Here is a 144,179-nt window from a genome sequence, read left to right as displayed (position 1 = left end):
GCTAGTTGTAGAAATGTAGTGCTCGACCCCATGTTTTGTGACTGTATTGGAGAATATGTTCTTGGTGAGGTTTGGAAATTCGCCCAGCAGTCAAGTAAACTCACATTTGGTGGTGCAAGTACTTGACAGAACCATTGTGGGGAGCTTACTGAGGGAGCAGGCTAACAACCCAAAGTCCTTGATATCCACAGACTGCTAGTTCTTAAAATCGACTAATAGTCCTTGGGCACACAGGAACTCTGCAGCGAGCGGAGGTCTAGCCACTCTAGCCAGGATGAAGTCCCATGTGTAACGTCGCTCACTGAAGCAGAATGTCACATGTCGTGTCCCGTAGGCCTGCATCTTGCTGCTGTTGGCGATCTCCAGTGAGGTTTCATCGCTCCGTCTTCTCATCAGAAGGCGATGCTGGCAGCACACTCACCTGAGCACCCGTGTCACACAGGAAACATTGCCCTGAAAGGGTGTCCATACTGAACAGTAGACAACCCTGGCAGCTGGAACCCACAGTGTTCACGCACCTCTGACGTCCCGATGCGCTGGCATTCTCGAAGTTGCAAGGCAGTCAGAACTTCCTAGCGTTCCTGCCAAAGCGACCGTGGTAAAAGCACAGACTCGGCATCATCTGTTTCACAGATGCCAGCGTCCTTATGTTGGGGCCTTGCTGACCAGGCTTATTGAGCTAGAGAAAGGAGGAGGAATGATGTATCGCTGCCTGGCTGAGTGTAGACTATCAGACATCTTACAAAGTCCATCACGGGCGCATTAGCGAGCACTGTGCAAAGTGGATCAGGCATTTATTGCATGAAGAGTTCTTTAAAACAGAATGGTGATTTCCCAGGAGAGACAGCATGCGGTCCATTAGCTCCAAAGGCCTAGCATTACTGAGACTGGGTAAGGGTAATAGTCCAAACGTCTGTAAGAGGTGAGTCTTCAGCGAATGGTATTTATCGTGTTCAGGCAGGTGTTCAAGCAGAGTCACCATTCTTGCTGAACCACGCTACCACGGTGCAGAATTTGGTGTTGTTGGAGGAGATTTCTCGCAGGGCAAACTGGTCCTCGCTTATACAAACCAAGCAACTGCATTTGCTCCCAGAAACTGCAGTTTCAAAACGATTGTGTTGTCCGACATGTTCAATAACTTTAGAATCATCCTAGAGCTTTGGGGTCTCCAGTGTAGGTTTCTGCAAATGAAACGAAGTGAGGCATTTTATGTTTAGCAAAACCCTTAACACATTTTATTGAACTCCAAAACCTACACAACAAAGGTACGCTAAAAACCTTTTACATAATAACGTCATCTCATCAGACCAGCCTCTTAAATTGAAATCCCAACTCAGTTGTTGTGAATTATGTACATTTTTCCCAATTACATTACCCTACAAATCGCAAGATGGCACATTAGTACTAATTCAATTGTCGAGGAATATTGACTACTGACTTCTGTATGATTTCATCCCACTTTATAATCCAGTGTGCAACTTCACTTAGATAGTTCATTACTATTATAAGCATTTTTGCTTGAAATTTTGGCACTTCCATGTACAATCTGCATATGAGATAGCATATTTATTTTCATTTATTGTGATTTTTTTAATTTTTCTTTTTGTGCTGCATCAGATCTGGAGTAACAATTATTTTGTTCTCCTTTACATTTGTCTACTGAAAATGACACTGAACAATCTTCAATCTTGACTGTGCTACTAAGGAATGTCTCACCAGTAACACAAAGTTCAGAGTAAATCCATTATCAAAGTGCAGATACCCTGAGATCTGTTTTCTTGCAGGCATACTCAGCAAATCCAAGAAACACAACAGGATCAATGAAAGACTGCACCCAACAGGATGGACAAACAACCAGTGATAACAAACTGTGCAAATACAAAAGAAAGAAACAAAAGAAATGGATAGTAATAATTAAATAGGCAAATAATATCAAAACATAAAATGAAGTGCAAATCTATAGATTGCAGGAACAATTTGGTGATGGGGCAAGTGAAGTTATCCCCTCTGGTTCAAGAGCCTGATGGTTGAGGGGTAGTAACAGTTCCTGATCCTGGTGGTGTGGGTCCTGAGGCTCTTGTACCTTCTTCCTGATGGCTGAGGGGTGATAACTGTTCCTGATCCTGGTGGTGTGGGTCCTGAGGCTCTTGTACCTTCTTCCTGATGGTTGAGGGGTGATAACTGTTCCTGATCCTGGTGGTGTGGGTCCCGGGGCTCCTGTACCTCCTTCCTGATGGCAGCAGTGAGCAGAGAGCATGGCCTGGATGGTGAGAGTGTGGGGGGGGAGGGGTCCTCAATGATGGATGCTGCTTTCCTCTGATAGCAATCTGTGTAGATGTGCTCAATGGTGGGGAGGGATTTCCCATGATGGATTGGGCCGTATCCACTACGTTTTGTGGGCATTTCCAAACAAGGACCTTCTATACCGGGCCACGATGCAACCAATCAATAGACTCTTCCACACATCTGTAGAAGCTTGATACCTGAACCTCTGCATTCAAACCGTACTCCAGAGTCCAAACAGAAGGTCTGGATCAGTGTTCCGGTGTAATATTGGGCCAGTGCTGCAATGTTGAACTCCCTCTTTTGGGTGAAATATTCAATGAAAGCCCATCTCATCACATTATTTAAGAAATAACAAAGGTCTCTTTGCTGGCCCTCCAAATGTTTAGCCTTTAATCAACACCTAGAACAGATTATCTGCTCTTTGCTTCACTGCTTTTCATGGATTATTGCTGGGGGGCTCTCGTTTGTCTGTACAAAGCAAAATTGTTTACACTTCATTATGAATTACTTGTAGTGTGTGAGGATATACTTTGGTTGGAAAACACACCATCTAATGAAAAACCGTAGCTTTTTCATTGCAATGATTCTTTTGATCTTCATCTAACAACAAAACTTTCATTCTTTCTTTGGTATTATTAGTAGATATGATAAAATAGTCACTGTTGTAACTATATGTTATAATTTATGTGGCTTTCGTCAGTTTTAGTCTTAGTCTGACTCGTGTTTCTGTGATATACTGGAGGAACATTGTATCATTTTTTTAAGGCATACATTTCTAAATGACAAATGAGGACTGAGTGTCCTCATAATCTAATCTAAAATATTTGATAGTTTGCATAAGACTATAAGATCATAAGACATAGAATTAGGCCATTCAGCCCATCAAGTCTGCTCCACCATTCCATCACGGATAATTCATGATCCCTCTCAATCCCATTCTCCTGCCTTCTCCCTGTAACCGTTGACACCCTTACTAATCATGAACCTATCAACCTCCACTTTAAATATATCCAATGTCTTAACCTCCACAGCTGCCCGTGGCAACAAATTCCACAGATTCACCACCCTCTGGTGCAATAAATTCCTCCTCAGTTCTGTTCTAAAGGAACAGCCTGTGAGGGGAGTTCTTGACAAGGATGACTTGGACCCAAATGCTGGAGAATCCGGAGCAAGGATCGAGGCACAGAATCAAACTGAATCGAGAACTGAGCACGAAACAAAGGCTAGACAATGTCACTAGTAGGACTTGCAATTCCAGGCTTGGCCTCAGTTCAGATGCTCTTTGAATACTCAATTTTTGGTACCCAAAACATGATTGCCAATTAGCGGGACGGTCCTGAACCCGTAAAGTGTCTAAATCCTGGAATCTGGCACGATTGGGAGTGTCTCGTAACAGGATCCCCTCCCGTACGGCTCTGGCCGCTCAGAGAGGTGGTGATGGTAGTCGTGGATGAGAGCCGGGTCCAAGATGTCTCTTTCAGGCACCCAGCGCCCAAAAGGGACCGTGGATTTCTTAGCTAGCACCATCCGCAGAGCTGCCACCGAGCTGAAGTTCCTAATGAACTTCCTGGTAGAAGTCTGAAAGCCCCAGGAATCATTGGACTAGTCTGATACTGGATGGTGGTGGCCAGGCTCTTACTGCTTGGCCTGAACTGAACTGAACTGACTCTGTGACTGTGGATGGACTTTCGGGGACTCTGCAGTTCATATTCTGCATGTTAATTGTTGACATTTTTAAAATGTCTGCATGATTTGTTCTTTTCTCATGGTCAGTGTGGTATGGAGTTTTTCCTGGATTCCACTGCGTTTCATTGTTTTGTGGCTGCCTGCAAGAAGATGAATCTCAAGGTTGTATGCGGTAATTCTTTTAACCTGAACTTTGAAAAGGTAGTGGAGTTGCAGATTAATTTGTTACCATGCCTCGCTTAGCTGGAGAATGGTGTGTTGCAGAGGGGCACATTTAATTCTATTTAACAATGGGAGAAATAGCTACCAAGTGAATTATGTGAAGATTTTATAGATTGCAGCTCCTCCTACAGGCAGATGCCATACTTCAAATAGTTGCTAAAGCAGAATTGCTGCATTTAACAGCAGTAGCCTTGAATTATTGTGGGAACTGCTAGCACAAAGGCAGAAAATTATGAGTTCTTCACAGCTTCCGGTAATGCAGGGATCATTCCAGACTGAAGCCAGACTTAGATCAGAGGGCTGATATCTGCTAAGCCTGCTTCATTTGTGGTGCTACCAATCAGAAAAGGAAGCAAATATTTAATATAATCCTGTCAGTTCTGCACAGTCCTAACTCCCCCTCAATTTAAGTTCCAGCTGTTGCTAAACAACTGGGCTTGCTGTAGAAATTGGAGCTGCAGATCGTTCATCCAGCCTTGTGAGCTGGAGGTCATTGGCTTCTTGGTGAGTATTAATCACAGAGTTAATTCTTATCAGATAAATATTTTGCAATAAACAGATCATTAAGATGACACTTTCAGCAGTGTTTCAAATGGAACTTCCACGAAAGCCTTTGCTGACAGCAGGGTAAAAAGCTCTGCATCAAAAAGCGCACATTATACTTATGTGAGGGACTCAAACCAACGCCAACCAAATGCAGAGTTTTTGATCAATCCTCTTTCTTCAAAACTGGTGGTACTTTCCTGCGATGGAGCCAGTCAGAAGGTTAGAGGCCAGCTGGCTGTTCCAGATGTTGGATACTCGAGTCAGTGAGGCTGGAGGCTCGAAGGAGGCCTTTCCTAGGGTTGGAGGCCTGAGATCAGTAGGTCCAGAGGCTGGGCTGGGGATGGGGGATAGGAAGGGGTTTGCTTTACTGTTGTTGGGCCTGGCTTGTTTATCGGCTGCGTGTTGTCCTGCTGGACATTGTGAGTGTGCTATGTTGGCAACGGAAGCGTGGCGACTCTTATGGACTGACCCCATAACGCCATCGGGTTGCATAGATTGTGAGCACAAGCAATCTCTGAGAGGCTGTGTGTTTTGATGTACCTGTAATTAATAGATGTAATCTAATCCTGTTTACCCCTCAAATGCACTGTTTCCATACACCAAGCCTTTCAATGAGATAACCTCCCTCCTTCTCCAGCAATGCATCTACCAATTGCAATTACTATCTCAACAAAGCCACTCTCAGGTTGGAAGAGGAACACCTCATTTCATCTGGGTAGCCTCCAACCTGTGGCATGAACCATTCTGGTAATTTCTCCCCTCCCCCTTCTCTTTTCCATTCCCCTTTCTGGCTCCCTTCTTACCCTTTCCCTTCTCACCTGCTCATCACCTCTCTCCCCTCCTCTTTCCCTTTCTCCCATAGCCCGTCCTCCTCTCCTATCAGATTCCTCCTTCTTTATCCCTTTACCTTTTCAATAGACAATAGGTACAGGAGTAGGCCATTCGGCCCTTTGAGCCAGCACCGCCATTCACTGTGATCAAGCTGATCATCCACAATCAGTATCCAGTTCCATATATCCACCACTCTCTGGGTGAAAAAGTTTTTCCTCAACTTCGTTCTAAATGGCCTACTCCTTATTCTTAAACTGTGGCCTCTGGTTCTGGACTCACCCATCAGCGGGAACATGCTTCCTGCCTCCAGCGTGTCCAATCCCTTAATAATCTTATATGTTTCAATAAGATCCCCTCTCAGCCTTCTAAATTCCAGAGTATACAAGCCCAGTCGCTCCAATCTTTCAACATATGACAGTCCCGCCATCCCGGGAATTAACCTTGTGAACCTACGCTGCACTCCCTCAATAGCAAGAATATCTTCCCTCAAATTTGGAAACCAAATCTGCACACAGTACTCCAGGTGTGGTCTCAATAGGGCTCTGTATAGCTGCAGAAGGACCTCTTTGCCCTTATACCCAATTCCCCTTGTTATGAAGGCTAGCATGCCATTAGCTTTCTTCACTGCCTGCTGTACTTGCATGCTTGCTTTCAGTGACTGATGTACAAGAACACCTAGATCTCATTGTGCTTCCCCTCTTCGTAACTTGACTCCGTTTAGATAATAATCTGCCTTCCTGTTCTTCCCACCACAGTGGATAACCTCAAATTTATCCACATTAAACTGCATCTGCCCACTCACCCAGCCTGTCCAAGTCACCCTGCATTCTTATAACATCCTCCTCACATTTCACAATGCCACCCAGCTTTGTGTCATCAGCAGATTTGCTAATGTTACTTTTAATTCCCTCACCTAAATCATTAATATATATAATATATTCCACCTACCGCCTCCTCACTTCATCCTGTTCCCCGACTCACCCACCTACCTTCCCACTCACCTGGCTTCACCTGTCACCTGCCAACCTACACTCCATCCCCTCCTTCCTATCCTGGCTTCTTCCACCTTCCTTTCCAGACCTGAAGAAGGATCTCAGCCTGTTTATTCCCCTCCATAGATGCTGCCTGACCTGCTGAGTTCCTCCAGCATTTGGTCTGGATTTGCAGTATCTGCAGAATATCTTGTGGGTACTGTCTCCATTTACCTTTCCTTCTCTATTCTGCTGCCCTCCTCTTTCCCAAAAGTGGAATTTTCCACACATCGGGAACCAGCCTTTCAGCCATCAACTGTTAGCATTCCTCTCCCTCTCTTCTGCTTCCAACATTACCTTTGTGTGTCAGCTACCTCACCTTCAGCTCTACTTTGCAACTCTCTGCCTGTTTAATTACGCCCCTCATTTCCACAATTGTATTTCCAGAGGAGAAATGTCAGCCAAAAAGTTCATTGCTATAATTACTGCAGAGTACTCTTGAAGATAATGATTCGTTTGTTGGATATACTTATTTACAGGGCTCCTCAGAAATGCATTTGGATATGGAGAGAACATCAATCGGATCACCATCACTCCTCAAAATTCACCAACCTAATTCAGCGCAAACCACTAGATTGTTGTTCAATGTTTACTGCCATTCCCAGAACAAGCATAAAGGAGAACAAAATAATTGTTACTCTGCATTCAATGCAGCACAAAAATAACAACAAGATAAAGATCGTAAGCTATAGGAGCAGAATGAGGTCATTAGGCTGACCTGCTGAGTTCCTCCAGCATTTGGTCTGGATTTCATCACAGCTGATCCCCTCTCAGCCCCAATCTCCTTCCTTCCCCCCACCCCCCCGTATCCCCTCATGCCCTGACTAATCAAGAACCTAACAACCTCTGCCTGAAATATACCCAATCACTTGGCTCCACAGCTGCCTGTGGCAACGAATTCCACAGATTCACCTCTCTACCTAAAGAAATTCCTCATCTCCATTCTAAAAGGAAGCCCATCTATCCAAGACCGGCAGAAGCCACAGAAGACCGTGAACACGGCGCAGCACATCACACAAACCAATCTACCGTCCGTGGACTCACTTTACACCGCACGCTTTCAGAGCAGTGCTGCCAGGATAATCAAGGACACGAACCACCCAGCCAACACACTTTTCGTCCCTCTTCCCTCCGGGAGAAGGCTCAGGAGCTTGAAGACTCGTACGGCCAGATTTGGGAACAGCTTCTTTCCAACTGTGATAAGACTGCTGAATGGATCCTGACCCGGATCTGGGCCGTACCCTCCAAATATCCGGACCTCCCTCTCGGTTTTTTTTTTTTGCACTACCTTACTTTCCATTTTCTATTTTCTATTTATGATTTATAATTTAAATTTTTACTATATTTACTGTCGATTTGTACTACAGGGAGCGTGAAGTGCAGAATCAAATATCGCTGTAATGATTGTACACTCTAGTATCAATTGTTTGGTGACAATAAAGTATTAATAATAATATTCTGAGCCTGTGTCCTCTGATCTTAGACTCCCCATTATAGAGAACATCCTCTCCACATCCACTCCATTGATGCCTTTCAAATTGTCATAGATTTCAATTAGGTGCCCCCCCATTCTTCTGTATTCCAGTGAGTAAAGGCCTAGAGCCATCAGATGCTCCACATATTACAAGCCCTTCAATCCTGGAATCTTTTTTGTAAACCTCCTTTGAACCTTCTCCAATATCAGCACACCCTTTCTTAGATAAGGGGTCTAAAGCTGCTCACATCACACCAAGTGAGGCCTCACCAGTGATTTATTCATTCCATTTTTCCTTTTATATTCTTGAACTCTTGAAATGAATGCTAACATCGCATTTGCTTTCCTTACCAACTCAACCTGCAAATTAACCTTTAGGGAATCCTGCATGAGTACCTCAGATTTTTGAATTTTTTTTCTCAATTTAGAAAATAGTCCATCCTTTCCTTTTATTTTTCCTACCAAAGAGCATAACTGTACATTTCCCAACACTCTATTCCAGCTGTCACTTCTTTGCCTATTCTTCTAATCTGTGTAAGTCCTTCTGTAGCCCCTCTACATCCTCAAAACTACCTGCTCCTCCGCTGATCTTTGTTCGTCCACAAACTTGACCACAAAGCCATCATCCAAATTATTGATATATAACATAAAAAGAAATGTTCCCAACTCACACCACTAGTCACCGGCAGCCAACCAAAAAAAGGCTCCCTTTATTCCCACTCTTTTCCTCCTGCCGATCAGCCAATGCTCTATCTGTGCTGGTATCTTTCCTGTAATACCATGTGATCTTAACTTATTAAGCAGCCTCATGTGTGGCACCTTGTCAAAGACCTTCTGAAAATCCAAGTAAACAACATCCACCGATTCCCTTTTGTCTGTCCTGCTTGTTATTTCTTCAAAGAATTCCGAAAGATTTGTCAGTCAAGATTTTCCTTTAAGGAAGCCACGCTGACTACGGCCGATTTTATCATGTGCCTCCAAGTACCCCAAAACCACATCCTTAACAAATGATTCCAATATCTAATCTAATCTAGCCTATACTTTCCTTTCTTCTGCCCCTCTCTCTTCTTGAAGAGTGGAGTGACATTTGTAATTTTCCATTCCTTTGAAACAATGCCAGAATCAATTGATTCTTGAAAGATCATTACTCATGCCTCCGCAATCTCTTTAGCCACCTCCTTCAGAACCCTGGCGTGTAGACCATCTGGTCCAGGTGAGTTATCTACCTTCAGACCTTTTGGTTTCTCCAGCACCTTCTCCCTAGTAATGGCAACTTCACTCACTTCTGTCCCCCTGACACCCTTGAACCTCAGGTACACTGCTAGTGTCTTCAACAGTCAAGGCAGATGCAAAATACTTATTCAGTTCATCCGCTATTTCCTCGTCCCTCATTACTACCTTTCCAGCATCATTTTCCAGTGGTCCAATATCTACCCTTGCCTCTCTTTTACTCTTTATATACCTGAAGAAACTTTTGATATCCTATTTGATATTATTTCATCTTTACTCTCATGTTTTTAGTTGCCTTCTGTTGGTTTTTAAAAGCTTCCCAATCCTTTAATTTCCCACTATTTTTTTGCTGTATTATATGCCCTCTCTTTGGCCTTTATGTTGGCTTTTGACTCCTCTTGTCAGCCACGGTTGTGTCATCCTTTCTTTAAAATACTTCTTCCTCTTTGGGATGTAGGTATCCTGCACATTCCAAATTGCTCCCAGAAATTCCAGCCATTGCTGCTCTGCCATCATCCCTGCCAGTGTTCCTTTCCAATCAGTTTTGTCCATAAAGAACTATAATAATAAAAATCAGATATAAATATGTAAAATAGCTCATATACTGAACATAGATTGAATTGATGTCCATAACGTGACGCTAGGCACAGGAGCATCTACACATAAGGGTGACTGACAGAAAATGATAAAGTCGTGATTGTTGGGGGTGGGGAGAGGTGGGTTAGCAAAGTTGTTGATCAGCCTTACTGTTTGGGGAAAGTAACTGGTTTTGAGTCTGGTGCTTCTGACATGGATGCTGCATAGCCTCCACCCTGATGGGAGTGGGACAAATGGTCCATGAAATGGGTGGGTGGGATCCTTCGTGATGTTACTGGATCTTTTCTGGCACTTTCGGCAAATGGTTTTTAGGCAATTGCAGCTTTAAATTTTTCAGATACTGTACCCCCCCTTCCCCCCCCTAATGCCCTTCCCTTGGATAACATCAGTGGTGTGGAGAAGGGAGACTTGCAGCATAGGCAGCTGCTGGCTTTCCATACAACCTTGCCCAGGCCTACGCCCTGGAAACCTTCCAAGGCACAAATCCATGGTCTCATGAAACTAACAGATGCCTATTAAGTTATGAACAGAAATGAGTGAAAAACGGAAAAACACTGCATGAAGTGAAAAATGAAGATCTCGATCAGGTATCGAAAGAAAGTCAGCGTCAGAGTGAACATATTCCACTTAACGGTACGCTGATCATGAAACAAGCAAAGGTCTATCATGATGAACTGAAAATTGAAGGCAATTGTGCTTACGTATTCAGCAGGCTGGTTGCAGAAGTTTAAGAAAAGGCAAGGCATTAATTTTTTTAAAGATTTGTGGTGATAAAGTGTCTGCTGATCATGAAACAGCAGAGAAACTCTGAGTTTGTCACAATCGTCGCGGATGAAAATCTAACACACTGAATGGCTGCATCGGTACAAGTTTGTGATGAGCAAGACTGCTTATCGGTAGCACATAAATTCAGAGTTGGAAATGATGACAATCCTGAGCTATCTCATTATATATTCCAAAATCCAAAAATAAATTGAAATCTGAAACACTCCCGGCCCCAAGCATTTCAGATAAGGAGTACCCAACTTCTACTACCTTGAGATTCATTTTCTTGCAGTTTTTATATATATATATATATATATATATATATATATATATATATATAAAAAAAGAAATACAACAGAATTTCTTTGGTATGGAAGTCGTCCTGTCCAAGAAAGAAACTGCAGAAGATTGTGAACACAGCCCAGCCCAGCACATCACACAAACCAATCTTCCGTCCTTGGACTCACTCTACACCGCACGCTGTCGGAGCAGTGCTGCCAGGATAATCAAGGACACGACCCACCCAGCCAACACACTTTTTGTCCCTCTTCCCTCCGGGAGAAGGCTCAGGAGCTTGAAGACTCGTACGGCCAGATTTGGGAACAGCTTCTTTCCAACTGTGATAAGACTGCTGAACGGATCCTGACCCGGATCTGGGCTGTATCCTCCAAATATCCGGACCTGCCTCTCGGTTTTTTTGGCACTACCTTACTGTCCCTTTTTTATTTTCTATTTATGATTTATAATTTAAATTTTTAATATTTACTATTGATTTGTAATCCAGGGAGTGGGAAGCACAATCAAATATCGCTGTGATGATTGTACGTTCTAGCATTAATTGTTTGGTGACAATTAAGTATAATTTTATGAAAAACTCTACTTAAAGACTGACAAGCACCAATGTGCTAAAAAAGACAAACATTGCAGGTAAAAATAATACTGAGAGCATGCGTTGTGAAGGATCCTTTAGACTGCATTCGGACTCCATGCGGAGTAGTGGTGTATGATGTTACCCATAGCAGCCTCATGGTTATAGAGTGATAGCTTTTCCCGAGTCTGAGTGGGACCTATCTCCTGCTGGTTGGGAGTAGCAAGAAGATCGCGTGGCTATGGCCTGGGTGGATACTGCTTTCCTGTCGAGGCCCTCCATGTGATTGAGCTCAGTGGAGGAAGGGCTTTGTCTGTGATTAACTGGGCTGTACCCAGCACCATCTGTAGTCCTTTCTGTTCCCGGGTATTGTTTCCATACCAGGCCACACACCGTCATGGCACAGAAATAATTCTCTGCTCCTTCCTTATTGTTGGATCTAAATACTGGAAGTCCTTCCTTAACAGCATACGCTGCAATTCAAGAAGAAAGCTGACAGCTGCCTTCACAAGGGCTTTACCAGTGATAACCACAGCCTGATCATGGGTGTTTATAAAGAACTCTTAAACCTCCATCGATAATTTACACTCTTGTCCAGACCAGATATTTTCCAAGTCCAAGTAGTGGCTCACGAGGATTGGTTGTGGAGGGTGGGGGGGAGGGGGTTATGGAAAGAGTGAAGAGGAAGACCTAGGATTTATATGAAGAAAATAGAAAATGGGGGCCGACATAAGAGGACAAGAGGGAGGAGAGCATTCGGAGATAGTGATGATTAGAGGAGTGAAGAGCCATCCCTGGACAGCGGATGCTGCAAACCAGAAGCATCTTCTTTTACATGTCTCCCTGGTGAGGCCTCACCTGGAGTATTGTGAGCAGTTTTGGGCTCCTTATTTGAGAAACTATTTCTGACATTGGAAGCTCATGAGAATGATTCCAGGAATGAAAGACTTATTGTATGAGGAGTGATTGATGACTCTGGAACTGTACTCACAGAAATATAGAAGAATGAGGGGGGAATCTTATTGAAACCTATCAAATGTTGAAAGGCCTAGATAGAGTGGATGTGGAGAGGATGCTTCCTCTTGTGGAGAAGTCCAGGACCAGGGGACACAGTATCAAAATAGAGAGATATCCATTTAGAACGGTGATGAGGAGGAATTTTTTTAGCCAGTGGGTAGTGAATCTGTGGAATTCATTGCCACAGACGGCTGTGGAGGCCAGGTCATTGGGCATATTGAAGGTGAAGCTTGATCAATTCTTGATTTGCAATATGGGGAGAAGGCAGGAGAATGGGGTTGATCAGTTATGATAAAAAGTGCAGCAGATTCGATGGGCCAAATGGCCTAATTCTGCTGCTAGATCTTATGGTCTTGTGATCTTGTGGTGAAGCAGAGCTTTGTTCAAACAACTCATTTCTTCCTGGGGCTGCTGGAAGATAAAATTTCCTGTGAGCTCATCTTCCTCCAGTTGCTTCTGTCTCCCCAGCCGACTATTGGAAAGATGCTTGTTACAATTGCTGACCTTGGCAACTCATTAAATATTTCATTCGTCTAATAGAGACACCTGCCATTGGAAAGGACAGGAAACAGGATTTGTGTGGAAGATCTTTGTTTTTTTTTAAATTGAGTGAACTTGGCCATTGCTGTGAGTGAGCATGGTTTTTGCTGTACTTCACGACAGGAAGCCAGCTAAAGGTTAGCCAATGGAAGAGGAGGGGCTTCGTGTGTTAATGATCAGTGGGCTTCAATCTCAAGGTTCTCAGCCACCAGCCAAGCTCGTGACCAGGCTGCAGCCACATGAGTCACCTGTCTATTTTTCCATAACCTGCAGAGTGGAAAAGGACAAAATCTGGGCTAAAGCCTGAGGATAAATATTCATTCAATTTTCAGAAAAGGGATTGCTGTTTATTAACCAAACTTTAAATAGCATTCTATTCTTAAGGCAGGTTTATAAATAGATAGATGGATGGATATGGACGGATGGACAGATGGATGGATAGTTGGATGGATGGATAGATGGATGGATAGATGGTTGGATGGATAGATATTCCCACTGTGGATCACAAGCTGTCAATAAAACTTCCACCAGGAAGACTCTGAATCAGAAGAATCAGGGGAGACCTCACTGAAACCTATCCAGTGCTGAAAGGCCTCGCTAGAGAGGATGTGGGAGCAGGAGTTTCCTCTGGTGGGGAGGTTTGGACCAGAGGACACAGTCTCAGAATAGAGGGGCTTCCTTTTAGAAAGGAGATGAGGAATTTCTTTAGCCAGAGAGTGGTGAATCTGTTGAATTTGTTGCCATAGACATCCGTGGAGGCCATCATGGGTATACTTAAGGCATTCTTGATTAGTCAGGGCCTGAAGGGATACAGGGAGAAAGCAGGAGATTGGGACTGAGAGGAATAATGGATCGGGCATGATGAAATGGTGGAGCAGAATCAATGGGCCGGATAGCCTAATCCTGCTCCCATATCTTATGGTCTTATGGAATCATATTTCCACTCATTCAACAGCTGTTGTGGTCAGCTGTTTCAGAATCAGAATCGGGTTTAACATCACCAGGTTTAATATTGTCTAGGTGATCTATAGCCGTGTTTCCCTGTGGTTTTGCTGATTGAGAATCATGTTAAGACCAACCCAGATTTGCATGGCCATTTTCTATTGCTAGACACCAAATTTCTGAACCCACAATAGAACTTGAATTGACCAGGCTGGTATTCCAGCAGATCCTTTCACCTGAAGCTGTTTGTCATTGCTGCGGACAGATCTCTCCACTTTCCAGCGCTCTCTGTATGACGGCTTCGTTTTCACCCACGTCCAGTAAGGGTCACCAGACATAGAATCCCTGTCCAATTTCTCCCTAACCATCCCGCCGCCATCTTCTCCTCCGGCCTACTGAGCTGCAGTTCTGTTGATGAAGCTGCCTTTTTAATGAGAGAGGCCAGAGGAGAATGGCCAGGCAGCTTCAAGCAGACAGGGAAGTGACAGTAACTCAAATAACCCCACGTTTCAACAGCGGTGTGCAGCAGAGCGTCTCTGAACACACAATGCATCGAACCGTGACGTGGGCAGAAGACCACGCCAGGTTCCACTCCCATACCTAATAAAGTGGCCACTGAGTGCATTTCAACACCAGCTCGGAACAGGAGCATTAACGTGCTGAAGTGATGAAATTATTTACTAGCCAGTGGCACGCAAATGAAGCATGGGAAGATGGACAGTGCTGAAGCAGCAAATCAGCACAGCTTATAATCGTGACCTAAACTGGCAAGTTATCCAATTCCATTATGATTTAGGTTAATCTTTTGAAAGCTATTGCCTCTGCAGCATCCTTCAGTTTCAAATAATATGCCTCATAATCGAGCTTCTCCGCTATCTGGCATAATGCTTTGTCGGTTAGTGCTTGCTCTAAAATGCAGCAGTTCAGTCCATAAGCTGCCAATATATTTAATAACATCGAAAATTGCAGGTGTCAGACCAGGCCAGGGCTTCAGGCCAGGATCAATAATTTTCTCTTGTTTAGCATCAACAATTACTTGCATTTTTATTTCACCTTTAACGCTGTGACATGCCTTCTCAAACAAAAATCACATAAGAAGATAAATTGGCAGGTGACCAAAAGCTTAATCAAAAAAAAACAGACTGCACTCAAGGAGCTAAATAGTCTAACATGTTTGCTGTTTCATTAGTTGACAATCTGACACTGAAGGTAAGTATAGTGTTACAATATCCAGATGCAGAGACATTAGGTACTGGCAGTTGTTGCTTTAACACAATTAACACAATTTAGTTTTATAATTCAAGTCTATTCTGCTATAATACAATTCCACAGCTCCTTATGGTCAGGTGTCTCGAAGCTTATCATGGAGTGGGTGACCAGAGTAGTTAATTACAATTAAGAGGGTTGCCATCAGTAGAAGTCGATCCCAGAGGACCGTGGGTTTGTGCCTCTGGTGGACTGTGGCCTCTCCAGGACGCAAGCCTGGGCAGGAAGATTTGAAGAACCGGCTGCTGCCATGTAGCGGGTTCTCCCTCTCCACGTCACTGATGTAGTCCAAGGGAAGGGCAAGCGCCGATACAGTTTGGCACCAGCGTCGTCGCAGAGGTTGCCAGAGTGAAGTTGTAAACATCAAACTGCCTTAGGGACCCCAGCTCTGGATTTCTTCCTCAAGGTTTACTCCCGAAGCCTTTCCCATGGGTGGGTATGGCCGCAAGGCAGCGGAGGTGTAAAATCAGAGTTTTTCTTCCCCTTGGTGGGCTGCCGTCCAAGGCTGACGAGCCCCACCTGCCCGAAAGAAGGTGGTACTCCAAAATTAAGCATTTCCTAATCTGTGCAATAGGAAAGGTGTGGTAAGTTTGTTTCAGAGACCCTGCTCCCCAAACAAGGGAAGAGCATGAATACTGACACTTTGAGGATGTTAATGCAGACCAGAGAAGATTTACTAGACTAATTTGTGGAATGACAATTGACCAATGAAGAGAAGTTGAATAGTTGAGGCTTGTATCTATAGGAGTCAGATGACTGGGAGACAATATAATTGGAAAATACAAGATCCTGAAGAAGTCACAACAGGGTAGAGGTGAAGAGGATGTTTTCTCTTGTTTTTCCACACACAAACCCATTGTGGTTTGTTGGCTGTCGTATCTCACTGTTACGAATGCTATTCCAACAGGAGTTATCTTATTTCTCCACTATGTTCTCAGTTGGATTCAGTTTGGTATCTTTGAAATGCTGTTCAAACTCATTTTGTGGAATGACAGAAACAGCCAAGCCTGTGTCCAATTCCATTTTAATTAATCTGCCATTCACCTCTGGTGTAAGCCGTATTGCTTGTCTATTGTTAATTTTCACATAGTAAATCTTAAGGCTACCTAGTCCTGTGTCACTCTTGATCAGATTTTACATCAACAGCAATGCAGATTTGAGCCCTTTTTGAAACTGCTGCTTGACTTTTTTTTTTATCTTTCTTTCTTCTCTGTACAGTCCGTTTAGTTTTATCTGCCTGATATGCTGTTAGTGTGTGTACTACTTTATTGTATTTTCTGCAAGTTTTGCCTTTAAATCTGCACTGGTCTGGTGTATGTGAGCCCCTGCCACAAAGACAACATGACTTGTTTGGCCAGACTGGTTTCTGTTTAGACATTGCAGTTTTGTTCAAGTTCATTCTCATTCCTGACTGCATCTGTGACAATTGTTTCCATTAATCTGGCGATTAAATGCCAATTGTCTTCAGTTACAAGCCATTTTTAAATGCTTTCTTATAAGATTCTACAAACTAAATGATCTCTCAGTGCATCATTAAGCCCATCACCGAAATGACAATGCTCAGAGAATCTCCTCAATGCAACCATGTACACTGAAATGGACTCTCCTTCCATTTGATTCCACTTAGGAAACCTAAAGCATTCTGCAATCAACAATGATTCCAGTTTAAATATTCCTGCATTGCTTTCACAATACCAGCAGAGCTCATTTCAGCTGATTTGGTTGGAGCAGTCAAACTTCTAAGTGAACTGCATGCCTTTTCAAAAGGTAGGTAGGTGTCCCGGGTTCGCTTAAAACTTCCTCGTCACCACTGTTATGTTTTGTAACTCCAAAACATAAAATTAATCGAAAGAAAAAGCGGCAGCTGGGAATATTGTATACTTCATTTTTACTTTTAATAAGGCACGCATTTCTGACATTGTGGTGTAATGATGTATTCCATTCACATACTTCACACACAGAACACATAATGAATTATGTAAGCTACAAAGAATGCTTAATCAAACAATCTATTTACAATATTACTGAAATATAAATACACAATGGGGACCCTTGGTGATGGACGCTGCTTTCCTGTGACAATGCTCCTTGGAAATGTGCTCAGTGGTGATGGGAGCTTCACCTGCGATGGACTGGTTTACCAGTACATTTTGTAGGGCTTTCTGTTCAAAGGCATTGGTGTTCCCATAACAGGCCATGATGCAACCAGTCACGATACTCTCCACTGTGCATCCATAGAAGGCTGTCAAAGTTGTAGATGACATGCTGAATCAGCACAAACTTCTAAGAAAGTATTAACCTATGACAGTAAGATAGGAAGTGAGGTAACCACTGTGTGTGTGTGTGTGTAGCAAGATCCCACAAACATCAAATAGGATGAATGCTTAAATAACCTGTTTCTGATTAAGTTGGTTTAGAGAAAATATTAGTGAGTATACCAGGGAAAACTTCTATCAACCTCTTCAAGTTCCACCAGGGCAGCTGATGGTGTAATGTCTGATCTGAGACATGCCCCCTACAATGCAACACAGTTATTCGGGAACTACAGCACCACAGTCTGAAGAGGCCTTCGAACCCATCACCTTCGGATTCATATGACCCACGACCTAACGAAGTGAGCCACACCTCAACAAAACAAAACATCCGCAGGAGAGGTGAGTAAGTTGAAAGAAGAGTAGCAGTTGCTGTTCCTGAAGGGGAGGTTTATAACAGGCAGTCAAGAATGACATTAAGGCTGCATTAGTTAATTAACATTGTTCACCACCAGCAGCCAATTACAATGTGAATATTTCTAATTGCATGGCATATAACTTTCCCTGTTAATTACAAAATTAAATTGCTTTTTGCACTAAGGCAAACAAGAGGGAAATACTATCATAATTACCAACCATTTCAGCACCATCATTGCAATATCCTCCTGTTATTACCTATAAATTTCAAAAATAAAGCAGGCCAATTATGATGGCGTGGGTTTTACTGCAATGATCGCAGAGAGGCCATCAGTATTCTCCATTATTACAGAGTTAATCGGCCGGTCACTTCTGGTGTCCACGTGCCAAGGGCTAGATGCCGGAATCGGGACGTTTCTGTCGGTGGCAGCCAGCTCTGTGGAAGGTCTCCAGTGCAGTCCTTCCAGTGGAATCATCACTCAAATGAGTTAGTCAGGTCAGATCTGTTACTCTCTCACTGGGGGTGAATGTATCTGGACACAATGGATCTTTTTTTTTATCTTTGGGAGACAGATTTCATCAGTGATGATCATTGACAAGCTTTAAGGAGCATTTATCGGATATGTCATCCCTGTGAATGATAGACCACAGTTCACAATGAGCAACTTTGTGAGGTTCTCAGAGGACTGGCAGTCTGATTAGTGGACATCATCACATCACTTTGCACAGAGCAGTGGGTGGGTGGAGAACACCATGGAGCTGGTGAAGGATTTGCTGCAGATGCATAACTTATCACAGTCTGAGCGTCCTATCTTTCTGCCATACTCCAAATCAAGGAAAAGCCAGCAGCCTCGTACACAGACCAAGTGTAACTAGAACGTTAAGGTGCGTAATTCCCCAGGAGATTGATGGGATATTGAGGGAGGAAAGAGATGAGATGCTGTGTGCTTAGCCCCCTGCTCTACTCACTTTAAGCCCATGATTGTGTGGCTAAGTACAGCTCCAACGCCATAATTAAATTTGCTGATGACACCACTGTCGTTGGCCAAATCAAAGATGATGATGAGTCAGCATGTAGGAGGGAGATTGAAAATCTGGCTGAGTGGTACCACAACAACAACCTCTGACTCAGCTTCAGAGCAGCCAAAGGACTGCAGGACGAAGAACCTGGAGGGCCGTGAGCCAGTCCTCATTGGGCGAACAGAGGTGAAGAGGGTCCGCAGCTTTAAATTCCTTGGTGTCAATATATCAAAGGTCTATCCTGGGACCAACACTTTAGTGTCATCCCGCAGAAGGCACGACAGTGCATCTAATTTCTTAGAAGTATCTGTTAAATAGGGGCCGTGGACAATTCTGATTTGATGAAGACAGACGTGAGAAGCACAGAGGAACATCTGGAGAAATTTCTGAAATGCCTGGTTCACTGCCGCTGCTACTGTGCAATCGAGAATCTCCGAAGGGGAGGCTCCAAAATCCCCGGCTTTGCCTGCTGCTGGCGACTGAGGCTGAGGTCGAAGCGTCCGGATAGAGATGGTGCTCAGTACTCTGTGTCGGAGGGCTGATCGGAGCTCAAAGTTTTCGGACGACTCAGAGTGGACTGTGGTCGGGCATGGCAGGGAGAGTTTTCTTCCTTCTCCTGTCTGCATGAGATGTGGGACTTACGAGAGACTTTGAACTTTTTTTACTGTGACCATGGCCTGTTCTTCATCAAGTTATGGTATTGTTGCACTGTTGTATCTATATGTTATAATTATGTGTTTTTTGTTAGTTTTAGTCTTGGTCTGTCCTGTGTTTCTGTGATATCACACCAGAGGAATATTGTGTCATTTCTTAATGCATGCATTACTAAATGACAATGAAAGAGGACTGCATGTCTTCATAATCTAATCTAATAATCTAAACTTTAACAAACTTCTATAGATGCACAGTGGTGAGTATCCTGGCTGGTTGCATCACAGCCTGGCATGGAAGCACTAATGCCCAGGAATGGAAAACCACAGAACGTAGTGGATGCAGCCCAGTCCAATGTAGCAAACTGCCCCCCACCGCCATTGAGCACACTTATCTGGAACGCTCCCACAAGAACAGGCATCCATCATCTAAGTCCCCATCACCCAGGCCATGTCTTCTCACCACTGCTATCAGGCAGGAGGTCCAGGAGCCTTAGGTCCCACACCACCAGCTTCAGGAATACTCACTTTCAGGGACTCATGCTCTCAATATTAGTTTTATTTGCACAGTTTGTCGTCTCTCGCTATTGTTGTGTATTAGTCTTTGTCTGTTTGTGTATGGTTGTTGATTAAATTCTACTATATTCCTTTTTTGCTGTAAGTGCCTGCAAGAAAATGAATCTCTAGGTAGTATAAGGTAACTTCAATACAAACTTGTTTTCATCTTTGAACATGGAGATTGCTGGGGTCATGACCAATATCTCTGTGTCCTCTTTAGTCTGGGAGAACAGAAAGTTGACGACACACACCAAAGTTGCAGTCTACAGGGCCTGCGTCCTCAGCACACTGCCTTACGGCAGCGGGACCTGGAGCCTCCACTACAGACAAGAGCGGCGTCTCAACGCCTTCTACTTTCGCAGCCTGAGACGCATCCTGGACATCACGTGGACTGACCGAGTCACCAACAATGAGGTCCTGGCCCGTGCCCAGATACCCAGCTTCTTCACCCTGCTCCAACAACGCCGTCTCCGCTGGCTGGGCCACGTACACCGCATGTCTGATGGGAGGATCCTGAAAGACCTGCTGTACGGGGAACTGGCCTCCAGCAAGAGAGCACAAGGGCGGCCCCATCTTCGTTTCAAAGACATTTGCAAGAGAGACATAAGGTCACTCAAAACGAACGTCGAGAGGTGGGAGGACATCGCAAGTGACCGCTCTCGCTGGAGGCTGGAACTACGCAGAGGTCTAAAAAGAGGAGAAGAGAAGCTGAGGCTTGCTGCTGAAGAATAGCACACTCGTTGGAAAAACAGCACCAAGACAACACTGGAGGACAGCGCCTTCAAGTGCAGTCGCTGCAGCCGAGACTGTCACTCCGTGTGGGACTCTACAGCCACAACAGACGCTGCTCTAACACAGACTGAAGCAAGACTTTCCAGGCGCAGATCCATGGTCTCGCAAGACTAACGGATGCCACCACCATCTTTAGCCACGTTGGTGTCCCAGAGGGCTGGCGAGTATGTTGTTCCATTACTCAAGGTGGGAAATCCTGGAAACTATAGACTAGTAAATCTCATGTCAGTGGTAGGAAAGGTACCGGAAAGGACTTGGAAAATCATATCCTAATTAGGGACAGCCAGCATGGCAGGTTGTGTTTTACAAACTTGATTGAGTTTTTCAAGGAAGAGACTAGAAGTGATTGATAAATGTAAATTTATGGATAAAATCTACATGGAATTTAGAAAGGCCTTTGTCAAGATCCCTCATGTAAGGCTCATCCAGAAGATTAAGATACATGGGACCCACTGTGAATTGGCCATTTGAACCAGCCAGTTCTGAATTCATAGAAGATAGAGAATAGTGGTCAATGACGTGTGTTCTGGCTGAGGTCTCTGACTTACACTGTTCTACAGGAATCTGTACTGGGGCCTCTGCTGTTTATTATATATATAAATGTGCTGGATGAAAACATAGATGAGTGAGTTAATAGGATTACAGATGATAGGAAGAATGGTGGTGTTGTGGATAGAGCAGATGACTGACAAAGGATACAGCATAAAAGTGACATTTTCCGGTCAAGGTGGCACTGTATATCGCTCCCACATTTGACATCTTCTGGATAGGTCATGAAACTATTTTTTCACTTCTTTTATGTTATTTATGTCTTTTTTTTGTCTTGAATGTGGTTCTGGGACTGTTGGAGCCTGTGATTTTGGAGATCGTCTGGGTAATCTAGCGCTTCGGATCCGGGGGGCAGAGGCAGAGTGTGCAAACCTCGTGGTGAGGAGGCTGTGGGATGATGTTCGACTCCATTTCACCGATTAAAGCGACGAGGGAGATTGCGGTGAATGCAGAAGGTAAGCACCAGCTGCCTGACTTTTCACTGCTGGTGAGATGGCACTGCTGCCAGAGAGGGGAGACTGTATGGCCTGCCGCTGTGCCCAGAGAGATTTACCCAGTTTTTCAGCATTTTGGATATAGATACTTTTTCAGACATTTTTTTAATATTCTGTGTGTCTTGCCGGATCTTTCTCGCTTACGCGGCGGAGGGGTGATTAACACGCTGCCGTTCTTTCTTGGTTTCGTGGATATCTGGAAAAGAAGAATTTCAGAGTTGTATGCTTTGAGAATAAATGAGCCGTTGATACAGATCAGTTCCACATATGGGCAGAGAAATGGCAGATGGAGTTTAACCCAGCCAAGTGTGAAGTGTTGCACCTTGGGAGTTATTCTGTAAATAACACTATTCCTGGTCAGATGCTAACTGCATTTCATTGGTTTTGTATCTGTACTCGGAACAATGACAATAAAATTGAATCTAATCTAAAATATAAATGAGGAATTGCTTGAGAGAAAAGAATACGAGTGCAACAAAATATTACTCAGCGAGCATGAGGCAAAACAACAAAGAAAAAATGTATGATTATGCATGCTGTATCTCAATGTTAAAGACTACAAAGGGTTAAAATTACCCTATAAATGTTCACCTCTCTCCTCAGGCGTTTCCTGTCTGCTGGCTATTACCACATTGGATGTGGTCTTTGGAAAGTCAGTGTTATTATATAGACAGGTAATAAGGCAGGTGGGGCTAAGTTTTACGGGTAGGAGGAGAGTATCTGAGATAGGTTTAAGCAGGAAAATTAAAACCTCAGGACAACAAATGGCACGATTATTAGTGGTGAAACAATTAAACTCAGAGGTATCTAAAGGAATCGTATCGGTTGGATATTTCTGTTTAGAGATAAAGCACAGTAACAGCCCTTCCTGCCCAATGAGGTCACGCCACTCAATTATACCAACGTGACCAACTAACCTACTAGCCTGTACATCTGTGGAATGCAGGAGGAAACCAGAGCACCAGGAGGAAACCCACATGGTTACGGGAAGAACAGACAAAGGCAGGATTTGAACCAATGTCACTGTATTGCTGACCGCTCCGCTACCATGTCACCCCATCTTCTTAAAATTTAAATAAATTTGTGGAATTAGTTCCATATCCCCAGCAGTTTGCACATACAGCAGGCCACCCAAGAGATCTGGACATTTTAATTTACCAAACTGTAAGCAAAATTTTCAAACAGAACAAACCAGTGATTAAAAAGAATTCTGAAGAATTAACTAGAATTTCAGGCATAGTTTGAAAATACTTGTTTTAATTCATCAAACATTCAGTTATCGGAAGAGTAAGCGTTAAATGAGTATGTCTAATATATTTTAACATGGGGTATATAGGTAGTCGGTTGGTAAACGATGAGAAGTTTGCATCTTTTTATCGAAATATTAATTATATCAGCATTTCTATTTTTACCAAATTGATACTTGTAATATATTGCCTATGCACATTTTTATGAGTTGCTCTAAATAGAACTCAGGGCTGCAATCTGCATATGTATGCTTTGTAAATTGAAAAAAAAAGTTAATTTTAATGATACCCTTTGGCTAAGCTGAATGCTTCATATTTATCCCAGCATTATTAAAGCCTTCAGCGCTATCATCTACAGAAGTATGCTTGCAAAGATCTTGCATTAACATGAATCTTTATAAAATAGAACATGTATTCTAGACAAAAATACATAAAGTGTAAGACTGAAGGTAAAAGAAATCCCTTAAATATTCCAATACAAGTGAAAGATATATATGACAAAATCAAAAATTCTGAAACAGGTTTGGGGAAAGCAGATAAAGAAATGGGAAAGTTCAGAGTGAAATTATGAAGAATATTGAATCACTAAATTTATTTAAAACTGAGATATAACTGACTTCTGGTTTCTGTGAATTCTGCATTCTAAGGAACCTGCAGAAAAATTTTAAGGATCAACTATATTCACCATATGCATTTACATATATTAGGAATTTGCTGTGATGTGTTGGTACAGCATGCAACAGAAAACAACAACATTTAACAGTTATCGAGAATAAATAACAAGATAAAAATAAATTAGAAGTACAGATAGGGAATCAAATGTGCATAATTAATAAATACCAATATGTATTGACAACGTAAGCAGCTTTATAAAAAGTGGTTTAAAGTGTTTACAGTGCAGTGACTGGAGTAATAGATAGAGGGGATGGGGAAGGCTAACAAGAATCGTTGATCAGATTAACTTTGAAGAAGGCATGAAGTTTACTCGTTATCTTATCTGCTCGTGTGCTTGTGCTGTGTGTGACTATTGGTATTGTGTTTTGTAGCTTGGCCCTGGAGGAATGCTGTTGTGTTTGGCTGTATTCATGGGTATACATGTATGGTTGAATGAGAATTGACCATTAACTGGAAACTTAATAATCCTGTGTGTGGGCACATGGCCAAGTGGTTAAGGCACTGGACTAGCGATCTGAAGGTCGTGAGTTCGAGCCCCAGCCGAGGGAACGTGTTGTGTCCTTGAGCAAAGCACTTAATCACACATTGCTCTGCGACGACACTGGTGCCAAGCTGTATGGGTCCTAATGCCCTTCCCTTGGACAACATTGGTGTCGTGGAGAGGGGAGACTTGCAGCATGGGCAACTGCCGGTCTTCCATACAACCTTGCCCAGGCCTGCGCCCTGGAGAGTGAAGACTTTCCAGGCACAGATCCATGGTCTCACAAGACTAACAGATGCCTTATTAATAATCCTGTAGCACTTTTCAAAAGGGAGCTTTTGGAAAAAGGTGTTTTATGGGTGGGTAGTGTCCGCAATGATTTTCCCTGTCTGTCTCTTTGTCCTGGACACATGCAACTCCAGCAGTGATGGTAGGTTGCAGCCAATGGCGTTTCCAACAAGCTGCATAAACTGGAGATTTGAAATAAAAGCACAAACAAAAAATTCTGGAGAAACTCACCGGGTATGTGTTCTGTCAAAAGCTAAGGACTGTTCGCAGATCCGATCGGAATGAGCCTTGCACATGCAATGCTGCACACAACACACTTTATTGCGAAGCTAGAACAAGTGGTACTTATCCTGGAAGTGCTGCTGAACCCGTTTAACTGCAGCACCCCGTTCCAATCCGTCATCTCCTAACGTCTGATGAGCCCAAATCCAAGAGGCCTCACCACCGGTGTACTGATTCCTTTAAACCCTGGTCACTTCTCTCCACCCCTACCTGGGTCAACCCTTTGTCCAGTTTGACCCATCATGTGACCATTACCCCGGGCACTACAGGCTCAGGCCTGCAGAGACAAAACCTTGGTCACTTAGCACCCTTCACCCTGCACATCACACATCTGAGCCCTGCAATTGTTCCTTGCGCTCTCTGGCCGACATTTTAGGATTCTTATGACAATGTGGGCAGAGAGAAATGGCTAACATTTCAGGTTGAAGGCCCTTTATGCAGGAAGGTGACGGTGATGCCAAAGTGATGTCAGCTTGTCAAACGGCAGTGCAGGCTTAAGGAACCTCATCTTCTATTTCCACACTCTTCTCTTAGAAATCCGGATAGATGATTATACCCTAAAGAGGCCGTCATGACTCTGTAAGGGCCTCAAGTCCAACATGTCACCTAATTCCCAGACCTCGGATTCTTTAATGCCCAGGTAGAAATACAAAGCAAGAATAAAGGTCAGTGAGAAATGAAAGAGGAATCGGGAAGAAAAAGAAGAGGAACAAAAGTATGAAACAATTCAGTGCAACTTGGAAGCAAATAATATCTGTCATTCTCTCCTGGATGTGGTAGTTGTTGCAGACGCACAAGAGCCGATGTTCAGCAAACTCTTTAATACGAGTCTGCTCAAAATTGACTTCTCTCACTCCTCTCTCAAACTGCTGGAGGAATTCCACAGGCTGGGCAGCGTCTATGGAAAGGAGTAAACACTTGGCGTTCGGGGCCGAAACCCTTCAGCAGGACTTCCGTCCTGGAACGTCGACTGTACTCTTTTCCATCGATGCTGCCCGGCCTGCTGAGTTCCTCCAGCAGTTTGTGTTGCTCGGATTTCTCTCGTCTCAAACTACTCTATTACATCGCTATTCAGCTGACGACTGAAAGCCATTAGACAGCTCCTGCCACCTCACGGCGAATCATCCCACAAACCTAATGGGTGGTTTCTTGTCAAGAACCTCCCATCTTCAAGTAACTCAATCGTAATCACTCATGCTCACCAGAGTCATGGCCAGAAAGTAAGATTGCCAGGAAACACTACTGTACCTTTGATTAGTACATTATGAAATAGATCAAGACAGCTAATTCCTCTGAAATTGCTCTGGAGACGGAAATGTGGGTAGAAATTCAATATTAAAGTTACCAGAATAGTAATCCACAGCAGCGAACGAGGGTACTTAAAATCAAGTGATTATATAAATCCTGCAATAAAAGTTAGCATCAGTAATAATGATCATGAGTCTTATGGGTCCTTGTAAAGACTCCTCCGGCTCACTCTTCTATTTAATGAAGAAACTCGTCTGTCCGTGTGTGGTTCTTGACTACAATGTGATTAACTCATAATATAGCTAACCACTCAGAGCAATCATTAACTGTGGACTGTAGTCTATTGTGGATTCTCCTGAGCATTCCCTTCACCTATTGACACCAAGCACCAAGTAAACCACAAATTTCCTGTTATAGAACTGGAACTGGAAGCGGACATCTGCTTCAGCATGTTTCAGTAATTAACTGCAAACAAGAGAAAATCTACAGATGCTGGAAATCAAAGTAACGCACACAAAATGCTGGAGGAACTCAGCAGGCCAGACAGCATCTATGGAGAAGAGTAAGCAGTCGATGTTTCGGGCCGAGACCCTTCATCAGGCTGGGAAAATGAGATGAGAAGTCAGAATAAGAAGGTGGGGGGAGGGGAGGAAGAAGTACAAGGTAGTAGATGACTGGTGACACCGGGAGAGGTGGGGGGGTGAAGTAAAGGGCTGGGAAAAAGAGATGAAGGGCTGGAGAAGGGGGAAACTGATAGGAGAGGACAGAAGGCCATGGAAGAACGGGAAGGGGGAGGAGCACCAGAGGGAGGTGATGGGCAGGCAAGGAGATGAGGTGAGAGAGGTAAATGGGAATGGTGAAAGAGTGCCAATTACCAGAAGTTCGAGAAATCGATGTTCATGCCATCAGGTTGGAGGCTACCCAGATGGAATATAAGGTATTGTTCCTCCAACCTGAGTGTGGTCTCTTCATGACAGTAGAGGAGGCCATGGATAGACATGTCGGAATGGGAACGGGAAGTAGATTTGAAATAGGTGACCACCAGGAGATCTTCCTGCATTTTCTGGCAGACAGAGCACAGGTACTAGGCAAAATGCTCTCCCAATCTATGTCAGGTCTCACCAATATACAGGAGTTCACATCGGGAGCACCAGACACAGTATATGACCCCCAACAGCCTCACAGGTGAAGTGTGGCCTCACCTGCAAAGACTGTTTGGGGCCCTGAATGGTACTGAGGGAGGAGGTGTAGGCGCAGGTGTGACACTTGTTCCACTTGCAAGGAGAGGTATCAGGAGGGAGATCAGTGGGGAGGGACAGATGGACAAGAGAGCTGTGCAGAGAGCAATCCTTGTGGAATGAGGGGGAGGGAACGATGTGCTTGGTGGTGGGATCCCGCTGGAGATAGTTACGGAGAATAACGTGCTGGACACGGAGGCTGGCGGGTGGTAGGTGAGGACAAGAGGAACCCTATCCCTGGTGGGGTGGCGGTTGGAGGGGTTGAGGGCAAACGTGTGCGAAATGAAAGAGATGCGGTTGAGGGTCGCATTGGTGGATAATTGACTGTTGCTATAACCCTTAAAATAATCGCAGCCTCAGCAACCTTAAAGCAACCATTCCACTTGCCATTAGCACAGTAACTTCATCGATGATGCCCGCATCCTGCGAAGAAATAAACCACAGCTAAATTCTGCAAAAGAAATACTTCCTAAATACTTTCTGAAGTTATCTTCCTGTTACTCAAAGTGTCAGGATCTGCTTTCAGCTGTAGGAACCACTCTGTAATATGAAGTTCCGAGATGACCAAGCTCATGCCCACAAATCAATATGCGATGTGCTCACTGAGACTTGGGGCAGTTCTCAATCCTATCTTTCCATCTGGTCTGGCCAGGAACAGAGGATGGATAAGGATTATGTAATTCACCTCATCATTTACCTAGTACCCAATTCTCATACGCAAATGAGTATTTAGGTGGTGCATTTTCAGAAACTTGATTAAGACTCCGTGTGTATAATGACGGTGCGCATGGACGTCACTAGGCCTGCAGAGAAGCGTTGCATCACATGCGGTGCATGTTTTGATGGCAACCGTGATTTATTTTTCGCATTGGAAGTCTGTAAAGAGCATGGCTATGCATACCCAAGCTGGTCCTAATTGGACAGTTGAGACCTGTTGTTATGGAGGTTAACGTTTACCCAGAGTTCAAGATTTCCTCTAACCTACAGGTGGAATCTCGTTCAGTTAGTTTTCTTGGTGCTCGGGTATTCTTCGGGATAACATGGTATGGAGCCTAATTCACTGAATGAGCACCTTGGGTCGGAGACCTGAGCTCAAATCCTCACGTGGCAACAGAGAAGTTCACATTTACATAGTTAGGCAACTTTTGAATGAAACATGCAAGTCTCAAGAATGAGAGTTTACTGGATCACCAACGGGAGTTGAAAAACTACAAATCCCTCATAAAAATTTACCTGGATCACACTGGTGGGGTGGGGGTGGGGGGAATCCAGCATCCTTATCTGGTCCTTACCTGGTCATAAAAATACACCTGGATCACATTAGGAAAGGAAATCTGCCATTCTTACCTGGTCTAGCATTTAGAAACCCATGGCCTAATTCGGGGAGTCAGCATGGCTTTCTGCAGGGCAGGTCATGTCTCACCAACTTGATTGAGTTTTTTGACAAGGTGTTGAGAGAGATTAATGAGGGTAGGGCAGCGGATGTTGTCTATATGGACTTCAGTAAGGCAAGTGTGCATGCGCCAGTCGTGCATGCAGCCTGTTACAGCCGTTCCGATCAGTATTCTTACTTTTTAACTTACGTTATTTTTTGTATTTTTTTTCACGGTACCACGTCGAAGCTGCACCCTCTCTAACATGCTGGTAGAGAGAGTTTTATTTGGGTTTTTAGCGCTGGAAATAGTTACATTCCGACACGTCTCATTAGCGGGGCAGGAGTAAGGTCGCATTGTTTATTCCAGGGACCAGCTGCTTGCGCTTTTGCTGGCCGGTTTAGTGAGCAGAGCGGCAGACACCTCTGCTGAAATTTGGAGGAAAACACACAGAGGATGCAGAGGGGGATCACAAGGTCGAGGAAAGAGGACCAGGTCGAGACAACAGAGACTTATGGAGAAGAGGAGTTCGGTGGGTAATAAAATGGACGAGTTCACGGTGCTAGCCAGGCATCAGAGAACATTTCGGGAGTGCAGTGTGATGTGTTTCACTGGAACGGGGCTGCACGAGGACATACCCGATCAAAACTTCTCCATGGATGGGCTTCCAGACCGTTCGGGCTGACCGGAAGTGCACTGAGAGCGGTAAGCGTAAAGGAGTTGGGTGCTTATTGTTCTGGTTAACAACGGATAGTGCAATCCGGGTCATATTACCATTGAGGAACGTGTTTCTAGCCCGGATATTGAACTTTTTACTGTTGGATTTCAGCCATATTCCACCGAGATACAACACTGGGCGGCGCGGGAGGTCGTTCCTGCCTGTGGCCATCGAACTTGCAGCTCCTCTCGTGGAGGGTCAGACACCCTGGGCCAATAGACTGGTCCTGGACTTATTTTCCATCTGGCATAGTTTGCATTTTGTTTGATTGTTTGTGGTTTTTGTATTGCTATATTTACGCTCTATTCTTGGTTGGTGCGGCTGTAACGGAACCCAATTTCCCTCGGGATTAATAAAGTATATCTATCTATCTATCTATCTATCTTTCGACAAAAAGTGCCTCATAGGAGGCTAATCTAGGAGATTAAGATAGTGAACTGGCTGTTTGGATTCCCATAGAAGACAGAGGATAGAGATCAAAAGGACTTATTCGAGCTGGGGGTCTGTAATTAGTGGTGTTCAGCAGGGATCTGTGGGTCCTATGGTGTTTGTGATATATATAAATGGATGGAATTGTAGACCGGTAGGTTAGTAAGTTTGTGGATGATACAAAGATAGGTGGACTTGTGGATGGTACGAAAGACTGGCAAAGAATACAGCACAATATAGATCAGTTGCAGATATGGGCAGAGAAATGGCAGGTGGAGTTTAACCCAGATAAATGTGAGGTGTTGCACCTTGGAAGGGCAAATACAAGGAGACAGTACACTGCTGAGATTAGGATCCTTAACGGTGCTGCTGAACGGAGAGATTTTAGGATCCAACTTCGTAGCTCCTTAAGAGTGGCTACACAGGTCGATAAGGTGGTTAAGAAAGCTTGTGAAATGCTTGCTTTTATTAGCCGAGGCACTGAGTTCAAAGGTCATGAGGTTATGTTGCAACTTTATAAACCTCTGGTTAGGCCACATCTGGAGTATTACATACAGTTCTGGTCACCCCACTATAGGACAGATGATGAGGCTTTGGAGAGGGTGCAGAAGAGGTTTACTAGGATGCTGCCTGGTTTAGAGAGCATGTGCTATCACAAAAGGCTGGATAAACTTGGGTTGTTTCCTCTGGAGCATTGGAGGCTGAGGGTAGATCTGATAGAGGTTTACAAGATTATGAGAGGCATAGAGAGAGTAGACAGAGAATGTCTGTTTCCCAGGGATCAAATGTCTAATACCAGAAGGCATGCTTTGAAGGTGAGAGGGGATAGGTTCAAAGGGGACGTGAGGGGTAAGTTTTTTTTACTCAGAGTGGTGGATGCCTGGAATGTGCTGCCTGGTGTGGTGGTAGAGGGAAATATTTTGGAGACTTTTAAGAAATGTTTAGATAGGCAGATGGATGTAAGGAAGATGGAGGGATAAGGACATGGTGTTAGATAAGAGGGATTAGTGTTTGGGTGTTTTTGATTTGCTTTTCAGCTGGTTCAGCACAACATTGTGGGCTGAATGGCCTGTTCTGTGCTGTACTCTTCTATGTTCTATTTTCTATGTTCAGGAGGTAGTCACACTGCAGGTTCAACCAAAGGTGGGTGGCCACCAAGGGAGCCAGCAGGCAGCGCAGGAGTGGCCTGTGGCTACTGATCTCTCTCTGGGTGCTGTTCGGGAAGTCGACCTCTCAGGGGAAAGCGGCAGCAGTGAAATTGCAACATTACGACTGATTCTACGTTCCCTCCCACATTGTAAAGATGTGTGCATTAGTAGCTTAATTGGTGTAACACCCTGGGAAAGGTCTCACTGCTAACGTAATGGTCTTTCTGTAGGAGCAGTGTTTGGGTTATGGTTCGAGATAACGGATGATTTGGAATGTGGGCCATCCAACCCAGGGAGTGGGTTTTTGTGTTATGCGCCTGACACCGGTGTGAGCTGGGGTCATTGTTCGGTGGGAGAGGAAGGGAAAAGACATTGGAGAGAAACGGTCATAGGATTAAACCTGGTGAGGGACCGTGATTCGATGGAGCGAGGTGCTGGGGTCTACTGAGGATCAGAGAATATGTATTTTGGAAGAGTTAGGCACCAAGTTGTGCACATTTGACTGTTTAATTATATAATGGGCCCTGTTTTTTTTCTTTCTTTACTAACCCTTTAGTTAAGTTAATATTCATACAGTATATGTAATTCCTTTAATCGTATGTAGTGTGCTATCTGTTGTTTCTTGGCACTGAGTTGCAAATTACACAGCATCCACACAAACCAGGATTTGTGGTGGGAGGACCGTCTCAATCTCACGGATTCGACAGGACCGGAGTGTGTATTCCCGAGACTTACGAAGCGAAGGAAGCCAGCGGGGGTTTCAGTGGTCACGTGGTGTAATTGGGCAATGCGGATTTGTTGGGCTGGAAGATCCTGTTATCAGACTGTATCTTAAACAAAAACACTCAATTTCACTTGCCCCATCATTGAAATGTTCCCACCAGATATGGAGTCAACATTATGGGCAACAATCACTGTAAAGACTGCAGAGGGAGTGAAGGTAAGGCTGAGTCAAGGTCAAAGTGAATGGGTACGAGGCGAAGTTCAGGCAAAATTGAGGCATATTCGAGGCAAAGATGGGGCAAACGGAGCAGAGGAGAGGCAGATTTGAGGCTGGTCCATCAGTGAGGTTTGATCAATCCTAGTGACAAGGCTAATTTGGAAAGGTTGGGCTTGGGCCGAAACATGGTGGGGTCCAGGCCCAGAGCGTGTCGAAGTGACAGGGCCCAGGGCCCTGGTGCAAGGAATGACCCACTGTTGGAATGTTTTAAACACTGGGCCAGATGGATTGGAAAGACAGGACGCCGAGACCAGAAGCAAGGGTCGGGCCGGTTCTGCTCGCTATTTTGCCACATTTACTCGGCTCTGCGCTGAACTGAGGCTGTTCTGGGACTGTGGTGTGCTCCAGCTGTTCCAGGCTCCACATCCGAGGACTCACTCTTGTTCTCAATGCTACTTTCTTACTTTTACTGTTTGCACAATTTAATTTTTTTTCTGCACATTGGATGTTTGGCCTTTTTATGGGTTCGATTGTGTTGTTTTTGTTTAGCTGCCTGTAAGGAGACAAATCTCAAGGTTGTATAATGTTTACGTACTTTGACCATAAATGTACTTGGTACTTTTAAGGACTCTTCATCCAATTTTCTAGATATTTATTTATTTTGATTATTTCATTTTGTATTTGCACAGTTTCTTGCCTTTTGCATCAGAATCAGGTTTATCATCATCGGCATGTGACATGAAATTTGTTAACTTAGCAGCAGCAGTTTAATGCAATACATAATCTAGCCGAGAGAGAAAAAAATAATAATAAATAAAATAAAACAATAATAAATAAACAAGAAATCAATTACATATATTAAATAGATTTTTAAAAACATATAAAAACAGAAATACTGTATATTAAAAAAAAAGTGAGGTAGTGTCCAAAGCTTCAATGTCCATTTAGGAATCGGGTGGCAGAGGGGAAGAAGCTGTTCCTGAATCGCTGAGTGTGTGCCTTCAGGCTTCTGTATCTCCTACCTGATGATAACAGTGAGAAAAGGGCATGCCCTGGGTGCTGGAGGTCCTTAATAATGAACACTGCCTTTCTGAGACACCACTCCCTGAAGGTGTCCTGGCTACTTTGTAGGCTGGTGCCCAAGATGGAGCTGACTAGATTTACAACCTTCTGCATACTGGTTGAAGGCCCAGTTGGTGCAGTCTTTCATTGATTCTATTAATGTTATTATTTTACTATAGATTTATTGAGTATGCCCACAAGAATCTCAGGGTTGTATATGGTGGCATATATATACTTCAATAATAAATTTACTTTGAACTTTGAAATAAGATACTGTACAGCAGAGATGGATGAAGTCTAGATGCGCAGTAGTGATTGGGGACTTGATGGGGGATAGGTGGGCATCTTTTGTGACTGTGAGTAAGAATCCTGGGTGTTTCAGAGTCTTTGGAAAGAGCAGGGTGAGCAACCAGAGGTGCTAGTCCATATTGGGACTAATAAGATAGTCAAGAACAGAGATGGGGTCCCGCAAAGGGAAGTTAGGTGGAAGTTTAAAACGCAGCACGTCTAGGGATATAATCTTCAAATAACTTCCTTTGTCACATGCTAGTGACTGTAGTAATAGGAAATTAAAACTGCTGAATGCACGTCCAAAGTGCTGGTGCAGGGGTGAAGGCTTTTGGCTTTTAGATCATTGGGATCTCTTCTAGGGTAAGAGTGAGCTGTACAAGAAGGCAGATTGCATTTCAGCAGGGTCCAATATCTCTGCAGAGAGGGTTGTTAGTGCTGCTCGGGAGGATTTAAATCAGTGAGGAAGTCGGGCTGGACCCAGACAAGCAGTGCAGCAGATGGAGAGACTGACTCATACATTTAAAAAAAAATTATAAGAGGTGAGTCCTTTGAGAAAATAGACCGAAACAGGAAGGGAATCAGGAGAAAGTCTGTCAGCTTACCTGCATTTACTTTAATGCAAAGAGCTTCACAGGTAAAACCGAGGAGCTGAGAGTGTGGATTCGCACTGGGATTCTGATACTGTCGCAATCACTGAAACATGGTTGAAGAAGAGGGAAGGACTGACCGCTCAGTAATTCAGGATATAAAAGTATCAGGTGTGAGAGAAGATGATGCAAGAGAGAAGGGGTGTTACCAAACAATTCATCTGAGGTTCATAGGGGATATATAGGAGAAAACTTGAGAAAGAAATTAGTAGCGCAAAAAGGAGGCATGAAATAGGATTAAGGAGATTACTAAACTCTATAATCAGTATGTTTAAGTTCGGAATTCAAAGTGAAATTTATTATCAGAGCACATACATGTCACTACATACAACCCCGAGATTCTTTCTCTGCGGGAATACTTAGCAAGTCTGTGGAACAGTAACTGTAAGCTGTAAACATCAGGATCTGTTAACTGTAAATGAACTGTGCAAAAGCAGATATAAATAAATAGCAATAAATAATGAGCATGAAATAGCAATATAAAAGAGTCCTTAACAGAGTGTTCCTATCCCCTTTTGTTCAAGAGCCTGATGGTTGAGGGGTAGTAACTGTTCTTAAACCTGGTGGTGTGAGTCCTGAGGCTCTTGTACCTTCTACCTGATGGCAGCAGCGAGAAAAGAGCATGGCCTGGGTGGTGACGATCTTTGAGGATGGATGCTGCTTTTCTACGGCAATGTTTCATGTCGATGTGCTCAATGGTTGGGAGGGGTTTTACTCATGATGTACTGGGCCAAATCCACTACCTTTAGTAGGATTTTCTGCTCAAAGGCATTGGTGTTTCCATACCAGGCCTTAATGCAGCCAGTCAGCTCACTTTCCACCACAATTTTATTGAAGTTTGCCAAGGTTTTCAATGACATGCCAAACTTAGCAGACTCCTGAGCAAGTAGAGCCTCTGTCGTGCTTTCTTCACAATAACACTTATATGATGGGTCCAGGACAGGGCCTCTGAGATAGTGACACTCAGGAATTTAAAGTTACTGACCCTCTCCACCTCCAATCCTCTGATGATTACTGGCTCATGGACTTCTGGTTTCTCTCTCCTGAAGTCTACCATAGTTCCTTGGTCTTATCGACCTTGGGTGAGAGGTTGTTGTTGTCACACCACTCAGCCAAGTTTTCAACCTCCGTTCTGTCTGCTGATTCATAACCCCCATTGATACAGCCCACACAGTGGTATCATCAGCAAACTTGTATAAGGTGTTGGAGCTGTACTTAGCCACACAGTCATAAGTGTAAAGTGAGTAGAGCAGGGGGCTTAGCACACATCCCTGTGGTGCTCCTGTGCTGATGGAGACTGCAGGGGAGATGTTTTTGCCAACCTGAATTGACTGGGGTCTACAGGTGAGGAAATCCAGGATCCAATTGCACAAGGGGGTATCAAGGCTCAGGTCTTGGAGTTTACTGATTAGTTCTGAGGGGATGACGGTATTAAATGCTGAGCCGTAATTGATAAAGAGCACCTTGATGTATGCATCTCTGCTGTCCACATGTTCCAGGGTTGTGTGAAGAGCCAATGAGATGGCCTCCACTGTAGAACTGTTCCTTCAGTAGGCTAATTGGAGTGGATCCAAGTCACCATTCAGACAGGAGCTGATATGCTTCAACACCAGCCTCTCAAAACACTTCATCACTGTGGATGTAAGTGCCACTGGGTGATAGTAATTTAGACAGGTTACCATGCTCTTCTTGGGCACTGGCTATGATTGAAGCTTGCTTTAGGCAGGTGGGTGCCACACACTGCTGGAGTGAGAGGCTGAAGGTATCCGTGAATACACCAGCCAGTTGATCGGCACAGGTCTTCAGCACTTAGCCAGGTACTCCATCCGGACCGGATGCTTTCCTTGGACTCACTCTCTGGAAGATAGCCCACACATCATCTTCAGATATTGAGTCCAAAGGATCATCAGGAGACATTGAGGTGCACAATGGTTTCTCCCTGTTCTGGTGGTCAAAGCAAGCAGAGAAAGTATTGAGTTCATCTGGATGCAAAGCTCTGCTGTCCCCTTTGTCACAAGACTTAGTTTTGTAGGAAGTTATGGAATTCAAATCCTGCCACAGCTGTCGAGCATCCCTTGTTGATTTCAGTCAAGTCTGGAATCTCCACTTCACCCATGAGATGGCTTTCCAGAGATCATACCTGCACCTCTTGTAGCATTCTTCATCTCCAAACTTGAATGCCTCTGATCTGACTCTCAGCAGGTTCCAGATTTCTTTGTTCATCCAGGGCTTCTGATTGGGGAAAACCCTGCATTATTTTCTGGGGACACACTCGTCCACAGCTAGTTTAATAAAGTCTGTAACCACCCTGGTGTAGTCACTCAGGTCCCCTGATGAGTTCTTAAACACGGCCCAGCTCACTGACTCAAGGCAATCCTGTAACCGTTCCTCTGCCTACTGCGTCCATCTCTTGGTTGCCTGATCTCTGGAGCCTTTCTCTTTAGGGTCTGTCTCTATGCAGGTAGCAGGAGTACAGCCGAATAGTCCAACTTCCCAAAACATAGTCTCAGGAAGGAACGATAGGCATTCCTTGTCATAGCGTAGCAGTGGTCTGGTGTGTTGGGACATGCTGGTGATAAATGGGCAGGGTTTTCTTCAAACAGGCCTGGTTAAAGTCTCTGACTATAATTTTGAAATGTGTTGGGATGGGCCGTTTCTTGTTTACAGACAGCATCGTGCAGTTTTGCGAGTGCTTGCTTATAATCAGCCGCTGGGGGTATGTAAACCACAGATAGGATCACGGATGAGAACCCCAAAGAAAATAGAATGGCCTACATTTAATCATTAGTTGTTCTAAGTCAGGGGAACAAGAGGTCGACGTAACCCCAAAGTCCTTGCACCAATGAGAATTGGCCAAAAAGCATATGCCACCCCTTCTTTCCTCACCAGAATTCGAGGTTTGACGCATTCTGAAAATCGTAAAACCTTCTGGTTGGGTCGCTGCATCCAGCGTGTTTGCTGTTAACCAAGTCTCAATGCACAACCATCTGCCCCTTCTGCCTCTGATACAGCAGCCTTGCCCTGAGATCGTCAATCTTATTTTCAAGCGACTGTACATTCGCTAACGAGATGCGAGGCAGAGGAAGCCTCGGCCCGGTTTGGATCCCACATGTTCGGCCTTGGTCTGAGTGCATCCAGCAGATTGTTTGTCGCTCTAATCCCTTTTCTGTCTTCCCCAGCCCCAGATATAAATACCAGCTTTTCCTCAACTGAGTTCAGAAAGGCAGAAAAACAGAGAAAAAAACAGGAAGTAGTTCTTAAAAATCTTCTTTGAATATCATAATGTTTCTATTCCATGGACCTTCAAGAGTTATTTGACTTAATAGCACATAATCAATATGTCAGCAAAATTGGAGCCTCTGGGATTAAATGAACAGCAGAGTCATGATGAGTGGCTGCTTTTCAGAAGTAATACTTTTTGCCATTATAGTAAATTTTGAGACATCCTACTTAGCTCTGGAGCATAGATCCTGACCCTTGCCATTGCACCAGATGAAAAGTGGATCTAGCACTACGGTGCAGACTTTAAATGCTCCAGAAGGGAAAGGTAATAACTGGCACCTCAGGGGAGTGTCTTTGATCAGCGGGATATGAAGCAGGGTAGCACAGCCATATACAGTATGTTGTATGTTAGCACATATACTGACCAGCACACGTACGCAGGTAAAGTGAATGCGTGTACCAATCAGTACATGAGTGCCTTTGCCCATGTATGTGTGGCCTGTGTATGCTTTTGCCTGTGTAAATCTGCCCTTCGATACGAGCATGTGTTTTTGCCCGTGCGTACTTGCCTCTTAGATCTGCACACGAGAAAGGCTTCTTTGTACTGCACTGCCATCTTTTGGTTGTCACCATCTCATGCAAGTTTAAACAGGCTACTGACTAACATTGCTGGATAGATCAATGATATAAAGTGAGAAAATATTTGTTATTCAGACACACCCACAAGCTCACCCTCTATATTTTCTGCTTGAAAAGAGATTTCCTAGTTCCTGATGCAATCTGTTATTATAAACTATTAGGGTATTTCAATTTAGGAATCCTTTGTCAGAAATCACAACACAGGAGATCTTCTCTGCCTGTCTTGTCCGGTCAGCCAAAATAGGGCTAATTCCATACAATTTCTCAGTAGAGGTGTAGTAAGTGGTCATCCAACTACTTCTTAAACTGATAAACGATACCCCTGTTATGTTTTGTAACTTCAAAACACAAAACTAATTGAAAGAAAAACACGGGATCTTGAGAGATGCGTGTCCTAGTTCCATTTTTTTTTACTTTTAACAAGGCACATGCACGTGACATGGTGGTGTGATGACGCATACCATTCATGTACCTTTACACTTAACTAATCATGAATTATTTAAGCAAACTATGAATGCTTTATGAAACAATATATTTACATATTACTCAAATATTAAAGACACAGCACTGCTCAGCTAGAAACTCAAATTCAAAAGCCATAGATTCAAAGTGCATTTATTATCAATGAATGTATAAATTATACAGCCTTAAGATTTGTTTGCTTACAGACAGTCACAAAGCAAGGAACCTGAAAGAACCCAATTTTAAAAAGGGCCAACCCTCAGTGCCAACAGCAAAAGAGAAAAAAAAACAAAACAAATCACACAAGCAATAGTTGCGATTAACAACAACAGCATTTCGAACCAAATTGAGTCCTTAGATCCATATCACTGGAGCAGCCCAAAGCCTCCGTACTCAGTTCATCATATTAGCGGGGCAAATCACCACAAAGTTTGCAGACACGAAGCACAGCAGCCATCACATCCTTAACGTCATGGAGAGAGGAGCCCCCAGACCACCTGGGCCTGCATTTAAATTGTCCGAACTTCGCACTAGGAGCCGGCTCCCGCCGTGGCGAATCACTCCAGGCCTAGATTTTGCTGCCAGAGAAGTTGTCCTCGACCTCTCCAAATCAGCTCGGCGCCTCACCTGGCACTCGAAACCCTGCCTTTCCAGTCTGTCTGGGCTGGCATTTAGAGTGTCCAAACAGCAGATCGTGCCTCGCATTAGGAGTCGGGCCTTGCACCTGGCCTAGAACATGCCACCCAGCAATTCGCTTCAGACCTGGAATTCATTGCTGAAGAAGCTGTTCTCAACCTTATCAAATCGGTTTGGCACTTAGAGTGATCCACCCTTGCATGCAGGTAAGTTGGACAGGTGTCAAAACTCCTCCATCCCATCTTTTCCTCTTCCAATTGTTCACTCCAACCAGCAGGGCTCCAACTCAATACAGAATGCAACTGAACTCAAATATGTATTGTATTGCTTATATAGTCATCTATATCTAGTGTATACTATATAATACAACTACTATATAGACATGCACAGAATAGTCAATTTTAAACTGTTCCATTCAAGCTGAAAGATTTGATCACTGTGGAGGATTTCTTACTCTTGCGGGACAATGTCCTTGCTGACATTGGAGATCACTGTGCTTGGCAGGTGAGACTTGTGGCTGTGAAACGATCTCGGGTTCGGGGGTTTCCTCTGTGGTGGTTGCAACAGTTGACTCTGAGACTGCAGGAGGTGGTTCCAGCAGGTCTGGACATCTTTCTTCTCCAAGATGCTCTTGGTGTCTTCTGGATGTGTTGGCATCCTGAACAGTGCATGGCAAGCTGCTATTGATCTGTTCATCTCTCTCAGGCCACCAGACAAAGCTTCAAGCCAATAGTTTCATTTTGACCGTGACTTGATGACTGGCATGTAGCCCCGCCAACACTCTAGCCCTTAGCTTGGATGATACAACAACTCTCTACCTCCACGTAAGGGAACCTCCATCAAGGGTAGGTCACCCCGGCGCTGGGAAAAATGAGGGAGCTGGAGTGTGTGCTGAACATTCCAGCCATTTTGGGTGGTCATGCAGAACTTAGACAGCATGAGGTCCTTTCTGATTTCCTTTTGGACTATCCTTGCCATAACAGGGAGATTTTTGATTTGTGTCAGGGGGAATACACCAAGAGAAGAGTCATTTTATGGTAAATTTTTGGGTACTTCCTTTGCTAAGAGTAAACCTGATAATCCACCAGCATTTCCGCGAGTGGTTGTCCCCTTGAATTCGATTTTGTAATTGTCCCTTCCAAGAAACAGAGCTCATCTCTGCGTTCCTGTCACTGTTGTTAGTTTAACACTCTGTGGATTGAAAATGGACACCAGTGGTTAATGGTCAGTAATGAGGGTAAGCGCCCTCCCGTACTAGTACTGGTTGAAATGTTTTACACCCCAAACCAGACTCAGAGCCTCTCTGTCAATCTGTGTATGGTTTTTCTCTGCAGCGGTAAGGGAATGTGATGCAAAGCCTATGGGGTGTTCACTTTCATCATTCATAACATGTGACATGACTGCACCTAAACCATAAGGCGAGGCTTCACTGGATGATGTGGATTATAATGTGGGAGTACAGTGCCTGACGTCACCATTTCCTTTCACACTGCTTTGAACATTGTCATTTCTCCCTGATCTGTGATGATGAGTTCCAAAGGTGGAGTCCACTAGCCAGGTTTGGTAGGAACCTGTTATAGCAATTGACAAATCCTAAAAAGGACTCAACTGTGACAAGTCCTTTGGCCTTGGGGAGGGACGGTGAGGTGGGGGGGACATCCGGCACTGCATGGATTTTCTCAGCACGCTTGTGTAATTCTTGTGCGTCAATGGGTGATCACAGTAGGTGATGCTTGGTTTGAAGAATTCGTAATCTTCTAATCTTTTTAACACGGTCTTGAGATGTTTGAGATGTTGTCACCCATATCAGTAGCAATGATGTCATCCAGGTAACACAGGGCCTGGACAGCCTCACAGCACCTGGTCCATAGCTTTCTGCCCCAGTGCAGGTGCAGATGATACTCTGAAAATAAGCCTATTATAATGTAAAGCTCTTTGTGAGTGTTTATAGTCAGAAACACTTTAGACCCCTTTTCCATCTCCATCTGTAGGTAGGTGTCAGTTAATTCCGCTTTGACAAAGTGTTTCCCTCCAGACAGGTTTGCAAAGATATCCTCTATCCTGGACACGATATTGATCTACTTTCAGTACAGAGTTGATGGTAACCTTAAAATCTCCACAGACATTGACAGACCCATCCTTCTTGACTACTGGGACAACTGGTGTTGCCCTTGGGCTCCACTCAGCCTTGGAAAGAACTCCTTCAGCCTCCATGCGATCGAGCTCATGGGCTACTTTGTCATGGATGGTATAAGGAACCACAGGAATTATCTTTTTTCTAGTATAGGTTCTTAGCTGGATAGCTGCAGTCTTCAGTTCAATATCTTTGAAATGATGTTCAAATTCATTTGTGGAATGACAGAAATGGCTGAACCAGTGTCTCATTCCATTTTAATTAATTTGCCATTCACTTCTTGTGTAAGCCATGTTGCTTGTCTATTGTTAGCTTTCACACACAAATCTCAAGGCTACACAGCCCTGCGTCATCATTATCAGATATTTCATCAACAGTGTGCAGATTTTTGAAACTGCAGCTTGACTTTTTATCTTTTTCCCTTCCCCATGCTGTCCATTTATTTTTGTCTGCCCATATTTTTGTGTGTCCTACTTTGTTGCATTCTCTGCAAGTTTCACCTTTATACCTGTATTGGCCTGGTGTATGTTAGCCCCTGCCACAACGGTAACAAAATTTGTTTGGCCAGGCTGATTTCAGTTGAGACATTGCAATTTTGTTCATGCTCACTTTCATTCCCAATTGCAACTCAATTGTTATTCCAAAGCATAAAGCTAATTGAAGGAGAAACAAGGAAGCCTGAAAGATATTTGTCTTCGTTTCATTTTTTTCACTTTAAGCATATGCTGTGGAGGCATGATGACATATGGCATTCACATACCTTTACACTTAACCCCTTAATGAATTATTTAAACAAAGAATGCTTAATCAAGCAATATATTTACAATATTTCTCAACTATTACTGAAATATTAAATACACAACAAGCCCCACAACATTTGAATGTAACAATTCCCACTCAGCTCCCCTTTAATCTTTTTACCATTATTTTAAGTTAAAAGATGCATGGATTCTGGACAAAAAGGAAATGAAGGGATGGTGAAAAGAACCAAAGCTGAGGTAAATATTTATCATAAACTTATTGAATGTGGAAGACTCATGAGGGGCTAAATGATCTATCTCTTATGTTATCTCCCATAATTACCATCTGAACTCAATTCCGAAAACAACAGTAAAGTAAAAATAAATAACTTTGACTAACTTAAATCTGCAAAAATGTCATATGCACAAGTGCAATAAGAACCTTATTTGCAGGTATCACAAGCACATAACATCATATACGCAGCATTCACAAGAAAAATATCAATTAAACATAATTAAAACCAAGTCCATTTTGGTGCAAAGTGATCAAGATTTCATCTTTTGCTGTGTTCCCTATCTGTACTTTTAACATAATAACATTGATATATAATGTAACTAAATTGCCATCTCTTACATTATAATTAGTTGTCAAATGATATAAAGATAATCAAAATCAGTTGTGCTATTCATGTTGATTATGGCACCAGTATGTTTAAATAGTGCAAAAGGAATATTTTATGTGTGTGTGTGTGTGTGTGTGTGTGTGTGAGAGAGAGAGAGAGAGAGAGAGAGAGAAGGGAGGGGGAGAGAGACAGACATGAGCCAATAAGCAGAGCTGCAACAAGTCAAACTAAACAATCGCATTAAATCAAAGGAGCCAAGTCCAGACTCCAGAGGTATGTGACATTGAGTTTGCTCTGTGTCTCCCTCTGTGCCTTTCCCTCCCTTTCCATCTTTTATCCACCACCCTGCCAAGCCATCTCCTGATACATACATACATACACACACACACACATGCATGCATGAACCCCCATCTCTCTCACTCCTCCATTAATGGGTAGGTTATACAGGAATCCTCCAGTTTCTTCACAGATCCCGTATAAACTTTCTGCCGACTGTCCCCACAGCCAAAGACTCACAGACTGCTCACTAGAACTGTCAGGCCCTGGGAGCATCCTTGTAAATTTCTTTTGCACCCTCTCCAGTTCTCTCACATTGTTCCTGGAGTCACAGAGCATGAAGCTCTTCAGCTGAACTCGAACGTAATACAGTGACCAGAACTGGCTTGGTTGGTTGCTTGTGATAGCTAATGAAGACAGGAAACCTGTGCGGGGGAGTTTTTAAAGTGAAAAAGCCATTTCACTGGGACAGTTCCATATTCTTGACCTTGGAAGTCTGGGTCCAGTGGTACAAGTAGTTATCACAAACTGGGGTCTTCCTTGGTTGTAGTGGATGACCATGACTGCATCTGTACCTTGACATGCCCTTCACTCCCCACAAAGCATTGCAGAGTCTGGCTATTGGACTCACCTTTCATCTCATCCGCCCAGTCTGCCTGAGCTGACTTCCCATGCTAGGACAGGCATGTGCCTACCTCACTGGGACTGGCTACCCTCACCTGGTTGAGCCTGCCTGTCGAAGTGGTGTAGCAGGGTGTGGCTGCCGTTGCACGCAAACAGCTACTTGAGTGTCCGGTGGGGCCCAAAGGTGAGGGAGCTGCCCTGGAATAGACACAACTAGCATTAAAGTAATGCAGATAAGCCTACAGACTTACTCCTGATTCTCTTTCTGTCTCTGTCTCAGCTGTTCTAATTTTTTTTTACATATGAGTCAGCCTTTCCATAAGAGATTGTTTAGTTTGTGGAATCTTAGAAGAAAGCATTCAAAAATGGCTCCTAACTGAAGCACAACTTACATTCAATAGAGCAATTGAAATTGCTTTTTCAATGGAAACTGCAGATAGAAATGCAATTGAGTTGCAGTCAGGAATGAAAGTGAGCGTAAATAAAATTACAGCTTCTCAACAGAAAGCAGCCTGGCCAAACACATTATGTTTGCATCTGTCCTACTGTGGAAGTGGTATGCTGGACATTCGAGAGTGTCAGGGCAGAAGTGAGTGCAATTGCTATTACTTTGGGAAGCTGAAAGGATTGAAGGTAGATATGTCAGCTGGATTGGAAGGGGATACTAGCAGTGGATTAGGAAGCTTTTAAAAACCAACAGAAGGCAACTAAAAACCCACGAGGAAGGAAAAGATTAAATATGAAGGTAAACTAACCAATTATCAAAGAGGAAATCAAAAGTTTTTTTCAGGTATATAAAGGGTAAAAGGGAAGTGAGAGTAGATATTGGTTCACTGGAAAATGATGCTGGAGAGGTAGTAATGGGGGGGGGCAAGGAAATGGTAGATGAACTAAATAGGTAGTTCGCATCTGTCCAACTGTGGAAGCAGTATGCTGGACATTCAAGAGTGTCAGGGGGCAGAAGTGAGTGCAATTGCTATTACTTTGGGAAACTGAAAGGGTTGAAGGTAGATATGTCACCTGGACCAGATGGACTATACATCAGGGTTCTGAAAGAGGTAGCTGAATAGATTGTGGAGGAATTAGTAATGATCTTTCAAGGATCACTAGATTCTGACATGATTCCAGACGACTGGAATGTTGCAAATGTCACTGCATTTTTCAAGGGAGGGGGCAAAAGAATGGAAACGATAGGCCAGTTAGCCTGACCTCAGTGGTTGGGAAGATGTTGGAGCTGATTGTTAAGGATGAGGTCTCAGGCTGCTTGGAGGCCCATGATAAAATAGGCCAAAGTCAGTGTGGTTTCCTTAGAGGAAAATCTTGCCTCAACAAATCTGTTGGAACTCTGAGGAAATAACAAGCAGGACAGAGAAAGGAGAATCAGTGGATGTTGTGTACTTAGATTTTCAGAAGGACTTTGACAAGTTGCCACACATGAGGCTTCTTAATAAGAAAAGGTCCCATGGTACTAGCATGGATAGAACACTAGCTGACTGGCAGGAGGCAAACTGTGGGAATAAAGGGGTCCTTTTCTGGTTAGCTGCTAGTGACTAGTGTTGTTCCACAGAGGTCTGTGTTGGGAACACTCTTTTCACGTTATGTGTTAATGATTTGGATGATGGAATTGATGGCTTTGTGGCCAAGTTTGCAGATGATACAAAGATAAGTGGAGGGACAGGTATTTTTGAGGAAGCCGCAGAAGGAAAAAGATTGATTGGGAGAATGGGAAAAAAAATGGAATACAGTGTCAGGAAGTGTATGGTCATGAACTTCGGCAGAAGAAATAAAAGAGTAGACTATTTTCTAAACAGGCAGAAAATTCAGATAACTGGGATACAAAGGCACTGGGGAACCCTGGTGCAGGATTCCCTGAAGGTTAACTTGCAGGTTGAGTCAGTGGTGAGGAAGGCCAGTGCAATGTTAGCATTCATTTCAGGAGGACTAGAATATTAAAAGTAAGGATGTAATGTTGAGGCTTTATAAGGCACTGGTGAAGCCTCACGGATTATTGTGAGCACTTTTGTGCCCCTTATCTAGGAAAGGCTGTGCTGACATTGAAGAGGGTTCGGAGGAGGTTCATAAGAACATAGGAACATAAAAAATAGGAGCAGGAGTTGGCCATCCGACCCATCAAGCCTGCTCCGTCATTCAATAAGATCATGGCTCATCTGACCATGGACTCATCTCCACCTTCCTGCCTTTTCCCCATAACCCTTAATTCCCCTACTATCCAAATTCTATTCATGAGATTGATTCCGCAACTGAAAGGAGCATTGTAAGATGGCTCTGGGCCTGCACTTGCTGGAATTTAGAAAAATGAGGGAACATCTCGTTGAAACCTATCTAATGTTGAATGGCGTAGATAGAGCGAATACAGAGAGGATGCGTGCTATAGTGAGGAGTTTAGGACCAGAGAACACAGCCTCAGAATAGAGGGATGTCCATTTAGAATAGAGATGGAAAGGAACTTCTTTAGCCAGAGCATGGTGAACCTGTGGAATTTGTTGCTTCAGGCGGCTGTAGAGGCCAGGTTATTGAGTGTACTTAAGGTAGGGATTAATTGGTTCATGATTAGTCAGGGAGTGAAGGATTACAGGCCATAGGCAGGAAAATGGGGTTGAGAGGGAAATGGATCAGCCATGATGAAATGGCAAAGCAAACTCGATGGGCTGAATGGCCTAATTCTACTATCTCTTATTGTCCTATGGTTATTGTCTTATCTTATTCAATTTCAACGCATTGTATAATGATTTGATCTGTACGAGCAGTACACAAGACAATAATAATAATCCAATCTCCAGCATCATTAACAATTGGGATACTCATGCAATCTCGCCTCCCATTAATGTTCATAATTCAGTGTGGTACAGCTGCAGAGCTTTGGGCTGTAGCATTGCCCAGCTCTGTTTTTCGCAATCTGCATACATGCAATCTTTTGAGGGAACATTGCCAGGTTTGCACTTCATGTTAAGGCACACCTGGTGCCACCCTGCATTGACCCCTCCTAATTTAATGGTAAATTGTGGGATTGGCCAAGCTGTGAGATCAGATTGTGGTATTTTTGAGGTTGCCCATAATGTTCACGGATGCTCATTTCTGAGCTGTGAATTCTGTTCTGAATCTACCTCACGGAGTGTGAGACATATGCCACATACATTATAGAACATAGAACACCACAGTACAGTACAGGCCCTTCGGTCCACAATGTTGCCCCGACCTCTCAACCTGCTCTAAGATCAGTCCAACCCTAACCTCCCACACAGCCCTCCATTTTTCTATCATCCATGTGGCTATCTAAGTGTTTCTTAAATACCCCTAATGTACCTGCCTCTCCCACCACCCCTGGAAGGGCGTTCCATGCTCCGGCCCAAGAATGCACCTCTGTCATTCCCCTATACCTTCCTCCAATCGCCTGAAAATTATGCCCCCTCATCTTAGCCATTTCCTCCCAGGGAAAAAAATCACTAGTTTTCCACTCAATCTATACTCCTTATTCTCCACAGAACTGGGCACTGTCACTCCTGCAGATAACTAATGGAGAGATGAACCTGACATGGATAGATTGGTAAGGATGTTGGTTCTTTCGTTACCTGCCACTGGCCCTCTTCAAGACTCTTTAGCTCAGTCAGGTAGGGGTGTTTCTGAATCAATTTTTGTGATGTATATTGCCGACACTGAAAGGGAAGAGATGTCGGGCCAAAGGAACAGAATGGGAGAGTAGCATTAGCTGGATTGCTTTTTCCAGAGTTGACTGGCCAAGTGCCTTCCTTCCTGCCGTAAACATTCTGTGACATTCCCTCTGTTTGGTGCACGACATCATGTCCTTGCTGCTTCTTTGTTCAATGTGTGGGAGCACTAATTCGTCAGTTGGATAAAAATAGTAGCCTGTGATCCGTGGGAGGTTTCCTTCCCTGTTGTGATCAGACTTCATAATAGTCCAGAATCATTATTCAGGACTCCCAGGACATTTATCTTGATGGGTATCATCGCATATCACAAGTGTCAATCCTGTCCTGAAATGGGACAGGGTGTACGCAGGAAATGGGATGGAATAGGCTGAGATATTGACTGAAAAGTTTAATTCTATGAAAACGTAATAAGCTACTGCTTTGATTAGCCTGTGGGATAGCTCTCCAAATGCATGCTTGGCCTAATTGCTCATCTGAATTCCTCAGAGCTTCGATTAATCCTGGGTTGTCTAGGGACTTGTATTCATATTCATTTCATATAAATATTAAAACAACCATAAAGCATATTATTTCATTTGAAAGTTAATTGCTGTGTTGAGAAAGAAGGTAGGGATTTGAGTACCAAACTCCTCAGCAACAACACTGACTCTTGCTCAGTTGGTTGCTGTTAGAAGAGGGTGTTAGTTCAAGTGCTAGTGACCAGAATTCTGCGCAGCCTCTTTTAAAAAATGGAAGGTAAATACCTTTACAAAATTCACAGTCTGTGACAAACAAAGGCTGAATTGGCACTAATCCCTCTGCCTCCCTAGATACACTGTAACACAAGAAATATTAACATCTAGAGCAGGGATCCTCACCTTTAACCAGGGGGGTCTGTGGACCCCAGATTGGGAACCCCTGATCTACAATCATCATTGGCAAAAGCCTTCAGCTATTGCGATGGCATTTTCAATAGCAGCCTACTTTCCCATTGTAGAGTTTTCATCAGGTATAAAATTCACCAGGCAAGCATACAGTATCTGCAAGAAAGTCACATACCAATGATAATAAACCTGATTCGGATTATGGCAGATCCTCTTCTCTTTCAAAGAAAACAAAATGGTTCGTTTTGATGGCATCTTTTGGTAGAACTGTAATTTTACACAGTTTAACATACTGTTGTAAAGATTATTCTGCCTTAACTGGATCATCAGCTAGAAACTCAAATGAACTTGAAAGTAATCTGCTATTTATGAAAAAGAGGGGTTGGCCATTTGCCCCTCCACATCCTCTGCCTTTCAATACATTGGCTGATCTTTTAATGCATCATCACTTTTACTTATTTTTATGTAGACAGAGATTGTGGAATAGACCCCTCCAGCCCGCTGTGCTGTGCTGCCTAACCACCCAACCAATGTAACCCTAGCCTAACCATAGGCCAATTTACAATGACCAATTAACCTACTATCTATCTTTGGGCCATAGAAAGAAACCAGAGCACCCAGAGGAAACCAGCAGAGTCACGGGGAGAACGTACAACTCCTTACAGACTGCACCGGAACTGAACTTTGATGCCCTACACTTATAGTCACTTCCTGAACCTATAGTCCTTTGTGGGCACGTGGCCAAGTGGTTAAGGCATTGGACTAGCAACCTGAAGGTCGTGAGTTCGAGCCCCAGCCAAGGGAACATGAGCAAGGCACTTAATCACACATTGCTCTGTGACGACACCGGTGCCAAGCTGTATGGGTCCTAGTGCCCTTCCCTTGGACAACATTGGTGTCGTGGAGAGGGGATGCTTGCAGCATGGGCAACTGCCAGTCTTCCATACAACCTTGCCCAGGCCTGCACACTCTCCAGGGGAAGATTTTCCAGGCGTAGATCCATGCTCTTGCAAGACTAACGATGCCTTATCATGGAGATATCCTAGAATCTTTTGACTTTTCCTTGCATCTACTCAGTGACTGAGCTTCCATAGCCTTCTCCCAGAAATGCAAAAACATTTAATCACAATGTCTTCTCTGTTCATCCTAGATGCCCTTGCCTGAGGAAACCTCACACTTAGAATTGGCTGCCACACACAAAATGCTGGAGGAACTCAGCAGGTCAGGCAGCATCTATGGAAGGAAATGACAGTCGACATTTCAGCTGAGACCCTTCATCAGTTCCTCCAGTACTGTGTGTGTGTTTGCTCAACATCTCCAGCCTCTGCAATCTCTTCTTGTGCCTCTGGAATTGACTTTGGAGAACTCCCACTCCTGTGCATGGCCAGGAATACACCGGCGTGGTTTTAAAAAAAAAACAATTAGCCACACTAGGAGAACGCTGTTCCCATGTCTGAACATTTCTAAGTAACCTTTGACTGAACTTATGCCCACCCAACAGTAACAAGGCACTCACCACAGTGCTCTCTCTCACTCTCACTCTCACTCTCTCTCTCTCTCTCTCTCTCTCTCTCTCTCTCTCTCTCTCTCACTCTCTCACTCTCTCACTCTCTCACTCTCTCACTCTCTCACTCTCTCACTCTCTCACTCTCTCACTCTCTCAGTCACTCAGTCACTCAGTCACTCAGTCACTCAGTCACTCAGTCACTCACTCTCACTCACTCACTCATCTTGTTTTACGGCAGTTGGCACCCAGCTTAATGGTGCATTACCACCACCTTCTGCTCCGGACTTGTGCTCTCTCACCCGTGCCCAGCAACCCTTTTAATGTGAATTCCTGCACCCCCAATTCCCTTAGATTAATTCTCATCATCTCTCCCTGTATCCCATACTTCCTGCAACTGAGAACTACATGTTGTACTGACTCCTCTTCCTGACATTCCTCACACAGTCCTGTCCGGTGTTTCCCTATCATTTTCAATGTTTTGTTTAATACACAGCGTCCCAGTTTAACCTAATCCACACCACAAGGGCACTGAACTCAATGCCCCATCACACCCGGAAAGACGTCACAAACCCCGCCTGTACATTATACCCATTGGCGCAGATATCGGAGCGCCCATCACCTTCGCGGTCGTGATTCGTCCGCTGCGTTGTCACTCGGCGAGGCCGCCCTCGTTTCCTGTGCACGGGCAGTGATGGTGCGCTTCAAGTCCAGGTAAGGAAGGGTCGGGTGCCTCAGCTTGGAGACGGGCGGAATGTCTTCATTACCGTTAAATTAACTCCTCCTTCCGCCCCGGGTTAAATTCTCCCAAAACGGACGGAAACTTCCAGTGAACTTGGAGTTGCGGGTCATAGTTACACGGCAGAGAAACAGGCCCTTCGGCCCGTCCCATCCATGCCGACTAAGATTCCCACCTGAACTAGTTCCATGTGCCCGTGTTTGGCTCTAATCTTTTTATTTAATTAATGTACCTACATCAACCATTCCCTCTGGCAGCCGGTTCCAAACACTGACCAGAGACCAGTCCGAGGGTGAAAAAAATGCCCCTCAGGTTCCTAATAAATCTATCACCTTAAACCTAAAGTTTCTGTCTTGACTTCCCCAACATGGGGTGAAAAAGACTCTGGTTTCACCCTGTCTATCTCCCTAATGATGTTACACATCTCTGTCATGTCACCCCATACTCGTTCTGCTCACCAGTAAAGTCCCAGGCTGCTCACTCTCTCCCCATAACTCTGTTCCTGGTGTCTCAGCAATCATGAACCTTCGCTGTCACCATCACTGTAAAGTCCTGGATATTTTAGTTGTCCTGCAGTATGGTAAATACGTAGTTTTCATTTAGTCCCTTTAATTATTTCCACGTCTCTGCCCAAAATTTTAGAAAAAGTCATAAACAAAACCTGCAGATGTTGGAAATCTGAAATCTGGGAGAAGAATACAGGAGCTCAGAGAACCAGACTCAAGAACAGCTCCTTCCCCGTGGTTATTAGACTTCCGAAGCAATCACCTCTTTCACATCCCCTGCCCAGGAGTGCTGCCATGTTCTTGGATCTTAATTCTACCTTTTGCATTATCTCTTTTTTTGTACTATTTCATTTTGCACTGCTTGTCACTATTGTATTTATTATTGCAGTGTATACTATTTATTCTATGATGGAGGTTCCCCACCTGGGATCTATGGATCCCTCAATTATGGCAGGGGTCACTGGTATTTAAAAAAAAAAGGGTTGCAAACCCCTAATCTGGAAGTTTCATGCAAATAAGGAATTTCATTGCACCCTGGGTGTATATGACTACGTTAATCTGAATTTCCGTGGATGCTATCTGACCTGACTGTTTCCAGCATGCTCCTTTTGTGTGTGTTGCATTTCCAACACCCATCACTGTTTCCGTTTTCACCTTGTGTGAAATCCCACCCCATGAGGATGACATCCTCCTGCATTGAGTTTTAAATGGTTCCTCTCCATCTAGTATATACTTGTCCTTTAATTAAAAATTTTCTCTTTGATGTTGTTTACTTCCTAAAAGGAGCATTCACATTCCACATTTTAATCTTTCTTTCTAATACATTGTATAGATGCCTATTCCTGTTTTTGCCCCAAATTAGAAAATTTCTTGATCAATTCCACCCTACTTTTGCCTCCACATGGTCTATCCCTTCAGTGAAGCCTCTATCTCAATTTCAGAGGCTAGGCTGGTCACCAGTATTCATGATTAAGTTACTACTCATGATTCCCACAACCACATTGATGACTCTTTTTCCCACTTGTCCCAGATGATTTCCAGTGCCTCCTCAGTCAGTGAACTCCAGGTTGTAACAGCCCTCTGGATTAAAACAAAAATGCAGAAGTCTACAGATACAGGAGTTATGGGGGGTGGGGGGAGGAATGAAACTGCTGAAGGAACACAGCGGCTAAGGCAGTATCTGTTGGGGCAAGAGGATAGTGTTTCGGGCCATGGGTCAAAATATTCTTCAAATCTCATTTTGCTGATGTTAAACGTGCCTCTGGCTTCTGGTTGTGGACAGATTCTCTAAGGGGAAAAAGTTTCTCATCGTGCAATGTGAATGCCCTCAAAATAATGTATAATCAGAGGTTTAAAATTTGAAGAGAAATTCAAGTTATTCCAAAATTGAGCTGGAATTGAAAATCATCCTCAAAATTGGGAAATTTGAAACTTGCTTCTGGTCATTTTGAAATAACAAAATTAATTTGCTACTCTGTCCACAGTGTTGTAAAGTTTTCTTGAACAGATTGCTGAGCTGGTAGTAATTGCCTCTTAAACCTTTAGATAAATTTAAATAGTTTCAGCATCTGCAAAATCTCCTGTGTTTAGATAAAGCTATTGTCTTTGCTGCTCTGCTGGATGCCTTCCTCTGTGCAAATGAACAATGGCTGTCATACCACAGTCAGAGAGTTGTGCATTAAATTTACTTTGAACTTTGTTCATTTCCCTCTGTAAATGCTGCCTGACCTGCTGAGTTTTTCCAGCACTTTGTATGTTACTCCAAATTTCAGTATCTGCAGTCACTTGCATCTCTTTGATTGTCTTCCTTATCTTTCATAAATCAGTCACGTATTTCTTCTTAATAGTTGGGCATTCCATTAAAGGATTTCTCCGACCACCTACAAGTTCCAGGCCTAAGTTGTAACACAGCACTGTAGCCTACATTTTAATGACCTGCTGCAGCAGGTTAAATCTGCCCCAAGCCATCAGACATATTTGAGCACCTGGATGAAACGGTTATTTTCTGGAAAGTCTGGTATATGTTTTTCAAGTCAGAGTGTTCATTTCAATGAAAATGTTAAGCAATTTTTAACATCTTGCTTACTTACAATTCAGGGGATAAGACTTGTTCTTGATTAACAAATTATTGTAAGTAATTATGATTACATGGGTTCAACATCTCAAAATATTTGTAGTTGGACAGTCAAGAATTGTTAGATAACTAATGATTAGCTTAATTTGTCACATCTACATCAAAACATAGTGTGAATTGCTTCTTTTACGTCAAATCAAATCAGTGAGGATTGTGCTGGGGGCAGCTACCAAGAATCATCACATTTTCATCACCAACATGGCGTGCCTTCAATTCACTCATTCTAACCCGTACATCGTTGAGATGTGGGAGGAAACCGGGGCACCCAGCCAAAGCCCGCAAGGTCACTGGGAGAACATATAAACTCCTTTTGGGCAGCAGCGGGAATCGAACTCCCCATCTTACAGATTGGCATTGCATTAACCACAACGCTATAGTGCCAACCCTATATGAACATGACCTTTCAGTAGCAGTGGTGAGGTGAAGGCACAGTTTGAACTGGTTTACCTGCCATGGAAAGTTTTCTCATTATGGTACAGAGAAAATACTAATCAATTCTGTTGCATTTCTCATTCAGGTACCTTCTGTGTGAGATAGTGTTTGAGAAACCACACTATCGCCAGCAATTAGATATCCGAAGCATCATTCGAAATGTAAGAAACACAATCAATCAAATACATGGTGACTTTGGCATTGGCTGTTGTAGCTTACGTCTGGAAGGTTGGTAACAAAAGGTCCACATTAATTAAAGCAGTTAAATGCAATCCGTTGGTCTAATTTGTTAATGTTAAATTTACTGAACAAGTCGTATCTCTCTCTGCTCACAAATGATTTTGTCACCATAATCATGGCTTAGCCTTGCTGTTTTTATTCCTGATGCAGTATTTGGCTTGTGTTTTGATCCTGTGTGGAATACTGGGATACTTTCCCTTAACTGGTTTTACAGCAGTACCATTGCAGTTTGCCTCTGCTCTTGGGGAAAAGAGAAAAATTTAGCCAGTTCTCAGTCCTGATCACTCCAAGATAAGGATATTACAGATCAAAGGTATTGGGTTTCACTATAGATTTCAATGCGACTAGTGTCCTGAGCTGTGTATACTGTATTTCAATGCAAGAAGTATCGTAGGAAAGGCAGATGATAGTACTGAAGATGAGGTAGCTGGATTACAAACAGGCAATGTGTAGTGAGGAGAGGCTATTGATAGGGCAAAATTGCAGTCAACAGGATGTGTTGCAACTTAAAACCCAGACAAAATCGAAAAGGGTGAATACTGTATGGGACTGAATGTGTTATATTTGAATGTACGCAGTATACAGAATAAGGTAGAAAAAATATGCAGCACAGTTGCAGATTGGCATGTATGTTGTTGTAGGCATTGCTGAATTATGGCTGAAAGAAGATTTTAGCTGGGAGCTTAATGTCCAAGGCTGGGAGGATTATAGCTGGGAGCTTAGTGTCCAAGGATCGAAAGGACAGGCAGGAAGGCTGAGGGGGTGGCGTTGCACTGTTGGTTAAAAAGTGAAATCAAATCATTAGAAAGAGGTGACAGGTTTGGAAGGTGTTGAGTCATTGTGGATAGAACTAAAGAACTGCAAGGGTGAAAAGACCCTTGTATACAGACCCCCAAACAGTAGTAAGGATGTGGTCTACAAATTACAACGGGAGATGGAAAATGCATGCCAAAAGGGCAATGTTACAATGGTCATGGGGGATTTCATTATGTGGATAGGTTGGGAAAATCAGTTGGTGCTGGATTCCGGGAGGGAGAATTTCTAGAATGCCTACAAGATGGCTTTTTAGAGCAGCTCATGGTTAAGCCCACTAGGGGATCAGCTATTCTGAGTGTTGTGCAATGAATCAGAATTGATGAGAGAGCTTAACGTAAAAGAACCCTTAGGGGTAAGTGATCATAATATGATCGAATTCACCCTGAAATATGAGGAGAATCTAAAGTCTGATGTATCAGTATTACAGTGGAGTATAGAGAATTACAGAGGCACGAGAGAGGAGTTGGCCAGAACTGATTGGAAAAGAACTCTGGCAGGGATGACGGCAGAGCAGCAATGGCTGGAATTTCTGGAAACAATTCAGAAGGCACAGGATATATACATCTCAAAGAGGAGGAAATATTCTAAAGGAAAGGTGGCACAACAGTGGCTAACGATTGAAGTCAAAGCCAACATAAAAGCCAAAAAGAGGGCATATAATTGAGCAAAAATTAGTGGGAAGTTGGAGGATTAGGAAGCTTTTAAAAATCAACAGAGGCAACTAAAAAAGTTATTACGATAGACTATGAAAGTAAGCTAGCCAATAACATGAAAAAGGATACCAAAAGTTTCTTCAGATACATAAAGTGCAAAAGAGAAGAGAGAGTGGATATCGAACTGCTGGAAAATGATGTTGGAGAGGTAGTAATGGGGGACGAGAAAATGGCACATGAACTAAATAAGTATTCTGCATCAATCTTCTTTATTAGAAGACACTAGCAGTATGGTGAAGTTCCAGGCGTCAGGGTTCATGAAGTGTGTGAAGTTACCATTACTAGAGAAAAGATTCTTGGGGAAACTGAAAGGTCTGAAGGTAGTTAAATCATCTGGACCAGTTGGTGTACACCCCAGGGTTCTGAAAGAGGTGGCTGAGGAGATTGTGGAGGCATTAGTAATGATCTTTCAAGAATCACTAGATTCTGGAATGGTTCTGGAAGACTGAAAAACTGCAAAATTTATTCCACTCTTCAAGAGGAAGAGATGCAGAAGCAAGGAAACTATGGGCCAGCTAGTATGACCTCAGTGGTTGGGAAGATGCTGGAGTCAATTATTAAGGACGAGGTCTCGGGGTACTTGGAGGCACATGATAAAATAGGCTACAGGCAGCAACACACATAAAAATGGCTGGTGAACGCAGCAGGCCAGGCAGCATCTCTAGGAAGAGGTACAGTTGACATTTTGGGTCGAGACCCTTCATCAGGGAGTTGTGAGGTAATGATGCGGCTCTATAAAACTCTGGTTAGGCCACACTTGGAGTACTGTGTCCAGTTCTGGTCGCCTCACTATAGGAAGGATGTGGAAGCATTGGAAAGGGTACAGTGGAAATTTACCAGTATGCATTATGATCAGAGATTAAGGGAGCTAGGGCTTTACTCTTTAGAGAGGAGGAGGTTAAGGGGAGACATGATAGAGGTGTACAAGATAATAAGAAGAATAGATAGAGTGGATAGCCAGCGCCTCTTCCCCAGGGCACCACTGCTCAATACAAGAGGACATGGCTTTAAGGTAAGGGGTGGGAAGTTCAAGGGGGATATTAGAGGAAGGTTTTTTTACTCAGAGAGTGGTTGGTGCGTGGAATGCACTGCCTGAGTCAGTGGTGGAGGAGATTCACTAGTGAAGTTTAAGAGACTACTAGACAGGTATATGGAGGAATTTAAGGTGGGGGGGGGGTTATATGGGAGGCAGGGCTTAAGGGTCAGCACAACATTGTGGGCTGAAGGGCCTGTACTGTGCTGTACTATTCTATGTTCTGTGTTAAAAAGCAAGGAGTTAATCAAAGAGTTAACAGATTGATGAATGTGTTTACAGTTATTCAGTTTTGTACTTAACTCTTGTCAAATGCAGGCTGGTGAAACGGGAGTGGAGCTCATTCTTGGCTATTATGTCATTGCCGTTAGTTTCAGGTTGTCGTTTGGCCAAGTTCCATCCTCATACTTTTGCAAACTTATTCTTAATGTGTCCAGTTGGACATTTTGTTTTTCTAGGGGTAATTGTTTTCTTGGAGCAAAGGTTGAGCCGAAGATTAATTGGGAGGCTGTAAATTTTGAAGTATTAAGACAAAAATCAATGATGAGTAAGTTTCCACCAGTCAGAAGGCTGTAATTGAAGGACACTTAAAGGAGGTGATAACATTTTATCGCAGCAAATTATTGTAATCTCAAATGCATTTTTCAATGTAAAGCAATTTTCAAAATGGGAATTCTATATATTTTGAAAGTAGAATAAAAATTGCAAGGCTATAAACACAGGGCAAGGCTGTGGGACAAATAAAAAGCTTTTTCCAGAGTGCCATCTGGGCTAAATAGCTTCCTCCATGAGCTCTAATACTATTTACCAATTAAAAATCACAACATTATAGATTTGTTTTTCAGCCTTTTTGAGAACAATGTTCCAGCTAGATTTTCACATGCAAATTTAATGTGTAATTAGTTGTACATATTTTGCAGATTATTCCTTCTAATTGTTCTTCCTTGAACCTTGGAGGGAGAAAATACCTAAAAGATAAACTTACATCATTGCTGTACTTTGACAATTTAATTTTTTTGTTTCACTTCTCCCAGTCACATACCTAAATGCCTACACAGGGATAGTCTTACTAAGGTGTCAAAAAGACTTCTACAGAATGCTGTCGACAGCGCTGATGTTTATCACCTTTCTGGAGAACAAGAACCAAAAGTTCCATTGTTTTTTTAACACGTTACACGTGGCAGGTAAAACGTTGTAAATTCTGATGTCGATTTTGTCATTGAAGCCTGTGGAGGTATACACGTTGCCAACTTCTCCAACTTGTTTACCTACTCTAATCTTGACTCTGATCCCGATTTACTCTCAATTGTTAGTTAGTTTCAACAGCCTTTTGTGACCAGGTGTTTGTGTATCCTAACATGCAATTTGTTTTGGGGAAAAATGAAGAAAACAGTCTTTTCGACTCCACTTTAGTCTTGGTTACACCTACCTCCCTGCATGAGAAAGTTGTCAGTTCAAACTCGTGATCTGAATAGGCCCCATCACTCAGGAAGAACTAGACTGTTTGAACTTTGAAGGGAGGTGAGGGGAAAGAAGAATGCAGAGTTAAAACAAGGTTATATCTCCCTTTGGGTAGAAAATGAAATTGTGTTTTCATGGTTTTTTTCTTAAAAGGGAGACTAAGAGTTCGGATTCTGGCTAATATTTATCCTTCCACCAATACTTACAATAGATGGTCTATTTATTTATTTAATTCCCATTTTTAGTTGTTGCTGGTCTGAGTTCTGACGGGGTTATTGTTGTAATTATAGTTGTATATATTTGATTTTAAGATATTTAAGGGATCCATAACTCTTGTGCTCCATAATTGTGGGTGTTTCTGGCTGCATCATGGAAATTTAAGCCCCCATCACTTTCATGCTATCTGAATATAAAGCAGGCATATTTAGAACCCAGCTTCAACCCCTTGAGATTATAATCATTTATAGATTCCCTGCATTGAATACAATATTGTGCCCTAACCAACCGAGAAAGTTTATCAAACATTGAACTTTCAACAATTAATCAAAGACAAATGTACTTGTATATATGTATGTAATCAATTCCACCCTTGAGTTTCACACATTAACTTTTACACAACAGTAATAACAATGATTTTTTTTTTAATTCAAGGTACAATTCGAAGCTGCCAGAAGTTCCTGATCCAGTATAATCGCAGGCAGTTGCTGCTGCTCCTCAGAGACTGTAAAACCAAAAGTAAGTAAAAATTTGAGATGTCTGGAATGTTCTTTGTAGGTTATATTCTAGCATCAGTTATACTAGACCAGCACAAAGAGAAAGCAAATCTCCAATAATTTGAATATGAGCATCAGTGTTAAGAAATTGGTCAGGGTTCCTGAAGCATTGAGGGTAAGGTTAGACTTTCCTCTAATTAAACAGATCAAAATCATAGTCATGGTCATACTTTATTGATCCTGGGGGAAATTGGTTTTCGTTATAGTTGCACCATAAATAATTAAATAATAATAAAACCATAAATAGTTAAATAGTAATATGTAAATTATGCCAGGAAATAAGTCCAGGACCAGCCTATTGGCTCAGGGTGTCTGACCCTCCAAGGGAGAAGTTGTAAAGTTTGATGGCCACAGGCAGGAATCCTATGACGCTCCGTGTTGCATCTAGGTGGAATGAGTCTCTGGCTGAACGTACTCCTGTGCCCAACCAGTACATTATGGGAGACATTGTCCAAGATGGCATGCAACTTGGACAGCATCCTCTTTTCAGACACCACCGTCAGAGAGTCCAGTTCCATCCCCACAACATCACTAGCCTTACAAATGAGTTTGTTTATTCTGTTGATGTCTGCTACCCTCAGCCTGCTGCCCCAGCACACAACAGCAAACATGATCGCACTGGCCACCACAGACTCGTAGAACATCCTCAGCATCGCCCGGCAGATGTTAAAGGATCTCAGTCTCCTCAGGAAATAGAGACGGCTCTGTCCCTTCTTGTAGACAGCCTCAGTGTTCTTTGACCAGTCCAGTTTATTGTCAATTCGTATCCCCAGGTATTTGTAATCCTTCACCATGTCCACACTGACCCCCTGGATGGAAACAGGGGTCACCGGTACCTTAGCTCTCCTTAGGTCTACCACCAGCTCCTTAGTCTTTTTCACATTAAGCTGCAGATAATTCTGCTCACACCATGTGACAAAGTTTCCTACCGTAGCCCTGTACTCAGCCTCATCTCCCTTGCTGATGCATTCTCTATGGCAGAGTCATCAGAAAACTTCTGAAGATGACAAGACTCTGTGCAGTAGTTGAAGTCTGAGGTGTAAATGGTGAAGAGAAAGGGAGACAAGACAGTCCCCTGTGGAGCCCCAGTGTTGCAAGCACACGTACTGTGGTCTGCCAGTCAGGTAATCAATAATCCATGACACCAGGAGAGCATCCACCTGCATCGCTGTCAGCTTCTCCCCCAGCAGAGCACTACCTGGATTCAGTTTTTGTGCTTCTAGACTCAATTGTACTGCCCTGGGCATGTTAGGGAAACCTGTACTCCAGTACAGGAATATCTTTAGGTGGAAACATACAAGACTAGGCTGTAAGATTTTATCATACTTCTGGAACAAATGGATGATGATACAAAGGTTTAAGCTAATGTATTTTTGGGCCTTTCAGACAGGCACTAATTATTTTTCTTCATTTTAGAGGAGAGAGAATCTGTTCGAAGATCTCTTCTGCATTGTTCACTAAAAGTATCGGATGAAGATCAGTCATACGATGTAGGTGAGGAAGTGGAAGAAACAGATACTGATTAAGTTATTTACAAATCTGAATAATAGTGAAGACCTGCATTGTGGACCGCTTCCCTACAGATGTCTGGCAGTATCAAGGTTTTTAGCATCTTGCAAACCAAACCCATGAAGATTACATCTGTACAGCTAGTACACGGATACTTTGTGAACAGACTGAAAGACAGCTAACCAACTTTACTACCATGCATTGTCAAAGTACATCTAACCACTTAAAATTGTACTGGCTGATGTTTAAAAAGGGCAAATTCAAAATTCTCAAGCCAGTTCAGCAGTTACTAGCATTTAATGGGTGATGCAAGGTGACATAAAAGTATTCAAATTTTTATATTAGCCTTTGGTTGCTATGGCTAATGCATTGCCTTACTGTTGTCACACATTACTTAGCCCACCTCCACTCAGGAACATGAAAACCTAGTTGTGGTCAACTGTTGCTGATGGAATGAATGCAGATCATTGGCTTGAACTTCCTGATGATGACAAAACAGAAATGGAAAGTTTTACCGTGGTATGTCAAAGTTAATTATTTGCTGGGGTTATAGCAAGAAACCCACGTTGTGGGATTCTGTGGAGCAGAGAATGTGTTTACCATCATTGATTCTTAAAATTGATATTGCTGCTAATGGAATGCACCTAGAGTATACTGGCTTTTCCTGAACTTGCTAATCCCTTAGTTACTAGTAACTAGTGTTAACTAGTGGGATTTAAATTATTGTGCAATTAAAGTCTTGGTGATATACTACTTTCCTTTGTCTCTTCAACCCCTTACTTAACCACCCTTAATCTGTGTTTTAGTTCTGAGTCATTTTCTTCCTGTACAGTAGTGAATCTTATTTTCCCCCCAGTGTTGCAGAACAACATGTAGTATCTGGTGATTCTTATTAGGAATTGTGGTAGAGTCTTGGGATGGTACTGAAAGGTATGAAATTAGTACAGCTTAGCCTGTTGCACAACTCCACTGTGGGACTGCTCCTTTAACAGAAGTGCCAGCTGTATAAAATAATGAGTGGACAAAATGGGCAGGATTACAAGTTTTGCTGCATCAGACTGCATCTGCTTTTTGTTCCTTAATCAAGTTCTTCAAGTCTCCTGTAGCAGCTTGATTGAACTAGAAGGATGATTGAGCAATTTAATCAGTTGGTTAAGAATCAACTGTGTTGCTATTGAACTGTAGACATAGTTCAACTAAAGATTTTAAGTTTTCTTTCCTTAAAGTGAACTAGATGGGTTTTATAACAGGCCCATAATATTATTATCACTTAGACTAAATATTTAATTCCCCAGCTGCCAAGATAAGATTTCAACTCTTATCTTTGAATTTAGTTCAGAAACTTTAATCATTAAGCCACCATCCCCATTTTCTTTAATCTTTCGACCTCAGACCAGGAATGGAATTATGCTCCTGTTTATCACCTTAAAAACCCTTTCAGGGTAACAAGCTTCCTTCTCTAATTGCATCACCTTCAGCTTGACATCATTTTAGAGCTACAGCTTCTCCACAACTCTTTAGCCTAAATGCCATTGTTTTCTACTTAATGCACTTGCTGCAGCCAAACTTTTCCTTTTACTTCTCATGTACTCCTCCCAGTATCAGCTGTGGAATAACAGTCTACTTATGTATTTTCCTCTAATGTAATTTTATTTGTGAACAGGGAATTGGCATCCATATGCTGTAGGAAAGATTGTTTATATAATGACATTACCCCTTTAAGGTCTTCTCACCTCCTCTGGTATCTTTGCCTAACTATTTCACCAGTGTCAAAAGTGCTAGAACAACCTCAATGTCCATATATACTGCAGGGCGGGGCGGGGTGGGGTGGCAGTTAGCACAATTGCTTTACAGTGCCGGCAGTAAGATCTGTTAAATACCTGCTAGTCTAAGGAGTTTGTATGTTCACCCTATGACTGCATGGGTCTCCTCCGGGTGCTGTGGTTTCCTCCCACATTCTAAAGCTGTACAGTTATGATTAGTGAATTGAAGGCATCAGCAAAAATTGCATCAAAAATAATTAATTTGGTGGATGCTACATAAATGAGTGTTCGTACAAAATAATAACAGGCAGAAATAGCTAATACAAGGGAGCATAATTTTAAAGTGATTGTTGGAAAGTTTAGAGGGTATCAGAGGTAATATTCCAACCCCCCTAGGGAGGTGTGTGGAGCATCCTGGCAGGGATGGTGGTAAAGACAGATACATCAGGGGCATTTAAGAAGCTCTTAGATGAGCTGATGGATGACAGAAAAATAGAGGGCTATGTAAGAGAGGTCAGATTGATCTTAAGGTAGGTCAAAAGATCAGCACAACATCGGGCACTGAAGGGCCTTTACTGTGCTGTAATATTCTGTGTTCTAAAATGTAATGCTTGTGTTTACTGAACAGTAATGTGCAAATTTCTGTTTGCATACACTTCTGCACTGTGCTGTAAATGGGGGAGGGGTGGGAAAATAAATCTCTTCATGCCCAGTGCCAAGAAGCAGATCCAATGACACCAAAATGCAGTACTGCCTTTAGAATGCCCCATTGAGTCTCTGCCAGTTCAGAGTACCACTATTCTCCACCAATTTTCCCCTGTAACCTATATAATGGCAATGCCATCAATGCCACCCACCCCATCAACCACATTCTAATACTCAACTAAACATTAGAAGCAATTTATAGTGCCCAGTTAAATCATCTACATGCATGTCTCACATGGTGGGAGGGTACTGGGAATAAACCCACATGGCCACATCCAGTACAAACTCTACACAAGTCAGGATTAAACCCAGATCACCGTAACTGTGAGGCAGCAGCTTTACTGAGCGGTACCACTGAGCCACTCTTTAGGGTATTTTTCAATCCATTTTTTCTATTTGCATTGTATAAGCTCACTGTACACAATATTCAGACAACTGGACTTGGACTTAGATATCAGCTGCAACCGTTTTGTTTTTAAAAACACACTCCCAATAATCTGGCACTCTCAGGGCTTTGTTGCTGCTTGGCAGATTTTCTGAATTATTTGACATCACTTCTACTAGCACACCAACAAACGTGGTTCAATTTTCCTGTGAAAAGGAAGCATGGAATCAGCCCCAATGGCTCACAGGCAGGTGCTAACAGGATTTCCAAACAATTAAGATCGCAGTTTTTACTATATTCATCTTTGGTAGTAACACTGTATCTTTAAACCTGGAAGTTCTTAATTCATGGGATAATTTTCACTAAACCTGAGTTGGTTGTTCATGGATAAGATGAAGTGTAGAGAAATTTTGTTGATGTATTAAACAAGTCTAAGATTGACCTACTGTTGCAATTTTGCATAGCTTACCAATGATCCACTATGGTAGAAGCACATCTAGTTTACAAAGTCAAAGCAAACATTTGGCCTTAATTTACCAGTGATGTTGTTTGTCTTACTGCTCAGGTGTTGAAGAATAGCACTAAATCCAAGTAATTTTCATTTCTATTGCACAGTACATTAGAATTCCATTACCCAATCATGCTGGGGAGAAACTTTCTGACAATTGGTGGTAGTAAATTTTAATCCCATCTCCTTGCAGGAGCACCACGTACAGCCATTTAACTAAAGTTTCCCTTTTATAGTTTAAGACAAATCAACAACGTTGTGAACAATATTTTTTTATTGTTTCAGTTACTTTGCTGTTGCATTAAAGGAAAGTGAAAGTAGTAACAAATCCAACCACACCACTTCATTAGACGCCTTGCATCCACTTTCTTAAAACAATACACCGCTTTTCAAATTAAAATCTTCAAAAGCAAAAGGGAGATTCCAGCCTTTCCATTTTACCACCGCAATAGAATAAGGTGGGATGAGAAATTCATTACTCCTAATTCAATACCTGAATACTAATGAGTAGGTGTGCTTTGAAAAGAATGGAGGAATACTTTATAAAACTGCAGTACTGTCGCTTATGGGCAAAAGGGGCTTCAACACCATTGACTAATTTTGTAAAATGTTAAAAGAGCACATGCCAAATATTTATAGAATGGCTACTTCTTGGAAAGGGTGACAATGCCATGAAATAGTTTCATTCTCTAGTGAAACTTCACACATTATAGAAGATTAAAGTTGGGTTTTAATTTTCTTAAGTTTACAAAACTTTCCCCAGACAATTTGACTGTATGAATTGGCAATGGCATTCATTCCACAACTGTAATAAATTTGTGTATATTATAAACAGGGGATAATTTTTCATTTTACAAACCACTCACAATGCTTTCACTAATCTGTTACAGATTTGAAGTACAACCAAAAAAAACAAGCAAGATTGGGTGTCTGAAACTACAGCAGCAAATTAAAAACAAAAACTCTCACCCAGGCAGTGGCTGATGTAAATATAGATAGTGGCTGTCTGTGGCGCTGGGATGGGTAAAATGGGGCAGGTGTCTACATTACTTTGTATGAACTACTGAAGTGCTGAAAAGAAGCTTCTGCTTTTTTTTCTTCTTCTTCCCATTCTTCTCATCTGCAAAAATAGAGAGCACAAATTTAGAAAAAAATAAAAATTAAAATTTTCATTGAATCAGTGGCACCACTGTTTCTACTGCATTTTGCAAAATACTAGATTTGTAGATGAAACACTCAAAAAAGTGCTATTCAGGATGTTGAATATTAGAAACAGAAATTACAAGTTGTTTCAGTACCTCACCAAAAAAAATTGACGAAGTACACAGAGGTCAGAATCCTGTGAAACTACACGATCACAGAAGAGTTACAGCAGGAAAGGAGGTCATTAACAGTGCCATGTCCAAGATCAAAATCAGTTCCTAGACCAACGTAACTGGTCTTACTCCCGTCCCTCCTCTGCAACTCTGCCAACTCTTTTCAACTATTCATCCTATTGCTACTTGAATTTTACAACTCAATTTACCACCATGGCAGGGTGTTCTACACCTTAACCTCGTGGTTGTGTAGTAAAATTCTTTCACATCATTGATCTTTGTGTTGTCACTAACATTTGATGTTGCCTTGTTCTGCAAACCTCTCCACCAATAAGAATGACTGTGTTTGACATAATGCAACACTTGTGGCAGCTTAAGGCATAGAAAACCCGCTTGAATCAAATGCACAGAACACAACTAGGGGAAAAACTATTCCACCGAAAGCTTTAGCACAATCTTAACGTTAGCATTAAATAGCATGTGTAACAATCAAATTAGACTCAATATTATGTTTAGCGTCAGACTTCCATTTTTCTTTCCTTTCAAATGATGGTTTTGCAATCTACTCCCCTACCTGCACAAGCCTCTAGAACTGGAACTTTATCAAGCTTGAGGAAGGCTGCCTCCATGGCCTGGCTGAAAGTATTCTGAAAACTGGGTACAGGTACACGGTCAGAGATATCACTTTCTCCATCACTATCTGCTGGGGGCATCAAACTTGTTTCTGCTGTCAGACAAAAGAAAAATCCACATTCACTGTTAACATCCACACTAAGATGAAGCAGAAAATAATAACCACAAATTAATTGGAAAATCTTGTTAAATGTTAAAAAGAAACCTTTTCTTGGAGTTACTTTGGGCCACACTTCAGCTTTTGCCTTCCCATCCTTCAGCATCTACAATAAGAAATACAACAACTAGCATTTAAGATCTTTAATATATCGAAGTCAACAAAATCAAAGCAAGTCAACAGTAGAGATGCTAATCCAGAGCACGTGGAAGAGACAATGGGAAAATACAGTTTTAGAGAAAAAAATCTTATAGCTGCAAATGGAAATTTCTAAAGAGCAAATATACAGCAGGTCAAGGGAAATTTTAAGAGTAAGGTACAAGTGAAGACATGAAGGACTTTAGAAAGGATTGGAACATCACAAGCCAAATGCAGTTTGGCCAAAGTTTACATGGAAATGGGTAGCAGGCTAGTAGAGCAAGAAGTCTGGCGATGATAAGGGCATAAAAATTTGGTAACAAACAACCAAAGCAGAGCTGAACTGCTAAAATGGCAGAATTCCCTAAGTCTAAGTCACGAAGGCGACTAATGAAGGAAATGAAATCTGGGAGAGTAGTATTCTGTGCCAAAGACTTTATGAAGAGAGAGCATTGTGATTCAGCAAAGGGTGGGTGATGGACAAACCCAACAGCAGATACCAAATAACATAAGAAAGCATACTCCATGTATTTTAAAGGATCCTCTGTCAATAGTCAAATAAAAGGGCCAGAAAACTAGAACTACTCTAGCTGCAAAGAAATATCACCACGATGAATAATGGAGGCAAAAGGAAGAGGTTAATAACTTGCAATTATATAGCACCTATTAAAATGTTCCAAGTTCTTCATAGGTGCAAAAACTGAACATGATTTAACATTGTGCTATACAAGTAATAAAATAACAGTTTCCCAGGGGTTAGATTTAAAAATCGTCTGAACGCGCTGAAGGGGCTTGAGGAAATTCCAAACCTTAGGCCAATGATGCTGAAAGAAGGATCTTCATAAGCAGAAGAAAGAAAACTTGGCACAAGCAAAAGAGCAGAAATGGAGTACACAGACAAGCTGAAAGAAGTTACACAGAGAGAGGGGCCAGGCCATGGAAGCAGAATACCAAAATTCAGAAATTATCCAGTGGGAGCCAACAGTCAGGAAGTTAGTTAAACTATACAAAATGTGCGCTGCACACACTTGAATTAAATTAAATTAGCTTTAGGTCAATGAAAGATTAACCAGGAAAAGACAACTCTGAAGTAACAAAGATATGGATGGGGTTTGCAGAGATCAAAGGATAAGAAATTGGCAAGGATCATGACAGAGACTACCAGAATATCTTAGACCCAACAATGCACTTGTATTTGAGGAAAGCATGAATGAAACAGTTTTAGTAAAATGTGGTTAACAGTGGCAATTTCTAAAGGGGAAAAGAGATTGCAGAGGAAATTTCAAGACAGCTAACAAAGGGTGTTGGGTGGAGGAATTGGTCACAGGACTATGGAGGTTGGGTTCATGACCAAAAGCAACTTAAAGAGAAAACATAGGTACATGTGGTGGGGGGGGCAGGGAGGAGAGAGAGTGGGTGAAAAGGAAGAGCTAAAATAGATTTATTTTACTGAATCTATCCACAAGAACCTCACATCTGAAAGCTGAAGGTAACAGAGGGTAACAAAGGTTTATTAAAATATGGTAATGTACTAAAATATGTATGATGTCTTAAGCTGCACGAAGGTAGATAAAATCTCCATGGCCTGATCAGGTATATCATTAGCGACAGCTGAAGGGTCAGAAGGCAGGAACGTGGCTAATGTTATGCCTTTAAGGGCCGCAAAGAAAAACCTGGGAACTATAACTAGCAATCCTAACAGTGGTAAGTTTTAGAGGGGGTTCCAACTGATAAGGTATATGAGCACTTGGAAGGACATGAGTTGATTAGGGATAGTCAGTGTGGCTTTTTGCATAGGAGATAATGTCTCAAATTTAATTTTTTTTTAAAGTAACGAGGGTAGTTGCTGATGAGGGAAGGACAGTAGGCACAATCTACATGGATTTAACTAAGGTTAAGCCTTTGCTAAGGTTCCACACAGAAACTGAAATCACTATTTCTACCAAATGGAATCCACAGAAAGCTAGCTCATTGGATACAAAATTGGTTGATAATTAGAAGCAGAAGTTGCTGGTGAAAGCTGGTTTACAGCCTGGAGGCCTGTGACAATGGTGTCCCACCATTTGTCATCTATATTTTAAAGATTTGGTAGCAATGTACAAGGCAGGATGGTAAGTTTGCAGATGACACTAAAATTGGTAGGTTCATTGACAGTAAAGACACTTATCAGGATTTAATGAGGAATGTTAATTAGCTGGGTAAATGAGCTAAGGAATGAAAAACAGTTTTAATTTTAATAGATGCAAGAGGTTGCAGGTGGGAAGACAAATGAAGGTAGCACTTTCATAGCAAACCACGGTGCCCTGGGAAGTGGTAACCATGCATGGTACATCAGGGCGAGTCACAGGTTGACAGGCCGTTAAAGGTGGCTTTCGGCACACTAGCCTTCAGCCAGGACATTGAGTACAAGAATTGGGATGTTAAATATGAGACGTTGGTGAGACTGCATTTGGAATACTGCCATCAGGTTTGGTCATCCTGCTAAAGGAAAGATGCCATTAAGCTGGAGTGGGAAGAGATAAGATTTGAGGATGTTGCTGGGACTCAAAGGACTGAGTTATACAAAGATCGAACAGTTTGCAACTGCTTTTTACACTGTTGCACAAGAGAATAAGGGGTAATCTTACAGCAGTGTATGACCCTATCTTTGTGCCTCAGTCTTTTTCCCAGGTTGGAGAATCAAAAACGAGTGGATGGGAGTTATAGAGAAGATTTAATAGGAGTTTGAGGGGAAACCTTTTTACCAGAGAGTGGTCAGTATATGGAATGAGTTACGAGGAGAAGTTGCTGAGGTAAATAACAGTTAGAGGTACTTGGTCAGGTTCATGAATAGGGAAGGAGTGGGACATGGCCAAATGTAGACAAATGGGACTAACTAACTGGGCTGAAGGTTCTATTTCTGTGCCGTCTTACTGTGAAAATCACAAATACAAAACAGTTCAGACACTGAATTAACAATCACATTATGACAAATCATTGCAGATATTTGTCAGCCAATAGGGGTAATAGTTTGCTATGCCTCATCAATATTAGATTAGATTCAATTTAATTGTCATTGTGCCGAGTACAGATACAAAGCCAATGAAATGCAGTTAGCACCTGACCAGAAATGCAAAGAATAGTGTTATTTACAATATCACTGAATAAAAAGTGCTACCGCACACAAATATAAAAGTACTGAGACAGAACAATATGGGTGCAATACTGCTTAGTGCTGAGATGTGAGGTTCAGCAGGGTCACAGCCTCAGGGAAGGAGCTCTTCCTGTGCCTGCTGGTGCGGGAGCGGAGGCTCCTGTAGCGCCTACTGGATGGGAGGAGAGTAAAAAGTTCACGGTTAGGGTGAGATGCATCCCTGATAATGCTTTTCACCCCGCCCAGGCAGCGTTTAGGGCAGATGGTCTCAATGGTGAGCAATTGGGTGCCGATAATCTGCTGGGCAGTTTTCACCACACGCTGGAGTGCTTTGCAGTCCTATATGGGACAATTGACATACCACATTGAGATGCAGTTGGTGAGTATGCTCTCAATGGTACAGTGGTAAAAGTCCACAATGATCTCCTTGGTCTTCTGGGTGTTAAAGGCCACGTTGTCAGCACACCACGCGGCCAGGTGCTGGACCTCGTCCCTGTAGGCCGTCTTGTCATCCCCTCTGATCAGGCCAACCACTGTGGTGTCGTCTGCGAACTTGATTATGGAGTTAGAACCATGTACAGGAACTTACTGAATAAATTGTAGATTCACAGCAACTTCTTCCAGTAAAAGCAAGGCAATTTTCCTAAAGATGCAGTGACTCGAGTAATTATGCAATTCAGTAATTCTCCCCAGCTGGCAAGTCAATTTGTCATGAATAATGTATTTCAAAATTAGCTACAGAGGCTATTGCCATTAAACCAATCTCCCACTCGCAGCAGTGTGGACAGCAAGTTTAATTTGAGGTGAGACTGCTGAAACCACCTTTACTGTAGCCAGCCAAGTGTTGGCATCAGACCAGTCACAAAATACTTCTCTGTTCTGTACTGATGCTAGTTTCAGTTTTAAGAGTCAACTGAAAATGTACATATCTCTTTTCTCCAGAGACAGTGAGATGGCCTTTAGAACATATCCACAGTTGCTTACTGGCTTTCCACTATTTACATAAATTTTACTAATTATAAATATAGCTGTCATTAACTCCATTAAAAAACAATTTATGCTTATAACCTTATTTTCACTGGATGCACTATTTTATAAGCCCTATAAAGGCTGAATAAATGAATGAAAGAATTAAGAGGGTAGCAGTTTGAAACAATTCAATTATCTATAACATTCTATTTTTCCTCTAAGAATTTGAGAAATACATGTTCTAGGAAGGGATGAACAGTCCTTGCAGATTATTATTTTTATATATTGTAAAAAAGGTAAACATTATCATAAATTCAGTACTTCTCCCTAGTTGTTAAACCTGCTTGTCCTAAATACTTAAAATTAAAAATTGAATTAATTCTTGTTACCTGAGCAAATGAAGGGAAGTGTACATCCTCCTCCATGCTACCAACACACAGAGAAGGACTCCCTGGACTAAACACAGGAGCTGATGGGTTCAATGTTGATTCTACAGGGAAAAATAGAACTCAAATATTAAAACATTAACTAGAATATTAGGCTCTGTAACAAAAACAGCAGCAAAACAGGCCCTTTCAGATTATCTCCAACAAGACGTTCGCAATGGCTGTTGTGGAAAGAATACACTGTAGGTGCTCTGTGAGATGGTCATCTAGAGGCCACATTGTGAACTTCAAATTCAGTAGACCAGCTTGGAAGATGCACAACTGAATGTCTGCCTCACCTGAAAGAGCTGGTTAGGTCCCTGAATGGAAGTGAGGCAGGAAAGTTGTCCCTGTGGTTCCAGGGAGGGGCAGTGGGGTAGAGAGGAGGAAGATGTAACTGGTGATGGAATGGGACAGATGCATTTATCTTTATCTCTGATCCCACCCATCAGCCTCTGTCCCACCCCAGACTCTCCCCTGTTGGTTCCATGTGCCCAACATCTGCTCCCCATCTGGCTTCACCTATTATCTACCAGCATTAAGTCACTCTCCACTCCCACTACATTCCACCCATCCTTCACCTTCCCTATGTACTGGCAACCTTTCGTATTCTCTCATTACTGATTCCAGGCCTCGTCGTGGAACATCTACCTACGTTGTCTCCACAAACGCTGCCCAACCCAAGAGATCTTGCAGCATTGTTTTGTTATAGATTCCAGTACCTCATGTCTTCAAAACTAGGTAAGGTACTCCTGCATCATTTTTCGCACAAGTAAAGGAGTAAGGTAAGCAAGGCCTCTTAATCGCCCTATCCATCTGTCCTGTTACCTTCAGGAAACTGTGGATATCAACTGTTGTACCCTATGACTTACTGCACACACCCTTCACTTGTTAGCAAAAATTACTCATATTCTTCACACTAAAATCAAATCTTATTTGCCACTTTTCTTTTAAATACATATAGCTGATCCACTGACACCTTCTGACAGTTCACACCTCCATTAAACTAGTGAAAATGCTGGTACCCTGTGTAAATTGCTTTAATATAGTCTCCACATAGGTATGTATGTATGTATGCATGCATGCATGCGTGCACATAAGGAACCTAGCACCATGCCAGAACCACCCCAACTTACACTTCTTCCTGGATATTCAAACTCCCCTACACAACCACACTTCGTTTTCTATATCAATTTCAAACCTTGCCTGAAAGCTTCCCTTGGACGTTGCAGACATTTATGTGCCAATATTATTACTAGTTACTCACATTAAGTAATCAGCACACATCATGGGAAGTGCGTCAGTTCCATTTTATACAAGAAACAGAATCATTATATCAAAGTATCTTTCACTAAACTGAGCCCCAAGGCTGAAAGAACATAGACCAGTACAGGGACAGGCCCAGGCCCTCCAGTCTACAGTGTCGTGCTGAACCAATTAAACTAAACTATCTCTTCTGCCTACACAATGTCTATTTCCTTCACATCCATGTGCAATTTAAACAAGTCCCTATCCTTCATCATTCCCCATCCCCTTTTCCCCCTCTCATCTCATCTCCCTGCCTTGCCTGCCCATTGCCTCCCTCCTCCTTCTCTTCCATGGCCTTCTGTCCTTTCCTGATAGATTCCCCCTTTTCTAGCCCTGTATCTCTTTCACCAATTTCCCAGCTCTTTACTTCATCACTCTCCCTCCCAGTTTCACCTATCACCTTGTGTTTTTCTGTCTCTCTCTCCTCCCCCCCCCCACTTTAACTCTACTCCACACCTTTTTCCCTCCAGTCCTGCTGAATGGTCTCAGCCCAAAATGTCAACTGTACTCTTTCTATTGATGCTGCCCAGCCTGCTGAGTTCCTCCAGCATTTTGTGTTTCTTAAAAGTCCCCAATGTTTCTGCCTCAGGCAGCACATTTCAAGCACGCACCTCACTGTAAAAAAAAAATTTGCCCTTTATCTTTGAAATCACCCCCTCTCATTTTAAATTTATTCTGTCTGACATTAGACATTTCAACCCTTTCTCTAGCCCATTCCCAGCTCTGATAAGGACTAAGAGAGACAAAAACTCAGTTAAGGACAATATCAAATTTGGAAGAATACCCCAATATTAGTAAAGTTTCAGAACCTACAGTGACCATTAGAGAGAGTAACAAAACATTAACTACTCAATGCTTGTTACCAGAACATTAAAGATAACTCCAAGTACAAAAACAATGAAGTGTATTGCTTAAAGAATCCAGACTTGGTGTTGAAACTTTTAAATTTCAGATTCAAAAGCTTTTGAGATCTTCCTCAAAAGTTTAAACCATAATTACATGCAAGCATCTCCATGTGATTCAATTACTCTCATTATGGCTATCAAATTCAACATAACATTTACCAGACTATGGTGTAGAGGGGTAACAAAAAGGCTACTTGATTTGCAAGCCAATAGAATATTGGTGCATATCTGAATTCACAGGAGTTCTGGTTCTCCTGGAAGAGACTTTCAGGTAAAACTAACTAAATCAGGCAACTGTGAAACATAGTAGTGTCAACGCACACGAGTGATTGAAATTTGTATATCTTATGCCTCATTGACAAAAATCAACTTTTGAACAGTTGTAAAAAAGAACCTGTTCATAATCCAGCAGCAACCTTTATAGGGACCATTTTTATCATCTAACATCACTCATGTAGTGCAGTTTGAGATGATACATTTTAAACAAGTGAAAGTTTATAAAGAATTTTTTTTCAATATAGATTTTCATACCTGGCAAAGAATTTGGACTGCTGCTTAGGGTTGTGCTGGCTGAAAGACTGACTGAAGGCAGAGGATCATCGTCAGGGCAAGTAAAGGAAGGGATAAATTGTGCACTCTCCGTAGAACCAAAAGCTGGGAATTGCTGGTAGTTTTCCAGTCCAATATGTATTTCTGGATCTAAATAAAGATTAAGTTGCAGATGTCACTCACTTTCAATTATATTGGAATTCAAGACAAGTTAACACTCACATTTGCCTTGCTTTTCATTTTCTTCCATTTCAATCCTACGTTCCCTTCGACGTTCATCCCGAGCTTTTTTCAGGCGAAGACATCTCCTTCTGTCCAAGTCAACTGTCAAAGAATGATAAAGTTAAAATTATCAAGGCACTAAATGTAAGACACACAATTCAAGTCACTGATGCAAACTGCAGAAACAAACCTGAAAAAGCATCCAATGTTTCTTTAGAAATCAAGGGAGGTTTCAAAGCCAGTTCACAAATGCCAAACTCACAGGTCAGCGGCAAGTGACATAAATAGCGGTGTCTGTGTCGTACATCCTATGGAAAACAATCCATGTTGATACATCAAATGTGCAATTTCAAATTATTTAAGGTAGCCTCTTACTTAAAAAAAAATAATCAAGTAAGCCTTCCACTCTCCAAACAACAGACAAATGTTCGACATAGAAGAGTTCAATCCTTACCTTTTATAAATTAGTGCAAGTCTAAGCAAGCCATTTCATTTCTATGGTCTAGCCGTACCATTTGGGAACGGTGAAAGCTAATTTCAGTCTCACACATGGATGGGGATGATCCCAACTCATGACTGCTTTGGAGTAACCTTAAGAAAGTGTACAGTACAAGTCTTGGGCACCAATAATTAACGAGGGAGTCTACGGCCTTTGCACAGTACAGCAGTAATTTTATGTATTACACTCTACAACACATTTCATGATATATGTGAGTGATGATGAACCCGAGCCTGATACAAGTCTCTATTGTGAGAAGGGGGCAGGGAGAGGGGAATTATAGTTGGGAAAAGGGGAAGGAATGGGAAGCACCAGAGAGACATTCTGTAATGATCAATAAACCAACTGTTTGGAATTAAATGACCTTGCCTGGTGCCTCAGGGCTGGGTGTGTCTGCAACTATGCTACCTCTGCCCGGCACTCCTCCGCCACCCGTCCCAAATCCCTCCCGCGGCGCTCCATCCTCACCATTCCCAACATCCTTTGCTCCCACCAGATTTACAAACTCACTCGCTGCTCCACGTTGACAAATACACGAATGCACAAAGTATTAAGCACCCTACCTATGTGTGTCTAAAACTTTTGCACAGTACTGTACAAGGTATAGGAGAAACTAGTTTGTCAAAACTGCCTCACCAAGTATGCATTTTGCCCAAGCTTAGTCAACATTAATTAACATTAAATTGGATTACAGCAACCATACTTGATAAAACATTTGTTCATCTCTCCACAAGTTCAATTCTAACATCTGGATGAATAACTGGCAAATTGAGAGCATGCAACCCGATTTAATTTCATCTAATATCCAATGGAAACTTGCACAATGGAGAAGTTTATTTTAATGAAATGGTTAATTTACTTCAACAAATTTACTTGTAACCAAAAAATGAATTGCTTGTGATCTGCATGATTTTTTTAGGCAAGACAAATTACCAAAATAGTAAGTTATTTATTTATTTATTTATTAAATAAAAGAACAGTTACAATGCTTCATTGTCACTTAAAATTCTGGTTAGGATTATAGTTCCCAAGTGTAGTTTGTAGGTGCGAGCTGCTTTACAACCACACATTCAAAAATTCTAAGGTGAATAAGAATTGGAAAACTGAGAAAACAGGAGAAATTAGTGCTGGAAATGCACTGTTCACCCAGCTGGGTCTCAAGGTACACAGGAGGGTCCTCTGGCGACCCATGCTTGACCTCACCCAGTACTACCAGATGACAAAAATAGGTTCCAAAACTAAAGGCATTTCAATTTTAAAAAAATCAAGCTCACAAGTAAACAGGTTATTATTAAAAGTTACTCTACCTCAGTCATTGAATGCCCAACAATCTCTACCACTTGAGCAGTGATCTTCTCAGGGCAGTTCTCCAGACTACCATACTCCCTCACCAGACATCGCACATTAACTGGACTCAGAAACAAATACTGCCCGTCCTCCGCTGAAGAAAGAAATTAGTGTTACAGAAATCCTTCAAAGCCAAAATTAACTCTTACTCCAGAATTTTCATTTTGTCTTTGTCTACACATGACAAAGTTGACTCTGGCTAAAGTTTACCTTTTGAGCAAAAAGATCCCTCAATAATATCAATACAATCACCTCAAATACCAAGCATGTTATCAGTTTTTCCTCAACATTTGAGGACTATGGCTTACATCTACAGGTTTGAATTTTATGAAAACATACAATATTTATATACCTACTCAATTCTCCCTCTCTCAGTATCCCATCATGGCCTGCCCAATCAATAATCTATCAACCTCTGCCTTAATATACATAAAGACTTTGCCACAGGCAGCTATGGAGGCCAAGGATTCCACAAATTCACCACATTCTGGCTAAAGAAATTCCTCCTCACCTCCATTCTAAAAGGATGCCCCTCTATTCTATGTCCCCTGGTCTTTGACTCTCCCACCACAGGGAACAACCCCTCCATATCCATTCTATCAAGGCCTTTCACCATCTAATACGTTTCAATTAGGTCACCCCTCATTCTTCTGAACTCTAGTGAATACAGGCTCAGAGCCAAACGCTCTTCATATGACAATCCTGGAATCATTTTCCTGAACTTCCTTTGAAGCTTCTAGTTTCAGCACGTCCTTTCTAAAGGCCCCAAACCTGCTCACAATACTCCAAGTGAGGCCTCACCAGTGCTTTATAAAGTGTCAGCATTACATCCTTGCTTTTATATTCTAGTCTTCTTCAAATTAATGCTAACATTGCATTTACCTTCCTCTCCATAGACTCAACCTACAAATTAACCTTTAGGGAATCCTAAAGCCTTCCAAGTCCCTTTGCATCCTAGTTTTTTGAATTTTCTCTCCATTTAGAAAACAGTCAACCCTTCCATTTCTTCGACCAAAGTGCATGACCATACACTTCCCAAGACTGTATTCCATCTATTTCTTTGCCCATTCTCCTAATCTATCTGTAGACTACTTCCTCAAAACTACCTGCCCAACCACCCATCTTCATATCATCTGCAAACTTTGCAACAAAGCCATCTATTCCATCATCCAAATCATTGGCATATAACATTTAAAAAAAAAACGATCCCAACAAACCCCTGCAGAACACCACTAGTCACCGACAGCCAACCAGAAAAGGCTCCTTTTATTCCCACTCTTTGCCACCTGCCTATCAGACAATGCTTTATCTATGCTGGAATCTTTCATGTAATACCATGGTCTTGTAGCCTGTTCAACAGCCTCATGTGTGGCATTTTGTCAAAAGGCTTCTTAAAATCCAAGTATGCAAGATCAAACAATTCTCCTTTGTCTATCCTACTTGCTATTTCTTCAAAGAAGTCCAATAGGTTTGTCAGGCAAGATTTTCCCTTGAGGAAACCATGCTGATTACAGCCTATTTTATCATGTGCCCCGAAGAACCCCGAGAACTCACCCTTAATTATCAACTCCAATGATTCCCAACTGAGGTCAGATTAACTGGCCTATAGTTTACATTATTCTGTTCCTCTCCCTTTTGAAGAGTAAAATAACATTTGCAATTTTCCAGTCTTCGAGAACCATTCCAGAATCTAGTGATTCTTGAAAGATCATTACTAATACCTCCACAATCTCTCCAGCCATCTCTTTCAGTAACTTGAATTGTATATCATCTGATCCAGGTGACTTATCTACCTTCAGACCTTTCAGTTTTCCAAGAACCCTCTCTCTAATAATGGTAACTTCACACACTTCACGACCCCTGACACTTAGAATTTCCACCATACTGCTAGTGTCTTCCACAGTGATGACTGATGCAAAATTCTTATTTCAGTTCGTCCACCATTTCCTTATCCATTTCTACATGTCCAGCATTGGATATTGAACTGCTAGAAAGCAATCTTGCCTCTTTTACACGTATGTATCTGAAGAAACTTTTGATATACTCTAATAGTTTGTTTGTATTCCACATTTACCTTCTTAATAACATTTCTAATTGCCTTCTGTTGGCTTTTCAAAATTTCTGAATCCTATTATATGCCCTCTCTTTGGCTTTGACTCTCTTGTTAGCCACAGTTGTGTCTTGTTTCCTTTAGAATACTTGTTCCTCTTTGGGATGTGTAAAACCTGTGCCTTCCGAATTGCTTTCAGAAATTCCAGCCACTGTTACTCTGCTGACATCCCTACCAGTGTTCCTTTCCAATCAATTTTGGCCAACTCTTCTCATGCCTCTAATTCCCTTTACTCCACTGTAACACTGGTACATCTGAATTTAACTTGTCCTTCTCAAATTTCAGGGTGAATTCAATCACTTGCCCCCAAGGGCTCTCTCATCAATTCTGATTCATTGCACAACATCCAATGCCAAATAGCTGATCCCCTTGTGGGCACAATCACGAGCTGCTCTAAAGAGCCATTATCTAGTCATTCTAGAAACTCTCCCTCCTGGAATCCAGTACCAACCTGATTGTCCCAATGTACATGCAAATTGAAATCCCCATGACTATTGCAACATTGCCCTTTAGGCATACATTTTCTATCTCCCATTGTAATTTGTAGACCACATACTTACTACTATTCTGAGACCTGTATACAACTCCTCTCAGAGTCTTTTTACCCTTACAGTTCCTTAGCTCTATCCACAATGAGTTAATATCTTCTGACCCTATGTCACCTCTTTCTAATGATTTTATTTCACTTTTTTTACCATCACAGCAACGCCGCCCCCTCTGCCTTCCTACCTGTCCATTCAATACAAAGTGTATTCTTGGACTCTTCGCTATAACCTTCTTCCAGCCATGATTCAGCGGTGCCTACAACATCAATCTGTAACTGTGCTACAAGTTCATCTACTTTATTCCATATACTGCGCACATTCAAATATAACACCTTCAGTTCTTTTATCAATTTTGTCCATCTTTTACATTGGAATTCATCCTGTTGACTGCAATTTTGTTTTATCAACAGCCTCTCCTCACTACATTGCCTTTGTTTATAAACCAGCTACCTCATCTTCAGCACTATCATCTGCCTTTCCTACCATACTTCTTGCATTGACATATAGGCAGCTCAGGATACCAGTTGCACTATGCTCAGGCTTTTGATTCCTAACTTTGTCAGACATCTTACCAACATCTGCCTCCATAGCCTCTCTACCAACTGCTCTGGCGCTCTGGTTCCCATTCCCCTGCAACTCTAGACTGAACCCCACCGTGCAGCATTGACAAACCTTCCCATTAGGATATTAGTCCCTCTCCAGTTCATGTGCAAACCATCTCTTCTGCACAGGTGCCACCTTCCCTGGAAGAGAGACCAATGATTCAAAAATCTTATGCCCTCCCTCTACACCAACTTCTCAGCCACGTATTAAACTGCATCATCTTTTAGTTCTGGCCTCACTAGCATGTGACATGATTCAAGGAGATCAGCACATTCCAAATGAATACTATTTATTCATAAAAATTAACTACTTAAATGACAAAAAAAATACTAACTCCATGATCAAGTGAAAGGCTTACCCTGGTAGAAATAATAGTAGTAGTTTGCAGAAGAACCTCTAACATCATCAGCTGAAAGTTCTGGTTCTGCCTGTCCACATTCAGTCTCACCACAAGCTCTTTCTTCCATTTCACAATCATTGACCGCTTCCGGAAGAGTGACCAACTCATTCAAGGTAGCACAGCACGTAGCAGGGGCCTCTTCTTGTGGTTCTTCAATAATTTCATCAAATGCAGATGCATAGGCCAATACATGCTATCAGAAAACATTCAGACCAGGTCAGATTAGAACTTAAAACAGCCTCCCTCTGTAGCTTCAGTATCATTTTAAAAATTAATTAAAAACATTGAAATTTTATTTTGTTATGCCCATTAAATTGACCATCATATATCACTTGGATGATTTAGTAGGTTTATCATTTGATACCCAAACTGGTTAGCAATAATGCTGACGTGGGTGCCTGTTCCAATTTCACCAACGTGCTGTAGAAAACAAAAATAAATGTAGCAATGGAAATATGTTTTCAGGGTTGAGAGGAGAATTCAAGGGACAATGCATTGGCTTAGTGAGTTCAGAAAGACTAGTACAATTAATCAAAATTATACAGAATTAGCACTCTCAGCTACAATTACATACCAATGCACAAGGACTTGAAGTCTAATCATCTGACAACGTACTAATCTGTGAATGCAGATCCTTGTTGATGGCAGAATATAGTTTTATGCAGAAATACAGTCCTGCCAACCTACACAAAAACGTTCAGCAAAATAATGTTTGATTAAATAAAACCTAACTGCTTCATTTATTATGTGTAAAATATCTTTACTGAAAGCAAGAAGAAATACTCCAAGAAAAAAAATCCATCAGTTAGTGTTCCAATTAGTTTTTTCTTGGGATGAATAGAATGCTAGAAACATACATAGAAAATAGGTGCAGGAGTAGGCCATTCGGCCCTTCGAGCCTGCACCGCCATTTATTATGATCATGGCTGATCATCCAACTCAGAACCCCGCCCCAGCCTTCCCTCCATACCCCCGATCCCTTTAGCCACAAGGGCCATATCTAACTCCCTCTTAAATATAGCCAATGAACTGGCCTCAACTGTTTCCTGTGGCAGAGAATTCCACAGATTCACCACTCTGTGTGAAGAAGTTTTTCCTAATCTCGGTCCTAAAAGGCTTCCCCTCTATCCTCAAACTGTGGCCCCTCATTCTGGACTTCCCCAACATCGGGAACAATCTTCCTGCATCTAGCCTGTCCAATCCCTTTAGGATCTTATACGTTTCAATCAGATCCCCCCTCAATCTTCTAAATTCCAACGAGTACAAGCCCAGTTCATCCAGTCTTTCTTCATATGAAAGTCCTGCCATCCCAGGAATCAATCTGGTGAACCTTCTTTGTACTCCCTCTATGGCAAGGATGTCTTTCCTCAGATTAGGGGACCAAAATTAGGGGACCAGATTAGGAGACTCAAGTTTGGGTACAATATGATGAAACATCCCAATTTATGTAAATAGTTAACTAACAGCAGCAAATACACATTTAAAAACTTCAGCATTAATGGGTTAAAAGATGATGCAAAAATTAGAATTAGCCTGTAACACTGGTACTAACTTGGTTCTTGTCACCTATGGACGTTTCACCCTCGTTTTCTACAACAGCAGCTGAATCAATGCTCAATTCCTCAAGTTTGAACATTGTGTCAAGAACTTCCTTCTCTGGAGGTCCCAGCAACTCCTGCTCACGATTCTGCAATTTTAAAAAAGCTTCATTGAAAAGACTACTAAACTGCTATTCTGAGATTTAGGCTACAATATTGCACTTTTAGTCTTGACAGTAGAATTAATATTTTATCAAATACTGCATTTAACAAAGTTCCTGCTATGTTGCTGTAGAAGCTAGGTGAAAAACTGGTGACAATAACAGTACTGTTTCCACAATAGCATTGCAATTTCTGGCTCGTATTCCTTACTGATCAGTTTTAATATAGGCAAGAGATAAAGCTACAGCAGACTCAAGAACCTGCCACCATTACCTATATCATACTGCATTGATTCCTCTCCACCTACTCAAACCATGGAGTAGCAATACTGTTAAAAATGATATACGATCTTTCCAAGTGCTCAATGCATTTGTGTTATAATTAATGGTAAACTAGTGCAACGATTTTATAAAAAAAATGAGGACATAAAAAAAGCACAACCAATGCATTTGATTTTTTGGAAACAATTATCTACTGGTTTTGATTTAGCATAGCAAACTTTACACCTGCAATACATCATTCACAACTTCTCCTACCTTGATCACCAGCAATATTCCTACCCATAAGAACTCTTAATCTTCTTAGACATTTAGTTTGTTTTTCCTGCTTCAGTCCCACTTCTCTCTCATGGGTGAAAATTCTCACTTACTCTTCCTTTCTAAGTCCCAATGCAGGCAAATTCTGGAATCATCATGATTACACTACATAGTTCTTCCCTGCTGTCTGTCTGACACCTCACTTCACTTTGCAATCTGTATTTATAACTACTTCTTTGACTTGGCTGTACATGACCTTGCCACCTCCATTACAAACTTTTGTCACCGAGACATCTGATCATTTGTCTCAACCACTATCCAACATTTTCTTAATTAACATAATCAAATTTCTCATCTCCTCCCTTCATCCCCCACTCCCACATGCCTATTCCCTAACTTGCAACATTTTCTATATTCCGTTCACGGCCAATTCCCAGCAAACTACTGACCATCTAACTTGCCAGTTAGCCCAGATGAGCTGATGTTGTTAATGTGGCTTTTTGTCCTCTTCCAGTACGATCACTGTCATTCCTCTGCAATGCACTAGTTACTTCAGAGCCTTTTCACCAAAAAGTTAGAGCATAAAGTACGACACCTGGATAGATAGAGTCCACCACAAAAACTCCAAGACCACGTAGGTGAAAGCAGCCTGCTTAATAATGCTTTCATCACCCTAAACCCCTCCCTTAGAATCATGAAAGGCATCCTATGTGATATCAAACATTTTTTTTCCCCCCCCTCTCTCTCTCCCTCCCTCCCTCATCCTCCTCCTCCTCCTCTGAAGCCACTCTCCGGTCACACAGCTGCAAGAAACAGCAGCTAGCAGGTTCCTCTCTTATCTATCCAGTAATTGAAGAAATAATTAGTGGCTGCTCAACCCACTTCTCAGCAAGTTCCATCATGGACACAAGTCTCCCCGCTATTTGGCACATCTTCAAAAAGCTGTACCTCAAAAAGGCAGCATCTATCATTAAGGGCTCTCACCATCTAGGCCACGCCCACACTTCTCCTTACACCATCGGAGAAGTGGTACAGGAGCCTGAAGACCTACACAATGTGAGGAACAACTTCCCCTCTGCCTTCCAATTCTGAACACTTACTCACTATCTTCCTTTGTAACTTGCAGTGATTCTTATGCCTTGCATTGTACTGCTGCCACAAAACAACAAATTTCAAAATAGTGATAATAAACCTGACTGCTTACCATAAGTGACCACAAGTACACCAACTACTCCCCCCAACCCAAAAATCCACCCTGGGCTTTGCTCAGCTTTCACCTAAAAAATCACCTCCAGTAAAATATACGCTCACCTTCACCTGTGTGTTGATGCCATGCTGTTCTACCGTTATCAGGTCTTTTGTTCCACCTCTTCCAAATTGATCACATTAATCAGATATTTGATGCACCTAAACATTCAGAAAGCCAGAGCCATTTTCCTGAGCATCCTTGATCAACCTTTCCCTTATTACCATTCCACCCCTTTAGATGCCAACAATGAATCAGACTTGGAACTCCAGCACAATTCAGACTACCAAGCCCACAACTTCATTAAACTGTCCACATCCACCCACATTCCATACTTCCAATCAACCATCTTCATTCTACCTCCTAAGTTTTGAACTGTTGAAAGCACTGCTGTCTATGTTTATGTCCTTGGTCTCAAATCTAGTCAAGCCACATAATCCCTTGAGATAGCTATATTCTTCTTGCTTTAGTCATATTCATAGAACAATACAGCATGATACAGGACCTCTGGCCCAGCAGGTCCATGCTGACCATGGTGCCCACCCAACTAGCCCCAATTTCCTGGGTTCTGCAAATATCCCTCTAAGCCCACCTCTCCAGGTACCTATCCAAGTGCTTCTTAAAGGAAATGACTGTACCCGCCTCAGCTACTTCTTCTGACAGTTTGCTCCATATACTCACCACACTGGGTACAAATGCCCTCAGGTCCCTTCACATCTTGCACCTTGCACCCCAAATCTATGTCCCCCAGTTGTGGACTCCACTACCCTGGGGAGAAGACAGTTACAGTACCTCTCATTATTTTAAATATTTCTACAAGGTCGCTTTTCACTTGCCTACATTGCAAGTAACAAAAAATTGCCCAACCTTTCCCTATAAAGCCGGCCCTCTGGTCCTGGTAACATCCTTGAAAGTCTTGTTTTCTCCGGTTGAAACACGTCTTTCCTTAGAAGGAATAGAGTGACCAAAACCATATACAGTACTCAAGTGCAGCCTTGACTTATACAACTGCAATGTAACTTCTCAACTCCTATACCTAGTGCCCTGACAGATGAAGGCCAACATGCCTAACATCTTTCTCACCATCCTATCTCTGATGACACCTTCTATGAACTATGCACTTGTTCTCTGTTCCATTACACTCCCTAATGTCCTACCATTCATAGTACAAGCCCTACCGTTTTGACTTTCCAAAATGTATCAACTGACATGTACTGAAATCCATTTGACACTACTCAGCCCACTTCCCAATTGAACCTCTTATAACCTACGACAGCCCTTTTCACTGTCAACACCTCCCAATTCCAAATAAGAAGCGGCCAACCAGCACATCAAGTATACTTAGCCACCAAGGCTCCAAGTTCTGAAGCTCTTTACCCAAAGATCTCTGTACATCTGTCTTCTAAAATGCTTGACAGAACTCAATCTTAAGCAAAGCTCTCCAATATATAAACGGGCCAATAAAGAGAGAGTTAATTGCCTTGAGGCTCAGTATCAACTTGTTCTAATCTCTTGGGATAATTGCCATATATATTAGAAATACAAATTACTCCACGCACACACAGCAGTACAACCTGCAGAAAGTAGTTTTGGCACCTTTAATTCTTGCAACGCCAGTTCAATGAAGCAAGATTCGGGTGTACTTTTCTCCTCTTCATACTGTCTCAGTAAAGCTGCTCTCTCTTTTTCTATCACATGCTGCATAACTTGCTGCTTTGTTGCTAGAAGGAGTTTTGAATACTGGCCGTGTTCATCATCTACTACAGTGTTTACAGGGAAGGAAGAATACATAAAAAAGCAGATTCAGTTGAGAATAAAAATCAATCGAATTACTGCAAAAAAAGTTTGAAGTTCAATGAACTACTATGGGTTGATAAAGAATGAATTAATTTTATTCATCTTATGATGAGAGCTTACTTAATTTGAAAATCTTTAGGAACTATGAACGAGATTTTTACATATCACATTATTGAGTAGGTAGCAATTCATCAACATCCTTTAGTATTTCAGCCTTAATCACAAGTAGTGGCATGGGGAGACCAGGGAGCCAATCCAATTCCAGGTCAGCAGCCTACTTACTGATAGCAGTTCATCAGTAAGGGTCACAGTGGTGAAGTAGCATTTTATTTCAATCTATTCATTCTAGTCACACAAGAATGCGAATCATACAGAAACTGGGCAAAATTGCCAAGTATTTAGCAAGATTTACTGGAGCAAAATAGTCCCATTGCATTTTGGTAGTAATTAGATCCATATTGTCATACAGCATGGATGCAGGCCCTGCAGTCCCATGAGTCCATGTTGACCACTGTCCACCCAGCAGGCTCCAATTTCCTGTGTTCAGCCCATATCCTTATGAAGCCCTACTCCTCCACGTCTCTATCCAAAAAAACGATACTATTGTACCTGCCTCAAATAATTCTGGCAGCTCACTTCATATCCTCACCGCACTCGGTGTAAAAAAAAAGTTGCCCCTCAAGTTCCTTTTGAATGTTTCCCCTCTCACATTAAACCTATGCCCTGTAGTTTTGCCTCCCTTACCCTGGGAAAAGACTGTTACCATCCATCTTATCTATTTCTCTCAGAATTTTAAACATGTCCACAAGTTTGTCCTTCATTATCTTGATGCAAGCAGTAAAAATCTAGTATGGCCAATTTCTCCCTGTAATTCAGGCCCCCTAACCCTAGCAACATCATGTTAAACCTGTTCTGCAATTTTTCGATGCAAACTGTACTACTTTATCAGTAGAGCAAACGGCAATGCAAAAATACCAAGCTACCTCGTACAGTAATATCACATGACACTAGAAATGGAGCAAGCAGTCCCAGTACCCTTCTGGTTTCTAATTATCAGCAAAAAATGTAGATAAATTTAATTCCACTATAGGTCATCTGCAAATTTAAACCTGTAGATATATATTAGTGAAATACATCTGTCCCCAAACAAACCTGTCTACATGCAATTTAAGAATTTCCTCTTATAGAAAAAGGCCTTATAAAGTACTTTGAAATAGAATTCAAATATTGTGTTTTCAAATACAGATTCCCCAAATTGGCCATCAATATTTGGTCAACAGCATACAATTGACTGAGTTCCAGATACTAACCCTAATATGAAGCCTAAATTATTCTTTTAAGAGATTTCAAATTATTTTTACAGACAAATAACTTTCAAATAATGTGTTCACATTTAATTCTACCCATTTTATCCAATCTTTATGCAACCATTAGAGCACTTTGATGCAAATATAATTACTGTCAGCTAATGCTTTGATAATTTAGTTTCTGCAGTTCTAGATCAATACTAGTTTGGGACAGCTGAAACTGAACCCTATGATACTTCTTCAACCAGCCAGAATTTTAAATGCATTTTGCCCTACATTTCCAGCATGGACCTGAAATAATAATGTTTCCACTAACCTCCCAAATGAAATGATTCAGGTTTCATCCACAGAGATTTGGGTAAAGCCATCAGAGTGCCTTTCTCCCTGCGCATCAACTGCATGGTTATCATATCATCCACATTATATTGGTGAGTCTCCATGGCAATCACACTGAAACAAAGCAACACACATTAACTCGATATGAATCACTAAGGGTTACAATGCATAATACACTGGTTGTGTCCAAAATAATTAAATCTTTACATCTTTACCCCTGTTACACCAGCAAACAGAGCTAGATCAGAAATAAAATGAGAAAAGGTGGCACAAGAGGATTACAGCCACTCAATGAACATACCAATTTCAGCTCTGTGGGTGTAAAGGAATAGAAAAGAAGGCACGTACCATTCTTTCACGTGCCATAGCAATACCAAACACTGATGAATGATTATAAACAGCACTAACTGAAATCAGGCTACCCAAATCAGCCGGTGACTTGTCATCTGATTTGGGATTACCATAAAGCCCTGACGAAGGTCTCGACCTGAAACATGAACTGTTTATTCCTTTCCACTGATGCTGCCTGATCTGAATTTCTCCAGCAGTGTGTACATTACTCTAATGACTGATCTGTGAACTAAAATATCAGAGGTTAAAGAGAATCCCTATCCTGCAGAAAAAGGCAAAGAAATGCTAAAGGCAGTTACTTGTTCTAACACATGCTAAAATTGTGTTACAAATTGTTATTATTAAAAAAACTGAAGGCTGCCAAAAAACCCAGGATAAATACACTTCAAATGTAATCAGTGTTCCCTCACTGAAGTACACACTAAATTTCTACATCTCAGTCTCTTGCAATTTTAATGGCTATTAGACTGTGTCAAGCCAATACAGTACTCCTACAGAACCTGACCAAACAACAGCAAGATTTAAATGAACTCTTTAAATGACAGTTACTATTAATCTAGTAGAGTTCATATCAAACCTATGCTTTTTTTTTCTTGACACAGAATGCTGTTGCATAGGAATACCTTCAAAATTACTATTCCAATTAAACTTCATCTCCATTTAAACAATACTACCTGAAAATATGACAGAAAAAAAAAATCCAAAGTTCAGAGATTGAATGCCCCAGTATTTAAACAATATCTTTATAGCTGTGCACACATCAGCAGCTTTAAGATCAGATATAACAAGTGAATAATTTCTTCTCAATTCTGGCTGCTTTGTATCAAGTGTCATATTTCTCAGCAGCTGTGATTTGACCACATCTTCCTAGGCTTTAGAAGGAATAGTAACAAAAATCTTATTAAAAAAAGTCAACTTAAGAGTTACATACATGAAAGCTTACACAAATGTACACTCAGTGGCCACTTTAATAGGTACAGGTGTGTGGTCTGTACCTGGTGTGGTCGTTTGTTCCTGTAGCCCATCAATTTCGAGGTTCAATGTGTGCATTCAGAACTGCTCCTCTGCACACCACTGTTGCTAAGCTTTGTTAGTTGAATTACTGTCACCTTCCTGGCCATACCCCTCTGCCCTCACTTATTAATGTTTTCACCCACAGAACTGCCACACACTGGATGCTTTGCTTTTTTGAACCATTCTCTGTAAATTTTAGAGACTGTTGTGTTTGAAAATACCAGGAGATCAAGATTTCTAAGATACTCAGACCACCCTGTCTAGCACCAATCATTCCACAGTCAACGAAGTCACTTACCCATTCTGATGTTTGGCCTATACAAATGAATGCTCTGAACAACTGAACCTCTTGCCCATGTCTGCATGCTTTTATGCATTGAGTTACTACCACATGATGGCTGATGAGAGATGTGCATTAATGAGTAGGCACACAGGTGTACCTAATAAAGTGGCTACTGTACTTTTTCCAAAGCTGCATCATTAACCTTATGTAGAGCCTACAGTCCATTCCATCTCATTTGGAGAAGGAGAAAGAGGGTGAGTGAGTGGGGAATGCTTCATCAGCTTAGTATTGTGCTATTCACTACAACACAAGTCAAACCAGAAGTCAGAGATTCAGTGCAATCTCTTCAACTCAAGATTGGACTGAGGGCGGCCCACTTTCTCCCGTAAACCCTTCGACATCTTAAAGCATTGTAACCTTCAGCAATGACCTGGGTCTCTCTTCCAAAGTATACTGCATGTTAGACTTCTGTATCCCAAGCATACAATTAAAGTTCAAGTAATTTATTATCAAAGCACATACATCACCATGTACAACCCTGAGATTCATTTTCTTGCGGACGTACCCAATAAATACAATAACCATAATAGCCATGAATGACTGCACCCAACAGTGCAAAAGACAACAAACTGAAAACACAAAAAAAACAAAACAGTAATTATCAGAAACACATGATTAAGAGGCCTTGAAAGTGAGTCCATAGGTTGTGGTCACAGATCAGACATGGGGCAGGTGAAATTATCCCCTTTGGCTCAAGAGCCTGATGGCCGAGGGGCAATGACTGTTCCTGAAATTCTGTGCGAGTCCCGAGGCTCCTGATGGCCATAGTGAGAAGACAGCATGATCTGGGTGGTGGGGGGTCCCTAATGATGGATGGTGTTTTCCTGCGACACAGATCCGTGTAGATATGCTCAGTGTTGGGGAGATCTTTACAGGTGATGGACTGGGCCATACCCTTTTTTAAAAAAAAAAATTAAGCACTTTCTATTCAAGGGCATTGGTGTTTCCATACCGGTCTGTGATGCAGTCAGTCAATATACTCTCCACCAGACCAGTCTGTCGAAGTTTTAGATGTCATGCCAAATCTCTGCAAATGTCTAAGTAGAGGTGCTGCTGTGTTTCCTTCAAAATTGCACGTAGATGCTGAGCCAAGGTCAAGTAACACTGATGAGTTTAAAGTTGCTGAGCCTCTTCACCTCTGATCCCCTGATGAGGACTGGCTTTTGGACCTCTGGTTTCCTCCTCCCAGGGTTAATAATCAGCTCCCTGGTCTTGCTGACATACCAGTGAGAGTGTTGTGGCATCACTAAGCCAGATTTTTAGTCTCCCTCCTCTGATTTACCACCAGCTTTGATTCAGCCTACAAGTGGTGTCAGCCGCAAACTTAAATATGGCATTGGAGCTGTGCTTAGCCACACAATCATTCGTGCAAAGTGAGTAGAGCAGGGGTCTAAGCACAAAGCCTTGTCGTGCTCCTGCACTGAAGGAGCTTGTGAAGGAGATGATGTTGCCAATCTGAACTAACTGAGGTCTATAAGTGAGGAAATTGAGGATTCAATTGCACAAGGAGGTATTGAGGCCAAGCTCTTGAAGGCTATTGATCAGTTTTGAGGGGATGATAGCAGACATCCCACCCTGCAAGAACTCATTTCAGGGAGGTAGCACCACCCCCCCACCCGGTCGGCCTCCAAGGGTGTATGTAATACTTTGCTTAGTGATTTTGTCTAATCTGTAAACCAAGTTGGGTATATGCAGAAAATGTGACATTAAAATATATATCATGTTTATTCTATTACAACTTTAAGCAAGACTACAGGGAGTTTGCCCTCATCACGTAGGACATTAATAGCGTAGCTCCTTAGCAGCCAGCCAGCTAGTTTAAATAACGTTAGCTATGCTAATGAACGAATGACACCTGTTAAACTCACCTCAACATCATCTTTTACAGTCATCTGGGCAATAGAAAAGTCACTGTTGCAAACAGTGCAGCGAGCAACACTGTCATTATTTCTTGACCCCTATCAGGCAGGGGTACACTTTAGTGTAGTCTGGGGTGAAGTACGATTTATATATTTTTTTGAAACACTCTGCCATGGCGGTGCAGGACACGAAACTGAACTGATGGAGAGACAGAGGTCGACTGTAAAGCCCGCCCACAGAGAAAACTGATAGGTCGACTGAGAACAAAGAGAGACCAATCAGGATTCTCGCTCTCGCTCTCAAAAAAAAATCAATTTCCGGGATACTGTATATAATTTGCAGGTGTCAGGGAGCTGCCATCAATATGCGGGAGACTCCAAGAACTTCCGGAAGAGGTGGGATGCCTGTGATAGTACTGAATGCTGAGCTGTAGTTGATAAAAAGCATCCTGATGTATGCATCTTTGCTGTCCAGATTACCCAGGGTCGAGTGAAGAGCCAATGGAGATGGCATCTGCTGTGGACCTGTAATGCTGGTAGGCAAATTGGAGCAGATCCAATTAGCCTTTTAAAACTGTATCATGCACTTCTAAAATTTTCTAATATATGCAATATCCATGAAGCATATTCACAACTGGTCTTAAGATTTTTTCCAAATAGCATTTTAACATGTCATTTCCTCCAGCAAGGGGAAGGGGAAAAAGCAGTATCCATAGCCAAAGAAGCCAAGAGATTATAAACATTCCAGTTCAACATTAAATATTATTCAAAACGTAAAATGCATATCCCTGCTGTCTCTCTCTTATCATTGTAACCAACTGACAACAGTACCACAGGACTTCATTCATTTCCTAAAGTAGTACTATAGTTGTTCTACTAGTAGATATATAATCATTAAAGAACCAACTCTCACCTCTTTAGATCCTTTTTATGGACAGCTTCATAACAGATAGGGCATTTGCCCCAGGTCTTCTCACTCAAGGACAGATAGTGAAGAATGCATGCCCAACAGTAGATGTGTCCACAGCGAGTTATCTTTGCAGCAGAGGGTGGATACAAACAAATTGGGCACGAGGGGACTTCATGACTACAGATACGCTGAAAGTAAAAGGTCTGTATTAATAACTAATACACCATTACAGAGCACAGGATCAAAACTGATCAAGTATTCCAGACGCAGCTAGATAATTAATAATGGAACTCTGGAACTCCTCCCCTCATCCCTAAAAGACTGAGACAAAGTCAACTGAATACCTCAGAATAGATACTAAACTATTTCATTAACACACCAGGGACAGACACAAAAGATACAACTAAACCATACTCCAAAAGCATGGCAACAGGTCCACTCAGTCCTCCCAGAGCCTGTATCCCTCCCAAAAGTCATGAAGGGACTAAAAGTCCTAAAGGGACGTCCTTCTATCCTGAGGTCATTTCCTCATCCACTATAGGAATCATCCTCCACATCCACCCTATCTAGGCCTTTCAATGTTCGATGCGTTTCAATGAGATTACCCTTCATTCTTCTGAATTCCAGCAGGTACAGGCCCAAAACCATCAAATACACCTCGTATGTTAAACACTTCATTCCCAGGATCATTCTTGTAAACCTCCTCAGGATCCTCACCAATTCTGGAGTATTCCTTCTTAGATAAGGAGCCCAAATCTGCTCACAATACTTGAAGTGCAGTCTGCCCAATGCCTAACAAAGTCTCAGTATTAAATTCTTGCTTTTATATTCTATTCCCAACTCAACCTGCAAGTTAACCTTTAGGGAATCCTACACGTGGACTCCCAAGTCTCTTTGCACTGCTGATTTCTGAATCTTCTCCATTTAGAAAATAGTCTATGGCTTTACTCCTTCTACCAAAGTGCACAATAATACACTTCCCTCACTGTATTCCATCTTTGCCCATTCTCCTAATCTGTCCAAATCCTTCTGCAGACTCCCTGCTTCCTCCACCTACTTTCGTATCATCTAAAAACTTGGCTACACAGCCATCAATTTCACCATCTAAATCAGTGACATACAACATGGAAAGAACGCCACTAGTCACCAACAACCAACCAGAAAAGGCCCCCTTTATTCCCACACTTTGCCTTTTACCAGTCAGCCAATCTTCTGTCCATACTAGTATCTTTTGTTAATACCACTGGCTCTTGTTAAGCAGCTTCATGTGTGGCACCTTGTCAATGGCCTTCTGAAAATCCAAGTAAATTTGGAGAAGAGGACGTAGTAGATGTCTTATTGGGCAAAAATATTGTACAAATCCCCAAGGCCTTGTGAGATGTAGCCCAGCCCGACACTCCCCTTCCTTGCTTTCCATAGCTGCTTGAGATACATCTTATAAAGTCATGAAATAAAAGTATTTTGCTGGCCAGCAGCTGAAAGGCCAAATGATAGCGAATGTGTATGTAGCGAATTGTTCCCAGAAGTGCATCTGGAATAAGCCCAGCAATGACAGGCCAGTTAGTCTAATGTTAGTGGTAGGGAAATTATTGGGAAAAAGAATTAAGAGATTCTAGGGAGCAAAAGAAAAAAAAAAAAAAAGCTACACCTGGAAAAACTAGTATTGATCAGCATGGATTTGTTAAGACATCTTGTGTCAGTAATTTCATTTAGTGTTTTTTTTAAATTATTGAAAGAGATACCTAAATAAAATGGAGACAGCAGTGTGGTAGTTCTACAGGGACTTTACTGAGGTTGTTGACAAGGTTGCATGTGGAAGGCTAATTCATATCCATTAGAGCCAAGGCAAAATGGCTAACTGGGTTCAAAATTGGCTTGTTAGTAGATGGCAGAGGGAGATGATAGGTGATTGTAAGCCTGTGACCAGCAATGTACCACGGGATCCTTGCTGTTTGATAACTTGGATGTGAATATAGGAAATATCATGTTCTGCATCATGAAGAGGGGAGTATGAGGTTATGAAATGATATTAATACAAACATTTGTAAATTGGGAGGGACAACAGCAAACAGAATTTAATTCTAATAAGTGTGAACTGATGCTTTTTATTTGGGGAAGGGAGCTCTAATAAGGTTTTTGCATATGGCATGAATTTTAGAACCCCAGGAAGCACTGGGGACCTTGGTGTACAAGTGCAAATAACACTGTACATATCCGCCCTGGTAGGTAGGGTGATAAAAGCAGCACATGGGTACTCACTTTCATTAGCTGGGGCATTGAGTATAGAGCAGTGAGATCTTGGTCTCCACCTGATCATGGTACGACTTTTTTTTTTAAACTTTGGTTCTGCCACGGCTGGAGCTAGACATAGTACTGTGTACAGTGCTGGTCACTACAAAGGATGTAATTGCACTGGAGAGAGTAAAGGTTTATCAGTTGTTACAAGGAGACTGGATAGATTGGCTTTGTTTCCTTCAGCAGAAGAAACCAAGGGTGAACAGGACAGAAAAAATACAAACTTATGAGAGCATAGATAAGGTGGATTGCAAAAACCTTTGCTTTCTGGCATTAGATGGTCTCGTTATAGGGAAACATCTCAAACAGTTAACCCTAAACATCCTAAATATCTAAAGCATCCTAAAGTTTCAAAAGATTTTGACTGAAATTAGATGTTTTCTGGGGTAGATCCAATATCTGTTTTGCAATCCTCCAAGGAATGAACAGAACAAATCATCCTTATCATCCCAGATACAAAAATACTTACCACCTGTTGTACAAAGTCCCAGTTCACCAACGTATCTGGGTCAGCTAAGTGAATACTGTAGTCCTGCTCTTCAGAAACCACAAACTGACAGCTTCAATAGAAAAGATGGGCAGTTAGCCAACAAAACTGAAATTAAACTTTAGAACAGATATTTAACATTTGCAATCCTTTTACTGTTCTTTAGTCCCTGCTGTCTTCTGTGCCAAATACAAACACCCTATCAGATCAAAAATACAAGTAACAGTAATTTAAGGAGCAGTACAGATATTCATCTAATTTGCCTTAATTAATTCTGCACCTGATACTTACCAAAAAAACTCTTGACAACAAATATCCAGCATACATTCATTGAATGAGAATTCTGCAGCACAAACGAGCCCTTTCTGCCACCATCCATGCCAATGCTGATACCAATCAACATTAATCACTGCCCACATTAGCCCCGTTTCCCTCTATGCCTTTCCTATCCAAATATCTGTAATTCCATCCCCCTCTACCATCCCTTCTGACAGCTTGTTCTAGATATTAACCACCATCTGTGTGGAGGAAAATAAAACCTATTTAAAAAGGAGATCTGAGGGATATTTCTCCTCTCACCCGAAACTTGTTCCAGCTAGCTGTAGACTCTCCTCCCCAGTAAAAATTCTGGCCATCTTGCATATCTCAAACTTTCAATGTTAGAAACCTCTAAAAACCTCACCTTGTGGCTACAGACCACCACCACCACCCCCCACTAATTCCAGGGAAGAGCCTGGTGAGCCTATACTGCACTCTAATACTACCACATCCTTCCTGGAGTGAGGCAACCCAAATTGTACATAATACGACAAAGGTAGTCCAGCCATTGCTTTGCCCAAATGCCATGTTATAGTCCAATCCTATGAAGGCAAGCAGACCACCCTCTCCACCTGTGTTGCTATTTTCATGGAGCTGTGGACTTGTACCTCAAGATCTCTCAGTACATTGACACTCCTAAAAGATCCCTGCCATTGAATCTATATCACCTACAAGAATGGCTTTTCAAAGTGCATTACCTCACATATGATAGATTAAATTCCACCTAATCTTTGAGCTGACCTACATCCCACTGTATCCCTGGCAACCTTCTTCACCATCTACAGCCCACTAATTTTTGCAGTATCTGCAAACTTACTAATCAGGTTCCAACCCTTCTCATCCAAGTGATTTACATTTATTTCAGAGGTTTCAGATCCAATCAAAGAAATACCCATCCACATAAACCTCTAACTCCCATCACCAATCCAATCCTGGATCCAGTTTTTCCAACACACCTGATCCCTTGTGTCTTGATCATCTGCCATATGAAACTTTGTCAAAAGCCTTTAACAAGGTCATGTAACCAAATCCACTACTCTGCCTTTATAAATTCTCTTAGTTACCTTCTCAAAAAAAAATTTGAAGGAGATGTTATCTCCTGCCTGAAACCATACTGATGATAATCAGTTCCCACATTCTCAAATTGATAACCTTGTCCTTCAATCTGCTCCCAAAACTACCCCAACCACTAATACAAAGTTTACTGGGCTGTAATTTAATTGGTACAATACTATCTGTACTCCAATCTCCTGATACATCAACTGTGGTTACAACAATACAAAAACTTGTCAAGAGTCCCAGCAATCTCCACCTTTGCTCCCCACTGTAACGTGAAATAAATTCTATCTGAGCCTGGGGATTTATCCAACCTAATGCACTCCAGTATTTCCAGTACTTCCTCCTGCCTGATAGAGATATGCACCCAAATATAAGCAAAACCTTCCCTCAACTTTCTCGTCTCCACATTCTTCTCCCTGCTGGATACGGATGAGAAATATTCATTTAGGATCTTGCTCATAGCCCCTGGTTTCATGAGTATATTACCCCTCTGGTCTTGGAGGGAAACTGTTCTTTCCTTAGTTATCCCCTTACTTCTAATATACTTAAAAGATTTTAGGATTCTCTTTAATCCTACGTGTCAAGGTCATTTCATGGTCCATTTTGTTCTCCAATTTCTTTCTCAAGATTTCATCTACAGTGCCTTGAAAAAGTACTCAGCCCCACAACTATTTTCACATTTTACTGTGTCATTTTCTAAATTTAAAATATTGAAGTAGGATTTTTGAGCAAATCTAAACATTGTGCATAAGAAATTTTCCAAAACCTGTCAACTATTTACTAAAAATTAAAAAACAAAAGTTGTGAGGCTGAAAGAGCATTCATCCACTTTGTAATTACTACACTAACTTTCCTCAGGTGCAATATACTTAACACCTTACCAACTCAGCCAATTTGTTGATTTAGAAAATTGGAGAATCACCTGTTTCCAATGAATTCATAATACTCTCTCTCTCGCTCTCTCTCTCTATACAAGGTCCAACAGTATAGTAGGCTTTCAACAGACTAAACCAAAATGAAGAGAAAAGAGCATTCAAGCCAAATAAGAGAAATTATAATAAAGAAGCACAAATCTGGGGAAGGATACAAGACAATCTCAAAAGGCGTTGAATACGTCTCAGAGCTCAGTGCAGTCCATAATGAAAAAGTGGAAAAGATATGAAACTCGGCCCCTCTAGTCACTAAAGAACGGCACTTGTAAGAGAGGCTACTGTAATGCCAACAGTCACTCTGAGTGAGCTGCAGAGGTCAATGGCTATAACTGGAGATGAAGTTCATGGCTCCACAATTTCTAAGTCTTGCACAAAAACAGTATTTATGTAAGAGTGGTAAAAACCACCTAGATTTTTTAAAAAAGCCTGTAAAGACTTTGCAAAGCATCACTTACAAGATTACGTAAAGATGTGGAAGAAGGATGGGACTAAAGTTGAACTATTTGGCCTCTACACTAAGTGGTGTAAATCTAATACTGCTCAGCCAGGTAGCACCATCCCTACTGTAAAGTACGATGGAGGTAGCATCATGCTATGGGATGCTTTCCAGAAGCAGGGACCGAATATCTGCTCAGGATTGATAGGAAGCTGAATGCTGCTAAATACAGAGAAATCCTGGATAAAACCCTGCTTGCCTCTACCAGTAAGCTTAAACTGGGGTTCATCCTTCAAAAGGAAACCCAAAGAACATTGCCAAAACAACCAGAGTGGCTTTAAATGAAGAAAATTGATGTCCTTGGGTAGCCCAGTCAAGGGTCCTGACCTTACCCAGATCAAAAATCTCCAGCAAGACCTCCACTGCCACTCCCCAACTAACCTGGCACAGCTTGAGCAATTTTGCAAGGAGGAATGGGCAAATCCTGCTCCATCACATTGTGCAAAGCTAATAGAGACTTATTCAAAAAGACTACTGGCTTTAACAGCAGCAAGGAGTGGTTCAACTAAGGAATGAATACTCTTGAAATACTAATATTTCCATTTTTCTATTTTTTAGTTTTCTAAGATTTTTAAAGAACTTTTCATGCATTATTTTACCTTGTTTTTTTGGGCTCTACCGTGAAAAAGCAGAATGTGATTTCACAAATAAAAATTCTCAGTTAAATTGATCAAAACCCTGGTTGTAATACTCATTTATGTGAACAAATGTGGGGACTGAATAGTTTTTCCAAGGTACTGTCTATCTCCTATAACCTCAACTGACTTATTTCCTATACCTTACATAACTTCTTTTCCTTAGATAAAACCTGTGACATTCTTCATTAACCAAGGTTCACAATGACTCTGAACCCCTACTATCTCACACTTATCAACTTATTTTCCCTTCCATCATCTACTCCCAATCCAACTCTCCCAGATCCTGTCTTACACCAAGATCCACATTTCCCTAGTTTAAGGGCCCTAACTTGAGGACCAACTCTTTTTATGACCACCGATCTGTTCCCAAGATGACAGGGGGAAAAGTACATCCTAGTGGGACACACAACATACTGAAAATCCTCTTGAATGCATTTTACACCTTCCTTCCTACCTGAACTACGGCAATCCCAATCCATAACAGTTAGCCACACAAATGGTTAGAAAATAAGCATACTTTCCAATTCTACTTATCAGTACCCCTTAGAATAAGGTAGGCACCTTTGTGAATATCAGAAAAATTCAACACTTTTTACCTTCAGTCAGAATAAGCCGGTAGGGAAAATGAAATGTTATTGCTTCAAAGTGTACCATGTCAGTCAATGAATATATGGAGCTTTAATACACTAAATTTAAATTAATAACTTTAGTGCCAACTATAAGAAATGGCTTTCAATTGTTGGCACAACTGAGGAACAAATTTCAGCATTTAAAACTGTTCAGAATAAAGAGCCATGTTCACATTTTGACTAAATAACATGAAAATTAATCAATCAGGTATCTGTACAATAATACTAAAATCAAAGTGAACAAACAGAAGTCACCGAATTAATGTTGCTCTACTTACTTGGCCTGGAGAAACTGCTCCTTGTTGAATGGCTTATGCTTCAGTCTCCACTTGTTTCTTTTACCCCAGCGTCCATAAGAACCACCATCACATAGTGAGCCTGACTGTCCACGAGGTTCAAAAGTAAAATTTAACAAGTGGTTTAGGCTTATCTTCTTGGGACCAGTAAACTGGGCAGGGCTGAACTCTGCCCTTCGCACCTCTGCTACCTGCAGATAGAAAGGGGGAAAGTCCATTCATTTCCATTAAATTGTTCTCTCCTCTCCACTTTTTAACGTATTGTGCACCCATTAAATGGAGTGGGCGAGAACCCTGAAGTGTTGTGTATAATTCATCAGTCATGTACGGGGGGGCAACAGAACACACAACGACAATGCTGGTGATGAGTGTACTTGGCACTCTGGGCCAGTTCACAAGAGTCCACCCAAATCTTCATCCAAGAACTGTGCAAGTCAACAATATGTAATTAAAGAAAACTGCATCAAATGTTTACAAACCCCAAGCACAAGTATAAATGATAACACCTCCATACAGCAGAATAGAAATTAAAAACCATTAGCCTATACAGACTGATAACCATACATCTGTTAAGGGGAAACACTGTCCCAGTGCAGTAGGTGCTCCAATGCATCCTGCACTCTGGGATTAGGGTAAAATGCCAACATAAAAGGCAGTTAAAATTTTGTTCTGCTAATAATCTCAGAAACAATAACTACTCTCTGCACTGCATCATGCATCATTACTATCAAAGAAATTTAAGTGAAAGCATTCAATCTCACCTCCTCCCGTCGACCACCATTACCAGAAGTGCTAAAGGATTTGTTGGCACCACGTGCAGGGGGTCTCTTGTCAAAAGCTTTGCTTTTCTGTGGAAAGGAGCGGCGGGTCTGGTTGGAAACATTTTCATTCTTGGGAAAAGATGGGTCTCGTTTTCTGTTGTAGCGTTTTGATCCATTTCCAGATTTACCATCTGAAAAAGTTTTTAAATATTATTCATTTTTTTTATCCTCATGGATAGAACCTACAACTTGAATAAGAAATCCAAGAATCTTGTAAGTCACTCAAGAGGCTTCTGGTGGCATTGAAAAATGATCATAAACCACTTAAATGTCCAAATCTTGCATATAATTACTGCATCAACTGTATTCCCATTAAGAATTCCCACAAAAAGTGATAAAACATGCCCACCCCGCAGCATCTTTCAAAGAGTAAAGTTCATTCATATGGCTGAACCATTTTCAAAAAACAATAAATCATCATGACCTGCAGCAAATATCAAGGCACTTGATATTTCATTACAAAGTTAGCAAAGGGAACAGTTTCTAAAATCAGAACGAACAGTCAAAGAGCTGATATCACTATCAGGCCTACCTGCCAAGATGTACAGACATTTAAACAATTAAAAGTATTACAGGAACTGGATTTCTACAGTCAGAGGTTTCCAAATAGGTTTTGTGAAAAAGAGGAAATATGTACATCGCATTTAATGTTATTTTAATATAGTGAGCTGAACAGCAGTTTCACTGAGTTCACATTGCCTGTGCATGGTTTCTTGCACACAGCGAGGAGGAGTTGGGGTAGGCATGCAATCAGAACTGTAATATTCAAGTTACCATCAGTAACACTGGACCTCTTGTGGGACACAGGATGGAGAGTGTGTGGAAATGAGGGATATGTGTAGGTCTGAATTGGGAGAATTTTAGGACCCCCCCCCCCGCCCCCGCCAAAAGATAACTAAAAATTTAAATGATGGACAATATAGGAGAGCAAGAAATGGGAAATCAGTTTGAAGAATTTCCAAATATTTCAGAAAACACAGGGAACTTAAAACTTGAGGAAAAAGGAAATGATAAGCATTTTGACAGAAGATAAAAATTTACCAAGAGCGTGAAAGAGGAACTGCAGCAGAAAAAAGTCTGAAAAATCCATATCTGACTGCTATTCAAAGGAGCGGCTGTAAAAACAGTAGACACATTGCAGGAATCCCGAAGGTGAAATTAATGAACAAAGTCCCAACTGATTAGGAAACAGCATATAGTACTTCAATTTGATCGGGCCAGTGAAAGGAGGGAGCCAACAATGCCTGGCTTAACAGAACCCTGAAAATGCTTAGTGTTCATTCTTGAAGAATCTTCTGGACAATGAGAACACAGTAATAAATCAACTTCTGGTTTAAGATGCTCCTGGTGAAACACAGCGATGCCTTGCAGGCAGCAAACAAAACCTCTAACCATTCTATTGATCACACATTTTCTGGGCAACGATCACTGCAATCAATAGCTTGCAACTTCCCTTTTGGAGTAGCAGTTTTTGAACCACCTGTACGATTTGGCATTTTTGCAGTGTGAACTTTTTAAAGACTTGAAGACAGTTGCAGCATGGTGTGTACAGGCCAAATCAAGGTGGCGAGGAACGAGCCAATGTTGGCCATTGCTGGAGAGGACTTGAAGCTGATTCAAAGCACCAGATCTGAGGCGAGGCAGTGCTGGGGCAACAGGGCCCAGGCCCAAGAGAGGGGATCAAGCCAATGTTTGGCAGATTTAAGCACCTGGGTAAGATTGGAAAGGGCAGGTATGGGCCGAATTGAGGTGGTGGGGCCTAGGTCCGCAAGCAAGGATCGAGCCAATGGTGGTAGATACCATTTCCGTAGCTCTATACTCATCTCTGGAACACAAAGTAAAGACAATGACATCAGATTATTGTTCACTGATTACAGTTCCTCCTTCAATACAATATTTCCAAGTATACATCTCCAGACTGGCACTCAACTCCTCCCTCTTTAGCTTGATCCTTGAATTTCTGGCCAACAGACTACAATCAGCAAGAACAGACAGAAATACTTCCACTATAATTTTCCTCAGCACAGGAGACCCACAATGTTGCACCCAGAGACCCCTGCTCTACTCCACATACACTCATGACTGTAAGCCAAACTCTGCTGTAGCTTCTAACTCATCTACAAGTTTGTAGATGACACCACTGTAATGAACCAAATCTTAAATAATGATGAACAGGAGAACAGGAAGGAGAGAGAGCCGAGTGAGTACAAGTCCTGAGCCATCAAGCACTACTCATATGAAAATAGTCTCTGCCTTTATTCCTTCTACCAAAGTGTATCACCATACACTTCCTGGCACTGTATTTCATCTGTCCCCATCACTTTTTCTCCTAACTTGTTCAAGTCTTTCTGCAAACTCCCTATTTCCTGAACAATATCTGGCCCTGCCCACCCAGCAAACTGCCCTTTCCAAAAGCTCCCTTCTGGAAAGTGCTATAGGGCTATTAAAAAAACTTCATGCCATCTTAAAAGTTTTCCCCCATGTAGTTACTGTGATCAGCCGTTCCAACCCACCCCTCTATTACCTCTGTCATTACACTGCACTGTGAATACTTTAAACCACTTTTTATAATGCTGTTTACACTGTAAATACATACCATTTTATGGACATTTCATTCCATTTCTGTGCTGCTTAAATGATTCTTTATCATTGTGGATTATTGTTTTTTATTGCATGTCATACCAACTCAAATTCCTAATAACGTAAATGTATATAGCGAATAAAGGTGATCCTTGATCTATCCTTGTATGCATCTACAAACTTGGCCACAAAACCAGTTTTTTTTAGTTTAAATAAAGCTTCCCAATCTTCGACCTTCCTGCTAATTTTTGCGATGTTGTATGCTCTCTTTGACTTCCCTCATCAACCACAGTTGCCTCACTCTACAAGGGGTAATTGATAAGTTCGTGGCCTAGGGCAGGCGGCGTCAATTTTAGAAAACATGGCACATTTATTTTTCAACATAGTCCCCTCCTACATGTACACACTTAGTCCAGCGGTCGTGGAGCATATGGATCCCTTCTTTGTAGAAGTGGTCCACAGCAGGGGTGATTGATAAGTTCATGGTCTAAGGTAGAAGGAAAGGAGTTATACAGCTCTCATTAGATGCACGTGCAGTTCAATTCTGAGTGGAAATGCAGAAAGTTTGAAGTTTCTCCTCATCTCCTTCTACCTTAGGCCACGAACTTATCCCTGCTGTGGACCGCTTTCTGGAGGTCCAAGACGCCGACTTCTACAAAGAAGGGATCCGTATGCTCCATGACAGCTAGACTAAGTGTGTAAATGTAGAAAAAACAAATGTGCTAGGTTTTCTAAAATTGACTGCTTCTACCTTAGACCATGAACTTATCAATTACCCCTCGTAAAATGTGTGTTCTTTGGAATAAACCAACCCCACATCTTCCACATTATGCCCAGAAACTCCAACCACTGCTAGCTACTCTATCATCATCCCTACTAAGGTCCCCTTCCAATCAACTTTAGCCAGCTGCTCTCCATTCCTCGGCAGTTGCCTGATTATAGAATTAGCTGTTCCACTCAAGCTGCAGGGTTTGGGTTAGCATGCACATTGAGAGTTGAAGGGTCTGTTCCAGAGCTGAACTGTTCAACATTCTGTGTCAAAGTACAAGGCAGGATGTTACATGACCAAAGGGATGATGGTGCAAGACAAAAAGAGGACAAAAAGATGAACTAATGATTGTGTAAGTGGCAGTAAAATACTTTGAAGTCATTATTGAATTATCATTGTTGAATCCAAAAGGCTGCAAATTGCCTTGTCAAAAAATGGCTAATCATGTTTTTATTGATCATTATTAGTGTTGGAAGCATAAAAACTGTCAAAGTGGGGTAGAGAACCAGGTGACCAGAAGCTTCAGGTCATACTTAGTCAGCACAGCAATATTCCACAAAGCAGTCATGCATTCTGCACAAAGTATCTTTGCAAGCATACACTTTGAACATAGACATAATACATACACAGAATAAACCTCTGTATGTATTTTGCTGAAAATGCTCAGGAGATTAGGCTGCATCTGCAAAGACAAGGTTAACTTTGCAAGTCAATGATTTTTCATCAGTCTTGGGACAAGTTAGAAATTAAAATGAGCTTTAAAACACAGAGGGAAGAGGGGTGTTTGTGAAAAGGTGGACAAAAAGAAAATAGCAAATGGCGGTAGTACTAGGGTGGAGAAGGCTCCAGAATTATGACTACATGAGATTCAAACAGGAGATGACCAAAAATATTTTTCACATGTACATGAAAACATAGTGAAATGCGTTCTGTGTCAAATCAAATCAGTGAGGATCGTGCTGGGCAGCCCACAAGCAAGGTCATGCTTCCAGCACCAACAGGGCATGCCCACAACTTATTAAGTCTAACCGGTACACCTTTTGAACGTGGGAGGAAACCGAGGTACCCAGAGGAAACCCATGCAGTCAGAGAGAACACAGAAACTCCTTACAGACACCGGTGGGAATTGAACCCGATCTTACAGCTAGCATTACACTGCCATGCTGCCCCAAGAGGTTTAGGAAGTTAAATATGTAATAAATTAGAAAACACTGCAGTTGCGTGACGTAATCAACAGGTTAGGCATTTACCTGCAAAGACAATCAAAAGCCATTAAAGGAAGGTAGGAAAAGCACAAGAACGTAAATGTAAAACACAGGGCTGCAGGACATGTCCATGCGTTAACTGAAAGATAGAGCCAGTAATACGCAATAACTCAGTCCTTATCTTCACAACTGATAAAAGTTATGCGAAGTCATCAAACCGATTGTGAAAAGCTATAACATGTCCACTGAGATGAGACACTGTTCCTCAAGCACATGTTTTTCCCCTTGATTATAACAGTACAGGAGGACACAGACCAGAGTTATCAAAGTGTAGGACTGGGTCACTACTGCATACTGAACATAGGCATTCTGCACATCAAGGACCTCTCCAATGCAGAGTAAACCATATAGTGAATTAACATTGACTGCAGTACGGATCAGAAAAAATGCAAGTAACTTATTCCTTCCCTTAGAAGGGCAGAGATGAAAGTGATACTTCTCCAGAGGCTGCTCAGGAAGTGGTTCTCTCTTTGCCCCCATTAACTATCCACTGGATTATCTCTAACATTCCCATTAGAACACTAGTCTCACTCTAACCATCCCTCTCCCACTCAATCTGTGGTTTAAAATTAACTGGTTTCCTTCCCCCCCCCCCCAGTTGTGGCAAAAGGTATCCACCCTGAAACATTAACTGTCTCCACAGATGTTGCTTAACTGTTAAATCTCTGCTGCATTTTCTGTTTTGTTCCTGTAGGTTTTTTTTTTAAAAAAACTTGGATAAGAATAGGGCGTTTAAAAAATACTATGTTACATTGTTAATTTAATGTTGACTCCTGAGGAACGTACCAAGTCATAAGATGAGATGCAGTTTCTTGAGTTTACATTGGTCTTCAATGAAACACACAAGACCAAAGGCAGTGATCAAATGTGTAAGTGTTGCAGAGAATTAGTGACAGACTAGGGTGACATGCAAATACAGATGGTCTGCCAAGTAGTCATCTAATTCAGGTTTACATGCTCCAATCTAGCTTCTCAATTTCCTAAAGGATTAATGACAACCTTATACTTACCATCATGTGTATCTGCTTTACAAACCATCAATCTTTAAAACAAAGCTCGTCAAGACATTAAAGACAGATTATAAATTTAACATCTAATCCTAAATTAAAATCAAATCACAAATTCAATCTAAGCCATTTCATTCAAAACAAAATGAGATGCAACGATAAAAAACATAAAAAGCTGCCACAACTTTAAGAAACTAGCCATGTATTATATTCCAAATTATAAGAACCGTGGATGTAAAACTCATAAACCATCGAAGTAGCTGAAAGGAGAATGTTTGGTGTTTACTCAAGACGCTCAATCAACCTGACAGCGAGCAACACACACAAAATGCTGGAAGAACTCGGCAGGCCAGGCAACATCTATGGAAAGCAGTACAGTCGACGTTTCGGGCCGTGACCCTTCCTCAGGACTGCCTGGCCTGCTAAGTTCCTCCAGCATTTTGTGTGTGATGCTTGGATTTCCAGCATCTGCAGACTTTCCCTCGTTTCCGAGAGCGCGCCCTCTCTTTGCGCTACACCAGAGACTTAGGGAAGATCATACAGTGTCTGCAGTGTCCTTGGAAACTACAACTTTGTCTCCACAAACATTGAAGACACAGGAGACTGCAAGAACTCAGCCGGTCTAGCAACATTTGGGCGAGGAGAGGAATTGTCGCCGTTTGAGTCCTGATGCCAGGTCGATAATTCCTTTCCTCCGGGAGATTTTGTCGAAAATCAACCGTGGGAAGAGGTGGCGGCGTGGTCATTTACCAGCGGCCAGCTTGTAAACATCGCCAGCGCTGGGAGGGGCCTCGGCCGTCCTACCTTGTTTGGTTTTACTGTCCGCGGGCGGCGCCTTGGTGGGCCCTGCCGAAGAGGATCGCGCAGACTTCTTTTCCATGTCTGGATTTTCCAGCATCAGCTTCCAGCAGCTCAATGGGAACGACGTGGCTGGTTGTGCCAACCGATTTTCCACAGGGCATCGCGTAAATGGGCCTAACTTTAATCTTCATCATGGCGACCTCTGCATCGTGACCAATCTGAAAATGGCGAAAGTAAACAGGGAGCGGAGCCGAGGTATAAACGGAGCGGAGGGGGCGGGGGCGAGCTCGGCCCGACACAAGCCCTTTGGGGTGAGCGGAATGGATCCTGTCGTTTCACTTCGCCCCCACCCCGCGCTCCTGCAGGGGCTTTCTTGTGTCAGGCCGCACGCCCTCCAACACACCGTCACCTCCCTCTCGGCACGGCGACGGCTCGCCACAGACACCGCCAACCCGCACAGACACCCTTTATATAGGCGTCAAAAGTCCGCGCCTGCGCGCCGGGGCACGGTGGGAAATGTAGTCTTATCCATCCCTATCTCCAGCCAGCAGCTTTGTTTACTCACGGCTCTTGTCACAACCACCCTACTTACGTTGATTTAAACATACTGTCTTACCAATCAAATACTAGATGTAAATAAACCAAGGATTAGAAAAGAGCATTGTTTCCCTGGCTAACATAAAATTGTACACTTGGGGATCATGATTGTCATAATTAATTATATTTTATTTCCATAGTAAGCAATACTGTATACAAAATGCATATCCAGTCTTAATCGTTGGAGGAGCGCCATCTTATATTCCGTCTGGGTAGCCTCCAACCTGATGGCATGAACATTGACTTCTCTAAGCAACACACATAAAATGCTGGTGGAATGCAGCTGGCCAGGCAGCATCTATAGGAAGAAGTACAGTCGACGTTTCGGGTCAAGACCCTTCGTCAGACAGGATGAAGGGTCTCGGCCCGAAACATCCACTGTACCTCTTCCTATAGATGCTGCCTGGCCTGCTGCGTTCCACCAGCATTGTGTGTGTGTTGCTTGAATTTCCAGCATCTGCAGATTTCCTCGTTATTGATTTCTCTAACTTCCATTAATGCCTCTCCTCCCCTTCTTACCCCATCCCTAATTTATTGTTTGTTTATTTCTCTCTCTCTCCCTCTCACAATAACTCCCTTGTTCTCCATCTTCCTCCAGTGCTCCCCTCCCCCTTTCTTTCTTCCAAGGTCTTCCATCCCATGATCCTCTCCCTTCTCCAGCCTTGTATCCCTCTTGCCAATCAACTTCTCAGCTCTTGGCTTCATCCCTCCCCCTCCTGGCTTCTCCTATCATTTCGGATCTCCTCCTCCCCCTTTCAAATCTCTTACCATCTCTTTTTTCCATTAGTCCTGACGAAGGGTCTCGACCCGAAACGTTGACTGTACTTCTTCCTATAAATGCTGCCTGGCCTGCTGCGTTCCACCAGCATTTTGTGTGTAACCAGTCTTAATGCTGAGTTTCCATTGAAAACGCTGACTATCTTCACACACACACACACACACACACACACACACACATATCCCCAGATGTTGTTTGACTAGATGAGTTCCAGCAGCAGGTTATTTGTTGATGATCAGCAACAGTCGGCAGAAACATCCTACAAACAGATAGAAGAGAAGATTAGTGGAAACGTTAGCATCATCAAGACCCTAAATTTAAATTGTTCTATGTTTCTTTTTACAGGTTGCTATTAAGTATTGCAAATTTAGTCTTTTGATGATTTTTGCATAAATGTGGGCGATTCCAGACATAATTTTTAAACGGAGCTTGTGATATGCTAAATTGTTTCAACTTTTGATCAGTTTCCTTTCAAACTGCATAAACATTTTTGTTTGTGTGAAGGAGGGGGATTTGGGGGGGGGAATGACTCGATGGTCCTGTTCTGTTTTTGTTCGGGGGAGAGGGAGTTGGAGGTTGATGATCCTGTTGCCATTCTTTTCTTTCTTGGTTTTGTGGCTACCTGGAGAAGAAGAATTTCAGAGTTGTAGATTTTGATAATAAAGGAACCTTTGGACATTAGTCAGCATGCATCAAATTTCCACGGATGCGAAAGTTGACGACTTACATATATACTGTATTTTTGCATCCAAAATGAATGTGCAATTTTTTATGATCTTCAAGTCGAGTTTGTTGTCATTTGCATAAATACAGTGTGGCACACAATGAAAAACATGCCGCATCATCACAGGCATGTATATTCAGATAAAACAGAAAGCATACACAAATCGTGCAGTGAAGAAAAAAGAATGGAATATCAGATAAAAATAATTAGAAACAAGTCCATGGTAGAGTTAGGGTTGTGCAGATCAGTTCAAAAACCCGATTTAAGACTTTCTTTACGAAATAATACATTGCCGAATGGATTTTGTCTTTTTTTTAAACCTCAATTTAATGATCATACTCAAACATCTCAAGTCACATTCCATGACGTAAGGACATTTATCCAGGATACCAGTGCAATGCAGACTCAGTGGTTCTTTTCCGTTGAGACATCTAATCAAAAATCCCCATATCCTATAAGGCCCTTTCAAGCAAATGTCAAAGATCCCATGGGACTATTTAAGAATAGCAATGCTGTTTACTTAGTATTCCAGCCAACAATTATCCCAAATCTAACATCATTAAATAAGATTATTCATTATTGTTGTATGTTGGAGTTTATGGCATTTTGGCACTAATTACATTATACATTATTATCCAGGGAAATACTGCATATCTAAAGCACATAATTGACTCTGAAGTCTGCTGGAAGTACTTGACAGCAAAAGCTGCAAAGAAAATATGGTTGTTTACTTTTCAATACCTAGAGAGCTTTGGGCCCTGTGTTCAATATATCACCCTGAGATTAGCTGCCTTATTTAACCAAGGTTATCAACCTGGATTTTCACATTTCAGCCTCCAGAACAGAATGTGAATTTAGATCCTTCTGACTGAGAAGGTATGAATGAGTCATGGCTGAAATAAGGAGTCACACTACCATCTTCTCAGCGCCAATAGCTGCTACAGCTACATTCCATGAATAAAAAGAAAGCAGACACTGTATTGACCTTTGTAGTAGAATAATTCTGTTTAACACATACTGTACCTAGAGAATTGTGTTCAGTTTTATAGAGTCCACTTATAGACACTTATAGACAACATGGAAGTCGGCACTTCAACCTGCTGACCATCAAGCACTCATTTCTTACAATAATCTCATTTTCAACCACATTACTGTCTTTCATTTCTATCAGACCCACCATGAAGGGCAATTTATAGTAAACCATTAAACTACCAGCACACTTCATTGTGGGAGGACACTGGAGCACCCAGAGGAAATCTACGTGGTTACGCGGAGAACATAAAAATTTCACACTGAAGTAGAGATCACGATTGAACCTGGATCACTGGAATTGTGAGGTACATCACCACTAGTTGCACCACCGTGCCACATTTTTAATCTCCATAAGGCATTGCAGCATAATTAGGCCATATGGCCCATCACATCGACTCTGCCATTCCTCATGGCTGATTTACTATCCCTCTGAACCTCTTTCTCCTGTCTTCTCCCCATAACTTTTGACATCCTTAGTAATCAAGAACCCGTCAACCTTTGCTTTAAATATACCCAATGGCCGGGCCTCTACATCTGAATGTGACAATGAATTCCACAGATTCATTAGCCTCTGGCTCAAGAAATTCCCCTGCAGCTCTGTTCCAAAGGGACATCCTTGTATTCTGAGGCTGGGTCCTCTGGTCTTAGACTCCCTAGATAAAAGAAACATCCTCTCCATGTCCACTTTATCCAGGCCTTTCAATATTCGATAGGTGTCAATAAGATTTCCCCTCATTCTTCTGAACAGACCCAGAGCCACCAAATGCTCCTCATATGTTAACACTTTCATCTCCTTGGCCAAAGAAGGATTTAAATCCAATAAACAGTGCAGCAAATGATGGCCAGACTGCTGGGTCTGACATGGTGGAAAGACTGAACAGGCTAGAGCTTAATTCTCAAAGGTTTAGAAAAAAAAGATTACCTCATTGATACCAACAAAAACACTTCAGATGGTTCAACATTGTACTTGAAAGAATGCTTACTGTACTTCCCCTAGCCAAAGAATCGCAGGCTCAAAATAAGGAGACCATTTAGGATTGGACTGAAGAGATGTCTTCTTTTTTCTCTCAAAGACTGCTGAATATTTGGAATACTCTACCATTGATTGTATTAAGTAGATTTAAAAAAACAATAGCTTTGTAGACTTCAGAGGAAGCGAGGGATACAGGGTAAAACCAAGAAATTGATCATCAAGTAAAAAGATTAACCATGAAGGGCAGAATAGCTCAAGGGGGTGAATGGTAAACTCCTGGTCTTGTATCTCATCTTTTTATTAAGTGAAGTTAAAGGGAAATTCTTTACTCAGATTGTAATGGATCTTTGGAATATTTTGCCAAAGAGGATTCTGGAAGCTCAGAATATATTCAAGGCAGGGAATATAATTTTTTAAGCAATAAAAGAATCAAAGGTCACAGAGTTAGTTCAGGAAAGTGGTACTGAGACAAAAGATCTGCTGCTGCTTACACTTCCTAAATTATCTTGTTCTTGCGTTTATAGTTTAAGGTCAGTGGCTCTAAACTCTGATGAAAGATTATTTACCGGAAATGTTAATTATTCCTCATTAGATGTCTGAACTATTTTGAGCATTTTCTGCTTTTGTAAGCAATGAACTAATTACATGGTTTTTAAAAAATGATCAGTCTAATACTTTAGTAGGCATCTAGATACTCAGTTTTCTGCTGGCAAAGGCAAAGTTAGTTGTTGATTTTTGCAGAAATTCCCACAGTCTGGTACTCATCTGTTGTTAGAGATCCCCCTTCATGTTTGCAGAACACATGAGAAACTAAATAGTAGATCAAAAGCAAATTGGTCATTCCCCTTTAGCTGACCCCAAACAGCATGGCCAATTGAAGTCAACCATTTAGCAGAGTATTGCAAATTCATTTCCTTGTACAACAGGGGCTTAGTGCCTTGTGTTTGACCAGAAAGTTGGGTTTTCCTGGCAGTTTGATTTGATTATCGGCATGAAACATTTACTGTTTCTCTGCAAATGAACTATTGAATGTTTCCAGTCTGTTCTCTTTTAATATCACATCACCATCATCTGCAGTACTTTAACTTGATTTCAATTCAGCGTCTCGTAATCTTGCCCCAGAAAATGACGGAATGTAACACCATAAAGGGGAGGGGGAAGGGGGAGGGTGGGAAGAGCAGGGAGGGGAGAAGGGGGGAGGAGAGAGGGTGGGGGGGAGAGAGGGGCGAGGGAAGGGGGGAGAGAGGGGCGAGGGTGGGAACTTCTTTTAACCAGAAGGAAAATTCGATATTCATGCCATCAGGTTAAAGGATACACCTACTGAATATAAGGTGTTGTCCCCCCCATCCTGAGGGTGGTTTCATCATATCACAAAAGGAGCCCATGGACCGACATGTCAGAACACAGACTCCAATCTGCACAGGCACAGAAACCCACCCCGCCCATCCACTACCACTGTGAGCATCTACATAAGGCCTGCAGAAGTGTCTCGGCCTGAAACATCCACTGTTTGTTCATTTCCGTGGATGCTGCCTGACCTGCTGAGCTCCTCCAGCGTTTTGTGTGTGTTGATGTACATGATCTTGAAGGAGGTGGCATCATCAAGATGTCCACTATCCCAGTCATGCTCTTTTCTCGCTGCAGGAGGTACAAAGGGCTCACGGCACCAGTTCAGGAACATTTACAACCATTATTGTTGAACCAACCTGCACAACATTCTTCTTCTTCTTGTGTTGTTTTATGGCGGTTGGCAAACCAGCTTTAAGGTGCATTACCGCCACCTGCTAGACTTGTGGTGTTCTGATTTCAACCAAATATGTCCTGGAGTACTCTACTTTAGACAACCTAGTTCAGCCTGCAGATCTCTATTTACATCACTCTGTAACTGCAATTCCTCTTGCAAATGCTGTATGCGCTCATCAGGTAGCAGTGCCGTAAGCCGCTTTTCTTCTCTAATTCTTGTCACATGGTTTTCAAGTAACTGCACTACCTCAATTACATTGATTTCATCTGCATCATTTGTAAGACTAAAGTCTTCTTGTTTAAGAATATTAATTATCCCATGCTTAACTTTTAAAATTGCTGTTTTTTAAGTCTATCTGCTATTTCCAAGTTTTCCTTTTCTTGAATCATAGTTTATAGTTGTTTACTGAGATCTCGAAGTTCTTCTTCATTTGTTTCCATGTTTTCATTTTATAATCTGAATGTAGATAAAAACAATTCCTTTTCCTTTTGTAACAGTGTAATAAGTTCCTCCATTTTTCCAATCTCTTTTCCAACTCACAGTTGTTCTTATTGAGTACTTCTATTTGTTGTTGGAGTTCTGCACATTTACCCTGGGTTTCAACCATGTTTCTTGTATACATAAAATCTGAGGTTTTTCCTTAAGTTCTGATACATATTTCTTAAATTCTTGACCATATGCAATAAGACTCCTTGTATTCCATTGTAAAATATATACTGCCATAATGTCCCGCCTACCCTGCCTGTGATCTGTTTGATCCTCCATTCAGCGTTTCTTTGACTACTTCCCACCTAAGCCCTGTAATACCAAGATATTTTTCTGCAGACTTAACTATAATTTTAGTTTTTTCAGTTCTTTTGTTTGAACTGAACAGTTAATTGCATCTACCATAAACAGTACGAAATCCTTTCTACTCATTATTAGTGTATCCTTATTTATATTATAGCCCTCACAATAAAACAGCTTATTATTCCCTGTACAGAATTTGTTTGCTTGATAGCCTTCTCCATTTCAGCAAATCCTTTCACTGCCTCTGCGTAACTGATCCCTTGAGTTACTTTTACGTATTGTATCTCTGCTGCCTTCTTGCTATTAATGCACCTCGACAAGGTGCGCTGTGTTCCTCAACACAATTGCAGCATTTCAGCCTAGCTCCCGCCTCACATTTCCTGTATTCGTGTTCTCTAGTGCATCTCCCACATCTTTGTTTCCCTCTGCAGACCGCCGCAATATGCCCAAATTTCTGACATTTTAAGCATCTTAAAGGCGGTGGTATATATATATTCTGACCTCATAACACATATACCTTAAATAAATTTCAGTCGGCAATCTCTCTTCATCAAAGTTAAGCGTAACCGATAAACTATCACACTTTTTTCCGTTTCTTGCAGCTTTCAAATGTTTGGCCTCAATAATTTTTGCTCCCTTTATGTTCTGTTTAATCTCATCCATAGTAACTTCTGTTGGTATCCCAGAAATAACTCCTCTAGTCCACTTTCTATTTAACATAAGAACAAAAGAAATAGGAGCAGGAGTAGGCCATCCGGCCCGTCGAGCCTGCCCTGCTATTCAATAAGATCATGGCTGATCTGTCCGTAATCTCAGCTCCATCTACTTGCCTTTCCTCCATAACACTTAATTCTCCTACTATGTAAAAACCTATCTAACTGTATCTTAAAAATATATTTAGTGAAGAAGCCTCCACTGCTTCCCTGGGCAGAGAATTCCACAGATTCACCACTCTCTGGGAAAAACAGTTTCTCCTCATCTCCATCCTAAATCTACTCCCCTGAATCTTGAGGCAATGTTCCCTAGTTCGAGTCCATTGTTTGGGTATTGAGCATTGTACTTTTTTCCCCTCTGTTTTATTTAATCTTATCACTTTGCCTTGCTAAGCACTATCCCGACAAATCACTAATAGCGATCCATTTCGTAAAATCTTTGCTCTTTTGACCTCGCCTGTAAGTTTGTTGATTATCCTTGTCAAATGAATCGGGTTCCAACCCCCGAAAGTCTTTCCATCGTTTCGCTGTCCTATTTTGACCGTCCCCTGACTCCTCAGAGTTTGCCTCTGTTTTCTTTTCTTACTCTTTCCACTCCAAGCCTCCTCCCCGCCAACCTCCACCAGCCCTACCCGCACAAGTTAACGCTGCCATAGCAACCGGACAGGGGCGGGCGCGGGAAACCTCACGTGACTGCTGACGGTCGCCGCTTGCCCCGGAAGTGGAGCTCGGCTCCCGAACGGGGTCAATAGCAAAATGGCCGCCCGTAGGTCACTGCGGGTGTTGGCCGCCGACTCCCGGGGCCGGGTGGGTTGCCTCATTTACGGCTCCAGGTTTGCGCCCTGTGTTTCTGTTAGAGCTCACTCTGGCAGCGCCGAGCAAAAGCAAACTCATTTCGGATTTGAGACTGTGCCCGAGTCGGAGAAGGCACGGAGAGGTGCGAGTGCGAGTGCGGGCGGTTCGGGCTGCGCTGGGAAGGTTCCTGAGGCCGGGAGGTAACTTGAGTCTGTGCTGTCCTCTCCAGCCCTCCCATGTCATCATGGCTCTGGTAGTAACGAGTATTCTCTTAAGGAAACTGTGATAAGTATAAGAGCAGAATTGGGCTATTCTGCCCGTTGTCAAAACGAGCAGCAGCAATTGGACCATAGGATTATAGGAGCAGAATTGGCCCATTGAGTCTACCCTGCTACTCAATCACTTTTTTTCAAGCCCATTCTCCTACTTTTGTCCTGTAACCTTTAACCAACTTGTCTATCAATAATCTTTCTATCTCTACCTCACATACACCCAACGACTTAGCCTCCACAGTCCTCTGTGGCAAAGAATTACACAGATTCCCCACCCTCTGCTTGAAGAAATACCTTCTCACTTCAGTTTTAAAGGGACGTCCCTTTATTGTGTGGCTGTGCCCCCATCATAGGCTTTGCTACTAATGGAAACGTTCTCTCCATGTCCAATTTCTCCTGGCCTTTCAGTATCCAGTAGTTTTCAAAGAGCTCTCCCTCTCAATCTTCTGAACACCATTGATTTATAGGCCCAGACAATTCAATCACTTCTGGTGACAAATACAGGTCTATTACAAGTTTCAGCTGATCGAAGTGGTGGAGGATCCAGGCTGCTTTAAGTGATGGTTTTGGGTTGGTGGTGGTCTAATTGAATAAGACCTGTCTATCTGATTATTGTACAGGCTTGCTTTGGATCGAGACACGTACCCAAATGTGGTGCCGTGTAGCTCAGCGACAGCCCTAAAGGATGAGACAGGAAGAGAAATTAGTTTTATTCCAGATGAAATGGTAGCTTTAGTGTTTTAAATGTGATTATCATGGTGGTTTATCCTGACCAGATCACCTGATAAATAGATTTAAGCTGGATGGGGGAGGAGGGGTGCGTGGAGAGACAGGACATTGTACGGCATACTGTGTTGGGATTATATTGTATTCACCATCATTCTGTTACATTGGCCCTTATGAAATTCACTGCTCTACTTTCTTGGTCTTCACCTCCCCCTTTTTTTTTGTAATTTTGCAGTGTCAATGTACAAATTATCAGTTCCAGAAGATGACTTAAGCTTTCTAAGAGTAGTCTATGAGCAGATACCCTTGTGTGTAACCTTGGTAAAGTGGGGTGAATGTTTGCAGATGGTGGAATTTGAAAACAACTTTAACATAAAGCTATGTATTTGGCAAGTAGCAGAGCAATTCTAATCATTTTTAAAAGTTATGTCCAGACGTCACTTATGATGGTAGCAAAGTCTTTGCTGTAACCAAAGTTTGATTAGCCTTTTTACTTAGTTGGAGAATCGTGTTAAATCAGTGAATCCCTTCCTCTTCCCCTTCACACATCTCTGAAGAAAAGCATGAAGTTATAGAAATTAAAATAACTATTGAAAGGATTGAATAACTAATTAAAAGTGTTTAATGTTAGTGAAAAGGCATCAGAACCAAGTGGATTTAAATTCTGTCAATAACCAGCAGAAAGAGTCCTTCAGAGTAGTGGTGGTTTGTGGTGGATCCCCGTGGATAAGGATGGGGATCCAAGGTTAAAGGCCCGAGATGACGGTAGTACAGGAATAAAATGGAAATTGATGATGAGTATAAAGTTCACAATCAAAGTAAACTTGAAACCTGGAAAAAATGAAGACAGAAGAAAATCTGAGTAAAGGTGGTCAGATGATTAGAAAAAAAGAATGAAATCTGGTAGAATTTATAAAATAAGAACACTGAAAAGAAAGTGGGGGTCAGATAAAAACCAGAAAATGAAATCAGCCGAGTGAGACAGGCGCCATGTCAACAATATGATTTGTGCAAGATTCTGCACTTTACAGTAAAGAAATTAGATCGAACTATTACCATGCAGGTATCATTGGTTTCTAAGACTCATGGGAAAATATTGACAACTTCACCAAAATCTTTCAATCTGTCAGGAACATTGGAGTAGTGCCAGAAGGCTGGAAGAATGCAAATACACTTGTTTTTTTTAATGAAGGGAGAATTCAGACATTTGCCTGTCAGCCTAACATTCTAATCAAAGGCAAAGTTTACTGTTTGCACATACAAAGATTTTTAAATGATATGTAAGACACAGATTTGTAAATGCAAATTCTGTCTGACCAGCGTGATGGAGATACTAGTTTGCCTTTACTGGAGATTTGTGAGGACGTTAAAATTGCCTCACAATGGACAAGGAATTCTGGTGGCCTGTTTTCCATTCCTAACTTCATCAGTGAAATAATTTTTGACCAATTATGTAATTCATAGGTATACAGTATATGGATTAGTACATGTAAATATAATGTTGTGTATAACAGCTCCCAATTTTGACAACACAACCACTGCGCCAAAGTAATGTGCCCACTCAGCATTTTGGATATAAATGCAAGTTTAATTTAACCTCAAGAGTACTTAAAACCAGTCTAATCCAGTTACAATTATAACATTTATTCACAGTTTACAAAGTGTTTAAAAATGTTGCTGAGAAATATGATGTAATGAACGACGCCATGAGCTTTGGCATCCACAGGTTGTGGAAAGATGCACTTCTTCATAAAATGAACCCTCTGCCTGGAACAAAATTACTCGATGTCGCTGGAGGGACAGGTAAATTACTCAGAACTTAGCAGAATTTTCCTGTACTGTTAATATAATCTGAATATTCTCTGAGTCTTGAAGTGATTGATTTCCTCCCAGCTCCTACCACCCTTTTGTCTATTTAAAAAAATCTTGGACATTAAGTTATAAACAAGCAAGGAAAATATTGCCACCCTTTACTGTATGATGGTTATCTTGCTTTTAAAGGGTATCGAGTAGCCTAGTCAGTGAGAGAAAGTAATTTTCCATTATTTTACATTCAGAGAGGAACTGGTTATCAGTTGAATGTGATTTGTATTAAAATTTGAAATAAAGGGCTAAATGGGTATGGTTGAGAATTAACTACTTGACCAATTTTTTTTTAAGTGTCAACCCATATTATTTATACCAGTGATTCCCTAATTTATTTATATATTACCAGCCCCTTGGTTCCCAGACTCCATTCCCAGTGTTCTATCCCCTCCCATGACTTAAAATCTACAAGGAATTTTGATTTACGAAGCACGGTGAAAGAGAAAAGGAAATGCAAATTCGAAGTGGTGACAAAAGTTATTCAAATCTATTTAATGCTAGAAATCAAATTATTTTTTATTTATTTACAGTAAAAGCAATTTTCATCAACAATTTTAGAGAGTACATTAGTAGTCCAATATTTACTACTGGTGTCTCCTCCCTTCATTTCCAGTCTTGAAGAAGGGTCTCAGCCTGAAATGTTGACTGTCAATTCATTTGCATAGAAGCTGCCTGACTTGATGAGTTTCTTCAGTATTTTATGTGTGTTGCTTTGGGTTTCCAGCATCTGCAGACTTTCTCGTGTTTATTCACTACTTCATTGCCTTTTACCTTTCACTGAGATGGGCGGGCTTGGTGCAGTTTCTCAACATCAGACTGAATATCACTCAGAAGGAGTGTCAGATCCCCATGCTCAGTAAATTGCAGTCTGATTCGTTGCTTTGAAAGAACTTGGGTGACTACACTGAAACCGTGCCCCACTAACTACGATGTTGGAAAGACAATGAAGAGCATCTTTTTTCCACTGTGTAGGAGAGCATTCAGAGATTTCTTTCTGTAACCAAATGATATGAATTTTTGAACCTCTGCTTCAGCTCAAAGTCATTTTGTAGCGAGAGCAGTTCTTCCTCCATCCTTCCTATTAATTCCTCACTACAAGAGTTCTGGAATGGATTTATTACCCAATCTGGAATTTGGATCAGGAGAAGATCCTGAAGTCTCTCTGACATGTCCTGCAGCTCACCCAGCTGGGCACAGTGTACTTGATGACCATCATCTGGTATTCTTTCTTTCTCTTCCAATTCAGAGAAGCTCAGAAACTGGAAAAGGTCGCAACGGCCAATGTTGCATTTAAGTAGAAATAACTTGGACAAAAATGTCGAGACAACTGATTTGACTTTGAAAAGATTCACATAATTTCCTTGCAATTGAAGATTGATTTTTATTAAACTTTGCAAATAATCAATGTCATGCCTAATATTCTTGAGTTGATTACCAAATGAAGCATTTGAATCTTCAAGGGATCTTATCATAGTTTCAAAATGTTCATAAAAGCATCTCAGGCGGTTTCCTTTTGAGAGCGATCTGACTTGTGTGTGTAACAGCAAGCATTCAAACTGTTTGTCGCTCTCAGTACAAAGCTCTTGAAATAGTCAAAGATTGAGAGCGTGGGACTTGATTTTACTTTTTTTAGATTATGAGAACACTCAGTCCTCTTTTATTGTCATTTAAAAATGCATACATGCATCAAGAAATGATACAATGTTTCTCCGGGGTGATATCACAGAAAACAGGACAAACCAAAGACTAACTCTGACAGAACCACATAACTATAACATATAGTTACAGAAGTGCAAAGCAATACCATAATTTGATGAAGAACAAACCATGTAGGTCCCCTGCAGACAGAAACAGGTGAATTGATTATGGGGAGCAAGGACATGGCAGACCAATTGAATAATTACTTTGGTTCTGTCTTCACTAAGGAGGACATAAATAATCTTCCAGAAATAGTAGGGGACAGAGGATCCAGTGAGATGGAGGAACTGAGCGAAATACATGTTAGTAGGGAAGTGGTGTTAGGTAAATTGAAGGGATTGAAGGCAGATAAATTCCCAGGGCCAGATGGTCTGCATCTTAGAGTGCTTAAGGAAGTAGCCCAAGAAATAGTGGATGCATTAGTGATAATTTTTCAAAACTCGTTAGATTCTGGACTAGTTCCTGAGGATTGGAGGGTGGCTAATGTAACTCCACTTATTAAAAAAGGAGGGAGAGAGAAACCGGGGAATTATAGACTGGTTAGCCTAACGTCGGTGGTGGGGAAACTGCTGGAGTCAGTTATCAAGGATGTGATAACAGCACATTTGGAAAGCGGTGAAATGATCGGACAAAGTCAGCATGGATTTGTGAAAGGAAAATCATGTCTGACGAATCTCATAGAATTTTTTGAGGATGTAACTAGTAGAGTGGATAGGGGAGAACCAGTGGATGTGGTATATTTGGATTTTCAGAAGGCTTTTGACAAGGTCCCACACAGGAGATTAGTGTGCAAACTTAAAGCACATGGTATTGGGGGTAAGGTATTGGTGTGGGTGGAGAGTTGGTTAGCAGACAGGAAGCAAAGAGTGGGAATAAACGGGACCTTTTCAGAATGGCAGGCGGTGACTAGTGGGGTACCGCAAGGCTCAGTGCTGGGACCCCAGTTGTTTACAATATATATTAATGACTTGGATGAGGGAATTAAATGCAGCATCTTCAAGTTTGCAGATGACACGAAGCTGGGTGGCAGTGTTAGCTGTGAGGAGGATGCAGGGTGACTTGGATAGGTTGGGTGAGTGGGCAAATTCATGGCAGATGCAATTTAATGTGGATAAATGTGAAGTTATCCACTTTGGTGGCAAAAATAGGAAAACAGATTATTATCTGAATGGTGGCCGATTAGGAAAAGGGGAGGTGCAACGAGACCTGGGTGTTATTATACACCAGTCATTGAAAGTGGGCATGCAGGTACAGCAGGCGGTGAAAAAGGCGAATGGTATGCTGGCATTTATAGCGAGAGGATTCAAGTACAGGAGCAGGGAGGTACTACTGCAGTTGTACAAGGCCTTGGTGAGACCACACCTGGAGTATTGTGTGCAGTTTTGGTCCCCTAATCTGAGGAAAGACATCCTTGCCATAGAGGGAGTACAAAGAAGGTTCACCAGATTGATTCCTGGGATGGCAGGACTTTCATATGAAGAAAGACTGGATGAACTGGGCTTGTACTCGTTGGAATTTAGAAGATTGAGGGGGGATCCGACTGAAACGTATAAGATCGTAAAGGGATTGGACAGGCTAGATGCAGGAAGATTGTTCCCGATGTTGGGGAAGTCCAGAACGAGGGGCCACAGTTTGAGGATAGAGGGGAAGCCTTTTAGGACCGAGATTAGGAAAAACTTCTTCACACAGAGAGTGGTGAATCTGTGGAATTCTCTGCCACAGGAAACAGTTGAGGCCAGTTCATTGGCTATATTTAAGAGGGAGTTAGATATGGCCCTTGTGGCTACGGGGGTCAGGGGGTATGGAGGGAAGGCTGGGGCGGGGTTCTGAGTTGGATGATCAGCCATGATAATAATAAATGGCGATGCAGGCTCGAAGGGCTGAATGGCCTACTCCTGCACCTATTTTCTATGTTTCTATGGGCACAGTAAAAAATGTCTCAAAGGTCCGAGTCGATCGACTCCCGAGTCCCCAATAGCAGGCGGCAAAAGGGAGAAACTCCCTGCCATAAACCTCCAGGCACCGTCAACTTGCCGATGCCTTGGAAGCAGCCGACACTGAGTCCGTCCGTCCGAAAACTTCAAGCCTCCGACCAGCCCCTCCAATACAGCCTACCGAGCGCCTTCAACCTCTCCCCAGCTGCCGAAGCACGCAAAGCCAAGGATTTTGGGGCTTTCTGCTCTGGAGATTCCGGTTACCACACAGTAGCAGTGGCAGTGAAGCAGGCATTTCAGATGTTCCTCCGTACTCTCACGTCTGTCTCCATCAAGTCAGAATTGTGCACGGTCCCCTACTTGACAGATAACAGATAACACCGGAGAGGCCGCGCACACTGCTATCGTGCCGCTATCTTCTCATTTACTGCTGTGATAACAGTATTTAATGATTTTTACAGCTGGTCACTTAGACTTCTTGTGACAAAATGTTGTCTGTGAATCACACAGTGAATGGTAAGTATATTAGGTACAGCTTTTTTCAAGAAAGTAAAATCCCTGAGGTGGTGTCCTGTCATTGATTGTGCCCTATCTGTTATACGAGGAAGAATGTTGGTGAAAGGAATGTCTCTGTTTGGAAAAATTTCTCAGCAACCCGAAATATTGACTCCCCCTTCGTATCTATTTCTACTTCCCTTGCAAATAACTACTCTTGAAACTTGCTTTCACCTTTTGTGAAGCAAACATAAACCACAAAGCAAAGATTTGTTTCCTGGCAGGTAGTGTGACACAGCTTGAGGTGTCAGAGTTCAATTCTCACATCATTTGTAAAGAGCCTGTACGTCCTCCCTGTTAAATGTGTGGGTTTTCTCCAGGTCCTCCCGCAGTCCAAGGACATACCACTTAGTAGGGTAATTGGTCATTGTAAATTGTCCCATAATTGTCAGCTTAACTTTAAGACAGGTTACACTGGGGCTGCTGGACTGTGCAGCTCGTGGGGCTGAAAGGGCCTAACCTGTGCTGTATCTCTAAACAAAACTGCAGAGCAAATTCTTCTGTCCTAAGTGTGTTACACAATTGTCTTCTACATTCTCAAACATTTCATCTATTCGACTTCGAACAGTTGTTGCTAAGTGGAATTGCTTTAATTATTAGGTCTGGTGACTTAGGCAAAATCATTCTTGAGACCTTTGTTACTGCCGGCAGAATCGGTTCTTCTCCCAGTGTATGGGACTTTCCAGATGTAGCAGTGAGCCATGTGATGTATGAAGCAAGCAGGCAACACTGTTTAGTCGTGAAGTGCTGGCAAACATCTTTTGAAATGTTTTCTATTTGTGAAAGTTTTCACAAAGTGACTGAGAATAAGCCAGGTTCTCGTTTTCTTTATCGGAGTATGTTCTCTTCAAATGTTCAAGGAGCCTGGATGGTTTCATTGCCTCATTTGTAAAAAAAACACAAACAAACAAACAGACACATTGGCTGCTGTTGGTTGCTTGATGCCGGTATAAGTCTGTATTTCAGATACTCCACATTATACTTCTACACTTTTTTGATTAGTCTACTGCTGCCGTTTTCATTGATAAAATTACATTACATTGCGCTGTGTAACATGCCCACGTGTATTTTGTACTTATAGGAACAAAGAAGACAAATATTTGGCTTATCAAGTCCATGGCTGCTGACAGGGAAACAATCATTTGTCCCATAATCCTCTCATTTCCCCTCTACCCTTACCCTGAATTATTCTTTTTCAGCTTTCGAACAACTCCCCATTTGTTTCTTTTCGCCCATAACCTACATTAAGCTTGATTAACTATCGAGTACATCTTCGAGATGTTGGAAGAAACAGCAACATAGGGAAATCCATGCTGTGTTAGAAAGTGCATGCAATGTAATGTATATCGTCAGCTTTTTGATTCCACTCATTCTAAAACTGCCGACAGTATTATTTTACTTCAGAGGGAATGCACGTTACTTCATTGCTTGAATGCTGGAAAGAATATTTCTTTTGATTCCTCCTCTTGCTGGTAATTTCATTTCTCTTGTATGATTTTGTAATTATTCTTCTCTCCAGGGTCTTGTTAAATTAGTAATATTTCCATATATTTAAACTGTACAGTATAGCTTTCTGAGCTTTACCATGCTTTCTTCTGAGGTATACATACACTTTTAGCGGGGATCTCTGATTAAGGCAAAGGGGTAAATTATTTTTCTTCCTCCTTTTACTCCCCCAGTACAGATACACAACTGTCAACTGAGAGCAGCAATGGCTCCTCTATAATTGTTCCAATTTTCTCCAGCGAACATCAGGGTAGATTTATTGAAGTTAGCACTGATGTTTTCCTGTAACAGTAACTTCATTCTTGTGCTTTATAGTCTACTTTGAAGCTGTTTGACCAGGCTTTCAGTTATTTTTATTGTTGAATGTCATCGAGGTAAGAAATTTCCTGGCATTCTGTAGGTCCTTGTGAAGGATTGTGAGGTATTGGGGAAAGCTGAGATTCTGGACAAGAGCCGGCATAGTAGGAAGAGAAACTGTTATGTTACAATGTGAATATTGTTAAGTGAAAATATCATGCAAGTTTAGACTGGGTTTGATTAATACTTTACGTACTTATTATACTTTATATTCTTAAGGAGTTGACAGTTGTTGAACTGGTTGCCGGGTGATATTTGGCTTGAAATCGTACAGATGTAGGAAACTATCGCATCGTCGTCCTGAGTAAAATATATTGTGAATTTTAAAACTCTATTTGGGTAATTAGATTAACCTGATGGGCTGACTACCTTTAAAGTGGGTCAACTCCTTATGTTCAGCAAACATCACAGATGAACCCGTCAGTATTCTCTGCTGAAAGCACACTGATTCAGTAAGCAATGTTTGACAGCATTTAGGAATGGCTGATACTTAATGTATTATCTCACTTGTCACCGTGCTCCCCATCCAGTTACTTTGTTGTGCCCTTATCACTGTGATGCAGATTATTTAATGCTACATGATTGGACGTTTATGTCTGGGACTTCCTTGGTTTGCAAGGCTCTCCCTCAGAGGAGAGTCTGCTTTACAGCTAAAACACTGGGAGGGTTACAAAAGAATGAAAAATGCTTTTTATTTCTTCAGGAGATATTGCCTTCAGGTTTATGGATTATGTAAAATCGCAGCAGGAAAGGCGAAGAAGGCAAGCAGTGAAACTTTATCAGAGTCCTTCATGGCAACAAATCAGTGATGCTTATCAACAGCAAGATGAAGCTGACTCAGACTTAGAATCCAAAGCAGTAATCTGTGATATTAATAAGGAAATGTTAAAGGTTGGAAAACAAAAGGCAGAACAGTTGAACTATTCTGAAGGTAATGTACATTTAAATCTAATTTATTTCCTCTCAATGGATGGGAAGGTAAAAGCAAATGGGAACATCAACAAATTGTTGATGAAAGGTCTCAGCCCAAAACATCAATTGTTTACTCATTTCCATAGATGCTGCCTGGGCTGCTGAGTTCCTCTAGCATCTTGTGGGTGTTGCTTTGGATTTCCAGAATCTGCAGATTTTCTCGTTTGTTTGCACAAATTTTTTTCTCTGCACATTGCGTGTTTGTCAGTCTTTTTTTTTAATGGGTGTTTTTGGGTTTCTTTGTTTTGTGGCTGCCTGTGAGGAGACGAATCTCAAGGTTGTATAATGTTTACCTACTTTGATAATAAATGTACTTTAAACTTTGAATTATCCCAAGCAACATACAGACCCTGGTGGACTCGGTGTGTCAGGCACATCTGTGGAAGTAAATGGACAGTCAATGTTTCAGTTTGAGAGCTTTCATCAGGATTGGAAAGAAAGGGGGGGTTGGCCAGTATAAAAAAAGGTGGAGGGGTGGTGGAGCAAGACCTGGTGGGTGATAGATGGTAATTACCCCAATACTGGTGGGCGATAGATGGTAATTACCCCAATACTGGTGGGCGATAGATGGTAATTACCCCGATACTGGTGGGCGATAGATGGTAATTACCCCGATACTGGTGGGCGATAGACGGTAATTACCCCGATACTGGTGGGCGATAGATGGTAATTACCCCGATACTGGTGGGCGATAGACGGTAATTACCCCAATACTGGTGGGTGATAGATGGTATTTACCCCGATACTGTAGATTGAGAGAGATTGAAAGCTTGAATATTAATTCTGTTTGAGAATCCAGAAGGATCATGTAGTTCATTGTGCAAGTGCTCAGTTCCTGTTTTAGAGTATGAGCAAATAGACCAATAATGGAGAAAGCTACATTAGGGAGTGGTTGGAGCTAAGAGAGGGATTGATTTCTGGGCCACAACTATATTTTTGTACTCTGTCATCAGGTACTGCAGTACCTAACAAGTTGTATCTGATCAGGCTACTTTGTCAAAGGCCTGCTTGTTTTGTGATGATTGGATTTATTAAGCTTTCTGGAGATGAGCTTCCATTTGTCCCATCAGTAACATTGTTGTTTATGCTTCAGTTATGTTGCTGTTCTCTCCCCATACCTCAGCTTCACTTCTTCTGAAACCCTCACATATGCCTTTACATCCTTCAGACCTGACCATTCCTATACAGTCCTGTACGGTCACTCACCTCCATAGACTTCAAATAATTTAAAATCCTGCCCATATCCAGATCTCCAGACTCTGTCCAAATTCCCCTGTGTTGCACCCAGTCGAGCAAAGACTTCATTTTAAAATTCGTGTCCTTGTTTCCAAGTCCTTCCACTGTCTCATAAAATTCTTATGCCAGGCAAGATCCACTTGTAAATCACTGCTCTCCTTGCTGACCTACATTGGTGCCATATATTACCTACAATTAAAAGTTCTGCCAATTGAATGCCGCCATGTCCTCACACTTCTGTAATCCCATATGGCCTTTTCCACTCTGCGTTCTGTTCCTCCGATTTCTGGTCTCTTTAATCATTAAAAGCATTAATATTTAGCTCCGACAAAGCCTCTTTCCATGTTGTCTATGTCTCATTTTCCTGCTCATTTCTAAGACATTCTCTAACCAGGCTTCTCACCATCCTTCATTGTATCTCCCCTTGTTTGGTAAGTCCTTGTCTGGTTACTTCATGAAATATGCATTAAAGGTGGATTCTTGTTGAGAAAGATCTTGGATTACAATTTATATTAGATTGTAAGTATGTACTTTAGTGGATGCTTGTGAAATTGATTGGAATGTTTTAAAGCTGCTTCACTAAAGATTCCTTGTATTGCATGCTGAATCAATTTTTACAATGTTTAGACGTTTCCCCGAAAAAGCTCAAGTTCTGACTGTTTTCCAGTATCTTTGCCCTGGTGATATAGTTCTCCTGAGATAAACTTAGTCCAGCTGTTACTCTTTGCCCATACAAACATCAGTGAGAGTTGGTTGTGAGGAAAATTAGTTGGAAGGAGTACTTTTTGAGTAAGAAGATTATAGGATACTGTATCTGAATGTTCGTACTGGTTTATTCCTGGCAGGTTTGTCCTGGGTGGTGGGAAACGCTGAAGAGTTACCATTTGATGATGACAAGTTTGATGTTTATACAATTGCCTTTGGAATTAGAAATTGTACACACATTGATCATGTAAGTACCTGGACAGAATCAACAGTAACTAAGCTGTGATCACTTCTGAGGGGAAGCTTCCCTTCGCCACTTTCATTTATTCTCCCAGTCCAGCCATTAAAAATGCTGAACTGTTTTGGAGTCGAGGTTTAAATGCAGTGCATTTTGCCAATATATCTATTTCCACCTCAAGAACAATGCCTCTGTTGCATATAAAGTTTCTGTTAAAGCACTTCCATCTTAACTTGATGGGTCAGGAGAGTATCCCAGGAGGAAATTCTTGTATTGAATGTTCTTTTTTCCTCATCAGGTACTGCAGGAGGCCTATCGGGTGTTGAAGCCTGGTGGAAGGTTCCTGTGTCTGGAATTCAGCAAAGTAGAGAATCCAATCATTTCCAGGTACTTAGAGTAAAGCAGAAATAACTGCAGGAAGCAAATAACACTGGGGGAAAATTGAAGAACAAACTGTCATTGTTGGAAAGCTGAAATGAAAAAAACACAGGAGCTACTGTGGAGTGATTAGTAAAATTAGTGTTTGAGATCAGAGATCCTTCCTGTTTGTGTCAGAACTGGCCATTTCTGACGTAACTAAATCTGGTTTCTTCTCTTCAGAGCTGTTGCCCATTCTACTGAGCATTGTTTGTCTCTATCACACAGTTCCAGCATTTTTCACTCGTTCAGCTCCCTCCAATTTATACATCTCCAGACAGATCAACTGAGATTTACAAGCATTCATCAGCTTTTTTTCAGGTAGTATCAGCAGCATTTGTGTCATCTGGAAAACCTTGGATTCTACCCTATCACAGATATTCTCTCTCCATCTCTCCTTCCTTCCAATTTAAAACACACTTATTTTCACATCTTTTCAATTCTGATGAAAGATCCTTTACTGGAAAAGTTCAAATTGCTCCTCTCCCTACTTCAACTGCTGAGTATTCATCTATTTTAGAAAATTATTGCTAAGAAGGAAGCTGGCTTTCTCTATAGAAAAGCAAACACAGAATGAGCCAGCTGGCACTTTTCAGCAGCTCTCCACCTCAAAACTGACCTTCTAACTCAGTAAGATTATTCTGCACTGTTTCAATGTCAGTAATATTCCAAAATCTGTTGATTTTCTTTTAAATTAACTCAGTGCTCAAGCCTCCACAGCCCTCTGAGATAGATCATTTCAAAGTTTTACCACCCTCCAAAGGAAAGAAAATTTTCTTCACCTCATCCCTAAATGTCCTGCTGCTTATTTGGAGACTGTACCTCTGGTTCGACTCTTCAGCCAAATCAAATTCTCTTCATCCATCTCAATGAGATTTCCTCTCATCCTTCCAAGTTGTAATAACTAAAATCCTGGTCAAGTCAATCTCTCCACATACAGCAAACTTATCATCCCTGGAAGCAAAGTACCAAATTTTCACTGGTCTCCCATATGAAAAGTGTGACCTACTCCCTCCTTGCAATTTTAGATTAGAGTAGATTCAACTTTATTGTCATTGTGCCGAGTACAGATACAAAGCCAATGAAATGCAGTTAGCATCTGACCAGAAATGCAAAGAATAGTGTTATTTACAAAATAACTGCGAATAAAAAAAGTGCTACAGCACACAAATATAAAAGTACTGAGACAGTACAATACAGATGCAATACTGCTTAGCAATTCCATCTGGTTATGTATTGTCAGCAAATCTAGAAATAAGCTGTTTGATTTCCCTCAGCCGAATGATTGCAATAAGTTGTAAATGGCTGAGGCCCTTGCACTGAGGGGATCAGCAAGGAAAAGTGATCAAAACGAGTGTAAAGCTATGTAGCCCAGTGAGTTTATGTGGAGGAACACTGGATGTGTACTGAAGGTGGATAATTCAGTGTTCATGCTGTTGGGTAGTAAGTGGAATTTATGAAGGTGACATAGTGATGAATAACTTCATTAGCCAGGGCACAGAACATCAGCTCCTTAAAGGTCATGGTACAACTGTACAAAACATTTGTTAGGCCACAGTTGGAATATTGTATCCAGCAAACAGATGTTTTGTATAACATGTTTGAACATTGCACTTTATTGATTTTGAGGCTTATTAACTTTGTGCTTGTACTTGTTGTCTTTTGCCCAGTCTTTACAGTCTGTACAGTTTTCAAGTGATACCTGTACTGGGGGAGGTCATTGCTGGTGACTGGAAATCCTACCAGTACCTGGTGGAAAGTATCCAGCGATTTCCTCAGCAGGTAATATAACTACTTAGAATATTTTAAAGCCTTCAACTTATGTACTCGCAACACTTGCAATCGGTTTTGGAACTAATGTCTAGATGTGGCTCTAACTAAATTGTTACTTGCTGTCTGACTACTTAAAGCTGGCTGTTACAGTTTCAATTATATTTTACACATTATAGGTTCCACTGTCCATAAACAATTTTCAATTGGAGGATTGAGGCTCACTGTGTTGTTGCCAATTAACTGGACTGAAAACTCACACTCATTCCTTATGCTTCATTGACTTGTGCACAGGAAGAACAGCGTGGCCTCTGTCACTACACTGTTTGTCTTGAGTCTGAACAGAGGAACGCCACTTTTATGCAAAATCAACTAGCAGTTACAGATATTGACCAATTGGTAACTTCGTGTATGTTCAATTTCCTTATTTGCAAGATCAATCACTATTCATAATACAGGTGTTAAAAGTCAATAGAAATTACAAGCAAAAAACAACTGATGATACTTTGATTTTAGTAATTGTCCCTCAGTTGGGGTGGGTGTGCCTTGCATCCTTCCATTTCATCCTTATCTTGTCTGCATAAGCCAAATGACTCCAGTCCCCTGCTGTGTAGCAGGAAGCTATGCTCTTCCAATACCTTTCTTGCGTGGACATTAACTTAACCTAAGCATTGCTGCAACTTCCACAACTGTTGTTATTTACTTCCTTTTCCTAAGCTACTTCACTACTTTTTATCAACATGAACTCATATTTGTGTTTTCCATTTCACCAGTGACATTCCAGGCCTCTACAGTCAATGAAATTATGGTAGGTAATGACAGAACTATGTCAGGCAGTTTGCCCAAAGCAGAGTCCTACACACAGGAGTGATGACTGGATAGTCTGTGCTGTAGGTTGCAGAATCTACTTTTTTAGATGGTGCTGTGATTTTATTTTTACACACTGTATAGAGCAAAATAGCCCTCTGTAAAAGATCTTATTTAAAATACAATAGCTTCCATGCAGTGGTTTCTGTCTAAAATCTATGGTTTAAAGCTCCAATTTTCTGAGATTGGAGTCCCACATCCTGAGATCAGCTGGCACTTACTTTTTCATTGTCCTTATTTATCAACTTCCTTGTAAATCTTCCAGCTAAGTTAGTGTTATAAGGGAACATTCCTAACTAGGTGTGTTTTATTTTATTGCTGAGCCTCCACTTTCAAGCTCTCATGAATTGAGGTAGTCACTCATTTGTATCTTTATTTCCAGGAGGAGTTCAGAGAGATGATTGAGGACGCTGGGTTTTACAAAGTGGAATATAACAACTTGACCATGGGGCTTGTGGCTATTCACTCAGGATTTAAGCTCTGAATTTGAAGTGACTGAAAGAAAATCAAGATGCTCAATCACAGAGAAACATTTGCATGCATTACTGTTTTGGTGCAGAAACAGCTACAGATATGGCAGAGTTAATTATTCACTCGGAACCACAGAGTTGGTTGGTAAAATCTAACGGTGTGGCATCATATAATTGTATTACACTTGTATTGTAACGGTGCAGGTACATCTTATCTGCTCCTGTTTTGTGGTGTTTTCCTCTGTGAGGATGTGCTTTCTGGTTTCACTGAAGAAGGACCACTGATTGGTTCAAAAAATGCCTAAGGCATAAATGAAAATTTGGCACAGATGACTCAACTTTGAAACAATCAGACTGTTATTAAAAATGACATAAGTTCTGAGATGTTTTATATCATGAATCCCAGCAGTAGAAAGTCATATATTGGCCACAAATTTATTTTACACAGGTACAAGATGTAGTTGTGTATTTAAAAACTTCCAAGGTTTTTCTAAATGACTATCATTCATTCTCTCTGGTATAATAAAAATTACAGATATTCAATGAGACACCAAGGTTCCTCTTATTAACACAATTTTACTTGTATTAGTGATCTGAGGAGGTGGAGGCTAGTTAAAAGGAGATTCTCTTTGACTTAGCCCATCATTACGTGCAGAACTAACGCTGTGGCCAAGGACAAGTACTAGTTCCACATTTCATGATGGAATAATCCTTAACAATATGCATTAGAATTTCTTCACAAAACTAGTTCCATCATGAATTGTCTTATCTGTAGTGTTGGGTGAGTATGGGATCGAGCGTGCTATGGTTTCCTCACCACCAGATTGGAGTCCTGTTCAGCAGTCTGAGAATGGAACTCTTAGATTGGCTGGATGCATGTAGAAGCTGCCGTTGTGTCTGCACAAGTTATCACCTTGAGGGAGCATTTAATCGAATCACCAAGGATGAATCCTTAAACAGGACTATACATTTCCTCTGTAAATTTGCATTCATACTGACCTACCAAGCTCCTACTATATCATTCTCCACTTCAAGACACTACAACCATATCTAACATTTATTTTGTGAGAATACTATTGGTATTCTTAGTCATACTTTATTGATCCCGGGGGAAATTGGTTTTCGTTACAGTTGCACCATGAATAGTTAAATAGTAATATGTAAATTATGCCAGTAAATTATGAAATAAGTCCAGGACCAGCCTATCGGCTCAGGGTGTCTGACCCTCCAAGGGAGGAGTTGTAAAGTTTGATGGCCACAGGCAGGAATGACTTCCTATGACGCTCTGTGTTGCATCTCGGTGGAATAAGTCTCTGACTGAATGTACTCCTGTGCCCAAACAGTACATTATGTAGTGGATGGGAGACATTGTCCAAGATGGCATGCAACTTAGACAGCATCCTCTTTTCAGACACCACCGTGAGAGAGTCCAGTTCCATCCCCACATCACTGGCCTTACGAATGAGTTTGTTGATTCTGTTGGTGTCTGCTACCCTCAGCCTGCTGCCTGAGCACACAACAGCAAACATGATCGCACTGGCCACCACAGACTCATAGAGCATCGTCCGGCAGATGTTAAAGGACCTCAGTCTCCTCAGGATATAGAGACGGCTGACCCTTTTACCTGCTGAGATTATGCCTGACTTCTTTAGAAGAAATGTGATTGCATTAATCACTCTCCATGTTTCATTTAAATCACTTCTGGTTCTAAAGTTCAGGGAATTTCAGATTATTCTACTGCTACTTCCTCATTGGGGAAGTGCTCTCCTGGAGTCCATTTGTTGCTCCTCTAAATCTTCCTTATGGAATGAGTGCTGCTTTCTGTCTCTATCCACATAGACCTGAGAAGTTGTTGGTGGCCTGAGTAAACTAGTGGCTACAACATTTGAATAGGGACTTGGTATTTTAACATACAGTAGTGAACAGTTCTCAAATCTAATGAACCTTAACATTTCTTGTAGCAGTCCATGAAAATGGACTCAATAGTTGATTTTTCTTCACTAATTTGTATTGCAATTAGTCAAACATTTCATTGTCATCCTTAAAATGATCAGAACTGTAATGCTGCCAGTTTGACAAAAAATAAATAAATTGAGACAAAGATAATTGCAGCTCAACTGGAGCCTGTGGAATTATTTTAAAGCTTCAACATTCAGCCTTTAAGAGATATCTGTTCACATTCAATGGAAGTGGTTGTCCTGTAAGCTGATCTCTGGCCCCTTGCATGCCAGAGGTGACTCATTGTTCAATATACAATAGTGACCCAGGAGATAGAATTTCTGTTCTTTTCAACTGGATATTCTGTCTGTCACTTCCTTCGTATGTGCTTTATCAGTTTTGTACTGGTTTCAAATTTACACTTTAGTGAAACAAGGTCACTGAAAAAATTAAACAGCAATGGACTATATATAATAATGGATATATTTAAAACCACACATCTTACCCTAATCAGAATAATCAAAATGCTACAATTTTCAATATTAATGTCTTATATGGATTAGAGCAAATGACTTGTAACTGATCTCCAGTGATCTCCAGTAATTTTAGCTAAAATAGTCTACCTTACCAATAGCTTTCTGCTGTAAAACTTGACCTGTGTTTCTTCAGTTGGAAGGAACAGGGGGGAAGGGGCAGCTGCAGAAGGATTACATATACCCACTAACAACTCATTAGCATTGCAGTTCTTATTCATGAGCTTCCAGCTATCAGACTTACCAATGGAGTGAATTTTTTAAAATTACTGAGACTTGCTAAAATAAGTTTAAAAATATTTACAACTATTTGGCAGCTCAGGCAGCTTTTATCACTACAAGAAGACAACTCTGGATCATGAGTACTCTTATTTGTTCTGTATTTTGTTGGAATGTGAAAGAAGGAATAAAATTACATGAATGAATTTTAAAAGCTGTCTTGTAACGTCAAAAATAAATTGTTTCATTCAGGGGAGAAATATCAGACAGATGTGGTTAAACAATCACCCTATGTGATAACTATTTTATAGCCCATTGGAGAAACTATCATCCCTTACATGTATATTGATTATTAAATCTCAGAAACCTGATTATTACTTCACATCAGATGGAAACATCTAATTTTTGTGTATAACATCACAACGAATGAGGAATACTTCTGTTTCATCCATACATAAAATGGGACAGAAATGTTCAAGTTTTTAACTACTGCAGGACTGTAAGTGAATGGTTTGCCATTTGAATGATGTATTTAAATAATATGAACATTAAAAATCCTTTAAATGCAAGTTGCTGTAATTATAAGTCTTGCTTGCACTTTACTCTTGCATTAATATTACTTCGTCTTCCTTTATGCTTCCCCTCACATTGTATCATGCTGAGATTGGTGATTCAAATAAGTGATTGAGAAACAAGAACTCTCTTTTTTACTCCAACCTCCCCCCCCCCCCAAACTATGGGGAATTTTAAAACATTTAATTTTATACTATTTCATTCATGATTACTCCTGCCAGCAGATTTTGTGCATCCCCAACAATCTGCATTGTGGCTACAACTGGTTAATATCTAGTTAAATGATTAAAACAAATAGGGATTTGAGTGGAACTTCTGAAACACCTTGTTTCAAGTATTCCCCCCCGCCCCCCCAATCTGAAACAATCAGGATCTAACTCAGTAATTTCATTAACACTAGAAAATAAAACTTAAGCTCAATTATAAATTCTTATTAATATAGATGTCTTGATTACTTAGAATCAAAAACTTTTTGAATATTACCTCATGTTTTTCACCTGCAGTTGGCTTAAGTCCAACACGCTGCCAGTCCATTTCAAAAGACAGTAAAATGGCTATTACATTAATCAGTGTGTAGCTGAGTACAGTTGTGCAGGAAAAGATAGCAGACTTAAGGATATGTGAATGAGTAGTTTTTAAAAACAAGCCCTATTTCATCATCCATTAGCAGTTTCATGATTGATACTTATAAAAAATCAGATTTAATTTAACCACTGTTGGGATTCAACTATGTCTCCAGACCACTGATAGATCCCATGTAACTACAATTTCTCTGTGATGATCCATAAATGTCAATCATTTTTCTAAATTCCAAGGTGATTGCCATAGCTTCCCTACAATATGGGTTAAGGAATAAATTGCCAACATGAGAGAATACTTTCCAGTAACTCTCCATCTCACTCCCACTCTGTGGCTTCTTGTGTTACCATGGGGTCCAATGTATGTTTTACTTACAGCACCTCATGTCATATGGCATATTTCAGTCTTAAACTTAGTATCAAAATGTACAACTCTCATGATGATTCAGCTGATTTGTTCTTTGTGTGCAAACCCCCCCCAAACCTGCTGGTCATGTCTTCTTGTTTTGCATTGTCTTTCCTCCTCCAACTGCTTCCGTTCAATTGTTGACCACATAGCCTCATTTACAACTTCTCCAGACAGACATCCTGGTTTTACCCTATCAGATTTGTCCCCCTCCCTTTATTTTAATAAGCTTCATTTGTCTCTTTCTCATTTCTGGCAAAGGGTCTTAAGCCTGAAAGTTATTTTTTTCTTTCTTTAGCTGTAGCCACAACTGCTGAGAATTTAATCTTTTTCTGTTTTATGGGGAATGTTCAGCATTCTTTCTGAACAAGGTTGCTCACCATTATGGTACATGGCAAGTGGGGAAAAAACAGTCAATAACCGCTGGACTCAAAGTACTAATACAATGGAATTGGCAGACATTTATCTGCTGCTCAATGTAGTTGCCAAGTGGTTCCAGTAATGCTAACTATTGCTTTTCCCAAGTGCCAGAATACAAAGGAAATTCAAGTTACAAAACTACGTATAAACCACTGTGTTAAATACAACTATTCTAGGTTTTCTCCTGGGTCAGATCTTTCAGGCAATGTTTAGTAGACAACAGCTAAACTCCAAGATATATTTCTGGATATTTCGATTGTCACCCAGGATTCTTAAAGTCTAATCAATTAGATTATCTGGTTAGGTCAAGTTAACAACCAATCCATATTAAAAAAAAATTGAGAAACTAACAGTTAGCCAAGAACATAAATGTACCTTGTTCTAAAGAGTAGGTTTTCTTTAACTATGATTTAAAGTAGAACACAACTGTACATTGAACTTGACTGACTTATAATGGAAAATGTACATTAAAGCTCCACTAGTGTGATGCATTACTTCTGGAAGCACTGTAGCTCTGCCTGGCTATTGGTTTTGACATTATTACTGTCCTCAATATATAATTTGGCTTCAAATTATTCAGGGATACTTTATAAATCAAATGCTATTTTTTAAATCTCTAAAAACATGATTTTTCCTTTCAGTAATATGACTCACTCATATTGCCTGATTTACAAGACATTTCAGTCTTGACAATGTAATTTGTTCCACAATGGATGCAGTTTCCTCGTGATACACTGTTATGCACTTGAAAATAAAAGGCAGCTAAATACACTGCAGGTCAAGTTACACTGCAAATGGAATATGATTAGCTGTACTTTGTACCACCTTTACATTCTGAAGTATTCCACAGCAAATGTTAGCTTATGAATAGGCAATGAGTGCACACAAATAGAATTATGCTTATTACAAAGGTTAGTGATGAAGATAATGAAGACAAGTTATACCTGTATCATTTAATTACCAGATTTAAAATTTCACTAAAGGAAAGACAATATTATAAAGTGATTAATTACTTTATTCATGTCTTCACTGTTACCTTTCTGTTCATTTATGCAATTTCTTAAAACATTTAATATATGCCTTCAGCATTTCTTTCCTCCAAATGGACCACAACCGTGTCATGGTTTGGAGGCTTGTGTGCCTCAATAACCCATTGAGCTACATCAGCTGAAGTTTGGGGTTTTATGCTTTGGCTCTTGGTAGGGTCACCTATGCCAAAGGGGCCAAAGGATGGAAGACAGATGAAGAGTGGTCCACCAGTCCTCCAGGTTCAGGGGTTCAGTTCAGGTCTACAACCCTGACTGGTAAAACAAAATTGTCATGGAAACGGCAAGGAAGAATCCGACATCTGAGTTCAACAGTATTCCCGAGTCTCCACCTGGGACCTGCATGACTGACCGTAGTGAAAACCGAGGAAGGAAGCCCTGAACACTGCCAGAGATGGAGGACCTACGCCTAAAAGTTAGTAGCGTAACAGACAGCAAGTTCAGCATAGCTTTGTTTAATCTTAAATTCAATTTCCTTTAACCTTTCAACTACACTCCACATTCCTAATAATTCATGAAAATGAGCTGTTTACCAACAGGTCACAAAATGGAAATATCAAAAACAAGAGTAGCAGGCCCGCCTTTTACGTTCATGTGCAGTTTGAAAAGCTGGTGCTAATATGGGTGCAGAAAAGGAGAACATATGATGTTCTTACCCAGACTGATCCATTTAATTTGCATAACTGCTTCATAACCAAACTGTTCAGACCACCTAGCATCAAATTAATTTGTACAAAATCATATCCAACCCAGGTAAGACTAAAATCTTCCACATGAACATCTGAGGGCTGGTGTCAATAGTAAGAGTTGACAAACTAGTCCAGCAATATTCTGAAAGTGATGTTTCAGAGAATAGTATTACAAGCATGCTGAACTCTCCCAAATCCCTGGGTACATTCTGCCTGACGAGAAGGTGGTGGTCATTTAGTCAAATGTAGGCAGGAAGGTGAAGCAATGGAAGACTTTAATGTCGACTCCAAGCCTCATGAAGTCACAAATCAAGGTCAAATGAAACCCACTAATCATTAGCAGTGCTCCAATTGGAAGAAACTCCAAAATTTCCAAGGGAAAATTCAATGTTCCCCCCCCCCCCATTATATGGCATTGCATGTTCCAAATATGATAAACTAGCTAACAGCTCAAAACTAAGCAATTAATAAGTACTGTAGAATATTAGCACCAACATTTATAAAGTCCTGTATAATCTCTCGACTATTATAACCAATTCTGGGAATTAATTCTAGTTCCCCAAACTCAGACCAGTAAGCTTCTAGTAACATCAGGTGTATCTAAAAATAAGATGCCAATCTGACAAAAGTTACAACAGAATCATGTGTTTGCTCAGCAGCATACAAGTTAAGTGAACTACATTCAGGCTTTGCCAAATCTAGTCATAAGAAGGGGCAACACCCCTGTTCAAGGTGAGAGTGCAGCATAAATGCAAGAGACTTAAGTACATAGAACCACCTTCATCCAGAAGTACTGAGTGGATGATTCAACTTTACTTTGTCCTAAGATCTCATCACCATTGCCATACAAGCACCTACGTGCCTGTAAACTGGAAAGTTGTCCAGGCACATCCTGAAATGTTAGACAATTCAGACAATCTACTCTCAATCATAAATGATGTCATCAACATTACTATTGGGTAGGACTTACCAATCAATTTTCCAAGGCCAGGCTTGTGCTTTGCTCTATGCTAGATGTCATCACAGCCTTAAGTCCAACTGAGGCTTAAATTGTATACCGACAGGACATCAGCAGCATTTTACAGTGTGGCATCGAGGAGCTTTAACTGTGGTTACTGGAGATCAATCATGCAGGTTCCAAGACATCACTGCAGGCCTTTGTTTCAAACACTTTCCTTCCATCACAAGTTCAGAAGTGGGGATGCTTACTTATGACTGCATAATAACCTTTGATTCCATTTATCATAAATTACCTACAGGCATTGACTGCTGCAAGATTTAAACAACATGGAGTCATGGGCCAATTAAATGACAAGTAAGATATACAAGACAAAAATGGTCAAACGTTTACATGCCTTGACGTTTAATAGTCACCATCAGAAACTCAACTGAAACACTTGCAGAAGGAGGTGTGTCAAAGATTCAAAGAGCATTTATTATCAAAGTATGTATACAGTATACAACTCCGAGAGCAATCGTCCTGCAGGCAGCCACAAAATAAAGAAACACCATGGAAGCCATTCAAAAAGAACATCAAACACCCAGCATACAAAGAACAAATCATGCAAATAGCAAAAAGTGAACAAATGACAATATTAAACACCAGACCACAAGGGCCTGGGAGTGTTGTTTTGCGCTGTGCCATTCATTGACTGCAGGCCACAGAGCCAGACCATGCCAAAGCACCCTGATCAAATCACACAAAAATATAAATAAATGAATCAGAAAGCATGTAACATGAACCAGAGTCCTCCAAAAAAAAAGTCCACAGCCAAAGCTGTGCTGATCAAATTTTGCAGCGTGAGGAAGACTCCTGCACCCTTCTCCAGCAGCAGTGAGCAAAGGAACGGGAGACCGGTCAAACAGTCACCGCCTTCTCATCTTCATCAATTTCCATCTTGCTTGATGCTTTAATCGGTAAGGAGTAATGGACCTGATCATGGGTTCATGCTCTGCATTTAAGCCTCACACTCCACCCTCAACCACACTGAATTTCCCCAGGAGACAGCAAACGTGCCAGATCACTCAGCCGGCCCATCAAAATGTCAATTACAGGCTTCAATCGCACACAGTTTAACATTAGAAGCATATTTAAAAGAATAAATCAAAGTAGTAGTTTTGTGAAATGTCTGCAGGACGTTGCCATGGGTCAATGGCACCACTGGTATTAACTCATTTCCTTACATAGCAAAGGCTTTTGCAGTCCACAAAAGGGGCAGAAGCCACAGAATCACAAGGCACACTCCTGCCTGGATGAGCAGAGCTCCTTCATTTCAGCTTGACAATTAATCTGCCTGATGTGTCCCCTATTCACCACTTTAAGCAAACAAGCTCCTACCACCAGCAAACAAGGCTGCATTGTGTACCAAATGCACTGAAACAACTCAAAGACCAAAACCCATAATTTCTAGCACCAAGGACAAGGGCAAACAGCACATGAGAACATCACCATCTGTAGATTCTGTTCCAATTGTGAAAAGTCATTTTTTGTCTTTTGTTGCTGCTGGCTGTCAATTGAAAAAGTGCCTATCCAACACCTAGTCTTCGTCAGAAGATTGCTGTAGTTCAGGAAAAAATGCTCACCATTACCCTTCAAGAGCAGTAACTTCTGGTCTTGCTCGTGATATCCACATTCCTATAAACAAAAACAATCAATTAAACCAGCCAGCACAAGGCGGCCCTATATGCAAATTGACAACACATTCAAAAATGATATCAAAATTCATTTATTGAACTGGAAATGTTGGAAAAAAGACAAGAAAATACATACAAGTCATCAGAAAACAGTGACCCATTGTAGAATGACTCAGGGGGGGAAAAAAGGCAGGCTGAAAATTAAGATGCACCATGCTAGAAATTACATGGGACATATTCTTCCTTGTGTTTCCCTTTGTAGATTAATCAAAACAGAAGGTACAGTTCTCGTTAGTCTTATACTTGGATCAACTTCATTTGGAAGCCTCAGTTCAGCATCTTCAGCCAGATTTAAACAGGAGAATGGCTACCTGGCCCAGGTAGAAATAGATGAAGTGTTTTGTTTCATGAGTCACATAGCTGCCAAAGTTTCTGCCCACAATACAATGCCATGTGGGATTATACTTTTTGTCAAATTCCTGCAAGAGAAAAAAAAAACATGCTGAAAAATATTTCTGAGCAAACATTTATAATTTTATTAAGTATACATTGCAAATGTTTAAATATTGTATGTTGGAATGCTACAAGCATGTTGGCCCATAGGAAACAAGTCCAAAACACGTTTTCTCATGGGCACATAACCCAATTTCTAGGAATGAGTCAATAGCTCCTGCCAACATACATAAAATAGCAAACACTGAGTAAATTGGGAAATATATGGAAAAATTGCCTTCATGCAATCTTGCTCAGGAGAATAAAAGTTTCCAAAACAGAATGAAAAGTGTAGGTATCCTCACTTACTCATACTACAAAAAAAAGCACAGAGCAAAGATTGACACCTCTAATTTATCCAAATTTCACAATATTAATACTTGAAATTCTACAAATTGGAGATTCCATTTGCAGAAGAAACTAATAATTATCCGGATGTATGAAGAGGTGAACAAAATTACTACGATACTAACAGGAGATGCAACAAACCAGAGTGCACCAAAATGACTCAACAGGTAGGATATACAGTTCCTACCTGAAGTTCCATTCAAAGCAATGTATAATAATGTATTTGAAAGTAATAGGGAAAAAGGCAATAAAAAGAGTAAAGAAACAAATGATCGTGATATAAAAACAGGAATATGAAGGCAATGTAAAATACAGAACAAATGGAAAAGTTAGTAGAAGAATACTATGGTATGACCTCAAATACCAGTTTACTATTAAGGATTGTATTCAAGGTAATAGATTGTTTTTATAGATTGACAAGATAACCGGAGATCATAATACTAAGATATAATAAAATCACAAAAGGGATTGAAAAGTACGTGAAATAGATAGGCAAAACCATAATACCCTTGGAATTGTACTTAGAGACACCTGAAATCAGCAAATAGTGGATGGTAAATCAATGTTGAAGAACATTTGGAAAATGGAAAGAGCACAATTAGCAAATCACCATGATTCAAGACACTGTCACAGATGTTATGGGTCAATTGGCTTATTTCTATCGCAATAAACAATTGAAAATAACAAATGATAACTAGAAAAAATTACACAGAATAGGTTTACAAAATGGCATTTAATCTACATAAACAGGAGAAGATCTGCAGATGCTGGAAGTTCAAGCAACACACACGAAATGCTGGAGGAACTCAGCAGCCCAGGCAGTATCTATGGAAAAGCGTCCTGATAAATGGCCTTGGCCCAAAATTCAACCGTTTACCCTTGCCTTGCCTCCTGAGTTCCTCCAGCATTTTGTGTGCATTCTTGCAATTAAACTACCGTAATTTACCCTGAACTATGAGCAGTTGAAAACATTAATACTGCATACTTAAAAAGATGGGAACTATAGAATGGAAAGTCTTTCATCAGTTGTAGGGAAATTGCTAGAGAAAATCCTCAAGGATAGGACATTCAAGCATTTGGAAACCCATGGACAGCCAGCATGGCTTTACACATGGCAGGTCATGCATTACCAACTTGATTTAAGTTTTTTTTGAAAGGCGACGAGAGAGATTGATGAGGGTAGGGCAGTGGATGTTGTCTACCTGGCAGTTGAAAAAGTCCCTCATGGGAGGCTAAACCAGAAGATTAAGATGCATGGGATCCACAAGATGGCTGTTTGGATTCAGACCTGGCTTGTGCATAGACAGCAGAGGGTGATGGTCAAAGGGACTTATTCGAGCTGGAGGTCTGTAACCAGTGGTGTTCCACCAGGATGTGCTGGGACCTCCGCTGTTTGAGATGTATATTAATGACCTGGATGAAAATGTAGATAGGACGGTTAGTAAATTTACAGATGATAGGAAGATTGGTGGAGTTGTGGATAGTATAGAAGACTAGTTGCATATTATGGGCAGAGAAATGGCAGGTCAACTCAAATAAATGTGAGGTGTTGCACCTTGGTAGGGAAAGGCAAGGAGACAGTACACTGTTGGACCCTTAACAGTATTGCTGAACAGAGAGATCTTGGGATCTAAGTTGATAGCTCCTTGAAAATGGCTACACAGGTCGATAAGGTGGTTCAGGCAGCTTATGGAAACTTGCTTTTATTAATCGAGACATTCAGTTCAGAAGTCAGGAGGTTATGTTGTAACTTTATAAAACTCTGGTTTGGCCACATCTGGAGTATTGCATACAGTTCTGATCACCCCACTATAGGAAAGATGTTGAAGGGGTTTACCAGGATGCTGCCTGGTTCAGAGGGCATGTGCTATCAGGAGAGGCTGAATAAACTTGGGCTGTTTTCTCTGGAGCGATGGAAGCTGAGGGGAGCTCAACAGAGGCTTGCTTAGAGTGCACAGAGTATCTGTTTCCCAGGGTTGAAATATCTAATACCAGAGGGCAAGCATTGAAGATGAGAGGGGTAGGATCAAGGGGTGAGGGGCAATTTTTTTTTAAACTCAGAGTTCTGGATGCCTGGAATGTGCTGCCTGGTATGGTAGTAGAGGCAAATAGATTAGAGCCTTTTAAGAAACATTTGGATTGGAACAGCAATATTAAAATCCCCTCTCACAAAGAGCAGGACATTACTTATAACATCTCTGGAAATAAAAGATTGCATAAGATTTTCGTCTGATCAGTTATTAAAGTTCTTATAAATTAAATGCTTTAAAAGCATTTCCCTCCCCCAAAAAATTGTATGCACCCCACAAAATTAAAAAAATGTTAATGTATTTGGCTATAATGGAATTCAAATGCAATCTTAAACAACATTATTTCTCTTCAAAAGGCAAATACAATAAAGTTGAATTGACACGGCACAATCTTTTAAATAAATATATTCTAATAATCAGTAGAGGGATTGCCACCAAAATAAACAATGGGTTTAAAAAATAGTCCCATTAAAATGCACTGCAAATCAGAATTTATACTCTTTACTGGTTCTCTGAAATTCTGCTGTAAAGAATCACAAAGGTTACTCATTTCAGCAAAGTTATTACCTACATTTTTTAACATTGATATTATTACCCCACTTGGTTATAAGCCCAATGTTTAAGTTTTGTTTATAAATGTTCCAAAGCTACCAAATAAAAAAGAGGTGGGAAGTCAGAGAGTAAAAAAGATCACCCATAATTAAGAAAACAATTAATAATCTTTCTAAAAAAAACTCAGGTATATACAATGCAGAATCTGGGATTTTTTTGTAACCTCAGGTATCTCTTGCTTTAGATTTTGTGCTATCTCAAACTCAGATGGAGTGCATAAAATCAGAGCCTCTGCCAACTGAGTCAGCAGTTCGAATTCCCCACAGTAACCTCCTGAGCTACTTTGTCAAATGGCACGCAAAGGGTTGTGAATGGATTTTGACTGACGGCATAAATGACATTTTCTTTTCAGGACAAAGCAGGCACTCCTCTCAGCATAGTTACAACTATAATTCAACTTCTGTTGCAGCAATCTGACCTTTTTGATGTAAGCTGCTATGTCTTTCTCAATGTTGTACTTCTCTAGTGCCTGAGTAGCACACTCCACAGCTTCCTGCTGCATGTCTTCAGGCATGTCAGCGTTCTTAATGACAGCTTTTCTTTCAGACATCTTTTGATCTGCCAGACAAATACAAAAGTATCAAAGACATTATGTAGAATCGAACTGTAAATTATGTAGAATTGAATAATAGTATTCAAAGCAGTTCATTGCAATTATTTCATATTGCCAAAAATCAGAAATCATTCAGAACAAAGCTATTAATCCACAATATCTTTACACAGCTCCGCATGAAGTAAAACAATTTCGAGAAGTATTACTATCTTTAAACTGAAACATCCACAATTCCTTTCCTACCACTGATACTGGAGTGGAGAGGTTCAAGTTGCCGGAATGTAAACATCACCAATAGTTTGACTTAGTTCACCATGTAGACGCTATGGCTGAGGAAGCACAGCAGTACCTCGCCTTTTCAAGCCAGTGAAATTCAGCATGTCTGTGATGATCCTCACTGGTTTTTTAATATATACAATATGCACCATACAGGGCATCCGCCTAGATGTACGGCAACTGCTCTGCCCTAGATCACTGGCCTGGCAATGCTGTGAACACAGCCCAGTCAAGACACCCCTCCCCTGTCTGCACATTCCACTGTCTCAGGAAAGCAGTCAACATAATCATCCCACTCTAGTCACTATGTCTTCCCCACACACCCAGATGCAAACATTTAAAACATGTAACATCAGTCTTAAGGGCAGCTTCTACCCTACTATTGTCTCTTGAATAATAAAGATTGAATAAACTCTTATCTCTTGATCTCCCCTGAAAAGACCCTTGCATTCTCTCAGCTTGCACTACACTTTTCTGTAAATGTACCAGTATACTCTGCATCATTATTGTTTTCCCTTTTGTAATAGCTCAATATACTTAGGGTTGGAATAACCTGCCCCTAAGGCATGCAAAACAAAGCTCTTCACTGTAAATCAGTACGTGACAATAATAATCCCATTTCCCTGCAGATGACGTACTGGGCTCCTCCAGCGGACTGTAGAATCTGACAACAGACAATCTGCGGTCTCTTGTCTGTAGAAGAGATTGTTTATTCGTTTGCACAACTCATATTCTTGGGCAAAGGTTAAAAAAGCTTTTGACTTTATTAAGAATTTTCCAGCTGATACTTAAAGTTTTAGATAATTTTTTCTTCACCCCACCTGGGCTGTATGCTCAGTCCACTGCCGTTCACTCTGCTGACCCACAACTGTGCTGCAACACACAGCTCGAACCACGAGTCAGCATACAGAGAGGAGGTGCAGAGGCTAACAACCTGTCTCTGAATGTGAACAAACAAAAGAGATGAGGTTGTTGACTTCAGGAGGACACAGAGCGACCACTCCGTAGAGATCGTTAAGAGCACCAAATTTCTTGGTGTTCACCTGGCGGAGAATGTCACCTGGTCCCTCAAGACCAGTTCTATAGCAAAGAAAGCCCAGCAACGTCTCTACTTTCTGTGAAGGCCAAGAAAAGTCCATCTCCCACCCCCCATCCTCACCACATTCTACAGAGGTTGTATTGGGAGCATCCTGAGCAGCTGCATCACTGCCTGGTTCGGAAATTGCACCATCTCAGATCGAAAGACCCTGCAGCGGATAGTGAGGTGAGCTGAGATCATTGGGGTCTCTCTTCCTGCCATTACAGACATTTAGACCACACACTGCATCCATAAAGCAAACAGCATTATGAAGGACCCCACGCACCCCTCATACAAACTCTTCTCCCTCCTGCCATCTGGCAAAAGGCACCGAAGTATTTGGGCTCTCACGACCAGACTATGTAATAGTTTCTTCCCCCAAGCTATCAGACTCCTCAGTACCCAGAGCCTGGACTGACACCAACCTACTGCCCTCTACTGTGCCTATTGTCTTGTTTATTATTTATTGTAATGCCTGCACTGTTTTGTGCATTTTATGCAGTCCTGGGTAGGTCTGTAGTTTAGTGTAGTTTTTTTGTGTTGTTTTACGTAGTTCAGTGTAGTTTTTGTATTGTTCATGTACCACCATGATCCTGAAAAACGTTGTCTCATTTTTACTGTGAACTACACCAGCAGTTATGGTCGAAATGATAACAAAAAGTGACTTGACTTGACTTGACTTGAAGTAGTTCACCGTTCAATGTATTCTGGAATCTCATGCATCACGACGCTTAAATACCTGCTCACAGAATTCCATTGCAACCCTGGTGCAAAGAGTTGAAAGTGATACAAGGTTGGGAATGGAGGAGGGGGTGGGGAGGAGGGAGGAAGGAGGAAGGCGAGCCTTCGAGGGAAGTAAGGACGAAAGAAACGAGGGATGTGCAAGGAAGCGGAAGGGGTAGGTTGGGGGAATTTGGATCGAGATCGCCGTCCTTGTTTCGGCTAGACAGGGGCATACCACTCCAGACATTACCTCAATCCAACGCTGAAATGGAGAAGGATCCCGCCCGAAATCCCAAACCATCGAAATAATTTTGTTTTAAGATCTAGTGGAGTTGAAGTAAGGACAATGCTAGAGTGAATGCATCAAATGGAAAACCCTTGGCCAGATTCCACAGATAAACGGGGTTCCACAGACGTTGAGCGGTTTCTGCCTCGGAAACAGAACCGGGCGAGTGACAGCGGGAGAGAAAGGACAATGGAACGGGTCCACTCGGAACCGATTCCCACCCCTCCGTCTCTCGGCTTCCCTCAGGCTTTCAAACAATAAGCGGCAACCGTCACCCTCAGAACCGTTATATTTCCCTCACAAAGTTATCGATTCAACACTAACGTTTAACAGGACGGCGATTCGATACTCACTGGGTGATATCTCTGCAGGAGAGCGAAAACACTCTTGGTAAGCGAGCGCTGATGGAGCAGACGCCGAGTACCCAAGTCCCCGACCCCGACTGCAGCCGGATTGTTCACCGCGCCGTCACACAACGGTACCAACCCCCCGGGCGGCCGCGGCCGCGCCCCTGCCTCCTCCCCATTGGCTGCCTGCAGCCCGCGCGGTACCTTCATTGGCCTGCTCAATCAATAAGCCTGTGGCTATTTACCGCAGCATTTTATTCCGGACCGGCATGCAGCGGGGCAAAGCGTCGTCAACGGGGACGCGTCTTAGCAACCAGTGATGGTTTTCAGTCATTGAAGTCGAGTCCAGGCGGAGAGCGAGTAGCCCAGCGGGCTCTGCTGGAA

The 144,179-nt window shown here is 41.6% G+C and overlaps 4 protein-coding genes across 6 annotated transcripts; 2 read left to right on the top strand and 2 right to left on the bottom strand.

Moving 5' to 3' along the window:
• The first annotated feature begins 50,124 nt into the window (after positions 1-50,124).
• On the top strand, positions 50,125-61,686 carry pop5 (POP5 homolog, ribonuclease P/MRP subunit). Its single transcript, XM_072247568.1, has 5 exons — positions 50,125-50,226; positions 53,409-53,551; positions 57,160-57,309; positions 58,238-58,321; positions 59,776-61,686. Exons 1-5 carry the CDS (start codon positions 50,207-50,209, stop codon positions 59,883-59,885), a joined length of 507 nt encoding a protein of 168 aa, XP_072103669.1. The 5' UTR covers positions 50,125-50,206; the 3' UTR covers positions 59,886-61,686.
• Positions 61,687-63,485: 1,799 nt separating this feature from the next.
• On the bottom strand, positions 63,486-104,739 carry rnf10 (ring finger protein 10). Of its 2 annotated transcripts, none has more exons than XM_072247567.1 (17): positions 104,284-104,739; positions 97,799-97,989; positions 97,020-97,228; positions 92,652-92,742; positions 89,891-90,075; positions 85,391-85,524; positions 83,567-83,727; positions 80,041-80,175; positions 78,447-78,681; positions 74,791-74,924; positions 73,175-73,292; positions 72,985-73,086; positions 72,745-72,912; positions 69,965-70,065; positions 65,384-65,441; positions 65,120-65,272; positions 63,486-64,349 (listed from the first exon to the last, which is right to left on the bottom strand). In XM_072247567.1, exons 1-17 carry the CDS (start codon positions 104,375-104,377, stop codon positions 64,276-64,278), a joined length of 2,343 nt encoding a protein of 780 aa, XP_072103668.1. In that variant the 5' UTR covers positions 104,378-104,739; the 3' UTR covers positions 63,486-64,275. The 2 variants fall into 2 exon arrangements, with proteins under 2 accessions (XP_072103668.1, XP_072103666.1); XM_072247565.1 differs by having other exon boundaries at positions 83,567-83,730; positions 104,284-104,738.
• Positions 104,740-112,365: 7,626 nt separating this feature from the next.
• Positions 112,366-130,918, top strand: coq5 (coenzyme Q5, methyltransferase). Of its 2 annotated transcripts, XR_011883684.1 has the most exons (8): positions 112,366-112,567; positions 115,077-115,226; positions 122,043-122,270; positions 124,393-124,499; positions 124,789-124,877; positions 126,578-126,689; positions 126,857-127,086; positions 127,927-128,016. XR_011883684.1 is itself a non-coding variant. In XM_072247618.1 (7 exons), exons 1-7 carry the CDS (start codon positions 112,387-112,389, stop codon positions 128,026-128,028), a joined length of 969 nt encoding a protein of 322 aa, XP_072103719.1. In that variant the 5' UTR covers positions 112,366-112,386; the 3' UTR covers positions 128,029-130,918. The 2 variants fall into 2 exon arrangements, 1 of the variants encoding a protein (XP_072103719.1); XM_072247618.1 differs by lacking the exon at positions 126,857-127,086 and having other exon boundaries at positions 127,927-130,918.
• A 6,208-nt stretch (positions 130,919-137,126) lies between these two features.
• On the bottom strand, positions 137,127-143,918 carry LOC140190858 (dynein light chain LC6, flagellar outer arm). The gene is made up of 3 exons (XM_072247753.1): positions 143,802-143,918; positions 140,951-141,090; positions 137,127-137,529 (listed from the first exon to the last, which is right to left on the bottom strand). The coding sequence occupies exons 2-3, from the start codon at positions 141,080-141,082 to the stop codon at positions 137,392-137,394; spliced, it is 270 nt and encodes an 89-aa protein (XP_072103854.1). The 5' UTR covers positions 141,083-141,090; positions 143,802-143,918; the 3' UTR covers positions 137,127-137,391.
• Between the last annotated feature and the right edge of the window lie 261 nt (positions 143,919-144,179).

This window comes from Mobula birostris, chromosome 31 (genome assembly GCF_030028105.1).
Source record: "Mobula birostris isolate sMobBir1 chromosome 31, sMobBir1.hap1, whole genome shotgun sequence".
In the NCBI taxonomy this organism is placed as follows: Eukaryota; Metazoa; Chordata; class Chondrichthyes; order Myliobatiformes; family Myliobatidae; genus Mobula; species Mobula birostris.
Note: the sequence above shows the minus strand (reverse complement) of the source record. Positions and strands in the feature narration are given on the sequence as shown.

Bases quoted from the DNA above. Each gene is read 5' to 3' on its own strand.
- pop5 (XM_072247568.1), top strand. From the start codon at position 50,207: ATGGTGCGCTTCAAGTCCAG. The intron at 53,552-57,159 runs GTTGGTAACAAA...CACTTCTCCCAG, and splicing joins TTGTAGCTTACGTCTGGAAG to TCACATACCTAAATGCCTAC. The intron at 58,322-59,775 runs GTAAGTAAAAAT...TCTTCATTTTAG, and splicing joins CAGAGACTGTAAAACCAAAA to AGGAGAGAGAATCTGTTCGA.
- rnf10 (XM_072247565.1), bottom strand. From the start codon at position 104,377: ATGCTGGAAAATCCAGACATGGAAAAGAAGTCTGCGCGATCCTCTTCG. The intron at 85,525-89,890 runs GTGAGAGTTGGT...GCTTTGTTTCAG, and splicing joins CATAAAAAGGATCTAAAGAG to TGTGATTGCCATGGAGACTC. The intron at 73,087-73,174 runs GTTTGTTTCTGC...ATTCTTTGACAG, and splicing joins AACATTGGATGCTTTTTCAG to TTGACTTGGACAGAAGGAGA.
- coq5 (XM_072247618.1), top strand. From the start codon at position 112,387: ATGGCCGCCCGTAGGTCACTGCGGGTGTTGGCCGCCGACTCCCGGGGC. The intron at 124,878-126,577 runs GTACTTAGAGTA...TCTTTTGCCCAG, and splicing joins GAGAATCCAATCATTTCCAG to TCTTTACAGTCTGTACAGTT. The intron at 126,690-127,926 runs GTAATATAACTA...CTTTATTTCCAG, and splicing joins TCCAGCGATTTCCTCAGCAG to GAGGAGTTCAGAGAGATGAT.
- LOC140190858 (XM_072247753.1), bottom strand. From the start codon at position 141,082: ATGTCTGAAAGAAAAGCTGTCATTAAGAACGCTGACATGCCTGAAGAC. The intron at 137,530-140,950 runs GTCAGATTGCTG...TTTCTCTTGCAG, and splicing joins TAGCAGCTTACATCAAAAAG to GAATTTGACAAAAAGTATAA.